Consider the following 105,718-nt stretch of genomic DNA (forward strand, 5'->3'; position numbering starts at 1 on the left):
TAAACGTTAATCGTTACTTTACAATCTTATATTCGATTATTCGTAAAAATGAATAATAAACGTAAATTAAATATAAATATACTCAGACTTTTGAATAAACGGTTTATTAAACCTAATCCAAAAATATCATCATTGTTATATACTAACGTATACCCTTCGATCATTTTAAATAAACTATCAAATACATTTCGCAAACAAACCAAATATTAAAATAAAAAGATATTCGCGATATTTTTTTGTGTCCAGAGGATAGTTTAGTTAATAAATCTAAAATTACGTTAATTACTGTTATATCAATTGAACAGGAAAAATTCGTTGAAATTTTGTTAAACGAACAAATATAATAAATATACATCGTAAATTTATACGTACGTAATTGAAGATTTTTGATTTTTCTAAAGGATTAAATATTGCATCGTTGCCAAAAAAATCATCTAATTTCTAAATCATTATTGATTATCCTTTCCTCTTACGTAACGTAAAATCCACTCAATCGTAATACGCGAGTGTTCACTATCGTAGATATTCACGTGTAAATAAATGTACAGACGTATATGTGTGTATGTGTGTGTGTATGTATTCGTATGTCAACGTCATGCCAGTCACTTTATCGTCTGTCGAATTGAACCAAAGAGATCGTAATTACAACGTGGATAGCATCACGTTCGATTCCCATAGATTGTGAACCATTGAAATCCAGGATTGAACGAGGAAACGACAGGATTTTATGTTAGCTTTTCACGTAAACGAGTTACCATTAAATACCTGGGATGATAAAAATACATCTACGTATAGGGTAGATTTCTTTTTTTTTTCTTTTTTTTTATTCTTTTTATATTATATCGTATATAATGCTAGTATATAATAATGTTTCGTAATAATGCTTGATATAATGATCATGTACGTAATATCTAAAACATAAGTATGTGTGTACAAAAAAATCGTACATTATCTCATTCTATTATTTCATTTCAAATATATCAACATTTCTACTTCGTTAATTTATTTGACTTCGCATACTATCCTATTAAAAAGAAAATCTTGTTTAATAATTTAGAAATTTTTTAGAATTATCACAATGTAATTTTATTTTATTTTATTATGTAAATATTTTTTTTCTAATAACTAAATGAGTATGATTGGCAAGTATTAATATCATAAAATCAATATTTCTCAAATTAACCTCTCTATTACGACAACGAAATGATTTTCAACGTAAATTCGTTCCTATTTTCATTCGATAATATAAAAACGTACATATCAACAAACCTTTATCGCACTTCTGTAAAATTGATTTCGATAAGAGAAGGTGCAAGGCACCACGCGTTCTTCAACGCAACTTCTTCAACTAACACAACCAACTTTCTGACGTGGGGTCTTTGTTGAAGGATAGAAGGGTAGAAAGGTAGAAGGTGTTGAGAGAAAATAAAATGAAATAAAATAAAATAAAATAAAATAAAATAAAATGAAATAAAAATGAAAGAAAAATTCCTTCCCTTTTTTGAACGAGAAAATAAATTCCTTGTTGAGGGGCTTCTCCTTCGTTTATTTCTTTTCCTTCTTCTTCTTCTTCTTCTTTCTTCTTTTTTTCTTTTTTCTTATATTTTAACTTTGATATTTCTCTTTCGTCCAAGTTCAACTCCCGTCGTCCATCATAAAATGAAAAATGTGTATTTCGATTCCCTTCCAATGTTTCTACCCCCTTCCCCCGATCTTCTAACCATTCCTCTTTTCCCTTTCCTTCAACCTCATCCCACTTGTCCCTGTCTTTGATCAATAAGCGTTATCATGAAACTACTGGTCTAACTGCTTTCACGTATCTACTGAAACGACGATGCAGAAACATCGTGGGCTTTGAATTCAGCAAAGTTTCATATTCTCATCTTGCTATTGACATTTGATGATCGCCTATAACAAGTTACCATAAACTGATGCTCTAGGAAACCTATTTCGTACAGTTCATAGAAAGAAATAATATTATCATTGATTTTCCTAAATAGAAAAAAAATATACTTAAACAATTCGTAATATCATTTTTTGAATGTATCAAATAAACATGGTCGATGTATGTGTTGTAGAGTACCGTGCAAAGGGGAGGGGGATGATTTTAGAATATATCGAACTAAAAGAAATAAAGTTTTTTCGTGTTTTGTTGATAAATGATTTTATGATCTCATAACTTCGATGATATTAATTGAATTAGTAATTCATTAATTTGATCAGATTTTTAGAAATATAATTAGAACGAACGTGGGGAGAAAAAAAAAGTAGAAAATTATGGTATTGAAATTTCTACTATCTTTATTTTATGTTTAATATTTTTTTTCAAACACCACCTTACTTAATTTTTTTTCACACACATACACACACACACACACATATACATTGTAATAGAACATCCTCATAAATAAACGATACGAGATGATATGTTAAAACTTGACAAGATACTTTTTCTATCTCTCTCTCTCTCTCTCTCTTAGAAGATAATCTAGTCAAGTTACAATGTACTATTTTGTTACACCCAATTATACGATGACTAAGTGGAAGATATAAATTCATCGTGAACTGTCCTATTCTTCTTGTTAACCATGATGATAACATTTTTTGCAAAGAGTGCTCGTCGAATATGACGATAATAATAATAATAATAATATTAATAATAATAATAATAATAATAAAGAATAAAGAAAGAAAGGGAAAAAAAAAGGATGAATAATGTTCGTATCTCATCGTCTCTCTCTCTCTCTCTCTCTCTCTCGTATCCTCTCTGCTCGGTCATCCGCGAATTATTTTCTAGATAAAAAAAGAAAGAAGAAGAAGAAAAAAAAGAAAGAAAGAAGAGAACTTTTCTCTGACGTACGCTATAATATTGATAGTTACAACGAACGAAGTTCTTATTCAAGAGCTACTCGACAAGGGGGCGGCGGGGTGGTTAGAGGGAGGGAGGAGAAGGATGTTCTGCTTTTGTTTTTTTTATTTTTTTCTATTTTTTTTTTTTTTTTTTTTTTATAAGAAGATTAATATTTTCAAGGTTACGTGGGTGGGTGGTGGTATTGATTATCGTCCAAAAGGAATAAAGAAAATTTGCACGTTTCATTAATCATCGTAGGAATAAATCTTATCTGATAATATCGTAATTGAAAAGAAATCAATTTATTTATTTGTTTATTTCGTTTTGTAAAAGCATCTATTAATCTCTCTCTCTCTCTCTTTTTTTTTGTCTCTCCTACTTCTATTATTGGTATCTACGATCTTTTTTAATTAATTTATTACCATAATTACGAGAACATTTATTGATCTCCTAACAATCTCATTCGAAATGCAATTTCATTTACAATATCGTAATATTAATAAAATCAAAATGAGATATACAAATCATTAATTAGAAATCTATAATTTACGTATCTATTTTGTAGCAGAAATTATGAATCTCTCTCTCTCTCTCTCTCTCTCTCTCTCTCTTTCTCTCTCTCTGTCTGTCTTTCTTTCTCTTTGAACAAGTCTAAAGATCATCAGTCAAAGAAACAAGTAATGAAACTATCGAGAAACATTTACACGTGCATTTAGAATCAAACGTATTGATTTAACAAGCTAATTCAAAGTGCAATTTCATTTAAAAGCCCTAATACTGATAAAATCAAAACGAGAGAGAGAGAACAAATCTATAGATATATTATCTTCCAAAAATATATTGAAATCTCTTGTTGATTTCCAAAAAATCGAATGAAAAAGCGATAAATTTAAAAACTATCTATCACCATTTTATCAAATATTAACAAGTTGAATAACTTTACCAAAGATTTCAGCATATTTTTATATCCATAATCCCCTTGCATACATTTCCATATCAAATTAATAAGAAATTGTTAAAATGAACTTTTCTACTGAACCATCTTTGGCATGGAAAAATATTTAAATAAAATAAAACACTCGATAAATGTTATTTAAAAATAATATCGATTTTAATAAAACCGAGACAATTTGAAACAAAAATGAAAGATCGTTCGTTGATGATTAAAAAAAAAAAAACAAGAAGAAAAGAAAAGAAAAGAAAAGGAAAAAAAGAATTAATACAAAATGTAAAAGATGATAACTCGTAAGATTTTTGTTAACGAATCATTTTACCCCGATTATTTTTCTAAATGCACATTTATTCTTTTTTTTTATTATTATTATTATTATAATTAAATAATCCATTTCTCTCTCTGAGATTGTGTGTGTGTGTGTGTGTGTGTGAATTTACGTTACCGATTTGAATACTTTTGTATGATAATGTATTATATGTTATAATACGAAATATCAGGATGTATATATGGTTGTGCACTGAGTATACGCTTTGACTATAGAATAGATTAATGAGGGACATCTATTAATTAGCCAGATGTATTCGTTTCGTTGAAAGAAAGAGGAGTACAGAGGGGGGGGAGGGAGAGAGAGAGAATGGTCGATTGAACGTTACCACGATAGAAGTATCATGCGATTTCGGTTTCATTGTGGCAATTATCGTTCCTCAATTGCAAAATATACAGAATATTATGTATACGTATAAACATATATTATATGCATAAAGAAAATACACACACACACACACACAGACTAACCGATAGATGATTATTATTGAAGCGAGTGTAACGAGTCTGAAAACATCCCATTTACTTTCATCTACTCATCCTATTTTCCAATTTATTTCTATATGAAAAATAAAAGTCAAATATATATATATATATATATATATATTTTAATGAATGTTTTTATTTCATTTTATTTGTCTCTTATATCAGAATTTTTTAATTTATGAATAATAGTATTCTTTATTTCTATAGTTAATTATTTATTATTATATATATGTATATTTATTAACAATGATTGTATTTTATTATTTTGTATATTTTTTAATATATTATTTTATATTATATTATATTAAATATATTAATTACGATTCTCATTAATTCTCATTAATTCTCATTAATTCTTATTAATTCTCATTAATTTTTTCTTTTATTACCCGTATAACAGTATTTCTCAATCTACGAGCCACGGCTCAATACTTCGTTAATTAAAAACTATAAAAATAAAATATATATATATATGTATACTTTATTAAAAATTAACTTTTTCTCTTCCACAAAATTAATTTATATTTAAAATTTACGTACAGATAAATCTATTATCCAAAATGAAATAATTGCAAATAAAATATTTGTAAAGCAAGGCGGTAAAAAGTTGAGAAACACTGTCCTTACACTACCCTTCGATGAAAAAAAAAAGAAAATGAAAAATTTTCTCAGCACCCTTACACATTCGATCAAATTCTAATAAAATTCGGGAACATTCCTTTAGTAGGAAGTCACGGAAGTATAAAACCACTTACATACTCCAAAATTCGCTATTTCAAATCAGATATTTTTTCGATCAATGACAATGAGTGTTCCTATCCATCGTGATAATGAATAAAGGAGAACGAATTTGAGGAAAGAAAAAGGAAAAAAAGGAAGAATAAAATTAACCATCCTGAAAATTACTTCGTAAAGTTTCATCCTTACTATATATTCATAACCCATATAATAATATATTGGAAGTCAAGGAAAATATGTCTTCGGATTTTCCTGACAGATTGCTACAAAATTGGATAACTCGTTCAAATAATACTAATCAAATCCGACAGACAATACTACTTATTCTCTTGCATTCGAAAAAAAAGAAGAAAAAAAAAACGGAACAAAACGAAAAATTGCAATATTCGTTGGTTAGCCAAAAAAAAAAGAAAAAGGTGACCTCCTCGTCTCGGAAAAGAAAGCCGAGCCCAAAATAAAAATAGCAAAAAAAATGATCACACGAAAATAAGAAAAAATATATTTTCCTCTTTCCAGACTACAGCCACCCTCCTCCACCCTTCTTCCTCTTCCTTCCTCCTACCCAATATAAACGTAAAATAAAATATACCTAACGAGGTTTATTTCTAGCTTACCGGTCGGGCAAAAAGTGAAATAGAAATTTGCGATCCTCCTTCTTTAATGCTTCCTACACGTAATAGATTTTCCTTGTGCTGCTGCTGCTGCTGCAGCTGTTCTCGCATCAGGTTGGTAGACAACTACCTACAAAGACAAAGACAAAGACAACGACGAAAACGACGACAAAGTACGAATTTACGTCAGACGGGATCGTATTTTAAAGCACTTGTCCTCCTAAATTTTCAGCCTGGAATTTGAATACATTCGCATGGTTAGAAAGGTAAATGGACGACTGTGCGTGTTAACTGCAATATTCTTACTTTATTTCTCTCTCTCACTCTCTCTCCATCTCTCTCTTTCTCTTTCTATCTTTCTCTTTTATACTCGCACACATAGAGAAAACATTCTCAAGAAGACTAACAACTTCGAAGATAAAAGGATCGATATTCGAATACCTCATGGAATCTTTACTTTTATATAGATCAAACTTATTTCTAGAATTAATCTAGGTAACCTACTAATATTATATCTTTTTCCCTTCTTTCCTTACTTTTTTTTCCGCTATTTTATATCGCTAAATAGAAATACCTTGCGTGGGCGGAGTGCACATATTATTAGGAAAATATTTTTACACCTTGTGTATCATACTTTTTCTTTTATTTTCTTTCTTTCCTTCTTTTTTTCGTACGAGGAAATTTATTATATTCCATATTCAAAAATTTATTATATTCCAAATTTATTTTATTCAAAAGCGACGCGGAATCCGAAGTCGAATTTTTAAGTTTTTGTTTTTTTTTTTTCTTTCCTTTTTCTTCACACCTCTTTTTTTTGATGATGACAACCGTATGTACAACGATAAACGCGATTTTATCTAACCCCCTCTTGCCACCCACCCCTACCCCAACCGTTGAATTTTTCTCAGAAAAAGATGAAAGACGAAAAAATTGGCAAAAAATTTCCCACCTCGCGAAGCCTGCCACGAATTTTTTTTCTTAATAAATGTAACAACGTACTTCGCGATAGAAATATTTCAACGTTTTTTTTCTTTTTCTCTGGTTCTTTTTTTTTTTTGTTTCGAAATATCGCGTATTTTTAAATGAAATTCTACACGAAAAAAAGAAGTCATCGAGGAGTGTTTCGTGCGATAAAATTAATATTTGTAGACTTGTTTTCTTTTTTGAATGTATAAAAAAGAAACTATTGTTTGAATTTCTCTTTTTTTTTTTTTTTTTTAAATAAAACGAGAAAGAAGAAGAGAAAATCGGTAATCTATTCGCGTGATACTCGTGTTAACGTCGATGATGTAATGTAATTCCGATTAGATCGATAGAAAACTGGTGGCACGTTAAAGTAAACGAGAGGGCTTGGCTATGCCCGTTGGAGCTTCATTAAAAATGCAAGAAGGGTAGATCGAGTGCGATTAAGGGCAGACACTTCCGGTCGATTACTCGATGTATAACCTTAAGGAGAAACTTGTGACATTATGATCGTACGTTCTGCAGGGATATCCCATTTCAAAGTAATACAACTACTAAGCACCCACGTAACAGGCTTTTTTTGCTTTCCTTAAAAAGTACTCCACAAAATTCAAATTTGTATTAAACTTTAAACGAAGAAACCCGATTCGCGGAAAAACGACGGATTTAGATTTTTTTTTTAAGTTATACTTCTTTTGGCGCGTTTGGGAAGATGTGATGGGAATGATTTTTTTTCGAATGACACCACAAGAAGTTTGTCGGTATTTACGATGCGCGGCAAAGCGATTTCAAATTTACGGCATGAAGGTGTCGTGTTTCTTCTTTCTTCCTCTTTTTTTTCTCAAGCGGGTTACCCCATCCAAGAGTACTAATGGTACTTAGCGCTGCTTGACTTAAATGATCGAAGCGGGAAGTAGTTCTATCACCGCGCCATGGCCGTTGACGCATAAAATAATTCGATATATCTCCCTTATATTTAGTGTGGACTGATATCTATATTTTGGTTTTTTTTTTTAAATTATTTTTTGGAAGTTATTTTTGAGGTTATTGAGGTTATATTCGTTATGGTACGCCAAGAAGTATAACTTCTTACATGCGTACATAAGGGGTTATACGCAGTTAGGATTTTCAAAAAATCGATTTTTTTTTGCATTTTTGGAATGTACATATATTTAAGTATATTCTCTGAAAATTTGAAGTTGATCCGATAAATATTTTCGGAGATATACCTTAATTTGTAAGGCCGTGTCAAAGTGTTAGAACTTCAAAAAAAAACTTCAAAGAAAAAAAATAACTTAAAAAAATAAATAATTATTATATATATATATATATAAGAAAGAATAAAAAAAGAAAAAGAAAATATCAAAATATAGATATCAGTCCACACTAAATATAAGAGAGATATATCGAATTACTTGACGCGTCAACAGCCATGGCGCGGTTACAGCATTAGTTCTCGCTTCGATCATTTAAGTAAAGCAGCGCTGAGTACGATTAGTATTTGGATGGGTGACCCGCTTGAGAAAAAAAGGGGAAGAAGAAGAGAAGACAACTTCATGCCGTATACTTGAAATCGCTTTGCCGCGCGTCGTTAAATACCGACAAACTTCATGGTGTCGTTTTTCTAGACGCTCGGAACAAAATCACTCTCCATTACATTTTCCCCAACGCGCCAAAAGAAGTATAACTTCAATAATGAGAGTTATAATCAATTAATATGGAAAATAACTCCAAAAATTGTTCCATGTGGCTCTAAAGAAGTAGAAATAGCGGCTTACATCACAGCTGGAATATTTAATGAAGGTCAAAAGTCGTTATTATACTGTATGAGTGCATTAGGACTTTCATTAGGCAACGCAGCTCATGCTTATGTCGACAAAGAGGACGCAGAGCGTGTGATGATCTCCGACGCGAGAGCGCATGGGAGCACGCGAGAAGAAAGAATGGCTCGACGACAACACCAGCAGAACTTATTAGAAGCTATCAATACTGCAGAAGGTCCCTCTTATTACCCTGGAATAGATGATACCATTTAAGTTGAAGAAAAAAAATTTTAACTATGTGTAAACTACTTCTGAAACTTTAAACGCGTTTTTCTCAAAACTGTATTTTCAAAGTCGGTGATCTCGATTTTTCAGAAATGGTTTAACCGATCGATTTCGAATTTTTACACAATCTTCTTAGATATATTCCTCAAGTATTAAGTAGAAGGAATAATTTTTAAAAAATTTATTACTATTTTTTTTTAACAATTTAGAGCGAAAATTTTAGTCAAAAACACAAACTTTTTTCAAATAGACGCCATTTTGTCAAAAATCAAAATTTTTAAAATTCCTCTCGTTAATACCTGCATTCATCTATCCTTTAAAAGAATCCACCATATTTTTTAATTTCGGATAATTCAAACCGCCAAAATGGAGATCACCGCCAAACGTCTTTTTTTAGAGGACGTTCAGGAAATCATCTACAGGAGCAGTGCAGATTAATATTTTTACAGAATCGACGCGCTATTGTATTCTCAAAAGTTGGCTCTATTTGAATTACCATCACTTTTGTTTGAGAAATAAAAACTGTTTCTAGAAAAAATTCATGAAAATACGTCTTTTTCGAGCCTCGCAACTGCGTATAACCCCATAAGTAAACAAACTAGGTTTTATTATATAAAATTAATACCAAATATTCATAAAAATCTCTGTACCATTCGTATATCAACTTTATTTATTTTATATTTTGTCGATAATATAAATCGATATATGGAAAAGCATTGAATTTGACTGATTTTTTTTTATTTTAAAATCTTCAACACTAATTTTTAGAATAATTCAATAACATTGTACAAAATGTACAATGATGTGAGATATAATATAAAATTGACGTCCAATTTTTTATTCGAACACTTGGGTGTTTTGTTTAAATGAATTTATTGTTTTACGGGTTTTTATATTATTTCAACTCATTTTATTTAATCTTTTTGAGCCAATCCTGACAATATAATTCATTACTAGTTTCCTTCAAAATCTCGTCTATTTTACCAACAACTTGGATGCCTAGTTCTTGTCTAACACAATCTCATTTCTTATTCCAAATCTAAAGTGAAACACCTGCACCATAATAACTGTATTAAAGATGGTTCAAAATTTATTAACAAGAAGAAGAAGAAGAAGAAGAAGTTAGACTAGAAACCTGTTTATTATAAAAACAGTTAATTGCTCACAGAACTGATTACTGAATCCCAGATACTTGACAAAATTTAAAAAAGAAATAATCTCAATATTCCAAAATCCAAATAGAAAAAATACTTAAAGTAAATACTATCAAAAGACACGACTTTTGAATCAACAAATTATATTGCACGGGGATTTCCTAATTCCCAAACGGATATGAAAACAAACCCGTATTCTGATAATACCATGTAAAACGAAAATTACCTACACAAGAAAATAAAAAAAAAAAGAAAGAAAAAAAAATAACCAAATCCTCACTTCTTTACTCTTTTATCTCTTCCCTATCCTTTTATTTTCTTCGTTCATTTGAAGAAAAGAAACGTTTTGAAAAGGGCAAAGCTTTAAGAATAGCGAATATCTTTCAACTTATATTTTCTCATTTCCTTTCACCGGATTCGAATAAAAATAAAAATAAAAATACAAAAATCTCGAACGATATTGTAGCCATAGCTATTATTATTATTATTGTAACTATTGTGATTGTTATTATGAAAGATATCATATATCTAGATACTTTAGTGAACCACATTTTCGAAAGAGTTATTATTTTCAAAAGAAATCATTTACTTGAATAGAAGTATCGTAAAATCGAATAAAAATTTTTCCACAATATTAATATACATATAACTAGAATATTCTTCAAAAGCTTTTTGTCGATGTGAATGGGAGGGGATAACTTACATTCCGTTGGATTATATACCATGAACTTCTTTCAATGCTTATGTAAATGCATATTTCGTTGGCTTTTATGCTACTGTAAAACGAATAAATTTCGAATATGTTCCAATTCTTATTTTATATAAGAAAGAGTATTTTACTATCAAAGGGAAGAAAACAATTTCTATAAGAAAATATCGTGACAGTGATAATTATAAATAATATGTTCCCCTGGGTTAAAATTAAAATTTTCATTCACTCTCTTCCTATGCTTTTATATTCATTTGTTTAATAAATACAATTTAATTAGATTAAAGTCACGACTCTTATATAAAAATTAATGAAAATAAAGAAAAAGAAGAAGATGATCGTGTTAACAATAAAAAAATTAAAAAACAATGGGTAAATCATTTGGAAAAAATTTGATGAAGTTTGGAAATGTATGATCGACAAAATTTTGTTCCACGTTTGCATTAAAATACGAACGAATATTCTAATTACAATAAATTAAACATAAAAATCACGTCAATGATTACACCTTTAGTTTGATTATTCGTTATTGGGAATATGAATAAAATAATCTTCGCGTATCTTAATTATAACCACTTTAAAAAAGAATATTTCGGTATTAAAAATCAATTACTTGAATCCTTTTGATTTATTTCTCTACGAGATATTACTATTAAAATACTTTATTGGTTATACCATAGAGACCACTATCATTTTGTAGACGGGGTCAGGGGAAAATGAGAGTAATACCAATTGAAAACCAAAGCGAATACAAGTGTTCTCGGCTTTTATATTGGATATCATTTTAATTTCCGTATTTTTATTCGTAGTTTCATTAAAACCCGATAGGAAAATAGATAGCAACATTTTCTCTCTCTCTCTCTCTCTCTCTCTCTCTTTTTCTCTTTCTCTTTCACTTCTTTTTTTTCGTATATATTTTTTCCGTGCTTTTTTTTAAATATAAACATACGATGTTTATTTTTTCATCGCAATTAAGAGTAAAAAAACAAAACGTTTCGCATGTCAAAGAACACAGACTATTCGTACTTTCAATTCTCGATTGATCGTTAGCTTCATTTCTTTCTTTTTATTAATATATTATGTTATTATTATTCTTTAGTTAATATTAAATAAACATTTAATGTATTTCATCGATGTTCTTTCAAAGAGAGCAATATATTATTATAATTTAATAAGACGAATCAGAACGTACGTGCAAATGAATCTGAAAATTCATATTTTTTGAATATTCCAATTCATAAGGACTTTATTAAATGTACGAATACGAATGAAAAAATGAAAAAGAAAGAAAAAATCAAAGGAAAGGAAAGCATTTCCATCGGATATTAATTTCAATTCTTTCTTTTTTTCTTTTCTTTTCTTTTCTTTTTTTTTTGTTCTTTCTAAATTAAATACGAACATATACGATACATGAAGAATTCGTTCAAAATAATTTTTTTCAACAAATTATTCGATAAATCTAAATATTTCATTTGATTGTTTTGAAAAGTAAAACAAATGTGTATCAGAAAAAGAACAATAGAAAGTGAATAATATTTTTAATCTTGAATGTGTGGTGATAAGCTCAACTACGAATACATATAAATATTAAAACATACGGGATATCTCAAATTTGTTCCAGAAAATTTAATCAAATTATTCTATAAGTGTGTGTGTGTGTGTTATGACTGTTTAATTAAAACATTTAAAACCTCGTGCCTCTGTAACGTTCGATTCATTTCAAAATAGAAACAAAAAAAGAAAAAATACAAATTCTTTCGTTAAAATTCATTGAAATAATTTCCTAGAAATACGTATCAATAACATAAAAAAATAATTTGAAAATACAATATACTAAAAAGTAACTTATTAAAAAAAGATCGTTCAATTGGAATAAATAAACGAATTCTTAGTTATAATACTTAATTGTTTGTCAGTCATTTTATCGGCACGATATCAAATAAATATAATCGTAAATGCGTGTATTACAAAACGTATTCATTGTTTTTGAGAGCATGTTTATTAAACAGTAAAATCGTTACAACAAGTCTTTTCGAAATGTAATACACGTACACATATACATACACACACACACACACAAACACACACACACGTAACTCGTTTCAAAGATTTATTGTGAAAAAATCGACGATAAATCTATGAAAAGAAATCAAAATGCATGAACGATAAATTTGACGTAACAGTAATGGAAGGTAATTTGATCGTTCGTAGATCGATATAAGGGAAATCGTGGTAGAAAAAAAAATATGAGAAAGACAGAGACAGAGAGAGAGAGAATATTTTCTCAACAGTTATTTTTCCACGCGATCGTATTGGCTTTGACGTGTCGTGTCGACGATGGCACGAAATTATCGACGTATCTCGCTGCTACTTTCCTAAGTTTTTTTTTCTTTTATAAAAAAAAAGAAGAGAGAGAGAGACAGAGAGAGAAAAAAGAAGAAAAGAAAAGATGGCCTCGGAAAGACAACAAGCGACAAATAACCTACGGATAAAAAGTTTTAATCAACATGTTGGTGCCCTCGTTGGTAAGAGATCATTATTCTTTAATTTAAATATTTCGTGATAATGGTGATACTGCTATGAGAACAAATAAAATATAAGAACAATTTGTTATTTTAAATATTTATAATTAACTTGACACGTTATATATACTTTGACGTTTTATTTTAACCACTTGAAGGTTGGCACTTTTAAATTGAGCTTTTTATTTTATTTTTAATATGATGCTCTTAGATTTTATAATTTAAATCTCTCTTTTTCTTTTGGTGGGGTGGGGGTGGAGGGGGAGGGGGGGAAGGGTCTGACATTACCGCAATTAATAATTATAAATTAAAATGAAAAATAAAAAAGAAAATAAGGAAATTGAAGTTGCACGTTTAAGTTTATTACTTTATAATTTTAAAATGACTCAAATTATACCATTAAAATGGGATGATAAAATTAAATCAAAATTTTGTTTCCTTTATTTATTAATCAATATTGTTAAAACATATTCGATTCTACGCGTATAATGTATAAAGTATAATTTTAAAAATTTCGTATTTTAAAAAGAACTTTTTCGACTAACAATAAGATTTGCTAAAACATTTCACCAGTACTCCGCTTCAAGAATTAACAAAATGAATTATTTTAATAAGGAAAATAATGATATTTCTAAAATTACAATATTTCGTGTTTTAATTTTACCTAACAAGTACCTAAAACTATTCTTTTAATCTTAAAATCGTAAGATTACTTAATTACCTTTCTCATTCCTGGAGAAATTGCCAGTAAAAGTGGAGATTAAAGAAGAAAAAAAAATATAAGAAAAAAAAAGAACTTGGAATGCACAGTTTAAAATGACATTGTTGGGTACCCTGCTTCTGACCACACTTAATACACCTCTCTCTCTCTCTTTTATCCTATTTTTGTTCAGACTATTAAAGCGAAAGCAAGAAGAAAAAAAGAAAAGAAAGAAAATATATAAAAATATTATAAGAAGAGAGAACTGAAAAATGAAAGGCAAAAAGATTTTCCTATTTCAACGGACAACGTTTCATTTAATTCCCCTTTTTTCTTTTTTTTTTCTCACAATGCACAATTTCGCGAGACTAATGAAACCTGGAATAATATCATTCCCAGAGAACAGCAGTTCTATTGAATCTATCTTGCAACGTTATATCTACCGGAAAATGTCGAGAAGCTCGATAGGAAAAATATATTTTTCTTCGGTTATCTTTCAAACGAGTCCGGCCAACCGATTAAAGTTCTTACTTGTTGTCCAAAAGAAAAAAAGAAGAAAAAAAAATAAGAAAAAGAAACCTCAAGATAAGAAAAGAAAAAATAAATCTTAATTCCTATCTCCTTTTTCATTAGATACCATTTAATTTCCTTTTCAAATACTTTAACGCATCGTTAACAATGAATTGTAATTATAAGCAATTAATTTCTTATTAGTTTCAATTTCATTGATAAAAACGTCGATGAGTTTTGTATCCAATATAGAAATGATTCCTTTTTCCGATCAAACTCACTTTTATTTGAAAGGAAAACTAATTAAAGTATTTTTTTTTTTCTTTTTCTTTTATTCAATCACAAATTTTATTAATCAAACTTCGTATAATTAAAAGAGATCAGTATTGAAATTCAATGTAAAATATTTAATCATTGTTTTAAATTATTCGGTTATGTCGTTGATATTCACAAATCAATTAAGAGAAATATCATGTTCATAATTATACCGGATATTGGATATACATTCTACACATGTGGAATTAGTAATTGAAGCCTTTTGGGTATACAGTGTAAACTGATTGACCAGAAATTCTAATCTTTGATAACATGTGCATACATATATCTATTAAATACATATGTATGTATGTATGTATGTACAACAAGAATCATGCACACAAATGCGAGTAAACATTATTCCGTTTCATCCATGGCTTAACTTTTCAAATGGAATTCACATTTTTACCATTCCTATTGACTTCCTCCCTCCCTCTCTCTCTCTCTCTCTCTTTTTCTCTCTCTTTTTCTCTCTTTCTATCTCTGTGAAAACGACGTGCATATTCCTGTGAATATTGGTCCTGGATGAATTCCACCGCAATGGTAATTAATTCTTCGAATCATTCCCATATTCTACGTTCACTTTAATCAATTCCATCCGAGAGATCTGTATTTTCTTATGGATTTTTTTACTTTACCAAAAGTTCATCATATAAAAAAAAATATATATATATATATTGTATGCGTATTATTTCATACATGAAAAGGAATAATATTTATTTACTATATCTTTGCTTGATTATTATTTTACGTGGGGATACATTTTTGTATATATTTTTTCAATATACGTATCCTTAAAACATACTTTAAAAGAATTTAATAAATTAAACGATAAAACCTTTTGTTTCTTTAATACTCCTTATAAATTTGTTTAATCGGAAAAGAAAATGACACGTGTTAATATTTAAAAAAAATAAAAAAAAACTAAGTTTTCTCGTTAGCGTTTACTAATATTTCAAATTAAAATTGAAACGTAAGGAGAACTAGGAAAGAAAGGAAGGAATAAACACCATGCGATATTAAATATCTAAATTTTAGCTTCCCTTGGTGGTTTTGGTCTCGGGGTTTCGCTTGGTTGGTGTTCAAGCGTCACAGAAGGTATGAGGATCAAGTTTATCGCAACCATTATGGAGATAGGAATTATAGGTAACGTTTTAAACGTTGGTGCTTGTCTGGGAGTCGTATTTGCTGTTTGGACCTTCAAATTTCACCATTGGATTAATGGAATTATCAAGATCTTACTTTACGTCATCGGTTGGTCGATGATCAGCTTAGGAAATGAAAACGTATTGTTCAAATTAATCTCACAATTGTTGAATAACAATTCTTGACTAGATTAACCCTTTGCACTCGAGCGGCGCCGATACGGCGCACGGCTGGTTTCAAGTTTCATTAAATATCACAACAAAACTAATTACAGAGTATAGTATTTATCAAAGTTTGTTTTTTTCAACATATAAATGAATAAACTGATGATATTTTATTATTTCTATACGCTTGTTTGTTTATAAATGTTTTTAAAATACCTGTAAAATGTCTACTTAATTTGGCCGAAATCGTCTCGAGTTGCTGGTTCGCGCAAGAGAAAAAGGCCTCGAGTGCAAAGGGTTAATAATCGGTCATACATTTATAAATAAATTTTCTTTCATTGAAATAATTATTTATATTTGTCTTGTAGATTTTGTTGATAATAACGGGTCGTTTAATATGCGGAATTTCCGGTGGCATGTCTTCTCTTTTGACACCACTTTTCATCAGTGAAATAACAGACCAGAAAAGCCGCAATCGTCTGTTGACTTTATTTCAGCTTTTAATAAATTGCGGAATCATGTACGCCTTCTTGATGGCTCACTGTCTTGATGGGGGTAACATAATATGGAGGTATGAATACGTAAAACGAACTGAAAAGAAAAGGAAAAGAAAAAGGAAAAAGAGTAAATATCTAAAAACAAGGGCCGAAGTAAAAATATACAGCAACCCCCCCCCCCGTTTGACTATCTTTTCAAAATATTTTCAACGTATAATTTAATTGATCGATTTATTTTATTTCACAATTCTTACTAATGCGAATGTGAAATCTAATTCGACGAATAAAACAGACGAACTGAAATTAAGCAAAAAAAAGAAAGAAAATAGGACTTCTATGTTGCTGCCGCAATTAGTAATATTGTTTTATTATTTATGTAAAAAAATTGATAGAAATTAATCGTCGATAAATTTATTATTTAATACTAGAATTTTATTTATCATTTGTTTTGTATATAATTAAGTATTCAAAAAATCATTTCACTCCTATTGTATCGAATCCTAGTTCCAGCCTTGTTTGAAGACATTCGATCTACGGAAATGTCTTTCCCTTTTCTTTATTCCATTTATTTGTTTTCAAAAGTACATATACATACTAGAAGGTGATTCGAAGTTATCACCTTCCTCTTATTTATAAACCAAACGTTGTAAAAGTAATAAGATTCTCGGTAACTTTAGATATAGTTCAAGTTGCGGAGCCAGTTGCCTGATACTCGTGCTTCTACTTTTTATCCCGGCAACTCCGTTCCATCAGCTCGCTGTCGAGAAGGATGAAACTCGAGCGAAAAATTCTTTACGTTGGTATCGTAACAACAGGGATGAAAACGATCACGAGATGGAAGAACTTAGACAGCTAGCAACCCTAAGAAAAACGACCAAGGTGAGATTACGTATTTACTATCTTTCCAACCATTTTTTTTTCCTTTCCCCCCGTTCACTTTTTCTCTTCCTTTAATACACGCTTAAGGAATAATGACACGTGAAAACTAAAAAGACAGAGATATAATGGAAGGTAAAAAAGAACGAGATAGTTAGATAGATAGAGAGAAAGATAAATAATGAAACAATCAGCCGGAAATAGTTAGAGTCCCCAATTATTATGTGCATTAACGAAGATGTAATTATCGTAAGATACTTTATAAAACGTTTTACTAAAGATACTACTATTTTTTCTTTCCTTTACGAGATCTTGCTCGTATGTAACCGATTCCCAAGCTCATTAAAATTTACCATCCCCCCTTCCCTTTCTACTTCTCCCTTTTCTACTATCTTAACATCATTAATATCTTTCAAAATAACTTTGTGTAAGAACCCAACTTTCGTTTTGTTGGGTTTCTAATATAACAGAGTAGTTCTTGTATAATTTAGATGCATGTGTTTAAACAGACATAAGGAGAAATTGTAATATTATACCTTCATCATAATTATCATCATCATCATCATCATTATCATCATCGTGATCGTAGGCGTCGTTTTGCTATACGTGAAAGAATAATAAAGAGGAGAAATATTAAAGGTCAAAATGTTGGTAAAGTTAAAGTCCAATGGGTGTTAGTTCGTTTTGAATGAGCTCATTTGCGTTGACTTTTCTAAGGAGAGGATCATTTGCGAAATAATTATCAAGTACTTCATTTACGTGTAAATCTCTTTCATTAAGATTTCAAGCAAACGGAAATATTCGAAAATATAAAGATTAATGGAAACCCAAATAAATAATTTTGAGTGTATCCTTCGATGAAGATTCCTTTGATCTCGCAATAATATTTCAGACTCTAAAAATCGATTAAGAATGATATTTACTCTCGGGGAACTAATGAAATACAGATAATAGTGATTAATAAAATAATGAATAATATCTAATCGTTTTATTTTTCTTTCCTTAATAATTACAGATGACGATTGGTCTTATGAAGAATCGACAAGTTCTACATTCTTTTCTAATGTGTTTTGGCGTGATGATGATACAACAATTTAGCGGATTCAGCACATTTATCACTTATGCTCTGACTATTTTCGAAACTCAAGGTTCAGGATTACTCAACGGAAGTGAATTAACACTTGTTGTTGCACTCGTACAGATATTATCTTCCATTCTGTCGTATATGCTTATCGACATACTAGGACGACGAATTCTGTTAACCATATCATCCGCGTTCATGGGAGTGTTCCTGGCACTGTTGGGTAAGCATCAACCTAGCAATTATTTTCTCCAACCAAGCGGCTTAATTTCTCTCTCTCTCTCTCTCTCTCTGCATTCCGCTCTCTTTCTCTTTCTCTTTCTCTCTCGCTCGTTCATTCACTCGTATTAACTGTAACTAGGACATTGGAAGCTTTCTTGTTAACGATCTCGTTAGAATACAATGTATAAATTTGGGCTACTTAACAAAGCTCCTTTAGGAAACATGTTTCTGACATCAAGCTGCTCACCCATCAGTAAATTTCATCATGATCACATTTAATCCTATTATTATTATTATATGTATCACAGGAATATTATATTCTACATTTTATCCTATTAGATTATATGCACATATATATATATTTTTAATCAAAATACTAACTTTGTTCAATACTTTTAGATATTTTTGTAACAAAAAAAAAAGAAAATAAATATTTCACATTTATTTTTATTTAATTTATCTAAATTTTTGGATAAAAATTGGATAAAAATATTGAATTTGTCTTCAATATCCTTTAATTCCACATTGACCCCCCAGTCATTTCATTTATTTATTATTTCATATTTTTCATTTAGGATGGTTTTTCGGTAAAAGATTGGAAGATCCGGAATACGATGACTGGTATTGGTGGATGCCACCGGCATGGATCAGCCTATATTTCCTATCACTAAACTTGGGTGTAACACCAATATCCTGGGCACTTATAGCAGATTCCTTTCCGCAACAGATAAAGCTTATTGGTGCGGCATTCGCAGCTTTCTCTAATTGGATCCTTTCGGTTATAGCGATGATAGTATTTAGTTCATTGCAAACGGACGATAACATTAGAAAAGCAGTATGGTTATTTGCTATTGTATGCTGGTTTGGTGCCATCTTTTGTGCAATCCTAATCAAGGATAACGGAAGGAAAAGCATTTACGAAATCGAAAAAGAATTTCAAATTGACGATGGAATCAACGAAATGAATGAAAATGTTACCGTTCGTTGAACAAATTCGTTTCTATTTTTTTTAAACGTTTCACGCGTGTTTCTCGTACGAAATTAAATACGAAATAGAAGTAGCGGGACAGGGGGGGGCAGGGGTGAAGCTTTTCAGACTACCATTAGAATTGACAAGCCAATTAAAACAATTAATAAAAAAAAAGTGTTTAAACTTTTTTTATTGATATTTAATTTTTATTCAGTGTCAATTAAGGCAAAAAATATTGTTAAAAAAAATATATCTATTGTACATAACAACTATAATAATAATAATAATAATAATAATAATAATAATAATAATAATAATAATAATAATAATACTGGAGACTTTGGTTGAGCTTGGATCAGTGATTTTGATTTGTTTAGATAGTTCTAGTGTTAAGAACAAAACAGTGATGGCACTTTGCTTGTCAAAGAGAAATACGAGTACGAACTAACACTAACCATAAAGTCACATGACTTTCCGATCGAGAATATATGATCAATGAACACGAAGAAAGAAGAATGTTATCATAAATTTCAAAAAGCCATAACACAACGAGTCACCCTTTATCTTTTTATATTACTTCTTATTCTTCTTTTCTGATCGTTAAAGAAAATCACCTGTTCGATGCTAAGAATCTCTCACGGTTATTAATCGATTCGCTTTCTTTCTGTTGCATCAACGGAAACGTTATCTTCTTCGATCGAGAAAATAGATGACAAAACAAAAAAGAACAAAAATCACAACAAGGAAAAATAAAACTTACAAAAAGTAACCAAAGAGAAATAGAGAGATAGATAAAAAGAGAGAGAGAAAGAGAGAAAGAGTGAGAAAGCTTGTTTTCATTCTCGACGCTCTTTTTACCATATGGAGTAGTTCGAATCGATGTAAAACACACGTATATACACAAATACACATACACGCACGCTTACGCTTACACACACACACACACACACACACACACATCGTGTAACCCATTTTCCAGAAGCATTTTACACAGCTGGCTTGAAATCTTTATCTCCGTTCTATAAATCTACCCCGTTCGTTTCTATCCCACCCCCTACCACCCTCATACCTCCCACCCCCTCTTCTCTTTTCTTTAAGTAATCTATCTTGGAAGAAAAACGCAATAATTTTGAAACGAACGTGAGAAAGAGAGAAAGAAAGAGAGGGGGTGGAGGAGGACGGGAGGAGGGGGAGGGGGAGGGACGAAGAAATACGTATTTCTGCGTCGCATAATCGAGATATCCAATGTGGCTTGTGTATCAACTGGACTTGCGCCAATACAGACTCACCCATTAACCACCACCCCTCTCCTTCACTATCCTCCCACCACTCAACCTTCTCGTATCCCTTCTTCCTAGCTTTGTTTTTGATTTGAAATACCGTTGGCAGATGCATACACCTCTCTCTTTCTCTCTCTCTCTCTCTCTCTCTCTTCTTATTTTCACTGCGTCCAACTACTACTTGACAAAAATAACACGAATGTGATGTTTCAATGAGCTACCATCGATGCATCGACTATTTCTCTCTCTCTCTCTCTCTCTCTCTGTTTTACATTCCTTTCGCATGTAAACTTATATTTGAAAATAATCGAAGCAAAAGATAGCTGTTAAAAAAGGAACATAAACTTTAAAGCGAAATTATTTGAAACTAACACGTTTCATCGAGTATTTATCAATAATTACGTCCACTTTGCATTTCGAAAAGAAATATTTTCTATTACTTGAAATAACTTAAATTAATTTTAAATATAACAGAAATTATGGAACTATCAAAAATAGTATTTATACGTTTTTATGTATATGGTTGACACTAAACTACGTAAAATATAGTAAATATCCCGTGCATGTATTTCTACAGGTTTTATCTATAAGAATATTACACTTATTTGTTTAATTTATTTTTACATGCAAAATCAATTTACAATCCCGATCATTGGTATATAATACGTGAAAACGTTTTAGCGAAATTGTTTTCCGAAGGTGATTCGGTATTTTGTGTTTATTTAGTATTTCACGTTACATGTAAAAGATTAAAGTACAATGTGAAGAAATATAAAAGATGGAATGAGAAAGAAGACTATTGAATCGTTCAAAAGTAACATCGATACCAACCTTTCGGTTAATCCAAATTTACCGCAAGGCATTGCGTGCCATGAAACACACACAACATTCCTCTTATTACTTTCTACGTATATCTTTTTCTAAGTATATACCTGAACAAACATATTTGCTATTTCTACTTGCCCTACGTGAAAGCTTTTACATCAGACTTTAACGAAGCATCCCTTCGAGCTATATGTTAGAAAAAAAAATAAGAGAATAGGTATGATTTTTATATATAACTGTATCTGTGCTTTACATGCATGTGTGTGCACTCCTATCTTGATTTACTTGGATTATTTGTTTCGTGCGGTTTATTTCTTCTTTTTTCTTTTTTATGGAAGATAATCGCGTAAAAACAGCCAATACGAGAAAACAAAAATATTAAAGAAAAGAATATATTTTACTACAAAAATATTTATTTCGCATATTTTTTATGAAAGAAAAAAAAAAAAGAAGGAAAGTAATTTTGAAAAAAATTACAATTAATTTTACCATAGTTGTAATATTATTTGTTTGTCCTTATATGAAATAATTTAATATCGCAACATTGAATATTCTTTAATAATATTATTCAATAATATCTCGCAAAATCGTTTAACAAACGATATGTAAGATTTCCGAAAAGCCATATAAGAAGAAACTAATTTTACAATGAAACTTTGGTAACTTGATAATATAAGTATACCACGATATAATCCGAACACTCAAAGTAGGATGCATCTCAAGATGTTGAAAGCTAATATCGTAACTTCGATCATAGCTATAAGGCAACTAATATTTTATCGATAGACGATAACACACGTGGGCTAATACATAATATTTTACGTACTACGAATACATACATTCGATACGTAAATTTATGACGTAAATGAACACAATTTTATTTAAAAACAAATCACATATATAGAAGTTACTAAAAGAATAATTTAGGAAAACGAAAAGAAAATAATTTCCAAAAAATAATACAACAAGATTGTTACGAACAGTCAAATTTTTTTTCAATTTGAGAAACAAACGAGAAAGAATAAACAAAAAAAAAAAAAAAAGAAGTAAAGTACAGTGACTCAATCATAAAACGTATGTATTACATACTACTACATATATGGTACACATGTATACATATAAGCAGTGTACTATATTTCTTTCCCGTACTTTCGAACAGCTTACGTTTCTCCATGAAAGGATTTATGGGCTAAAATCCAAAAAATAATAACGCCCTAGTGCATTCGGTTGGAAGAATCCGAGCGTTATATCAAATACGATGGGATTGGGTGCAATGCGACGTACACAACTCTGACGTCTCCAAGTTTCAACGATAAATCGTCAAATGCTAAAACTACGAATTACAATAATTCATTATTTTTCAATTCTTTTTTTCTTTATCTTTCTTTCTTCGACCAAGTTAATCCAATAAAATATATTGAATGCATAGAACAATTAAAAAAGAAAATATAATTCATAACTTTGTGTTTATATAAATTGCTATTTCGTTATTGAATTTTATTCTTTTCATCTATCTATAAAACTATCTATCTAAGAATAATTCTCATTATTTTTAATTGCCTTATCTTCTTTTCATTATTGAAATAAATCTTAAAAACTATATGTGAAATGTAGAAGAAAAAATAAGATTCGTACGTTTGAGTTTACGTAAATTACTGGGCATTATATACAAAAATTAGTGTGTTTCGTTATTTAATTAATATTATCTACCAATCTATATATATATATCTATTTAAATATAAATTACTATTTTCAATTTCTATATCCTTCTTTTTATCCTCGAAATGAACCGTAATAAATATATGTGATATTCATTTAAAAAAGAAATTCAGAGTCATATCATAAAGTTTATATAAATGACTACGTTTTCAATTGACTGTATTTCGTTATTAAATTTTCTCTTTATCTATCTATTTCTCTCTCTCTCTCGTTGTCGATCGATCGATAATAAGTCATTAAGATATCATAACACCTCGCAGCTCGTTATACGCGGTTTACGAAATTATCCAAAACGCATTATGCGTAGACCCCATCATCGTGTCCACGAAAACTGATCTATTTCCCTATAATATAATTTGGAAGGAATATGTGATTAACCAAAAACCCTGATCAAATTAGCTCCGAAAATGAAAGCCATCGTATCCGGCGATTTAATATTCGTGCGTGTCAGCATGTCTGCATGTCTGCATGGGTTTGAAACCTTTCATACGAATGTTTAAACTGCTAAACCAAAGTTCTCTCTATTTTATCCTTTTCTCTTTTTTGTATTTTCCCCATTAGGATACTACATTTCATTTCTGCATCGTCAGAATGGCAGTATAGTAAACCAACAACGAGCTTTTCGATTTAAACTTACCAATCAAGTTTCCTAGAACTTCCATTAAATTGCTAACCGGGATTAACTGATGTTAATTTATTAGATATTAATCATCACTGGCTAACGCAGTCTCGTTTAATTATATTTCGATTAAAAAAAAAAGAAAATAATAAAAAAAGATGGAAGGAATAAAAAATAAACTTTATATCCATCTCTGTCAATTTCTTAATGTATCAGTATGATGAGAAGAATAACAAGACAAATACAGTCTATATATGTGTGGGATGCGAGCACCTCCAAGCCAAACTTAAATAGGTATTCGTGAGGAGATTGGACGGTGGGCCTTGGATAGCTCAATGGTTAAAGAGCAGTCACCCGGAAAGCGGAAGATCCGGGTTCGAGTCCCGGTCCAGTCAGTCCAACGGCCCAATTTTTTCACGAATCCTACATATCTAATCACAAATATTGAAACGTAGCAATTATTTACAAATGTTTCTTGATTTAGGTCGACCGTTGAGAAAACGGATCCCAAGAAATTCAGTTTCTAGAGCGAGCAATTTTCAATATATAGATATGAGCGTAAATACATAAATTTATATATCGATCTTTGACACATAATAATCAAATAAACGTCATAACGAAATTACGACAAAAAAAAAAGAAATAAAATAAAATAAATAAATAAATTCTTATCGAGCTCAGTATGCTGAATCGTATGCTGAATAATATAATTGCAAATGTCGTATGATATAAAAAGACAGAGAAATAGAGAGAGAGAGAGAGAGAGAGAGAGAGGATACAAGTGGTGTAAATCGAATAATTGCAGTAAATGAGAGTCACCTTTAATCATCTAACTTAATTTTAAATCAAGAAAGGTAAACGTGGAAATTGAAGTTGCAACGAGACTTCTAATGATCTTAATTAAAGTAGAGAGGATAAGTAATCACGAGAATCCGCCACTAATTGTCAGAGAGATCAGTTGCATCTTCTTCTTCTTCTTCTTCTTCTTCTTCTTAACCAAGATAAATACGATTTAAAGTATAGAAAGTGGTAGTAAAAAAAAAAAATAACATAATTTATACAAGGAAAGAAATTAAACAAGAAATAAAGAACATTTAACAAATGTATTATTATTGATTTTAATACTACAAAACATTTGAATAACAGTGTAAGCAAAAAATGACCAACTGTTCCAACTGAACTGACAAGCTGAACCAGTGTTTTCTATACATCACTTTCCTATTTGCTTAATTCACTTTAAGTAATTCTTTTAAATAAAACTTATTAAAGTAATTAACTTATTAAATGTAACAAATATATACTAATGTATGTACTTCAATTTTATTATTATATATAAAAAAAAAACAAGCAATTTTTCAACGTATAGGTGTTCAGAGTGTAGTATGCGAAAGAAATTACTAATTCATAATTTCTATTTCAAATAAACAAGGTTCATTGCATAGAAATCTCATTGTCAATTTCAATCTTAATACCATAATTGACAATTTCTAGTTGTATCCAATTGAATCACACTTCAGCTTCTCTCTCAATCCTCTTCTCTCTATGATCTCTCATCTATAATGTCGACCACAGGGAGAGTGAGAAAGAGAAAGAGGAGGAGAAGAAAGAGAGGGAGGAAGTGGTAGAGGAAAGAGATGGCATTGCTTCCTTGCATGTCTGTTAATCTGAGTGAAACTATGATTATCAAAACAGGTCATAATCCGACCAAGACTATATCTCAAGTGTATTATCATTATCGAATCTCACGTTAAGATTGAGACCGAATTAACACTGTACGTTATTGGTTACTAATTATCCTAATAGCGTATGACTATTATCGGTATTAAAATTTTCATGATATATGCATTTGATATGATGATGATGATGATGATGATGATGATGATGATGATGATGATGATGATGATGATGATGATGCTGATGATGATGATGATGATGATGATGATGATGATGATGATGATGATGATGATGATGATGATGATGATGATGATGATGATGATGATGATATAATAAGCACCGAATTGTCTAAACGAAACAGGTACTGAGAGAGAGAGAGAGAGAGAAAGGGAATCAATTAACAAATGTTTTTTGCGTTCTGTTTTATTCTTTGTTAAGAGGGAAGAGATTGTTCAATTATTTTTGAACAAAAAGATTTATACGTACTTAAAAATTAAAAAAAAAAATTGAATCGATCGAATAAATAAAATAAAATACGCTGTTGTTTTTACACGTACTACCAACATTTCAAGTTTGATCATAGTTTTAAACGTGTATGCTTTTTCAAATGGTATAAAAATCTGTTTTCGCGCGTAAAGTATCAGCTTTTCATTCTCCTCGTCTCGTTCTTCTCTTTTTTTTATTTATATACACAGTCTCGTTTTCTAGGTGGAGATTATATTTCCATGTGTTTTTTTTTGTCGAACATGACAAATAGATATACTCAATACATATGTATAGATATATGTATGTAAAAAAGAAATATCGATTAGCCAAAAAAGAAAAAAAAATAACAAAAAGAAATGTGTTACTGTTTTTATATACGCTACACCTTTCAATCACGTTCAATCATATTTGTCAACGCCTATGTTCGGAAAGGAAATCATAAAAAAAAATCATACCGCTATCTTTTTCTTTTGTTATCGATTAGATATTACTTTTTCCTTTTTGTTTTATTATTATTATTATTATTATTATTATTATTATTATTATTATTATTATTTTCTCTCCCTTTTTTATTTCTTTTCTTTTCTTTTCTTTTCAAGCTTACTCGTAACCATTGAAATGATTTTTCCTGGCAGGTTCGCAAATCGCATGGTCGAACGACGACGTTTCTATCAATGAATGGGGAGACCGCATAGAAGAGCTAAAGGAATTATCGGGAAATCGTGAAATATAAGCTCGTCGATAAGGGTATACTTCCTCCACCCTTTTTTACATTTTTTTTTTATGTATCTATAGAATTTTCGATGGGAATCCCTTGAATGGAGGAAGCTCTCTCTTATTTCAAAATCAATGAAACGTTATTTCGTATACGTGAACACGTATAAAACGTCAAAAATAAACGAAAAAATCATATATTCGTTATCATCGAACACAAAACATATTCATACTTGGTTTTTTTTTGTTTTTTTTTTTAAAAAGAAAATAGCGAGATAAATGAATCGATGGAAAAAAAAAGAAAGTAACAAAAATCCGATATCGCAAATACGTTTAAATACGTGCAACCTCCCCCCCCCCCCTTTGTGATTTTTCGGATAGATTATTTGAAAATCGCACAACTCTCTCGTAATATTAATTCTAATCTGCGTTTGAGAGGTGCTGTGTCGTATCGTAAAATAATTAAACACAATTATTGCGATATTTGTTCGTTAGGTCAAAAGTTAATGGCATCTTTAAATTGACTGAATGAAAAACAAAAATTCGATTTAATTCGGTGGTGACAAATTTACGACCAAATGATGAAAAATATTGAACAAGTACGACACGTTAGCAGTCATAATATCGTTAAGGAACTAATGTAAATGTCGAATACAAAATGTTTTGATATTATTTGAAAGGATGGTTTAATAGAAAATATGAACAAAAATAATTGTTACACTTTTTGCATTTGAAATACTGCAAATTTAATCCTCAACCTAATATTATATCGATTTACTCGTAATAAAATGATCAATTTTATTTTTCTTTTTTCTCTATCTATCTCTCTTTTTGTTTCTCTCTGTCTGACTTCTTTTCTTGTTGATAAAGTACATGCATGCGTATTATATAATAGATGTAAATAAATATGCATATAAAATAGTCGAGTGTCCACGATAAAACGATTTGCGGATATTCCGAGGAGAGAAGTGCATTTGTTCTCGAATGACATGCTCCAATTCTCGCATGGAGAGAGTGCATATACTCTTTGAAAACGCATCTTTTTCTCTCACATCGGTCAGGAAAATTTCGTTCCTCGGATACGAGAGAGAGAGAGAGAGAGAGAGAGAGATAGAGAGAGAGAGAGAGAGAGAAAAAGAGATAGAAAGAGAGATGGATGGATGGATAAAGGGAAACTCGGAAAGGTGTTTGCTATTCGTAACAGTTGGGTATCCAATTTTTAAAGAAGAAGGTGCGAATAAATAAATAAACGAGAAAAAGTTGATATAATAAAATAAATAAATCAAATGAAATGAAATAAAGTTAATACGCTTGGTACATCAAATGCACCATTAAAGCACAAAATCCTATAAAAGGATTAAATATATGTATAGTATTTATATACGGAAAATAAATAAATTATATTCATTTGTGTGTAATTTAAAATTAATAATATTTATATATATTGTGTATATGCGTAAATATATAAACTAGATTAATTCAATACATTTAGGTGATAATAATTATTTAACAATTCCATATTTATTATAGAGAGTTATGTTTAATAAACCGTTAAAAAGCCCCTCCAACTAATGTAAATAAATTATGTATAATAATTTAAATTTTATATAAATTAATATTCATCGATTTTAATTAATTAATTATAATTTAAAATTTGTGAAATCATCATTTTAATGGTAAGAAATGTCCGTGTTAAACCGCATTGAAAAAATTTAATTCGATTTATGCGTTTTACGAGATATTATTAAAAATTATAAAATAATGCTAAATATGATTTATTCTCGTTGCAATTGAATTGAAAAGAAATCCAAACGATGTTCCGTTATTTAAAGTATTTTTTAATCTAATACGATCACGAGGATATTGTTTATCTCGGGAATAAAAGGAAAGAGATTAAAAAAAAAATGAAAAGAATAGAAGAAAAATAAAAAATAATATGAGCGAAACGTTGAAGTGATTCACACTATTATCTCATTCAAGTTCGAAACCGATGAATCTTCAAGCACCGACTTTTAATTGCTTTCCAAGAAAATAATCCATTCGCATAGAATTTCGCATCGTGGAAATCGCATTAAAGATTTTCCAGATTAAACGACGAAAGAAAGAGAGAAAACTTTACGTTTCGTTTGTCGTAGGCAACCTTTCTCGCGAATTCCGAATATAAAATCGCAAATTGGAGTTTAACGATCGTCCAACAGTTCCAAACTCGAGTCTAAAGGACGAAGAAAACAAAATAAGAAATCGTTTGAAAAGAAAGGCTAACTTTAAACGTTACAATCAAAATAAAAAAAAAATAAAAATCAATTTCAACGGCCAAAGAAAAATCGTTAAGAATTTTATATTCCAGCAAGAATAATTAATTAACTAATTGAAAATTATACGTCGCATTTAATATTTGATTAAAAAAAAAATTATATGAATTTACTCTGACAAAGAAAGAAAGAAAGAAAGAAAGAAAAAGAAAAATAATATCTTATATAAAATAATCAAAATAATTTAAAAGAAAATTGTAACAAAAGGGTAATATTAAACTAAATGAAAGAAAAAATTAATGAAAAAAATAGAAAACATTGATAAAACAAACGTCAATTAGAAATAAAATCAAACAATTAGTCGACATACGATATAACACAATAAAATGAACAAGAATATGAACACGAATGCTAATAAATGTTGTATGTAAGCAACCTCCTGTCCTTTAGAGTCCGTCATCGTTCACATAATGAAATATGCAAATTTCTTCCTATTGTTTTCTAACACGCATTGTCCGTGGCAACGAGGTGTATGTACACCGAACCAGAGGCTACAAACTGGTGGAAGGTCCAGCCACACATACGTTGTTTCCTCTACAAACAAGTAAAACGTGAAGCAGCGATTAGTATAAACAATTTCCCTCGCTACAGGTATGAAAACGAAAAGATAAAACACCTCTGCTACGTAAATAAATATATTTCTGAATTAGCCTGCTGAAAAAAGTTCCTACCGATTTAATACAGAAAATCTTTGAATTTCTTTACAAAATTAGGACAAATTTTGGTTCTGGCACAGACGTTATTAAAAAAAGAAAAATTCTACGAGTTCGACAAAGAAATGAAAACAAAAGTCAAATAAATTTCTCGATCCTTGACAAAAGTGGCCTAATTATTTTTCATATTCACTTACTAAGATGGAATACGTACAATTACAAGAATTATTATTTCCACTAATAAATAATAAATAACACTCATTAACAAAATTTACACATCTTCGTCAAATTATTTTTATTTCTATATAAACACTCTCGAAAAATAAAAAAAAAAGAGAAAAAAAAATAATGATGATAAAAATATATAAAAATAAAACAAACCGTTCCGTTAAGTGATGAGTTTAGGGCACAGGTGTTATCGAATCGTGATAACTAAAAATGTAACAGCTTTATCTTTCTCTTTTCAACACACATATAAGAATGTATGTATGATATATACGTGAAACATATGTGTATTACCCTCTATACTTCTTTACGGTCTTTCCACCCTCGGTAGACTTGTCTCTCGGAGAACAAATAAATTTCTTCACAGAGACACACACATACATAAGCAGCTCCAGCAGGAGAACAACCCCTCTCACCTCGTTCCTATACATTCTCTCGTTCTCCTTACCCCGTTTCGTTCTTCTTTGGGGTCACGTTCGGCTTAAAGACGATGACTCGTGATTTTTCTCGGTCAAGAAATCTTGTAAATAACGTCGGACAACAACTTCCAGTTATTTTCCTAGGTTAAAAAAAAAAATCTTACGTTACGGTGATAAACCTTTCCCACCACGTTTTTTTTTTACTAACTTTATCTTCCTTTTCTTTTTTTTTCTTCAAAATATTTTAAAAACTTCAATCAGAGTGTGTGTGTGTGTGTGTCTCTCTCTCTCTCTCTCTCTCTCTTTCTTTTTCTATTTCTTTTTCTTTTTCTATCTTTCAACAAGCCGGCGAAATTTAATCTTCTGTAAAAAATTTACATATACCCTTCTTCACAGATCGTATAACAATTACGAGAAAAATCTCTCATCCGTGGATGTTAGAAAGAAAAATCGGCAAAAGAGTATTGGATGTCTGTTTTAAACAAAAATGTTTTAAAGAAAAAAAAAAAAGAAAAAAAAGAAAAAATAATATAATAATAATTTAGGTCACCAGTCGGAATACGCGAATTTAAATCTACGATTCTGTTTAAGGATGTATTGAAAATTTTCCAAAATATATTCACACGAAATTTTGTCGTAAGAATATATTTAAAGAAAACAATATGATTTTAACGATTGAATAATTAATAATATTAATAAATTATCATATTTCTTTTTGAGTATTTATTACGAGAAAGAAATTTTAACGAACATAAACCATTTTCTTTTTTTCTTCTCCGTGCTATTCCTTTGAAAACATATATGCAGCAAATTACTTTCTTTTTTTTTCTCCCTCGTGGTGGTTCTCTTGCTTAATATAAAATTAGTAGAAAAAATAAGGTCTTGCCCTTTGAGAGTAATGAGGTCAAGTCTAAAACGGAAAAAATTATTTGGAAAGAAAGTCTGTCAACGGGAGAAAATAACGGAATAAAGGAATGAAATAAAAAATGTAAAGAAGAAGTAGAAGAAGTAAACGACAAATCAGAATGTTAATTAAAATCTATCAGGTTTCGAAGATAATTGTCTCACTTAATCAAAAATTAAATAGAACGATAAGGTATCTCGTTTTCTGAGAATAACGAGATCGAGGTTAAAAAAAGAAGAGACCAAATTATCAAGAATAGATAAATATTATATAATAACAGAATAAAGAAAAAAAGAAACATAATATATTCAAATCGAAAAATTATGATAAACTATAATTTCATTAATACGTTTAGAATTTTCTAAAGTAGAAATGAAAAAAAGAAACGAAACAAAAAATCCAAAAATAATTCTAACCAAAGTAGACATTTATCCGATTAAAATTTTAATAAGATTATGATTCGTAAAATAATAATTAAAAAAATAAATACTAAAATAACAAATAGAAATAATTTCTAATATAATAATAAGTATTATTAATAAAAAATTATAATATATAATATCATATATACACTATTATTTATAATATATATATATATATATATTTATTTATTTATTTATTATAAATAATTTATAATAATAAAATTAGAAGACGAGAATGTAAACTAGCGTATATAAAAAAAAAAAATAAATAACAGCGAAAATAAAGGTAAGAAATAAAATGGGGAAGGAAATGATATGACTTAAATGGTAAATCAGGATGTGAATTTGAAGCTGTCGTGTCAGTGTCGGTAGGGTCTGCCAAGTTAATAGAGGTCATAGGTAGAGAGGTAGGTAGAGAGGTAGGTAGGTAGGTAGGTAGGTAGGTATAGGTAGGTAGGTAGGTAGGTAGGTAGGTAGGTAGGTAGGTAGGTAGGTAGGTAGGTAGGTAGGTAGGTAGGTAGGTAGGTAGGTAGGTAGGTAGGTAGGTAGGTAGGTAGGTAGGTAGGTAGGTAGGAGTGTTAGTCGAGCGGATGCTGGATGCATTTCCCCCGGGAGAATCGATGGAGCACCTCTCGCCTCCACCCTTCCGTTACCTTCCTCTACCTTCCTCTACCTTCCTCTCCCTTCCTCTCCCTTCTAGACCTCGTGCCTGTCCTCTTTTCTCTCTCTCCCACTCATTCTTCCTACCCTTACCTTCCTATCTCCCACTCCATATTTCTCTCATTTTATCTCTCTACCTATGACCATTTCCTTCACTTTTTTTTGGTCTCTTCTATCAGGCAAACCACCGTACCGTATCAGACAATTTCTTCTTGTCTCTCGTTTTACGTTCTTTTCTTTCCTACTTTTTTCTTTTTTTTTTTACTTTTTTGTTTTATCAACTCCTTCTCTCCTTTTCTCTTTATCTTTATCCATCTATTCTCCTTTTAACCATACTTCCCTTCTCATCATCCATTTCAATCCTTTTACCTTCCATTGTTATCCTCTTCATTCCACGTTTCAACTACACTTCTTCTCTTTCTCCTTCTCTTTCTTTCTTTCTTTCTTTCTTTTTGTACGTTCATCCTTTTCTATCCTACTTCTATACTTCCTTCACATAGTACTACTGCACTAAGCTCTCTATAACTTTAAGCTCTCTTTCTCTTATATCATGAAGAACAAATATCCCGACATAATAATTGACATGCCATCGAAGCTTTCCACGAACGTTCGTTGAAATTCTTTTTCTAAGGCCCGAACTATTATAATACCTTTCTCATGGATATACTACTCGTTTATTCTTTCTATTATAGAAAATAAAGGATTTAATTGTGTATGATATGGGGGTGGGGGAGGGGAGAATGTAAGAATCAGAGTAAATTAATTGTATGTCGTTAAAATTTATGTAAGTTTTTACGACGAAATATTTTGAACAAATTCTAATATTATAGGAAAAATTGGGGGGGAGAAAAAAAGAAAATGAATTTTTAAATTTAAACAAATTTGATATATCATAAATGTTTGTTGAATTATGATTATTATTCTATTCTATATTATATCGAGTTGCAACCGATTTTGCGAACTATGAAAGAAAAATTCGAAAGACAGATTTAACAAAATTTCTAAACTTCGTCAAGAAGTTTTCTTATATATATATTTGATAAAATCGACACCATCAAAACGATATTAATTTTTCAATTTGTCACAACGTTGAACAAACTACCGGTGGTGCTATTGCTTACTGGTGGTGCAGTTGCCGTTACCGTTGAAAATATCGTGGAAACTTTATTCGTGAGTAAACTAAAACCACATAACTTTCGTCCATTTCCTCTCCGTTCCGCAGAGTGTAGAGAATATGATTGAAATAGGAAAACTTTATTCCAACGTTTCACTTTACCTTGAAAATATTAAACTATGATTCTCAATTAGTTAAGCACAAGATGCAACTTAGCAAAGCTAAAAGATAGGAAAAGGAGCTAAAGATTTGCCACTTTCTAACAGTTCCAATTAAGAAACATATAAATCTTATAAATCCAAACACTATCGTAAATTCACTTCAAGGTTTTTTTTTTAATAAGCGTGGCTTTTCAAAAGGACTAAAGACGAGAAGATATTTCGAACTTTTCAATAACTATTACGACCAAAGTGAATCTCGCCGATTGAGATTTTCGTTGAAATAGCTTAGGTTGTTGCTTTGGTTTGGTTTGGTTTGGTTTGGTTGGTTGGTTTGCTTCTTATCTCTTCCTTCCTTCCTTCCTTCCTTGCTTGCTTGCTTCACTCCCATAAGCCGGATCCTACAACGTGAAATCAAATTGCACTTTGCCTCAGGCAGAATCTTTTCAACGAATAACACTAACATGAATCCCGTTCGCGACATTTGAAACGATGATCTTTGGGAAAATAACTTTTTATTGATCTATGTGCTGTGTTGTGAAACGAAATTAATTTTCCTTTTTCTTTTTCTTCTTCTTATTCTTCTTCCTCTTTATATATATTTATATTATTTTTTTTCTTTTCGTACATTCTATCAATTTCTTAAAACGTACAAAATTAATTTATCTAGTAATTTTCCTTTTCATTAAATTATTATTCAAATTTTAATAATGATAATAATAATAATAATCTGTTCGTGATATTCGAGACGAGGATTTTTGGAAAAAAAAAATAATTTGTCTTTTAAATAAAAATAAAATATTACTACTTTCTTTGTGTGTGTGTGTGTGTTACATTAAGTTATTTTTCTAAAATATATGTAATAATAATTTAATTTAAGTATTATTTGAAATAAATTATTATTATCCAAATAATAATAGAATAAAGATATATACGTGGAAAAAGAAGAAAGAAATATTTTATTGAATAAGAGAAGAAGAAAAAAGTAAGTTAAAGAAATTGTTATGAAACAAAAATTCGATGACTTCGAGCTTACAATTCTTTTTTTTGATCCTACATAAACCGATATCTTTTATGACCATTCGTATTAGAACGATGCATTTTTCAACGTTGGTATACTTCTCCTATTGTAGAATTTCTCTTATTCTTCTTATTCTTCTTCTTCTTCTTATACGATCCGATCAATTTTTCAACGATAAGTCCTAGCGGAATAAAGCAAATCGATCTTTAAACTGTTCTTATTAAATATATCGTAATAATACTTTCTACATTTTCTATAATTCATCTTTTTTTTTCTCTTTCTTATCAGTAATAGTGAGATTACATTTTTAATAATGTCAATTTAATTAAATAATTCTCATATATACGAGATACTAATAATATTAATCATTTTCTATCCTATTTAAGGTATACAATGAAATTTAATTATAAGTTTTTTTTTTTTTTTATTAAATAACAAAAAAAATATTTAACGTTTATCATTTTTTGTTCCTTCTATTTAAGATCTAATGAAATTTAATAATGAAATATCTTCATTAAATTAAATACGAAAGAATATGTTAACAATACATTTTATTTTATTTATTTTTTTGTTACCCGAGTTCTTTTGTATAAATCTTTTTTGATCTAAAAAGAATAATACACGTGTTCGGATACATATAAAGGAAGAAAAAGGAAATTTTATTTCGTTATCTCTAACCGTGCATACTACAAAAGCACCTACCTGGTATTTCAAATGTTCACGAATTACGTTCGCTCGTTAATTGAATTTCATTTTATTTTTTATTTTTTTTATTTTCTTTTTATATCATTATAGTTTCTTCTTTGTAACATTAAATACTATTCACTTCGATGCAACGACAAATCAAAAAAGTTTCGAATACCTTATGATCGTATATATATAATGTTGCATTTAATTAAGAAGAAACTACATTATGTGTTTTATAACAACGAGTACTTCATTTAGACAAAAATCCATAAATTTTTTCTACAAATAAATAAAAATGTGTATAAATCAATTATCGAACGAACGAACGAACGAACGATTGCAAATTTACATTTAAAAAAAAAAAGAAATATTATAAAAAGATTGTAGTACGAGAAGATGGCAAACGAACGTTTTTTTATGGAGGAGTTTTCTCTTAAAAAAAAAAAAAGAATAAATTAAATAAATAAACAATATATATAGAAAACGTTGATTAGATCCTTTGGATATTCCGTATGCTACGTATCTTTTTTTTTTTTTTCAACGGGGTATAAACCTTTAATCCGAAATAAAATTACACATTCCAGGCGTTAGAAGGTAGACAAACGATTTTCGTTCCTCTCTTCGTTCCCTGTGGCATACCAGGATGAAACACGTAGTATATAGGAGTATGTTCGAGTATAACATGGTGTAGGAAGAATTGCTCGTCAAGACATGACTTGAGGCTTTCTCGGTAGCATGTTTCACCAGACAAGGATCCAACCACGAATCTGAAACATACAACGTTAATTGGATTGAAATATATGTTCCAATTATAACAAATGTTATTTCATTTTTTATTATTTTAATGATAATCAACTTTGATGTTCACAATGTTTACATTCTTTTCGTCGAAGTTATTTATTTCGTAATGTAAAGTAAAAATTCTCGCGATTAATAAAATTTGTATTAAATAATTTTTCATTTGAAGAATAAAATTTCTACATTATTCGAATATTTCAATTGACAAACGTTATTTCATTTTTTATTATTTTAATGATAATCAATACACTTTGATGTTCACAATGTTTACATTCTTTTCGTCGAAGTTATTTATTTCGTAAAGAAAAATAAAAAATATCGCGATTAATAAAATTTGTATTAAATAATTTTTCATTTGAAGAATAAAATTTCTACATTATTCGGAATTCACTTTATATTTAAAATACAATTTAAATTATGCAGACAATTAAATTGTATTTTTCTTTTCTCTGTTATCAAAAATGTTTGATCCATATGAAAGACACAAAATAGATTTGAAAGTTTTAAAATTAAAAATTTAAATTTTTATTATCATTATCATTATCTATGTTTCATTTGATATAAATGACATTCATAAATTTTGTAACTCGTTGTATTTTCATGAATAAAATCTATAAAGTATATCTTACAAATCCCGAAGCAGAAAAAAGTTGGCTTAGAACCGCAATAACAGAAAAAAATGAATAAGTGCTCTTAATTGCTCACTAAATTGCTCAATCAAAATCCATAATTGCTCACTTTGATAATTAATTATTTAATTAGTTATTAATAATTGAAAAATCGAAAACGTTTTTTTCATTTCTAAACAAAGCAATGAAGTTTTCTATTGTTTTTTGTTTTCAATCAATTGCTCACTTTTTGTTTGTCCGGCTCCTCAACTTTATTTTATTAAATATTTTTTATTTATCGTTAATTAGTTGAAAATAGTTATTACACTTTGAATAATTATGAAATGGAGACTTCATGAGTGGGAAATATGTTATACGCATGCGCAACCACAAAGTCAAGGCGCAAGCGCACTTTGAAAAAAATAAAAGTAAAGTTGGTATACCTGCAGGAGATATACTTAAGGTTGATTTCCAAAGTAACAACCTATAGGGTAGTGAAAAGAGAAATAAAAATTATAATTTGCAAAATATTTACCTATTGTTTATACATTATGAACGATTAACCTATTTATTTTCATATGGTTTTTTCAAATTTCTTATGATTTAATCAATCTTCAAATTTTCGCGCGATAACGAAAGTGAATATATAAGACGTTCTTATTGGTGAGCGAAACACGTGGTAAGTTCTGCTGCATGATGCATTGCAACTTTTTACTATAGAATGTTGTCGTTTTTAAATTAAGTAAAAATAATAATATTATTGAAAAAAATCATTGTCAAATATCATTTATTATTAAAATATGGAAAAACAATCGGAACAAGATAATCCTTGGTCTAATTTAATGACCATAACTAGATTTGATCGAGGTAAACGACTTAACCTCTTCTACAACAATATTATGAAATTTTTCTTCGAAATAATATTCCACAAATGAAAATGCTTTTACATAATAATAATATTAACTAATGAATTATCTCACTAATCATTAGATATTGTTTTATATTAATTTTCTTTTAATTAAAAAAAATATCAATAGTTATATTCTTTTACTTTTTTAAATATTACTCAATGCAATTTGGATATACAATTGGTTAATAAAATAATTAATAATTTTTTTACAGGTAATAACAATAAGACGACAATTAGAATGGATAACAGAACAGAGACACAAGGCAACAGTAAATTAATTCCGTCTGCAACACGACGAATTTTAATCGAATCTTTGATCAAACAAATGTGTACCATGTGGGAAGGCGATACCGTTAAGAGGGATAAATTATATTTCAGTAATAATAAATAATAAATTATCTATGAAATAAATAATATATAAATATATACAGGGTGTCTTGTAACTGGTGGTACAACCGGTCAGGGGGTAATTTCATATAAAAAATTAAGTTGATATGGTATTATAAAATATGGTTCATATTTATTTTGCAGTGATATGCAATAGGCTTCATGAAACAGGAATGATAGATACTTCTTATAATTCCATGGAAGTGGAAAATATACGTAGCCAATATGAACATGCTCTATATAAATTAGTTATGGTCGCACGTGCTGCTACTGGCTGCGAAACTTCTGTAAATGTTCCTAGGTAAATAAGATGTTTTTTTTCTTTTTTTTTTCTTATCAAGATAAAATTTCTAAATCGACGTTAATTAATGGTATTACTTTTTAAAATTTATGTCATTTAGTTGTCTGATGGCTGAATGGTCACGATATCGTAGAGAATTTAAGGAAAAAGAATTTATCGCAGCTGGTGGATTCAGTAATGTATTCAAAGCATTACATCTTTTGGATGGTATTGAATATGCTGTTAAAAAAATAGTAGTAAGATCTGGCCAAGTGAGTACCATAAAACAACACCTTGAAGAAGTAAAAGTCCTAGCTAAATTAAATCATCCCAACATAGTCGCTTATAAGACTGCTTGGATAGAGCCAACATTAGTAACAACAATTGTTCCAAGTTTGCCCAATATTGAGGGCGAAGAAAACAAAAGTCAGATTTCCAAACATCAAACTAAGAGATTATGTGAAATAAATTATTTTAATAATAATAATCTGTCGATTTCTGATAGTAGTAACAGTAATGAAAACAATGGAAATGACACATCATTAAGGTCTGACAAAACTGGTATGTATATTTTAGCAGAAAATACTGACTTATTATATAATAAATCATAACATCATTAACAAAAGATTTCATGAACTCAATTCGTCTACTAACATTATAGGACAAAAAATAATCGAACTAAGTACTGAGGATAGTTCAGATATTGTATCGTTTAGGAACGATAGTGAAGATAGAAAAAGTAATACTGATCATTCGAAAAGTAACGTCAATAATACTGAAATTACTGACTCCACTGATGCTTCTAGTAATAGCAATAGTAATATGAAAATCTCACGATATGATTCACAACGAATTGTTAGTATTATTTTATTATTTTTAATATATATTTTAATAATATGTATGTATGTGTGTATGTGTTTATACGATAATATATTTCTTATACATTTTACAAGTTTTACTAATTATTTGATTTCTTTCTATTTGGTGTTTTTGTCTTGTATAATACACAGGATCATTGTTTTGCGACTTTATATATTCAAATGGCACTTTGTGAGAAGACGTTACACCAATGGTTAAAGGAAAGAGATGATCCTTCTTCACACATGACAATTACTACAATATTTACGCAAATTCTTCAAGGAGTAGATCATATACATTCTATTGGCATGGTACACCACGATATAAAGGTAAAATAAATATATTAATACATCAAATATCTAATAAATATACATCAAATAAAAAAATATTTTGAAACATTTATTTTCTTTATATTATTTTAGCCAAGCAACATATTCATAACGGCACATTTCCAAATTCAATTAGGAGATTTTGGTTTGGCTTGCCCATTGCAAAGAAAAAATCATGATACTATCATTGGTACGCGTTTATATGCAGCACCCGAACAATTGAAAGGAGAATGCAATCCAAAGGTATACAAACCGTCGAGCAAACAATTATAATTTATATAAAATTTATCCTAACTATATTTCTATTTTTTCTCGTTTATTCATTTATATGTGTTTAGAGTGACATATATAGCTTAGGAATAGTTTTATTGGAATTACTGATTCATGCAAAAACACAGATGGAACTTTGTCATACTATCGAAGAATTTAAAAAAGGCCGAGTACCGACGTCACTTACTACAAATTATCCACAATGGGTAAGTTCGATGTTTGAAATTTTTTTATTAATGAATAAATTTCTCTATCTTTAAAAAAATAATATAATTATATGTAATAATTTATACAGACTCAAATAATTTGCCAACTAATTCAAGAAGATCCCAATAAAAGGCCATCGACGGATAAATTATTATTATTTCTAAGGGAGGATAAAGATACAATAATAGCACAATTAAAAGATGATATTGTTGAAAAAGATATGACTATAAAAAAACTGGAAGAACATATCGCCGAGCTGCAAGCTTATATTACAAAACTTGAGACTCCATAAAAATTGTTTAATTATATACCCTTGTGTTTCATTTTTTTTTTTCTACGATAGCATCTAACAATCGTTTTAAATGTTGTCCTTTGTTAATTCGATTCTGTAGTCGATCATAAACAGCGCATTGATTTATTAAATTGTCTAAGTCCGGATATTGTTTTAAAATATCATTAGGTATGTCGTGTAAAAAGCCGCCGGGAATTAAACTATCGCTGGTTTTTGGTGACAATAAGATCTACGAATGAATAAACAATGACATTTAGAAAACGTTGCATAAGCTTATTAGATTTCTACTGCATTATAATAATAGACTTTAATCGATGTAATTATTTAAATTACTTTTAAACATACCCGACAAATGGCGTAATAATTATGATCACTTAATCGATGATTACATATGTCTATTGAAGAAAAGGGAAAACAATCGAAACAATTAAGATCAATTGTATTCTCTTGTATTTTATGCCATGTTGCAGATTTATCTAAAACATATATATCTATGAAATTAGGAATCTGAAAAATAGTTAATTAATTTAGAAAAATATTAACTACCTTTTTCTAATATATTTTTATCGACAACAATGATATTTTCTAAATCGATAAACTTGGCAATACCATTTGAATTAACAGCAATGTTATCTAAGGAAATATCGGTCAAATAAAATCCAAAATGTTTATTCTCAAACGTAAACATATGAGCTGCGTTTAAAAGACTTGAAACTATTTTTGCTCTATAAATCCATGGAGCATCATAATAAGTTGCTATCGGTAATCCTACATATTCTTCAGCAATGATCCTTCCGCAAGAGCCTAAATATTTTGGTACCGGCCATCCTTTGCTTTCAGGTAATATCTAAAAACTACACAACGATGTATATTTTAAATTAAACACGCATGTGTCGTATTACCTGAAGCAGAAGTGGTTCTGGATTAATAGTTACCAATGTCCACAAATTGATATAGAAAATATTAGCATCTAATTCTTTATTTTTAACATATAAATTATAAAACAGAATATCTATATTTCTAGCACTTGGACAAAGTCTCAAAAGACTTTTATGATCCTCCGTAAAGCTGCTTACTATTTTCCTTTTAACTAATTCGTAAAAGTCAACCTTGAAACTATGATTATATGTTTCAATGTTATTTTTACAAAGAAATTGTAAATTCCTATTTTTACAAAGCATGTCATCGAATGCTTTCAACTCTGATGTATGCGCCAACTTTTTCAACACCACTTTACTTTTCAAATATTTTCCCATGAAGACATTTTTGACACCAAACAAATAATTAATCAAAGAATACATATCATTTAGCGTAACATTTATATTTTTAATATAATTACATTCAGAAATACCATAGCATGCAGGACATTTATGAAGCTCGCATAACCTCTCTACGGGAACATTTATATTTACATTTATATTTACATTTACGAAGATAATAATAAGTCCGATTATTAAAACGAGGCTGCATTTTTTAAATTTAATTATGTTATATAAATACGATAAGATCATCAAAGCATTATATGTGTTTTAAATATTATTTTTTACGAGCAATTTGTCAAACAAACTAACCACAAAAATAACAGCTGATGCGACATCAGTGCACCTAGCGGTATAACGATGAAATAAAGAATTCTGTTTTTTTAGCGTTATTGGATACGTCAAAATGATAATAATTTTTTGTTACATTTGTGACATGTAAAATTTGTTGTCCACCTTAAAATTAAATATTTTTTTGTATCAGTAATAAGAAGAAGAAAAAAAAGTTAACGAAGATGCATGAATAATAACAATAAAAGCATAATTACTTGAAATTTTTTGCGTAGCACCAACGATATCATTTTTAATTACATAATTATCAAAACTATTGATGTAATTTAGTTTTATGAATATATTGAAAGTATATTTGTTGAACATAATTTACAATTATTTTTTTTTGAGTCGCATTATTTTTATTATTTAAAATTAATGAATAAATTTTTATAATAAAACATATAATAATAAATTCTAACGTTAGGTAGTTTAGTACGTAAAATGTTTTGAGTTTGGTGTAAATCATTTAATTCAGTCCATTTGTTTTGGATTGTCGAGTAAAAGCTATAAAATATTCGATACCATCCTGTAATTCAATCACTCCAGTCAGCTAATATTTTTTATTTTGAATATTAAGTGTTACAGGAATTTCCCGCAAATTCGTGCCTGATAACTTTTTTTGAAGAATAGTTTGCTTCATAAAAATGATCTACATTTAAAAATAGATAAGAATCAATTTCCAGTATAAGACCGGTCACAATTTTTTTACAGTTTTTACAATAAAATGTTTCTTTTTCGATTTCATTCAAAACACTTTCCTGTACAAAATCATAACCATTATCCCATATTAATCGAGCGTTAACGTTTAATACTGATATTTTTTTTGTTTCAGAAGATTCACAGTTCATACAACATGTCCGTTTAGTGATAAATTCATATAACATCTCAGAAAATTTTGAATTAATTTATTGACATCATACGGACAGGTATTGCGAAGTGATAATATTAATTTACCAACTTTATGAGATCCACATTTGTTATCATTTTCAATCATTTTCCGTTTTTTTGTTGTTTTAAACTTGATGGCTACTGCATTGTGATGGAATAACGTTGCTGCTGGAAATAAATTGACGTACTTTCCTTACTTAACTGGCTGGCACGAATCAGTGTTTGAGATATTTTTGCATTTAAGTGGCATTTTAATTTCATAAATTTTAAATGGGGTTGGTTGCTCGTCTATTACTATTGAATAATTATTTTCTTGATTTTGTTCATATGAAAAATTTGAAAATAATTTTGGTGTAGATGATTCAAATTTATATAGCGTTTCAGTTTCATTAGCACTATTTCTAAACTTTTTTAATTTTTCCTCTACTTCATTTTCCTCTACTTCATTTTCCTCTACTTCATTTTCTTCTACTTCATTTTCCTCTACTTCATTTTCCTCTACCTCACTTACAACAATTTCCGAAAACATATCCTCAGTAATATTTAGTTCAACAGTTTTGTTAAGTTCATTCTTATTTTTCGAATTTTTTTTATAGTTCAGCACACTATTGCTTATCACTTTTTTAGTGTTATGTGATACTTTTTTAAGCATCTGTTGTTTGTCATACGCAGCTCTTCCTTCTACTATTCTTGCCGAAATTGTTTTAACATGTTCAATTAAAAACATATCTGCTCGAGTTGGTTGGTGATCTTCCAAAACATTATCTTTAACATACTTAAAATAATTTTCAGAACAGGACGAAGTAGCAATATAATTTTGTGATCTGTAATGTTTTCGCATCACGTTTGTCCAAGATGGAAATTGTTTAAACAACTTAATTAGTTTCTCTAATATTGCTACTAAACAATAAGGATTAATATCGTCAAACTTTGCAGAATCATTAGAATGAATATTGTTAGAAGTTTCTTCTACAAGTTTATCAATATAATTTGATAATTCCAAATCAACAGATGAACTTACAGCCGCAGAATTATCATCTTCTAGGTCCTCATCATGGCAAAATAAATGGGTATCACAAAGATATTTTTTATCACAATTACTACTGTTTTTAACTTTTTTGTAATCAATAGCTGTATCGTCAAAACTAAACGTTTCTAATTTTGTCAATACCCATTGAATATCGTTTTTACACCCATATTTGTTTTGACTAATGTTTAATAAAGCTTTTATCATTTTTTCAACGTCTGACAAATTTTCGAGTGTGCTCATTAAACCAATAGCTCTTAGATAGAAATCTTTAATTTTTAATTTTATTGATAAAAAACATTTGTACATTGACACGCTATGAATCAAATGAGCAATGTCAATCCTTAGGTATAATTGTGGCAAAGTTTTACTTTTCTTCATTAAAAATTGAAAACAGTTGGATAAATATTGTTTATAAGTCAGGTTACAAAAAGCTAAACATATTGAGTTTTGTAGAGCTGCAGACATATCCGTTACTACATCTAGAGGTATTTGAGCTTTCGATGAAATCCATTCATACAGCCAAAATGTCAGGATGTTTGTGTCGTGCCTCTCCGATAACATTTGACAAATTGGAATGATTAGATGGTCGATATGCGTGACAATTTGATATAGAAATATTGGATCTTGATGAGAATTTTCAGCAAATGGTATTTTTTGAACTACACTTCCAGTAGCATCTATGGAAACTATCGGGTTAAGTTCAATTAGATCGTTATATAGATCGATTTGCTGATGAGTCCAATACATAATAAAAAATTTATCATATCCAACTTGTTTAATTACATCAACAAATTCTAAATTATTATGTTTCAAGCGTTTTAACGAGTCAAATAAGCTTCCCTGAATACCATGACAGATTTTCTTCCGTTCATGACATATCTGATTAAGAACAGGTGCATTTGGGATAACAGGAGCTGCGAGTTCACTATACTGTCGATATGTTTCTATGAGCTTTCTTTTGAACTGTTCTCCTTTCCGTAATTCTAATTTTTTTGCAAACTGACGCCTCTGTTCTCCGGTAGTACATCGTTTTTTGGAATGGGGAATTTTTAAAGTATTTGCTGTATGTATTAGCATGGACACATTTTCATCATCATCGAAATTAAAAATACACTCTCCAAGAATAGCCGCATGGCATAATTTTTCAGTACATGAGCCTGCAATTTTTACAATATATTTATCAATGTTATTTTCATTTTTAAGGTAAAGAACTGATTGCTGGGGAAATTTGAACGTGCAAGGTAATTTTTTTGTAACATATATTAAGTTTGAAACAATAGATATCCAACCCTTTTTTAACGCATAATATTTTTTATTACTGCAATCGATTTTCTCGATTGGTTTAATTTTTAACCATTCTTTTTTAGTAAAAGTTATATTAAAACTTAAATATTTTTCTTGGGTTTCAACACTTTCAATTGATTTATCATTCTCTGAATGAAAAATGTCCTTGTCTTTATCAGTGTTTGACAAATTTAAACCCTTCTCCTTTAGATATCGATCGAAAATATTATTTCGGTTTTGTTTGATGTCAAAATATAAAGCAACTGGTGTTTTTAAATATGTTCCAGAAGGTCGTTTCCAAATTCGACAAATATCTGTCCAAACAGGATCACGTCTTGATTTAATTTTACCATCGTTTAAACAAATTTCAAAATTTACCACTCGATTTATAACTTCTACAAACGGTACAGCTGCCCAAAGTGTCATTCTAAAATATTATAAATTAATACCACAAAAAGGTTGGCACAGAACTGCAAAAATGAAAAAAAAATGAATAAGTGCTCTTGATTGCACACTAATTGCTCAATCAAAATCCATAATTGCTCACTTTATTAATTAATTTTTTAATTAGTTATTAATAATTGAAAAATCGAAAAATCGAAAACAACTTTATTTTATTAAATATTTTGTATTTATCGTTAATTACACAGAGACTACACAAGGAGTACGAGCTCCATGTATACAAATGGATATAAAAATAAAAAGGCGCCCGTATTCTATTTGTACCAAAATGGAAGGGGAATAAGGCGGCAGTTTGAAATAGAAATAATAATACGAAACTATAACAGTAATCATTTAGGTTGTTTAAGTATAAATAATTGAAATTAAATAAATAATTATTTAATAATCGTAAAAAAATGACTAATTAATAATAATAATAATAATAATAATAATAATAATAATAAATTTAGATTAATGTAATTCCCATTGTATTATTCTTTCATATGAGATCAGCTGCACTCCCACGATTGCAATATTTTACTGCGCACACCCTGCTTATTTTTATTTTTCTAAATTTTTATTAATTTTATTTAGGTTATTTTTTTATTAATTTTATATAGGTTAATCGTTCATAATGTATAAACAATAGGTAAATATTTTGTAAGTTATAATTTTTATTCGTTAATAAGAACGTTTATTACATGCCTTATGCGCGATACGCAAAACCTATTTCTTTTCACTACCCTATTGGTTGTTACTTTGGAAATCACTTTTAAATATATCCCTTGTAGGTATACCAACTTTACTTTCATTTTTTTCAAAGTGCGCTTGCGCCTTGAATTTGTGGTTGCGCATGCGTATAACATATCTCCCACTTGACGTCACCATTTCATAATTTTTCAAAGTGTAATAACTATTTTCAACTAATTAATGATAAATACAAAATATTTGACAAAATAAAGTTGTTTTCGATTTTTCGATTTTTCAATTATTAATAACTAATTAAGAAATTAATTATTAAAGTGAGCAATTATGGATTTTGATTGAGCAATTTAGTGAGCAATCAAGAACACTTATTCATTTTTTTCTGTTATTGCGATTCTATGCCAACTTTTTTGTGCTCAGTCTTTCGTCAACTACGCATCATCACGCGCTCGCTGTTACTGACGCTCTGTCGATCATAGAAGATGGCCGCAAGCCTTGCTACTTCAATCCACCGTCTTCAATTCACCATCATATTCTCGCTAAACATTTAATAAAAAATAAAATAATGGAAAAATCAGACCAACTTAAATACATGCAGATATTATATATATTAACAACAAATAAAATTGGTAAGTGTATTATTTCATTTCTTTTACCAAAATTATATTTAAACTACATGTACAATTGTATTTTATTTTTTATAGAAGTTAATGATTTTGAAAATAAATTAGAAGAAATTGTGAACGAGACACTTGCTCATTTATCAGAAGATGATAAATATACAATATTTGGTGAAAATAAATCTCCAAATAGTAATTCAGATATAAGGTTTTGTATATTGTTATCTTTTTTATATAATTTTATTCAATTAATAATAAATAATCTTTTAATACTACAGATACCAATATATCCAAATAATCACGTACGTACTAAAAAAGGTTCAAATAATAGAAGAAACTAATGATTACATTAATGTTAAAAGATATAAATTGTTTAAAACAGCAATAGAGTTAATAGTATCAATAGGAATAATACAATGCTTGTTACCTGGAATTGGTGTCGATATGAAAAAGCTATGTCCCAGAGCATTGAAATTAAGCGAAGAAAAGACAACTATTTTACAGAAATATGAGAGATTATGTTTGTCAAGCCATTCTCTTATTGAATATTACAATCGAAATTTTTTACGACCAGCCGTTCTTTCCCACATTGGTTCATTAATCGCAGCATTGTTGCAATTATCATATGCTCCTTTAAAAAAACCTAATGAAGAAGAATTACCTTTGAAACAAGAAAAGGAAATGAACGAGAAAGAATTTGTGATGACCGTTGATTTGTACAAAAAATTACGATATGATCAGAAACAATTTTTGTCTGAATTAGAACGTTTATTTGATAGTTGTCCACAGTATTTAATTATGAAGGAATTAATGGTAATTCTTGGAAATAAAGAAGCACCCTTATGGATTTCTAAAAAAACTAGACAACATTTAATACATAAAATTCAACAACCTAATGGAGTGCTGTCATTGATTAATACATTGTGCGATGACACAATGTTAGATTTGGGAACTGATTGGAACAAGCTAGATGTAATCTCTAGGTTGATTGCCACACCACATGAAACCGATCAAAATAAGTATTACGAAGCCATATGTCCACAGGTATATTATTAAACTATTCATTTAAATTATTAACTAATTAATAATATTTATCTAAAACAACAAATTTTGTTTATTTGTTTCAGCTTTTAAATTTTTTAACGTTAAAAAATCTCAATAATTACTGGATAATAGCTCACAACTGTATAGTAACTCTTTACGAAAGTAGCCCTAATATTTGCAAGAAAAATATTATCGATATTATAATGAGACCATTATTAATTACAAATGTGGATCACAAAGTACCTGAAAGTGAATTGAACACATGCATAGAAAATCTTTTGACTTGTTTCACGTCAAGTGAAACGCAATTTAAAACTTTGCCTATCAAGCTTATGTCAATTATAACCATTCCATTGTTTTCCATTCATAACAAAATAAGATCCAGTGCTTGCTTGTTAAGAAACAAAGTCAGACAATTATTACTGAAACTTCTTCACGAAGACGATTTGCAAAATGATCTTTTCTCTGCGTTCCTTGGATATAATACGAAAGAAAATTTTGGTAAATACATATCCGTAAAATTTGGATCCAATGGTGGAGTTGAAATTATAGGAATCGAACAAAATTTAGCATACGAAGAACTAGCTGATAGTTTGTTTGATTTAATATCCCTCGATGAAGTACTTATTACTAATTTATTCTCTTATTTGTTAAAATTATTATCCAATTCTAATAAATTGATTTCTGATAATGTATTAGAAACATCTTATGATGTAATGGAACGTGTAGAAAAACAATTAGTTACTATTAAACTCCTATCGAATTTGACTACCAAATCTGTTGTTCAAGAAGCGCAATTGAAAAATCCTGAACCGTTGTTGAATTTTATTAAATCTTTATTCGACGAGAAAATAATCCAAAAACAAAATAATAGTGAAAGCGACGATCACGAAGTTATTTACATTAGTTTGATGTTAATCAAAATGATTATAAGTTCCGAAGATAAAACGTTAAATCGAACGCGTTTCGAATCATTTGCAAAATATTTAAATGAACGAATTAACGATTCTACGATGCCGTCGCAGTTGGTAGCGTTGATAAAAGAAATAATTCGGCTCATCGAATGCAAAGAAGAATCTAATCAAACGTATTACGACGATTTATCTGTAGATAATAAAAGATTTAATAAATTTGAAGAAGCTATTAAAGATTTGTCAGATCCATTGCTTCCAGTACGTGCTCATGGGATTATAACGTTAACAAAATTAATTGAAATAAAGGATCCAATCGCTGTTGCCAGGAAAACTATTATCTTACGTTTGTTTCAAGTGGGTTTATTATCTCTAGTCTTTCTTATCCCTTATAATAAATAAATATATTTATATACTTTTAATCTAATAAATACAGGAAAATTTGAAACATGAAGATTCGTTCATTTATCTTGCTGCGATAAATGGTATGTGCGCTTTGGCTGTAATGTATCCTAAAGAGATAATAGTAATATTGGTTGAAGAGTACATATGTATGCCTCAACGTATTGCAACCTGTGATATTTCTGTACAAAGTAGAATAAAACTTGGTGAAATACTTGTAAGAACGACAAGACAATTAGGTAAGAGAATTTATATATGGTGTTTAAGATTTTTCAAGTTAAATGGTATTATCAGCATAATCCTATAAACAAAAATAATAAAATGTTAACATAAATTATTTTATACATATAATATTTCCAGGTAAGATAGCTTACGTGTATAAGAATATACTTGTTAATGGATTTTTATGCGGTGCACGTGATCCAGATCCATTAATACGTGCATCGAGTCTTTCTTGTCTTGGAGAACTTTGTAAAGTATTAGGTTTCCATCTTGGAAATGTTATGATAGAGGTAAATAAAATACATTTTTATTATTTAACAAAAACATCGTTAAAATATATAAATCATTGGAAATAATGAAAATAACATTTGTAGATAATCTTCTGCATTACATGTATCATAAAGACGGACAAAACACCCGAATGTCGTAGAGCGGCGGTTTTAGTCATCACTTTGTTACTTCGTGGTTTAGAAAAAGATGCTTTAACCAAGCTTGGTAGAGATTTGTGTGAATTACATCGTGTTTTAATACATTTAAGAGACAACGATAAAGATCCAGTCTTACGTCTACACGCTCAATTAGCTCTGGAAGAAATTAACGATATCGTATCAAATTACATTTTCGGCAAATCAGCACTCGATAAGAAAGTATTTTTTTCATTGGAATAAATATAATAATTATTTAATAATTATACATATTTATCTATATTAAATTAATTATTTTTTTGTGAAATAATAATAATAATAATAATAATAATAATAAAAAGAAAAGAAAAAGCATGTAATACTTTGTATCGAAAAGTAATGAACATAATTGTAAGAAGAAACATTGCAAACAATTGTGTTTTTCTTAAAAACATTACGCATAAAAATACACGCATTAAAAAACCATCGTCGATTAATCCAATAAATATGTAAAGATTGATCGTTTTAGAAAAAAAAAGGGAGAGAGAGAAATACAAAAAGAAATATAATTCATAGTTAAGTGTTAGAAAAATTTTGTACAATCCGCACATATCGAAACTTACGATTGAATTTACCTTTTCAATCATGAATTATAAAAATACAGTGTCCTCTGAAAATGAGCCAGCTAAACGAATGGAATCTCGATGAAGGCACGCGTACATCCTTTGAGGTTGTAACGACGAAACCACCGAAGGTCTAGGCGTCATAGCTCGTAAAATAAATTCCTTCCAGGATGGTTCTGGGAATGTTTTGTATTTGCTATCTCCATTTATATCCGCTTCATGACTTGTACCTACGGTGGTCATCATATGCGCAGCCTAAAGCAACAATTACAATTGATTTTTTGTCGTAATGCGTTTCTTTTTTTCTTTTTGTTAAACAAAAAACGCAAAACTATCCATGTCTTACTTTTTGAGCATCTCGAAACATTGACATTATACGAGCCCCAATATTTCCTCTTGACCCATTAGGTACAACAACTTCCTTTCCTCTCATTAATTCTATTAAAAATGATGTAAATTCTTTGGAATCGTCGCTTCCTCCTAATTTCAATTGCAATGAATTAACCTGCGCAACTAAAGCTTCTACGCCTTCGATATCGCGTGTTATTTCCTAAAAAAAAAGAGGAAACATAACCGAATATGCATTATTAATACAACAATATAATACAAACAAATATAATTAACTTTTGAATAACGAGAGTTTACCTCGTAGAGCTGTAATTTTTGATGAAGCGGTTTGGTAACGTATTGCAACTTATTTAATATACTCTGTGCAACGTCCGGTAAATTAGGCAAGGCCTCTTGTTTTTGTAAATTCAAAGTATAAAGCGCGGCGTGCGTTAATGATGGTAAAAGAAGTCTGGCGACTTGGCCGAGTCTTCTGGAGCTTAGAAAGTGAAGAACTTTTTCAGCTTCTCTCGTGTCATCGAATAATCGTTTTTGACGATGAGCTGGTACAGGTTGGGCCGATGCCCAGGTCGTTGACCATGCATTCTCGGGAATTAACATTCTTGGTGAGAGATGACCTACAAAGTATATATTTTATTTATTTCTATTTAATTGTATTATTAATCGTTAGTAATAGTAATTTAAAAATTCTCTTCGTTGTGTAACTATACGTTTAAAAAAATCTTATAAAAATAATATTTAGAATAAATATTTAAGATATATTAACTGACCATTTGGTTGACCCCATTCATTGGTTCCTTTATCTTCAATCCAATCACGAGGAGAATACCATCTAATAAAATCTTCTAATATTGCACCTGGATTAGCAGCCTATTTAATTAAAAAAAAAAAAATAATATTATTATTATATTATACATTTAATTTTAAATTATATCTTGTCAAAATATAAAATGAATTATTATTATATTATAACGAATAAAACATTTATTACAATTCTTTTTCGTTAAACTTTTAATATATTTTGTTAACACCTGTTATTTAAATAATATCATTTATATACTTTAAAAGATTCCATGTCGGAAAGCAACGAAGCGCTCATCATACGGGCTCGCATTTCCGACGCATATTTATCGGTTCCCAGCTGCATCATTACTTGAGCGTCTTCTTCCAATTGGTCTTCCGTTTTTGGAACAGGATCTTGTGTTACAGGTAAATAAAGAGGATCACCTGTTTGTAATAGTCTACAAATATTCAATATATGTCATATCACGTGTCTTAGATTTATCGATAATCAAATATTTATTTAATTAATTACCTAATCAATCAATTTATTTATATGATTAATATTTATACTTATTTATTAATTGTACCTCAATGATGGATGCTTTGCGGATCTTCCAGCTGGCTTATTCCATAACAAATGTTTTGCTTTTATTTGTGCATTCGTTCCTGCATTTTCTAATACTTCGCTTGTACATTCAAAAAATTCTTCCTCCTCTGATTCTACAACAAATGTATATTAATAGTAATAATATATATTATATTATTTTGCTACCAATTTCAATGTAATAATTATTATATATATATATATATATTAATATTACATTACTATACCTGTTTCAAAGTCTTCGTATTCTACGCTCTGTGATTTATTAATCGAATCTTCCCTATTTTTCTTCCTTTCGATGCAACAATTCATCATCTATAATAATCAAATAATTTGTACAAATAAATTCTTGTAAAATAATTTTCAAAAATCAAAACTAATGTACCTGTAATTTTTGATGTAACAAACAAGTTCTAACGGAGTCTGGGAAACCAGGAGCAATTCTAAAAGAATAAAATTGTAAGAATTACTGCACGTTGAATTTTACAGTTCTTATTCTTTTTTTTATATATATATAAACAAGAATACAATTCGGTTAACAATACCAAATGAGTCTTCTTTAATATTTTTTTATTTTTTTTTTTAATCACAAGATGACCGAAATATCAAAGTTGATTCGAACGAGACAAAAGTTAACGGTTAAACTGGTTTTCTCGTCTGGTCGTACACTTCGTTTGTTAAAAAGTATCGATTTTATAAATTTCACGAATCTTTTCTTTCCTGTAAATCATATTTACGTTGTAAATTATATAAAAAACATAATTTTATTACCACGATGTAAAACATATCGCGTAGTTTATCACATCGAATGTAAAATTTTAATATAAGAACAATGTAAAAAAAAAAAAAGATTATCTCGTTGTAATAATATTATTTCAATGAGAATAAATTCTTATTCTTATTCTTACTTTCTTCTCTTCACTTTTTCTTTTATGAAACATTAAAAGAAAAAGATTAATCAAATTCTCACTATTATTTTAATATCCTATATTTACATAACTTATGTTAGTTTCACTCATTTTGTAATATTACAAATAATATATATATAAAAAGAAAAGAAAAAAAAAAGTAAAATAAAATCAATTGGTAGGCTAATAAATTTAGGATCATCTGTTTCTGTTTGTTGTCTGTAAGACCAATATTACACGTGCAGATGTAATTTGAAGAAATTATACAAGAATTTTATTGTATAAAAAATAAAAAGATAAAAAAAAAGATTAATTGGACAAGGGGTTAATGTATAGGTTTGGTCAAAGTATTTCCATATTTTTCTTTATGGAACAATATTACAAGTGTAGATTTAATTTGAAAAAAGAAAAAAGAAAAAAAAAAAGAATCTCAAATATAAGGGGTTAATATAAAAATGAAATATACGTTCTTGTATATTTGACGAAATATACAAGAATTTAGGTGTACAAAAAAATATAAAAAAAAATCAAATAAAATTAATTGGAAAAGGGGTTAAATAATGTATGGGTGTTTTCAAGGTGTTTCAGCTTTTTTTTTTATGAAACGATATTACATATGCAGGTATAACACAAAAGAGAGAAGAAGAGAACCTTCTTTGGAAAGGTGTATATCCACCTCTACTACACACCATGCCTACCTTTTAGATACAACCCTACTCCAACAGTTAGTTCGTTCAGGCAGGAGACAGGATTCTAGGGGGGCTGGTCAGAGTCTTCCTCAGAAGACTTGTCGCAGTCGAGTACAAAACCTCGACGCCGATGTGAGTTCGAAAGAAGAAGTTAACGGTGTGGTGTGCTAACCCCCGGGGGTCAGACTCCATTTTTCTTTTTTTTTTTATTTTCATTTTTTGTTTGTTTGTTTGTTTGTTTTCTTCTTCTTCTTTCCATCTTCTGTTATATATATTTGATCTCAATTTTTTTTTACAATAAATATAAAGAAAAAATACGTAAAATCTGTGTCGTGTTTATTCAACGTGATTTAAACAACAAGAAGAAAAACAAAAATTAAATACTTTTAGTGAACAGGTGTGCAATAGGACAGGTGTACAACGAACTATCATTCGATTAATTTATTTCTTTTTATATATTATACGGAAATTCAATCGTATGATTATCATCAATGTGGATGCAGTTCGTTGAAGATCAAAGGTTTCGCTATGCTTGTTCCACTGAATGCAAACTTTAATCTTAATCACAATTATTCTAATTGTTGATATAAGATAATCATCATCATCATCATCATCATTATCATCATTGATTATCATGGATCAAAGAAAACACATTTGTGAAGAAGAATAAGAATATTATAAAAGAAGATTAATTGTGTTTAGAATAACTTTGAAGATATTTAAGAAGAAACAATGAGTGAGTAAATAAGATGCATTTGAAATTAATTACAAATCTTTTTATCATAATCTTTTAATTTAATATCTTTAGATAATAAGAATAATAATATTAATAATAATCATAATGCGTTCAATCGAATTCAAATGAATGAAAAATATAAAATAGTTCGTTTAAAGATTTGATTTAAATTGGGATCTAATGTGATTATTATATACAAATAAAAAATGTTGTATATATATATAAAAATAAAAATAAAAGAAATAACTGTGAGAAGAAGAACTATTATACATTGGCATTCCATCTATTTTGCCGTGAACTTCGAAGGGTTAATGCACCCACGCATGTATCTTGTGGCTATCGTCTTCGGTCTATACCGTCCGTCCTTGAACCATGCTACGGGACAGTACCAACGTTCTATAGTCTATGCGATCTTTCCTTTCAAAGAATTTAACTTAATACACGTACATACCATACAAATCATTACTTCGTTCTATTTTTTGTAATATTCAATTTCAATAATTATAAAAAAAGAAAACAAAAAGAAAAAGTCAATTATCTATATATCCAATTTCATCAGAATTCACACAATTTATTTCGGTATAAATCAATAAATGATATCGTACATTTAATTCACGATAAGAGAAGAAAATAAAACATTAAACGAAAAAATACTGAAGAATGTATATGATGAAATATTTGTTCGAAATAATTAGAAGATTATTAACCTTTTGCACTCGAGGGCTACGCTATGGAGACGATAAAAAAAAAAAAACTAAAGCAAATTCAATTTAATCTACAACATACCATTTATTTATAATATGTGAATATGATTTTTTCTATTGAAATTACTTTGAGTTGCTGGTAATATAAATGAAAAAAAAAAAACTTCGAGTGCAAAGCGTTAAATGTCTAGAAATGTGGATGGAAATTTTGAAGATGTTAAAAAAAAAAAAAAAAGAAGAAGAAGAAGAAGAAGGTACAAAATATTAAATACATCCTAGTCTAAAAGAAAAAAAAAAGAAATGAATTAATTATCGAGTAATTATGTAAAAATTAGCAAGGATTGGAATAAAGTGTTTGTAATTTTTTTTTTTTCTTTTTAATGAATTTCGAAACGATAACGTATCTTTTAAATATTTGATGTTCTCTTTTTTTATATACAAAACGAAGTATTAAGATTAACGATCAGCTGAGAATATGCCTATAGTTATCATCGCGGTGAAATCTATGAAGATTTGCACGTGAAACGTTCAACGAGCATGGCAATAAGTGGTCCGTTTGTCCGAGATATTCGTACGATCATCAGACCGTGTTACTGTTCTTCCGCTTCGTTTCTTACATTAATATATATAAATAATTTTTTCTATTTATTTTTTCTTGTTTAAAAAGAAAAAAAAATTTGAACTATACTTATATCATTTTATTAAGATTAATAATTTTAAAGATTCAATTATTTAAATAAATAGTGTTGACGAATAAATAAAATATCGAATTATTCGAAAAGTTCATACCTATTTAAAAAAAGAAAAAAAAAAAAAACCAACAAAATATTAATCGTATCGATTTTTAACTCCTCCACCGGCAACGTGGATCTTTTAGGAGATCAATGTTATGTTTATTTTTAATTTAAAATCGTAAATAACAAAATAAATTGTTAAATAATATTTTAGAGACCCTAAAGAATATCAGTGAATTTTGTTAGATTTTTTTTAAATAACTATAACATAAAAAAAAATCAACCCCACGGGGTGTTCATAAAATCTACCTTACCGACGGAGGATTAGAAAAAAAAAAGAATTTATGTAATTTATAAAAAATATTAATCGGCATTAGTTTTTCGTACAATGTAATGCATAAATCTTATGGTTGATGAAAATGATTTAACCAATTTTTCGAAAAAAATTAATCTAATTAAATAATTCATTTATAAATCGGTATAAACTTATCAAGCAATTCAATAATATATCAAATATCGTAACAAGGATCAAAACCATGATCTTAATCTCGACTTATAGTGTGATGAACGAGGAGATATAACAACCGATCGTGTTAGTGAAAGTTTCACGTCATTGGGTCGAAGACACCTGTATACGTTACACTCACTTAATTTGTATCACATAACAATCTAACAAATCATATATCAAATAGTTGAACATTACTATACCATATAATACTAATAATAATTTTTATATTAATTGCATCTTTTTGAATAATAAAAAATATTAAAAAAAGAAAAGAGAAAAAAAAACAAAATAGATAATATTGAATTATCATCGATATGAAATGATAAATTTTATGTTCAACAAAAATTGTTCATAATAATAATCTAAATAAATTAACCCTTTGCACTCGAGGCCTTTTTCGCTTGCGCGAACCAGCAACTCGAGACGATTTCGGCCAAATTAAGTAGACATTTTACAGGTACTTTACAAACATTTATAAACAAATAAGCGTATCGAAATAATAAAATATCATCAGTTTATTCATTTATATGTCGAAAAAAACAAACTTTGATAAATACTACACTCTGTAATTAGTTTTGGTTGAGTTGACACTTGAAATCGGCCGGGCGCCGTATCGGCGGCGCTCGAGTGCAAAGGGTTAATATACAGATCGGTCATCGAACCTTGAACTTTTTCTTGTCGGTGTAATCGTAGCCTTTTAGTGGTTAAAACTTCCTTTCTAAGATTCTCTCTCTTCTAACTTTTCATTCGCGAGAATAGAAAATTTCATAGATCTTGTTTAGAAAGGTGTTGTACTCGCCCCCTCGTGGCCAGGGTTGCGTTTTGTGGTCACGTTTCTCGCATAGTATTTACGGCTGATCAACCGCAAAAGTGAACGTTCAATGTAAAGGAATGTTATTTTTATTAATTTATTATTACCACCAAGAACGTTTGATATGCACACGTTTCTAATATGTTCAACAATATTGTCTTTTTTTCAATATTTCCAATAAATATATATATTTATATTTTTTATAATTTTTTTTATAATTTTTTTTATAATTTTCTCTTTTTTTCAAATACAATTTTAGTTAAAAAATAAAGAAAAATATTCTTTATTTAAAAGAAATAATAATTATAATAATAATATTATTATTATTATTATTATTATTGTATTTTTAATTTCGAACACTCTCGCTTTTTCTTAGATTGCGTACAAGTTTTTTAACCTGTAATATAAACTTTCTTTTGTTCCGGATCACAAAATAGTTATTATATTTATAAGAAAATGAATCGAAATTATATTCGCAATACGCATTTTACTTTCGATACGATATTGAAATGAAATAACCGTATCTAAAAGTATATCCTGTATATTCTAATAATAATCGATCGAGAGTTAGAGTTTCTAATGCCTATATTTTTGGATTTTATAAATTCATTGAAGATAATATTTCAAAAAATAACTTGAAATATATATTTAACAAACGTTGCAACGACAATAGTAAATTATATCAAACAATCTCAACAATAAAATAAAAGAACGTAATATATCGCAAAATAATAATTGGAAATTTCGCTTTGTTTGTTAATTAATTCGAATATTATTGTTTATAGATCGCGCGCGCAAAAAAAAAGGAAAGATAGTGTTAAAATTTCTTACTATGACCTAATGCTAACCTACATCTTGATAAAACCAATGGAAACTGAGTTACTCGAGAGTCGGAGCTCTCATTTCCGGTACCGCTTCTTAACTTCCGTCCTCAGACGACTAGGAATTTAATTGCAAATACCGATGGATGCAAAAGCATAAGTTAAATAATTATATTTACTGATCGATCGATAGATCCTACAGGGATTAATAATTTATAGAAATAATTTCAATAAAAATAAAGTAATATTTAAATATAGAAAAAAGATTAAAGAAGCGAAATACACCCAACACAAAAATGGCGGCCCTCGCAAAATTCAATCGTAAATTTTTAGTTGCGATTCAACGATTAAATAAAATAAATTAACAATTAACAAAAAATAAAATAAATTAACAATTGTAATTTTATAAATTATATATCGTATCAATCGATTTAAAAGAAACTGTATAATAAAATAAATGAAAAATAATTGTTATGCGTTAACCGATTCTCGTATCGATCAAAAGAAAAAAAAAATATAACAAACTAGAATTAGAAACTAATTACAAGAAATTGTAATCTAAAATTGATCTAATAAATTCGATAAATCGATCTCGATCGTAATCTTTTTTCAACACATCGAATTATTACATAATTACGTATAATTCACGATTATATAATAATTATCAGAAGTAAAAGAACTCGTTACGAATTCACGCATTTACCACCCCACACGCGTGAATTATGTATCTTTGACTGGTAAAGAAAAAAAAAAAGAAAAAAGAAAATAATAATCTAAAGAGAGAAAGAGAAAAACATTTATATAACCGGAAGAAACGTTTCACCGGAATAAAACAATTGCATGCGTAACATAAATACGTACGATCCTAATCTATGGTGTGAAGTTTAAAAGTTCCGGTTCACTTGAAGAATACTGGTTACATCCTTAACTTGACAACTTTTTTTTTTTTTTTATTAACTATAATTAACCCTCTTTACTTCCCACACCTACTTTTCTCACTCTCTCTCTCTTCCTTTTTTAGAAACGAAATTATGAAAATTGAATAAACAACAATTTTTTTTAATACTGTTCCGAATATTTTCAATAAAAAAATACGTAAATTAAAGATTTGAATAATAAAAAAGAAAAAAAAAAGAAAAAGAATTTTGACTCTACCACGAATAGGGTTGAAAAGTTTTGAGTCAAACACTTATTTAATAAATAATTATATATTTATATTTATAATTTATATAGTTAAAAATATTAATTATTTTTAATTAATTAATTATTTATTTATTTATTTATTATTATTATTTTTTTGAATTTTGTATTTCGTTATATTAATTATGGTAATAATTTTCGAATAATTTTCTATGACAAATAAGAATACGAGAGCATTGATTGTTTTTAGAAATTATCGGTATAAAATTTTTCACACGAATGACGAAAGAAAGAGAGATATGTGGAACAACAACAAAAATGAATGAAAGCTTTAACACACGAGGAATGATATTTTTTGTTCTCTACCTCGCAATATCCTCTTTTGTCGTATACGAATAAATATATGTACTAGTTTATCCAAAGGAAGTCATTTAGTTCTGCATACATTAATAAATTCATATATTGTATTTTTTTCTGTAATATTCCAGTTCTTTTTTTTGTCCAATCTTATTTTCATAATATCATATGATAAACCGGTTTATTTTCCGTTCATTCAGGAAGAATATAATAAAAAGTGTTTAATGATTACTTTCGATAGTAATGTCTAAACGTTCAATCTATTTTACAATTAAATATATTACATATTAATACATCCAATTATGCGTATATGTAATTTAATTTTATATTAACTAAGACAAAATATAAGAAAAATATTTTTACTACGTGTTATTCGAAAAATTATTATTATTATTATTATTATTATTTTATTTTATTTTATTTTTTTAATATTATTGTATTCATTTATCATTTATTAAATCACATCAATTTCGTATAAATAATTTAATACATAATATATGTAATTATATATAAAAGAAAATTATACTAATAATATTGAAATCAATGTTATCTAATTATAAGAGAAAGTTATATTCCCAATGATTTGAATATTCTTATTAGAATTAGAACAAGACGTTGCATTATGAGAAGATACTTTTTTTATCCTATTTAAATTATATTATTTTAAACGAAATTTATAACTTTAGAATGCTATGACGAAATAATACTGATGAGTTTTAATATGTCAACCAGATCAAATTTGGAAAACACTGTCGAAACAAAAATTGTTCACGTGTTAATTCTTTTATATTACAAAACTCACATGTTTTTCGTGATTCGTTATTGTGTAATTAATGTCCTACTATGTTGTGAAATACGAAATGAACGTCACCTTCTTCACAATATAATGCTTACGAAATGTTACAAGAATGTAAATGCAAGAAAAAGAAGAAGAAAAAAATGATACAAGTCTCGGATTAGGTCAATCGTGATTTTGCATGCGAATTTAATTATACTCGTGTGTTCTAATTTATTATATTGCCGATTCAAATATTATTTTCTTATTCTTTTTCCTCTTGTTTTTTTCCCTTTTTTTTTGTAAATATTTAATGCATCATATATATGTATCGTATATTTTTGAAAAGATAAACTGTGTTATAAAATTATTGAACGCTTTCTATCGGTTAATTCGTTCTACCACTTTCCAATCCGTCTCGTACGAGATAAGTGCGTTTAATTTAGGTTTTAAGTATTACGCAAGATTAGGGTAAAAATAAAAATAAAATAAAATAAAAAAGATATAAAATAAAAAGAAACTGCAGGTAGAGAGAAATTAAGTAAAATTGTATCTACGCATAAAATGGACACTTCAGTAATCAATCCAAATGAATTATAATGAAAATAATTATTGTTACATATAACGGAAAAATAAAATATAAAAATAATGCGTTCGCAAGGTTATAAAAATAAAATAATTGGATAAACAATTTATTTTATTAAACTATTATATTATATTACAAACTATTATTATTATTATTGTTATTATTATTGACGAAAAATAAACCATATATATAGAAAGCTGCATAAAAAAATAAAAATAAAAATAAAAATAAAAATAAAAATAAAAACAAATTCGCGATCGAATCTTGTTTTTCGATTCCTGTCTTCGATCCTCCGGTCTACTTAACACAAGAAATAAAAATTTGAAAAAGAAGAAGAGTGACAATCGATTCTCCATCGATTCGGAAAATGTTAGCTGGCGTGAAAATAAATGTTTCGCATCGTTGAATTCAACAACCGGCGCCTACCTTATAGTAGTATAAACAAGACACTCGAATTTGTCGAGGGAACCTTTTTAAACCTGTTCGATATCTCGATTTGCCGGACATTCTCGAGAGAAAAGCGAACGTCGACGGAGCGAGACCAATTGGAACAACGATCTATATTGTTATCTCGATATTTTATTTATTTTTGTTTTATTTTGTTTGGTTTTATTTTAAATCATTCGAGATCTTTCTCGAATTTCTTCTCCAAAAAAAAAAATAAAACAAATACTAGATAAATATTTTAACGTTCTTTCGAAAGATTTAATTTTATTCATTTATTTTCAATTTGATATTTGTTCGATCGAAAGGTAGGAAAAACAAAACAACAAAATTTTAAATCATATATTTTATTTTAGTTTATTTTATTTTATTTTATTTGGTATTCGCGTATGTATTTCGATTTTATAAAATTTCGAACGAATAAAATAAAATAAAATAAAATAAAATAAATGTTTGAACGATATTATTATAATAATTTATGTTTAAGAATAAATAGAAAAACGGTAAAGAAAAAAAAATGAGGACTTGGTAACTAATTTGCATGCATGGTGTACTCGGTTCATGAGCCACTTTGATGCACATCCGCGCTACATCTTACGATTACTTAAACATACAGATAGATACATTTTCAAAGCTACTGAATAATATTACCAGGTCTTAGAAACTATTCGAAAAACTATGCACGATTCTAATTATAGTTGATAAAAGAAAGAAAGAAAGAAAGAAAGAAATAAATAAATAAACCAAATTGTCGACAATTAACAATATCAAAACAACAACGATTAGAAAGAAAACGAGACAAATGTGTTTTAATAATATATACTTGTATACAAAGAAAAAAAACATTCACACTATATACTCGTAAATGATTATAATATTTTATATTAATCACGATATTAACTATACGATGGTTAAACGAATAATTCTTTTTTTTTTCTTTTTTTCTCTCGCGTAAATATTTGTTCTGCAAAACGATATTTGCTTAAAAAATCAATGTTGGTAGGATAGTCACATATGAAAAGATTTTCTTTGTTTGCCAGCACGTTCCACGTGTGTATGCGTTTTGCGAGATGGAACAGGTAACAGTACTTAGATAGTCGGTTAGCATACTGTGCCGATTGGTAGCTGGGACCGTTACGAACATATGGAAAGTTTGGTAGGTCGAGAAAGAATTACTATCTATTCAATATCCTACATGTTTTGATACTATCAATTATCTATTAAATGTTATCTAATATAATTTTATTATTTCATTTTTTATTTATCAATATACTTTTATATTTTATATATTTTTGGTAATTTTATAAATGAAAATTATTAGCCAATTGTTTTATTAGTTTGACCCTAATACTGTATATTCATTTATTATTATTATTATAATTTATTAAATATTGAATAATAATTAATGTTAAAAAACGATTTTGAATATTTTTATATTTTATTTTATTTATATTGTTTTTTTTTCGGTTTTTAGGATAATTGGATCATTACTGTATATTCATTTATTATAATAATTTTTCATTTGTATTATATTATTAGGTTATCTACTAATACTTAATATTAAACAATTTCTAATATTTAATTTAATTAATTTGTAAATTTTTTTTTAACTGCTGGAGACCATTGCTACAAAATATAATTTATTATAATAATAATCTACTATAATATAATATTTTTATATATAGAATAAATTACATTAAAAGATATATGAATATTCAAACATTAATTATTAGCCAATGAAATACCGATAAAATGTTCCCTAAAAAATCTCGAATTATTTTATATAAAATGTTATTTATAAAAAAAAAGGGGGGATCAAGGATGGGGAGGGTGAAGTATCCATAAATTATTTTCTTAGATTATAAATAATCTAGTTAATTAAAAGCTCTTATTTAATGAAATTACTTATAAAAAGAAAAATGTATCTGACAAGTAACCGATCGTGACACACAATTTGTATTTGATTTCTATTTCTTATAAACTTACATATCTGAATAAGAAAAAAATAAAAAATGTAAAAAGGTCTTTCGTTTAGTCATGAAAATAATAATGCACGCGGTTAGAAATCTACAAGGTCTACAGACACATTCCACAGATTAATTTTATTCCATTTAATTTACGGTAAATCCGTATACGAGAAATGAAAAGAAATAACACGAAGAATATATAAGTAGCATAATTCTTCATAATATTCTAATTTGTTTACAACATTTCAAAAAGTCTTTTACATTCAAATTATTGCACACAAATATTTTCTTAACATTTTTATTTTCATTTTTTTCACATTATTCTTTCATCATTAAATTTCTAATCTCTTTTTAGGAAAGAAGAAGAAAAAAAAAGAATTATTATCGTATAAGAAAAAGTATGCTTCATTTCTTTCTATATACACATATAATTTTTTTTTCTTTCACCATATATACGATACAATTTCTCCATTGTTCCTTATACTTTCAAGTATAGAAACGATTATGAGAGAACGAATGAACAAAAAAAAAAAAAGTGTAATGAATGCAATTATTATTTGGAAGTAGAACGAAATCGTTTCATTGTCGGAAATTTAAACGACAAAATTAAATTAAAAAAAAAAAGAAATTATAATACAATGACAAATAAAATAAAAAAAAGGGAACAACAACCAGGAAATTAGATTTAAAAATGCAAATGCATGAAAGCAATTCCTCGAGTGGGATTGTGGAAAAAAAAAGCAAAGTATTTAAAAATTCGATTCGAGTCGAGAAATCTTTTCCACTTTCTCATATATAACATTCGAGATGAATGGTACACGTAAGAGAATTTACGCAACCAACGCAAGCAAGGATTCACCAACACCTTGGTAACATAATATTCTTCAATAAAACTAGTCTCGCGCATTGATCTTTCAACAATTTCAATTATTTCAACTATTTTTTACTCCTACGTGTTTATTTTAATTAAACACAAACGAAATACTTGGTATATTTCAACGCAATTGTTTTTTATTTATTTATTTTTTTTAATTATCTAAATCAACAAATTTAATTATTCAAATAAAACGCGAATAACAAGTGAACGCACTTAAGAGAACCTTTAAAATAAAAAGAGAAATATAAATTAATAAATTAATGAATAAATAAAAATATATATAAAAAAATAAAAATGAAACTTCAATCAATTTATTTTTGTTCGAATAAAACGTGAATGAGTGTATTAGAGTATTAGGGTATTATTAATGCGTATTAGGTCCTTCGAAAAAAAAGAAAAAAAAATTCTACAATGACTGAATGAATCAACAAATAAAAAATAAATAAAATTGTATTAGAACTAGACAAGGATTAATTACTAGTGAAAGATAAATACTATTGACCGTGTAATAAGTAAGTACTAAACCCTTCAAATAAATTTAAAAATAAAATGAAAAAAAAAGGAAAAAAAAAGGAGAATAGCGTGAGAACCATGCAAAGAATCGATTTAAAGTGAAAGATAAATACTATTAAAGTACAAGTCCGAGTTAATCTGACCAGTGTATCAAACACATTCTAATATACTCTAAGTACATAGCCAGTAGAAAATCTTTATCATACATTTCGATCTTGCGTTTGAAAAAAAGAAAGGGAAAAAAAATATATGAGAGAAAGAGAAAAAGAGAGACGAAGAGTCAAAAGAGAACGAAAGTGAAAGGCTTAGATTCCTAAGCAAGTTTAGTTGCACCCCATGCACGTGTATCATACACATATATTTCAACCTACCCAATCCTCCAAACTATAGGAAATCTTAAATATCTTATAATTGTAAATTTTCCTAGGATCATTCTTATAATCATTCTCTTGATCAGAGAAATTATCCAAAAAATAACAGAGAGAGAAATTATTCTAATCTACATTTTCATCACTTTCACTAATCTCTTATTTCTTTCTTCATTTATTTTTTTATATTTTGTTCGACGTGTTTCTAATAAGATTGATAATATCATCATTAATCGGTGATATTTTTCCTTGTTTTTCTTTTTCGACTGGTTCTCTAATGATTAGAAAATAATTGTACAAGGTTAATGTTAAGATAAATGAAAATGAATCGTTCAAGGATCCTTATGATTTATTTCACAGTCTAATACCTCGTTTTACGTTAGATGGGATGAAACTAATGATACCTTTGGTTGTTATGCATAATATACTGTTTCTTAATTCATACATGCATTCATGCATGATTATAATACATATATACAAATATATATAATACATATATATGTATATTATCTCATTATCATTAATATTATTATTATATTTAACGAAAAATAAAATATAAAAAACGCGACCACGAAGAGATAAGGAAATAGATAATTTAATAAATAATTGTAATTATTATTTGTTGACGTATATATATAAAATAAAATATAAAAAAAAACACTCCCAAAAAAGATATGAAAAGAATTAAATAAAATATATATATGTTTATAATATACTGAAAGTTCAATAACATTTAATGTAATAAAATCATCTCTTATTTTACGGTTTTATGATCGACATTACTTTAACAATCTCGTGCGGAAAATGATGTAACACTTGAAAGATTCTTACCATGTTACTTATTTCATTCGTTTAACTTATTATCCGTCTCCTCTATTATTATTAATACGAAATTAGTATATTAGTAAGTAGATGTAACATATTTTTTCTCTTTTTTCTCTAATTTTAATAAATATTTAAAAATATTATATACATATATATTATTTTTTTATTTACTTCCAAGGTTACTGACACTAACATTTTAAAAAGAACCTTTAGAAAGCTTCAACCTAGTCATACTCTGATAATATTTAACACTATTGGTTTGATGTTAACGAGCGTAACAAATTAAAATCATAATAATTAATTATTAACGAACTAATCCGGTTTCAATAAAAAAATTAATTTGTAAAAAAAAGAACCCCAAAAAAATTGTCTACTGTTTTGTTTTTATTTTCTAAAAATTAGAATAAAATATCGAATAAGAATAATAATCAAATACGGATTTATTTACGTATGTATGTATGTATGTATGTATGTATGTATGTATGTATGTATGTATGTATGAATGTATTTGTGTATATATATAATTCATTTAAAATGAGTCGATTATAATATAAGTCTACGGTTATATTTAAGTTAACTTTTATTCTGCTCTCGTTAACAAGTATTCCAAGATCCGTATTGCAACGGTGCTTGATTTAAGTAATTAATTAACTTAACCAGTCGTGTTCCGTCTATTTTGATTCTGACGAAAGAAGGTTCGTTCAAATCGATATAAAAAAAAAAAAGAGTAATCATTTTTTAAATATCAACTTCCGGGGAAATTCCTAAATACATAATAACGATTCTATAACGGTGCATAATCATATTTTCTAAATGATTAACAAATAAATTTTTATTTAATTTGATTGCTTTTTTTCTTCGTCGTCGAATTTTGAATCGAGTAAAAAAAAAGAGAAAAAAAAAAGACAAAAAAATATTTTATCGATCTATAAACTAAGATTAAAAATATTTTTACGATCGAGGGACACGAGTTTACCTTGAATTTATAACGACGACCTATTAGGTGAATAATAAAATATGTTTTTGACGTAATACACCGAAGAATGTCTAACATTTAGATAAAAATTCTTTAATTGTTGTTTATTGATTATTTTATTTATTTAAAAAAAAAAAATAGAAAAGGAAAAAAAAAGAAAACAAATCAATAAATAAATACATGAAATTATTAATAGGATGATGATGATTTTAAGAAGATAACTGGAACTTCTTCCGTAAGTGAAGCACGAGTGAAAGGTTTTGCAAATAGCTCCATTCATTGTGCACGAATGCAAAGAATGTGCACACGCTCGAGCTTAATGTAGGTGACTTACTGTGTCTAGGAATTGTTCTACCCGAAAGCAGGTTAAAAGCTATCACCTAAGTCCATCGCACTAGAAACGGGAAGTTATATACCTAATTTAAATTATTCTCTCACACAAGACAACAATTTCTTCTTCTTTTTACTTTTCCATGTGAATTTAGTTTTCTTTTGTCAAGCCCCTTTCCCCTCCCTCCCACCCTCCCACCAAAGTTCCGAAACTTGATTCACTAATTATTTATTATTTAACTTATTATATTTTATTTTATATTTTATATATATATATATTTTTTATATTATTCAACTGTAATTTAAATTTATCATACATTCGCTATGATACTTCGATCATATTATTTTTGTTTTTAAATACAAATAAAATATAATATTTTTCAATTAATTAATTAATTAATTAATTAATTACTATTAATCTAATAGTTTGCAATACCAAAAATTAATTGCGGTAAGAAAAATAAGATGATCGTTTATAAGGAATTTAAAAAAAAAAAAGAAAAAGAATAAAATAAGCAAAAAGGATAGAACTAGATCGGCAAAGTGCATAAAAGCAGAAATCCAGAAGTAGCTGGTATTACGAGCGATCCTTACACGCTGTAATGATTTTCAGTAACGAAGAAACGTTCTGTTTCTCCCCATATACGTAAGCACGAATCTTGAAATTGTGTTGCGTTGCATTGCGTTGCTTGATAGCGCAATAACCGACTTGAAAAGAAGAAAGAAACACGCGGTGGAGGACTGAAATGAGATCTCTAGTTTTTTTTTTTTTTTAATTCTTTTTCTACTTTTTTTTTACTTCTATGTAATATAAAAGAAAAGAAATAGAAGACGTGAGAATGGTGAGAGATAGTGAAACTGTCCTAAGAAAATCTTCGGACGTTCTAATTACTATAAATAATTTAAACGCGATCGTGTATCACAAAAAAAAAGAAGTATAACTTCAAAAAAGAGGAAGGTAAAAAAAATATTTCAATTACTTTCACCCTGGTTTATGTCGAAATAAAATAAACATTAATATCAAGTGTTTTATACGATTTTGTCAATCGTTTATTAATTATTTATATATCGGTGCAATATTTAAACGATTAGAATTTTTGTTCAATGACGCAATGAGAGTAGAAGTAAAAGAATGTCTACGATTATCTGTGTGCTATCGATAGGAAGATTGAACTGAGGACACGTATATACTCCGGCCATTGACTCGTAACGGGTTCGGTCTATGCCCTATGGACTGTATTCAAGCCTTTCAAGACTACACGAGTCCAGTTTTCATCGTCTCCGACAATTTTCCTAAAACGTCTTACCAACTCGAAGTGATCTAACGTCGAATTTTTTTTACGATTTTAGAATTCCTCGAACGTGTTATGTAAAATACCCTTTCTTTCACGATCTATTCAGAAAATTTAATCAATGATTCAAATGACGTATCTACCAAAAGTCAATAAGTCAATGATTTAAATGATATATCTACAAAAAAAATTTAGTCAATGATTTAAACGATGTATCTACAAACACGTTTACTCAATGAATTAAATGGCTAGACTTTTTGATATTTACCAAGACTGTAGTCAATGAACACAAATTATTTTATTCTATAAAATTTATTATAAAATAATAAATAATTATTTGCAACGATTTATTATATTGTATTTTTCTTTTTTTTACAGATACACTAACGATCAAGACGTTACTACTGCTATTAGCAGGCACGATATGCATAGTTAATGCAACCTCAGCTTGTCCATGGGCACAAAGCGTTGCCGAACTAGAAAACTCTTGCATCTGCGATTACAATCTTGCTAGAGAATTATCAGTACAATGCGATATAGTTGATTATGGTCAATTATTATCGGCTATGAAGCGATATGCTTCAAAAATTACAGTTGATCTCTTTTACATTAATAACAGTACCATTGGTACTTTGAAAAATGAATCTCTTTCAGCATTAAGAATCAATAATATACAATTATCAGGCTGTCGTATATCAACGATTGAAACTGAGGCATTCATGAGTCAAGAAAATACATTGAAGAGTCTTAATTTGAAGGATAACGAGTTGAAAGAGCTACCTATCGAAACATTAAAGACTCTAAAGAATCTAACAGTGTTGGATCTGTCGATGAATAAAATTACTAAAGTTCCTGATGATGCCTTTGCAGGGTTAAAACTGGTTACTTTAAAATTGTCTGACAATGAAGTCGCTCTCTCGTCAGGGGCCTTTAGAGGTTTGGAAGCAACCTTGAAAAATCTTAATCTTAAAGGTACAAAACAGAAGAAAGTACCGGAAGCATTAAGAGGTCTCAAAGCTTTGGCTTTTCTGGATCTATCTCAAAATAGTATAGAGGAATTACCTGGCTCTGCTGGTATCAAAGCTTTCGAAGGATTAGACTCGTTGACTGGGCTCAATCTTGAAAGAAACTTGATTCAAGCTATTGGACCAAATGCTTTCTATGGCGTCAGGAATACTCTGAGTTCTTTAAGTTTGTTAAACAATCTCATCTCTGATTTTCCAACTGCTGCAATCAACAGTATCCATGATCTTAGGGTATGAATTTATAAATGATAAAATTTAGATCTTATTAATAATGATTTTATTAATTTATTTGTTTCTACAGGTACTAGACATCGGATTCAATCTGATAACAGAGTTACCAGTGAATGCTTTTCAAGGTAATCCATCTGTAACGCTTCTCGCTATCGATGGAAATCCTTTGTCCACTGTACCAGAACGAGCATTGGCTAGACTGAATGGTACTCTAAGAGGACTGAGCTTAGGAGGAAGATTTCTTGTATGCGATTGCAAATTACGTTGGATCGTCGATTGGATCAAGACTAGGGATCTTCAAGTAACTAGTCGTGAACGTAAACCACCATTTTGTGGTAGCCCTCAGAGATTACAAGATAAAAATTTTTACAACATTGATATAAACGGTAAGAAAATTAAATCTTCACAATTATTTTTAAAAAGATATCTTGCTAACTCGAAAATAATCATCTTAGATATGACATGTGAAAGAACACCAGAAATTATTGGAATCGGCACTGTTGAAAGTGTTGATACGAGAGAACCAACTGGACCAAGCGATAATCTAGGTGTTGCTACGCATCATTCAACGATAAGACCACAGATTCCCACCCAAACGACAACTACTACTACTACGTCGACTACGACACCTTCGACAACGACAACGACGATATTTTCAACTACAGAATTTAGAAGAACAACCGAAGCACCTCAAACTTCTACTATGTTTACTTCGACGACTAACAGACCAACTGCAGCTCGAACAGGAAATGTTGTTATAATGAGGACTACGTTGAGTCCACCTAAACATGTTCAGGATCAACCTCAGCAACATCAACCAAGACCTCCTTTGGTTCTTGGTTCTCCTCTTTACAAAGCTAAATCAAGCGATAGAGATATTATAGTGAAGGATGTTCTTAGACAAGATAACTCAGTGATCATCTATTGGGACACGAAAGCACCTAAGAGTTTAGGATTTCGTGTGATCTATCGATTATTTGGAGACGATAGTTTCGAACAAGCTCCACCTCTTGATGCTAGCGAACGTGAATTTAAAATAAAGAACGTACCATATCAGGTATAATAAATACTTTGAATTAAATGACAAAAAAAAAACAAATAAAATATAAATTAATGATTAATTGTTCATTTCTACAGGAATGTATCATAGTATGTGTCGTTTCATTGGAAGAAACCAACCTAATGCCAGCAAATGTACCCTATCAACAATGCAGAGAAGTTAGAACAGAAAATTCGCCGACTTCTAATATGGACAAAATTACTATAGCTGCTAGTGCAGCCATATGTGCAACTATAGTAGTTGCGGTAATAATCTTCGTGGTTGCAAACAGAAGAAGAGCTCGTAAACTTCACACGCTTCATAGTATCGATCAAACTAACATGGGTGGACCTATAGCAGGATTGCCAGTTAATTGTTGCTCGACTGGTGGCCCAACGCCAAGTCCAGGAGGTCCTCTTTCTTCTATGGCAACCTTAAGTGCTTACAATCCTCAAAAAGAATGGGATCAAGTATCAGCTTATAGTAACAGAAGTATACCTAGACCTAGAATTTTTCCTGTTGATCGACAAGGTATGAATATTCTAACCATACCTGAAACTTACTACATAATTTAAAATTAATTCATTTTTTTTGTCTAATCTTTAGGTTCGATTACCAGAGCTTCTTGTATTGACGATGTTCGTTCTCAAACAGTTCACTATGGTGGTAAAATATCTACACGTTCCGTTGCCGATGGACAATCGCAACACAGTTTTTCTAATAACTCAACGCGATATTTTGCTAACACTACTTTAGGATCTAATCTCGTAAATTCTAGACCAGGTATTTATTAAAAAAAATAAAATAAAAAAAAAAAAATTAAAAGAAATAGAATTATAAAGTTGTATTAATAAATAAAATTAACGGGTGATTTTTGGATTATAGAATTACGTCAATCACGTCAATCGTTAGCAGCAGGTTCGGATAGAATGTCGCGAAGTAATTACGCGAATAATCATATGCCACCTCATGCCTCTTCTAGAAGACAACGACCGAGATCGCGTAATCGTACTTTGGAACAAAATCCGCCAAGGCCTGGCAGTCGGTACAGTTTAGCTGACTCCACGCATACATTGAATAATTATGATGAAAATAATTGGACCGATCACGACATGGACATATACATGACACGTAATCCAACAACGAGAAGCGGCCTGATGCCAGTATGATCATTGGTTTTAACAAATGTGTGTTCAGTCAGTCTATTCGATCAGATGCAATGATTTGATGCATCAATGTACAACAATGTACAACAATGTACTCGTTATTAGACTAAGTTAGTAATAAGCTAGATCGAATCAGATGATAACTATTGTTTAAATCATCGTATCGATTATTTTTTATAAATTGTATAACTTTGGTACTTATAATATATAGTACCATAGAGTTAAACAATTATTCGTCAGTTTGTTCAAACTATGACCTTATTTTAAATAAGTATTCGCTGATCGTATTTATATACCCAAAGAGAGACTGCATCACTAGGTGAAATGCATTCGACAGAAAAATAATATTCTGTCCTAAACAAATGTTAAATATAGATATAAAACGTGCACCGAAAAGTTAAGTGCATTATTGTCCAATTAATTAAGAAAACGCATTAGAAAAAGAAATTGCGTTAGAGATTAAAATCTATCATTCTTCTTTTTTTCTTTCTCTTTTTTCTAATTATTAGAAGAATCAATAAAATGACTCACCCTGGTATAAGAATATCCGACTCTCTACGAAATCTTATTTCCAGAACGAACTCGTGCCAAAGTTGAGCTAATGCTGTGGCTCCTCCTAAATTATGCGTGCAATGTGCGGCTACAACTGCTAGACGCCATATCAAACTGTCAACTATACAAGTCTTCACTCCTTTCCACTGTTCCTCTTCGTAATACATACTCATATCTCCGTACGGTGTTTTCTGAATTAAATTTATTTAATTATTATTTGGCAAAAATAAATAATCGAATCAAATAAATTCTTACTTACAGGATTATCTTCAGTATCGGGGAAAAGAAAATACAATATAGGCAACAATATTTCTTCAGAAATAGGACCTTCAACATTCTTCGGTTTCTTCGTGTTTCCTTTACCAATGACCGAAGAAATTGTAGGAATTTTTGATTCACTTAATATATTAAATGCAGCACTTAAATTGTTCTCATCGTCACCAAGAAACATAGCGTTATCGCCTAACAAATCAACCATACTTCTCTGATCATTACAAAGATGTAGAAAATCTGTTAAATAATCTCCAAGTAAGCAAGCAGGCGAAGGTACCATTGTAACTTGAACAGACCACTCTGGTGCTAACTGTGGTTCTAAGTCAGTGAATCCTTCGCTGTCTACTACAACATGCTCTGACATTATAGGCCATGTGGTATACAAATGAAGTTCCCTAAATGTATAACAAATTCAATAATAGATTATTTCTATTAAGTTAGAAAAAGATTTTCTACGACTCTGGGTATCTTACCCAATAGGATCAAAAGTTGCCCCAAATGGAAGCTTTCCTAATTCAGCTACTCCAAGCGTCTCTCCTTGCATGAAGTCAAAATCAGGGGGCTGCTGTGTCCAAGTACTGCATGTCCAATCTCTCAATAAATATGAAAATCTTACTGAAACTGATACTGGATCTAACCTCGCACCACAGCCTTCTGTAATCTTCTGTTTGAATACAGCAAGTAAACCTGCAAATAATCTACATCTGTAAAATAATAGCATATGCTTAAAATAAACTTGTATAAATAAATTTAATAATCTAAAATGCTATTATAAAGGATACAATTTTACTATCAATAATTATTTAAATAAAATTTTGAAATGTGTACTCACCAGTAAGATATTTACAATGCAGTGGTATCTTCTTCAGATGTACCATCTCGAAGTTAACCGAACTGCCTCTGCCGACGCTTGTACCAAGATACATTTTTTGCCATGATTCTTGCACTTGCACAAAGATAGGTACTTCGCTAAAATATTATAATAAATTAATATAACGTTGTGAGAAAAGTGTATGTCGAACATTAATTTTAATACAATTACCAATTCGTATTATTAGCAGCAATTGTAATGGAACTTAATAAAATCTTCATACGTGTCTCTTCTATAATAGAATGTCTTTTTCCCGGAACCAAAACAAGAAATTCTCTGACTCCAAAATAAGGTGCTATTTCTAAGTGTTCTTGATCGATGCGAGCAAAATCATTCAATGAGTTCAATATATCTTTTTGACATTCGGTTCTTTCATCATCATCTTCCAGTGGACTTTCCTGACTTTCATTATTTTCTAATACAAGACTAAAGTGTTTGAATGTGAATTCAACATCTAAAAGTACAATGTAAAGAGTTAACAAAAGAAAATATGCATCGTAAAAAAGATTAAAAAAATATATATCGTAAAAAAGGTTAAGAAATATTTTACTATGTTGACGATACATCGAATAAACGTTTATATCTTTAAAATAAATAAAAGAATATACACACAGTAATAAATATACCTGCAAAATTAATTTTTTCCGTATCATTTTTCCACTGAGAATGAATAAAATCACCGGATTTCAAAGCTGGACCATTTCTTTTGTCTGACACTTTCCACTCGTGCATAATTTCTTCCAAACGTGCAATAAAAACTTCCCATTCTGTGGCAGTCGTGAAGTCGTGATGATAAAAATCTTCTATTTCGATGTTATTCATTTTTGTTAATAAAAATTAAGACTCCAAATAATATTTACTCCGAGCCATTCGAGTTGACAAGCTTAAAATGGTGGAAAGATGCAGTCGGTAATGCAATGAAGATTGTTCGCTCATTGTACTGCAGATGGCGGCACATATTATTGATCTATAGCAGCCTGCTGTCGATAAGCAGATTTCTACTTTATCCTATGCGACTACTGGCCGCTACAGTACTCCACAGCGCAAAAAAGTTGGCACATGACCACCAGAATTAAGAAAAATGAAGATATACATTTACATGCTAGCTATTTGCTAATTCGAAATCCATATGTTTTAAAATTTTTTATTAATTATTTAATTAGTTATTGATAATTAAATATTTGAAAATTTTTTTCTCAGTAAAGCAACGTAGTTGGCCACAGCAGAAAAAAATGAATAAGTGCGCTAAAGTGCTAACAAAATGTTTATTTAAAATACATAACTTTTAACTTTATTAATTAATTATTTAATTAGTTATTAATTAAAAATCAAAAAACGTCATGAAGAGGTTATATGTTACGCGCATGCGCAACCACAAATTCAAGGTGCATGCGTACTTTGAAAAAAATAAAAGTAAAGTTGGTAAACCTGCAGAGGATATATTAGTTGATTGTGTGCCAACTTTTTTGCGCTAAGAATATTGTATTATTTGACAGTATTGTACTGTTATTGCGTTAAGTGCCTGCTTTTACCTACTGGTGGTCCCGGTAGTAATTAGGTTGAATCTGCGTAGATAAAAAAGGGAACTTTTGAGCTTCTATTTACTTTTGTATTCTTTGCTGGTAATAACTATTTCTTTTTTCCTATTACCGATAATAGAAGATTTCTGTTTTACATTTTTGGTTATTAACGTTTAATAAATATCAAGATACAAATATATTTAAATGTATTGTTTTATCAGCTACAAAGTGCAATAGAAAAGAATGCATGTTTATTGGATAAAAAGAGAGACGATTTTGAATAAATTTATAAAAAATAACCTAAGAGGAGGTTTTCTATCATATATCTCTCTTGAAAACAATCTCATTATACTATAAACATTTTTCATATCATTAGAAATAAAACAAATACTCAGATGGTATTCTTCAGCTGAGACATCCTGTGTAAATTTATAAGAAATTTTCATTATTTAGTTACAATTTATTCAATTTGATGTTAGTTATCTTTCGTGATATTAAATGAATCTTTAATCTGTTTCTGATATTCAGCTTATATTATGCAACCGTAATGCCGGCGGATTGTAGATAATTCCTTAGATGATTTGCGTTTGGTTCTGGAATTTGTCCAAGTAATCCTGGTAATTGTCCTGGTGATAATCTACCAAGTCCTTGTGCCAAATGTAAACGTACGTCGCCAATAGCTATATTTATTTTTTAAAATATATGTATAGTAATAAATTGTAAAAATTCTATATTTAATTATTTTATATATTAAATTATTATGTTAAATTAATACGTTAAATAAATAAAAATAAATAAATGCTTACATTGAAGTGGATCTTTTTTAGGCATTTTAGCATAAGCAAGCTGACTGTAACCGACTTGGTATTCCATGGTTTCTTCAAATTCAGGTATCATATCTTCCGGTAACAAAGTTTCATCTTGAGACAATTCAAAGAATTCTATCAATGCAGCTAAAAGTCGTGGATAAAATGAATTGTATGGGTTTTCAAGCATAACTGGACAATCGATTAATAAATTCGATACTCCTACAGCTGTTACTTTCTTTTCTATATCACCTGAGACTTTTTGTAAATCGGGAAGCAAGACGCGTTCCACGACCATACCAAACATTCTGCAATATAATAAAAATAATATTAATTGTTTCATATATTCAAATATGTACATAATTAATACGAGTTGTTAAAACTTACTGTGGTTGTATTTGATCGATAATATTAACCAAATTAGTTGCATTATATCTAATAATATAATAGGCAAAGAATACTATTAAACCTTGTACAAATTTAGTAGTTTTCGAAGAAGAGAGCCTTTGGAATAACAATACAAAAATTTGCTTCATGTATGGTTCCAATGTATTCCTGAACATAAAATCATAAAATCAAAAATTCGATATCAAAAGAAATTGAAAAGTTTAATATAAAAATATTAATAATAATAATAATAATAAAAGAAAAATAAACTTACGGTGGAAAATATTCAATGATACATTGTAATAATAAGAAACCTTCACGATCATTAACCTTAGATGCAATTAACTTTTGGAAAACGCCCAATAAGCCGCTAGTTCTATCCTGTGCTATAATTAAATGCGAACCTCGACTAACATATGCTTGTAATAATCTATTAAGTGGATGAATGTTAGCTTGACGTTCAAACAGAACTGGTGCTAATAAACATGGGAATAAGGCCATGTAAGGATCTGGTATTTCTTGAGTAGTCCTGAGTTCCAAGAACAATGCCAAGATTTGGAAAACGTAAGGTATAAATTCTGGAAAAAGAAAAATAATAAGACAGTTAAAAAATCATTTACACGAGTACATGTAAAGATGAGAATATATACAATGTACCTGAAATATCTTGCTGTAGAATTTCTTGGAATACAGGAAACAAAACTTGCTCGAAGGATAAAACTGCTTGAGGATTTGATTTACATACAATTCTGAAAAATATTGTTTATTTTTAATAACAAATTAATGAAATAAATTTTTGTAAACATTAAAAACTTACTTGATAGACAAACTCAATGTTTCAAAAAGATAATGATTGAAATTTGGACGTGTTGGATTTTTAGCAACCATTGTAAGTTTCTCTGTCAATTTTGGTAATAAATCTGCTAGGAAAGGTATAATATTATCTTGCAATATTCCAAAACTTCTCATAATAGCTTTCATCACATATTCATTTTCTTCTGACCCGGCCTGAGACAAACATGCAAATAATCCCTTAAACAGATCCGGTGCTAACGGCATTAAATCGTTTCCTTTAACTCTAAAAATGAAATATAGAAAAAGAAAATGGAATTAACATTATATACGTAAATTATATTTTATGAATTATTCTATTACTTTTTTACTTACAAAGAATTATTATCTGTGCCTCTCATAGAAAGTATCCTATCAATTGCACAAGCAGCATACGTATGAACAACAAGACTTGTAGCACTTAAATGTCTAACTAATTGTGGTAAACTTCCTACAACTAATTCCTGGGGTAAAACTGATCTAAATGACATCATAAATTTAATAGCATCTGCCTTAAGAACTGGACATTCGTTAACTGTAAAAAAATAAAATAATTCATAAGTATATAATACATTTATATATATATATCATTATTAATATTTACAACGATAAAACTATACGTACTGTTTGGTTTCGAAAGTTCTGGTTCGATGTGTTGCGCCGTAAACTGTGGTAATGGAACAAGTTCACTACTTTGTGTTACACCATGCCTTTGTGTTTGACCTTTAGTCGCACTGCTTGTTATTAAATAAATAGCTGCATCTTTGCTGCGCCAATTTTCAGTAGGCTTCGCTGCATAGTTTTGTAACATTACCTAATAATGATGATATTTATTTATAAAAATATTTATAGGAGAATTTAAATATTTGTATAAAAATTATATACCTGTATATAAGCACCAAAAATTTCCATTATTTTAGCTTCAAAATATTTCGATAGAACTTTGACTAAATCACAAGCTGCTCGTCTTCTCGTATCTACATCACTACCTTCAATATCACGGCGTATGTATTCCTCTGGATTGTCTTCAAACAATTCACCATCCGAATCTACGAACAAGTCGTATGAATTAAAATAATAAATCTAAATTATAAAATACATATTTCAATTTAATTATACAGTTAATTTTGTTTTGTTATCAAAATGTTTACCCTACCTCTGAATTCCATATTAGGAATAATAACTTTCTCGCAGATACTGCTCAAAGTTCCTGCATCTTCGAACAAATTTCTATATCGTGAACGATCTGCTACTATAGCCAAAAATTGCAATGCATTTGATACTAACTAAAATTATAATTATTATTATTAGAAAACTTGAATTTGAACTTATAATTATTAAATAAATGTGTCTTACCTCATCGTATTTGGTTTGCTGACCTGTTGACGTTAACAAGTTCCATACCGTAGTTACAAATTCTGGTAAAAATGGCTGAAATTCTTCATCGTATTTTTGAGCATAGAGACAAATATTATCACAAATTTGTGTTTTTAACTGCTCCATTACTCCTGCTTCTTCATTATCCTAATAATATATCGTAATATATAGACATTTAATATTAATTTAATGATTATTTATAAATATTGATAATGCAAAAATATTGATAATTACTGTCGTTCGTAGTGATGGAACATCAGCATTTAATATAGCGAGAAAGTTTTTCATCCACGATGACATATTATCTTCAAAAAATTCTGGCAAATCCTAAAAGGATGATACAAAAGAAACATTTTTATTTTTTACCACTGTGATATAATTCAACATCATCAAAAATATTGGCAACTTACTTGAAAATTAAGAGAATAAAATACTTTTGATAACATAACCAAGGAATTATATATAACTTTTAAGGCATCTACATTGTTAGCATGTATCTGTGCTAAATTTACTGTTGTCTATAAAAAAAAAAGAAAATTAAGTTATAATATTTATACTTATGTATTATAACTATATAAATATTACTTTATGAAAACTTACTAAAAATAAATCTGTCAATGGTTTAGCAAATTGGTCCAATACAAATTTGATCTCTGTCCACAAAGTTTCACTTTTGAATTCGTACCTATATCTTTTAAATAAAGAATGTGCGGTATGTAAGACACCATTAATAATATTTAAATCTCCTGTATTGAATTTCTCAATCATCTGACTGATCAACTCTGGCCAATTATTTAAAAGATCGTGTTTACCGATGATCGATACAGCGTCAGAAAGCTGCTTTTGTATCGAATGCGGTGAATGCAACATTAAATTAATTATTAATTTCTTTGTCGCACATCTATCTTGTGCAGTTATATGATCTAGTCCATCTTCATCCTGTAAATTTATTATTATTAAAATTTTAATACAATTCAATGATTAGATATAATATTAAATGTTAATCACTTACAATCTTCCAATTACGTTTTATATAATTTTTAAATGCAACTGCACCAGCAATTCTTATTGTTATATCCATTTCGGGTTTGTCTATCAAGTGTAAAAGTAGTAAGGGGTAATTCTGATTTATTTCTATCGATTCCAAGAACTTCTCAGCTAAAATTGAAAATATAAATTATTCAAAATAAGTATAAATGTTATATTCGCATATGTAATTTACTAAATTAAACACTTTCTTATAAAATATATAAAAGTACATTATAGCATAAAAAATTTTTTTTAACGTTTTTGGATTTTTAAATATAACTAATCATAATCTTTTTGTTAAGAAAATATATAATACAAAAATATTTATTATATAAAATAAGGATGTGTTAAACTTGAGGTTAACTTACCCGGTCTTCTGACATTTATATCAGGACTTAAAGTATGCTTTAAGTATTCGCTCAGCGTTAACAAATTATCATCGGTGAGTTCCATTTTTGTATTGTTTAAAAGTTATATTGTTTGTTCTTTCACAAAATATTCTTAATTCTATCACAACAATAAAAAATCAAAGCGGCATAACGTTCCAGTGTTTCGTAAATTGAAGTTCAAAAAACGCCATCTACCAGTAGAAAAAAAAATTCTATTTTCGTTATTACTTTCCTGAGTACGGAGCTTAGATAGAAGGAGCACGCACGGCATAGGGCATTTGGTATAAAATGTGTCCCCAAAAACAGCATCAAATAACATGTACATATTTTCACCACCAGAGTAGCGCAACGGGCAAGTAAATCTCTGTGACGTCACAAAAAACCGTTGAGATGTTGCGGTGTATGTAAGCATAAACAAGTGTAAAAATAAGTTTACTTGGACAGTGTGTTAAAGTGTGAAAGTATTTTAAACCGCTAAATTTAAAAACTGGTTCGAGGCAGTTACAGCGCACTCTGTAATGAAACTTTATTTGCTCTACTTTTCGGGGACACTTCTGATACTATACGTTCGTGCTCCTTCTATCTAAGCTCCGTGTTCCTGAGAGTAAATCTAGTTTCGATTATTCTTTTCATCGAGATATATCGATTTGTACAAACTTTTAGATTAAATTTTATTATTCGTTATTTTAACAATGATTAATAATAAAATTAATAAAAAGAATAAATATATCGTTCTATTTTCGATATTACTTTCATGTAAATGAGGTTAAGTTTCTATGATTCGACTATATCATGTTCATTACTAGCATTTGCAGTTTTAGTTAGATTTCATCAGACTAAGTTTATAGTTGAACAATGCCACTTTTATCATCAAGTTTTATTTGTTATTATTAATTAGAATTACTGTTGGTAAGTTTAACATTCATTTTATTTAAATCGACAATTTTATATAAGAATTTTAATATTTTCATTATTTATGTTAAGTTTTTCGTTTCAAACATTACTTTTAATCAAATATATTATTGAATACAATAAATAATTCAATTAATGAATTTATTTCAAAATTATAAATCTCTGATTTAAGGGGGTATTAATGTGATGAGTAGCAATATATAATGATAATGATACATGATATCTTACGATACACATACACTTCTAATCATAAGTAGCATAATTAATATATTATAATTAACAATAACTTGTAGATAGTGCATTACATTGGTACATGTTAAATTTCTATAGATATATTTTTATTATTTTTTATGTATACGACTTTGTCAAAGAATGCAGAATTCAAAAACATTTGTACAAATTAATAATAATTGATAATAAATGATATTATATCGATAAGTGAAAATTAAAAAGGAAAATAATTTTTTCTATTAATATTGCACTTTGCATGATATAGATTAATGAGACAAATGTTTACTATATTTTATAAATAAGAGCATAAAACATACTAATTTGTATTAATATTTGATAAATTATTTTAACAATATAAATTATTGATAATTCATATAAATAATCTAATGCAATACACAATCATATAGGCATCCACGAAGTTGAAGTATTTTCTTTTTCTTTTGCTAATCATTTCTATATTGTTTTTATCTCGTTCATTATTTATTTGTTAATGCTGCTCGAGAATAATAACTGATTAATGCGAATAGATTATTGATTTTTTTCTTTTCTTGTGTGTTATAATAAATAGATTAATACCAAAATCCCAGAAGGCATATGTACAGTCTGTAAATTGCAATTAAGTTTTTTTTTTGTTATTAATAATTAAAATGTATTTTTTATTTCTTTTTTAAAAATCAATTATCTCATATTACCTTTTCCATACCTAAAAGGCAGTATTTTTGTAAAATTTACAAAAATTGCCTGCCAATGCACATCTCTCGCTCTTCTTCATTAGATACAATTATTTTTATATAATTGTTTTACCCTATTGATCGTGTTTATTCAATCACTGTCCACTCCATTTTTTGATAAACGTGTTAACAATCGTCTGTTGTCTTCATCTGATCCATATATCACTTCTTCATCCGAATCATTTATCATCGAAAAAGCAGGATTATCTTTCATTATGGATGAATCTATACCCGCATATAACAAGTAAAAGACAAATTGAATTAATTTCCCTGACAGAGTAATAATTAATTAATAATTATTTTCGTAATCGAAATATTTACGTTGTCCATATACTTGTTGTAATGCTGGAGCATAAACGTATGCCATTGTATACAAATAAAAATTGAGAAGGCCATACAAAGCCATAAATTGTGCCGATGTACTATAATATGTAGAAAGACGTGAAGCAAAACTATCTTCAAGAACACCTGCACCAAATTGACGAGAAGTAACTAAGCTGCAAACACCAGCAACTACTCCAGCAAGTAGTGTTAAAAATCTTAATCGTAAATCTGGAAAAAATAATTACATATTGTAAAGAACAAATTAATGCAAAACGTTTTTGTTTCATAATGTTTGGTAAAGTTTGATAAAGATTTATTTACCAAAATACGGCATAGATCTTAGTTCACTGTATGCCTTTAGTATAAGTAGAAGAAGATATGCAATGTAAAAACCACCAACTGTAAAGAAGAATACTTTGAAACCCTGTAACATATAAAAAGAAATGTTATATTGCGTATCATTTAATCTTATGAAAAAATATAAATGAAGAAATATTACTTACATAATAATTAGATGTATCAAGAACGTAATTATATGTTGGATCTTCTAATTCGGTACAACGAAGCCATGTTGCCAATGTTAGAGCTGCTGCCCATAGAAGACCAACAACCAACATTTTTGGCAAATAAAAAGTGATCAATCTCCTTTCATTCTATTAAAATAAATGTATATATTAATTGCTACTATTGCAATAATACTAAATATTTTTTATCAATAATACCTGTCTAAGACCATGATAAACGCAAAGCCAGAACATGAGAATGGCACATAAAAAAGTTGTCTGTAGTATTGCATCGAGCATTCCAGGTACCCAAGAGTTTATTAAAAATGTCATAGGAAATAAAGGATCTGTATGAGCAACAAAAATAATGCATAGTAATGCTTCATAAGATATCAAGTTAAATGAAGAATATCATTGTTTGTTTTTACGAGATTAGTACGTGTAATACTTACTATTATATAAAATTAATAATGGAAGAAGAATAGAAATCCACTTTTGCTCTATTGACCAATCATGTAACGAATATTTTCTTAGCGAGTGACCAAACCAACACTGAAAAAAAATTACTCATTGAAATTATTATTTCAAGACTTATAAGATTTAATTATCATTAATTACCATCACTCCAAAAGTAGTCAGCAAGAAGATCAGTCGAAACCATATCTCAATTTGTGTGAACGCAGGATTGTAATTTTTAAACTGTGAATATGATACAAAACCATAAAGTGCAAATAATTTAAATTTTTAAGTTATCTTGTCCAACGCATTATTTTGTTTAGTGCTTACTGACGTAGAATGTGAGATCTCGTATTGTATATCGTTGGTGGAAGCTTTCAAGTCCATGAAAATGGACAGTTATTATATAGTAGGTGTAATCTAAAAATCCAAGATGAGCCACGACAAGCTCTTCGCAAGATTGTCTCTCACATTTCAGATGTCTTGTTCTATAAATTAAAAAATGGTTATTTTATATTTAAATAAGACATTATATTATTTGTAAAATTAATCTACCTAGTATGTCCAGCTTCCAATACAGGAATACGCTTATGATCAATACTGATGCCATCTATTGAAACGCTTACTTGAAAACTTTTATCGTATCTTTCATCTACAAACAAAATAAAATCTGCATTAAATTACAATTTCTCTGTCTCTAATCAATTTTAAAGATAGTGATTTTTATTGATAGAGAATTAAAACTGTCATTTAATTTATTTATTTTGTCACCGTCATTATTTAACGTAGATAATTTAGCAATGACCCATAATTGTTGGCTATAAGGCGACAAAGCTGGCGTCTTCATTCTAAATGGTCCGGTTGCCATTTCACTTCCATTGAGATGTGCTTTTTGTTCACTTGTTGAAGTTATTGGCGGACCTTAAAAGTAAAAAAAAACTCTTAAATATTGAAATGTATAATAAAAAATTTAATTGTACAACAATACTTACCAGTAAGCCCAATGAACACGGACAATCCAAAACAAGCAAAAAAGCCAACAAATACCATGACAAATTCTCTTTTGTGCATAGAATATAAACGCATTTGCACGGATCTATTTTTATAAATAAATATTTGATTATATTACAAGTAACTTAGAAAAATTTCCATAAAGTAATTCATATACCTTTCGCAACGATCATGATGATATGCTGGTGCAATGTATTTGTTAAATTCGCTAAAAAGATCACTAAATTGAGATAATGCATTTCTGACTTTAAGATTCCATCCAGCAGACGGTAGATGATAGGAATATCCTAATCCTTGATTATCCATCATTTACAATTCTGTAAGGGACTAGTTTTGATTTATTTAATATATTAACAGCATTTCTAATTACAGTATTATAACTTCATTATAAAATAGTTTTTAAAATTTTCTATTATCAAATAAATAGCTTATTATTCATAAAAAATTTAGAAACGTTTTAAATACTTTTTAGATATTGTAAATATTTCTTTTTTTTCTAGATTTTTTTAATCATTTGTTTACAGAATTTTAGAAATAAATATTTATATAATACTATATTGGAAAAAATATAGAGAAAATAAAATAAATATGCAGAATAATAAATATATACATGTAATTAAAATAATGTATTACCCCCTTTCAAGAGCACCACTTAAATATGTCGATTTTACAGTGTCTCACAGTTCAACTTGTTACATTTACGTTTGGTTTCAAATTTGAACGTTTTTTCAAATAATCACCAAATTAATAAATTTAATGCAATACCATAAACATCGTAAAAGCGTAGAAAATTGAAATACGTTTTACATGAGAAGTAGAGAACACGGCAGACATTGTGATGCATACTATTGATTTTTGCACCCTACATGTGTATTAAGGAATTACTAACTTTTCTGACCTGTTTGAATGTTACAAATAAAATACTAAATCTAGGATATAGATCAGATTCCTTGAATTTTACAATTAAAAGTATCGTTTACGTTGTTGTGCAAATATTTTATTCACATTTGTTTTTCTTTTACATAAGTCGCAATTTATCATTTATTTTATAAAAAATAATGACTAATACCCAAGGACATTGCGTTTAAAAAACAATAGAAAGAGAACAAAAGAATACTAATAAATAAAATTATTTACTACGTTATAAAATAATCTTATGAAAATATATTAATTAATAATAGTTTAAGTGTTTAAGTAGTTCAGATTGAAACTTTATAATAATATCTAGTAGAGTAAAATTAAAAATTTATTACAAATTCTATATGTACAATCTTAATATGTGGATGGACGCATGAGTGTGCATACGCACGTAAATTCGCATAAAATCAAAGAAGTAGGATTTACATATTAATATAAAATACTAATCCCAATACTTTATCTTCCCATCCCATCCAGCTGTTGCTAGTTTAGATGGTTCGTGTGGATGCCATAAAACATCAATGCATACGCCATCGTGCGCTTTCCATTTTTTATATAATTTTGTTGTCTTCCAGTCCCATATGTAACATTTTCCATCGGCATCTCCTGATACTAGATAACTAAACAAGATCAAAATTATTTAAACATTATAATTTTATTATTATATTTAAGTATTTATTTATATAAAATGTATATTTTTATATACCTCATGTCAGGAGAAAAATCAAGACCACAAGCATAACCAGCAACCATATGACCAGTAAAAGTTTTTTTCCGATTCATTTTGAATCTGTTTAAGGCCGAAAATATCACAATTTTATTGTCCATGCTTTGACATGCTAACCATTTTTGATTAGGCGATGGTGTCACAGCTGGCATCGAATGCATCGAAGGATCAGCAATGTATTTCATGTCAACAGGAATATCCCTAAAAATTAATATACATTTTTGTTTATTATAAGAAACAATCCAAGTTTCGATACGATGCTGCAGTAATGCAAAAACAAATAAAATTATTTACCATTCCCAAACGCGAAGGCTTTTATCATCAGAAGTAGTAACAAATCTGCGATTATCATCAACAAAAGTTATTGTATTAACTGCACCTAAATGTCTGTCATATTCTTGAGTTATCTCACCAGATCGTATATCCCACTGTATAAGATAAATCATTTTTATATACATTAAGAAATAGAATATTTCCCATTAAATATCACAAAAAGTAGCAAATTATTATACGACTTACACAAATAATTTTTTTATCGCTTGTTCCAGCTACAAAAAGATGTTGTTTGTCTGGATCGGGATTAAACTTAGCGCAATATGGTATTTTTCTACTCGTAAATCTGCTTATGCAAGCGCCAGTTTCCGTGTCCCATAATTTAACGTAACGATCGTAGCCAGCAGAAAGAAATCTTTTTCCATCATTGTCAAAGCTTACATCACGTACAGCTTGACGATGACCGTAATAAGTTCTAACGCATCGTCTTTCTTTGTAAACTTCCCATAACTGTATATGTAAGGTAAAGTCATATTTAATATCATCTAGAGAAGATAATTATGTAAATAATTTAGTATAAAAATTTTGATTTTTTAAAATACCTTGACCCTACAATCCATACTGCAGGAAAGAAGTAAGTGGGCAGTTCGTGGGAACCATCTTATTTGAGAAATACCCTTTGTATGACCTTCCCATGTATGAATATGTGCTTTTGGTAGGAAACATCGTTCAGGTGGTGAATCTGATCTTAAATTGACACCAATATCTTGTGGTGCATGTAGGAATGATCTTCCTTGATAATCCACACTATCTTTAACTGTAAAATTTAAAGCAGAATTAAAATAATTTTCTAATGATGTATATATGTGTGTGTATACATGTAAGAGTACATACTGTGTAATACAGTTTTTTCTTCAAGTGGTTTCTCTTCCACTTGTTTCCCTCTTTTATTTCTTTTAGCTAAAATCTCTTCTAATTCCGCTGCTTCTTCTTGAGTAGGTTTAACCACTCGTCTTTCATCTACATAACCACCCCAAGGACCTAAAAATCCTTCAATATCTGCAGGATCATTATTCCTATGTCTTTTTCTTTTATCCGCAGGCCTTAACATTGTATTTTCAAATACTGTTTTACCACCTGATTCTTCTGCAGCTTCCTTAGCACCGATCAATGTTTTACCTTCATCTGCGCTACCATCAACAGTTGGATCCAGAGCATATCCTAAAAAGAATAATTTGTTATAGATACCTAATGTTTTATAATACAACATAAGTTTAATACTTTCATAACACTACAAATAGATTTACCATAACTCGTAAATGTCCTTCTTTGATTCTCGAATTGAAATTCGCTGATATACGCTTTCTCAACATAACCAGAAAGCATGTTTTTTGTAGCTCGTTGTTGCTGAGTTTTAAATGGATTTTCTGGTCCTAAATCCGGAGCAAACAATTCTTCATACTTTGGATTATGCGTAACCATAGATGCAGTTGAATCTATGTGTTTAACGCATAACTCTGTTCCCTATGTAAATATCAGAAATATAATCAATGATTAAAATAAGATTTTAAGGATTACAATTTTTCTAGTCTTTTTGCTTTGCTTTAAGTAATTTGCTAGCTACTTTCTCATCTACTACCAAGTTTATTTTCTGGGCCCAATAGGCCCTAAATTAATAAAGATGTATCTATCTAATAATTCTAGTTCAACGTATTGGAAGTAACTTACTGTGGATACAACTTCTGGTGCTGAACATATTTGTAATCCAATAGAACTTATCGATTTGCCAGTAATAATAATTGAATCTCTTGGAGAAACATCATCGTCATTATTAACGTGTTTGTCATACTCTTTTATTTTGTCTTCATTATTGTCAACAGTACTTTCATTTTCAGAATCACTTTCACCGTCACTACTACCATAATCTTTTAAGGCTAACATACTTTAAATTGCGTAAACAACAATACATATATTATTAATATTCAATTTTTCGAAATTTTTGTTTTATTTAATTATTTAAAAATTTAACTCTTATAATGCTAACAGCATAGTAACTTAACCATTTTGATGCAGGTTAGCCAATATTATCAGAACGAATGACGTCATTTCTGTGCGAAGAAAATCCCTATGGATTTTTTCATAGGGGAAATTTACTAAGGTTTGTTTTATTTTCCGTCTTTTTTTTCTTTTTTTATATAAACAAGGTATGCAAATAAATTATATGATAATTTGTAATATTTATTCGTTAATTTCTAAATGGAACTTTTTGATGCAGCAAACTCCTCGTAATAAGACCTAGATCATTATTTGTAATCTATCCAAATTTAATTGTAAACTATGTAATGCAAGTACTACCTGGTGAATGGTTATGCTAAATTCAATCTAAATTTATTTATATGTTTAATTATTATTCACTTTCTTTTGTTCTTTCTGACACATTGTTTTTTTTAAATAATCAAATGAAACATTTACATTTATCGAATAATTTGTTAAAAAATGAAATGTCCCTGGAATCAAGACTATGTTCCGCGGGCAAATCGTTTGCTATCTTCAGATATATTTTACTAACATAAATCTATAGACTCTTAGGAATAGTATGATGTCATAAAAGTTTATAAAATATATCTTAGAAAAAATGATTATACAAATAATTGCAATGGCATAACAACCTATATAGGTTACTGATAAAAAGTATTATTTTTTTAATTTTTAGGAACAAATTATAAATATTTCGATCCTCAATGTATTTTATAGAATTTTAGGAATATAATATACGTCCATATAAGTTAATGAAAAATATCTATTTATAATATAATATTATAAATATTCTCAAATTAAATAACTGCGTACACTCGTTGCACGATTATATTATATGTACAGGATCTTTCGCTTAGCTCGACCACTTAAAATATTTTGTTTATTGCGTATGATAGAAAAAAATGTCGGAGGGAAAAAATATTCTGTTCGAAGGCGCCGATATAGTGATGGGACAGAATTTTTTATAAAGGTCATTTGTTTCGAAATATCAAGGTCATTGTATTTTTTTCAAATAAGACCGCATATTTATGCTAGAATATTCTTATAACTTATAAATAAAACGAATCCAACGTTGTCTAATATGTTGATCTTCAAGTGACCTTTATCGAGAAAATTGTGAAATGTTGTCCCTTGTACACGAGAAAATTTTTTACTTGTTGAATATGTTTTACACGTTGATTTGCATTTGTTTTTTTTCATTTACCGTCCTTCAAACGCGTACTGAAGTTCTTGACAAATATTTGCAAGAAATAAACGAAATATTTTAGGTGGTCGAGTTAGGTGAAAGACCCTGTATATGAATATATGTACCTGCGTAAGGGCAACCAAATATACACGAATGTTCACATGCATCTGTTCGTCACGTGCAGTAATATGCCCTTTGAAATAGGCAACACGATATACATCGCATAACCAACACGTGTAAAATGTTGATTAAAACGCGTCATAATTTATTATGACATTAACATTCGTATTAAAAAATAATAAAAATATATACTATGTAATTAAGGATTCGAAATTATTTATCAAGATTTATTTAATAAATATTTAACAAAGTTAACGTGTTGAAATATCAGTCGCATCGTAATTAACCGTGTTTAATTTTGTTTAACACTATAGATCACGCCGTTCACATAGATTTAAATCTTGAAGATTAGAAAAAAAGAAGAAAAAAAAAAGAAAGAAAGAAAGAAAGATAAAAAAACATGAAGCGAAGACAGGTATAAATTTATATGTGCGCCTAATCGAATGCAATTTCTTTGAAACTTAGTACGATGTAGGATCATTGGGCCAAGGACTCCGAACACGAACAGTTCTATTCCCACGGAAGACTAGTAAATGGTATCTAGAAAGACACTGCGATGTCATTATCCTTTAATAAGCAACAGATACATTGAAAGGCACAACCTTTCGGTTAGAGATCGGAATAAAGTTTTAATCTGGAATACGAATGGTACTCTTGAATATTCTCAAGTATACAGGATACTCGTATTAATTTTGATTAACGATATTAAATTAGAAAAGTATGTTTTCTAACAATTCGCATTTATCCCATTTCAAAAGAACAAAAATAATACCTAAATAAAATGTAACAACTTTATGATCGATATTTTGTAATTCTATATCGAATTAATTAGATTTTTGTTAGATTTGAAAAATGACAATGACCGATTAAAAATATTTAATCCGATCGAGTAAATTTAGTATTTTAATTATAGGAGTATGAAATTCGTTGAATAAATTCGTTCGATATTGTAGCATAGATGGAAGAACATTATTATTTTAGTTCGGTAATAATCTATTGACGTAGGACGAAGATAATATGAATTACGAGTGCATTCGTAACTATCCGGAGCTGGCTCTTATAAAAGCAAACGACGATTTAAATTGCAAATATGTTAAAGGTCGATCGATAGAAAGGTACAATGAATCATAAATGGCTAACGAAGAGAAAGCGTCATCAATAACGTTTGATTCTTTACTAGGAAGTTGAGATATAGACGAGTTAATGTAAATTTTTATTTTAATGATCAATACAATATCATTTTATTTTCTCAATCTCCTTATTTCTCCATGACAAATATATTTGAAAAAATGATTGCGAGATATGCGCGTATTTACGCGAAATAATAATACAGAAGTATATTATTAACGACGATCATAATATCATCAACATTAATCGTTTTACATACTTTCGTGATAGTTAGCTAGAAAAAATAAAAAAAAATAGAAAAAAACATTCAACTACTTTTTCGGATGATTTATTTCGACTTTCACAATTTCGTCGATCTAGAAGTTATTTGTATATTTAGATTTAGGTTATTACGAAAGAGTGAAATAAGAATATTTTTCTTTTTCTTTTTGAAAGTTTATACAGGTAGAAATATTTTTAAAGAGGAAACAAGATGCGTTAGAAACGTACGGAAGAACGTTACTCAATGTTTACATATTTAAAACACGTCAAATTTTGATCGAAAGAGTCTCACTATTTATGATAGTAATTTTCGTTAATTTAAGGAACAACATGAATAATACGTTTTTCCCTGTGATGGTGTTACCAATGCAACACGTTTACATGAACTCGTTTGCATTTGACATTATACGGCCATCACCTGTGCGATATAATATTAGGAAATCGTTATAATATTATGCGTAACTAATTCAAAACTGTCATAGTATTTAACTGATAGATCTATAAAATAAATTAGATGGACGTTCTAACGAAATAAATCGTTCGTGTTTACGAGTCGACTCGTATTTCTTTGAGAAATCCGAATAATGAAATTAGTTGTAATAAAAGATTAAACACGACGATTTATTATTATTAAATTTATGATTTCCAAGTCTCGTAGGTCATTCGAGTAAAATACGATAACCGTGGAGGAGGAGGAGGAGGAGTTAGGTATTTTATTCTTTTTTTTTGCTTTTTTTTAACGACGAGTTGTTATCGAAACGTTGTTTCGATCGTCCTAATAGAAATTCTTTTTTTTTCTTTCTTTTTGGATAGATTTATTATGTCAAGAGAATAAATCGCGTTGCGTAAGAAAATAATACTCGAGATGGTGGCCATCAAACGAGTATGCTTACTTTGAAAAGGCAAGACGACTCCTTCAAAAACTCAGAACCGAGTTTGTCAATCTACCGTTCGGATCGTCGTTCTACGAGAAAGGTAAGAATGTTTGAAAACGAGAAACTTTAAGAAAGAAAGCAAGTAAGAAAAAGAAGAAGAATAAGAATAAGAAGAAGAAGAAAAAAATTGAAGTTGATGAAGTTGAAAAAGACGACGACGACGACGACGATGAAGAAAAAGAAGATGAAGAAGAAGAAGAAGAAGAAGATGATCTTGCATTCACTGCAAGAGTAATCATCTTGGCTTATTGCGTAAGTAAAAGGAGCGATCGTTGGCCTGAGTTAAGTAATCACGAAAAATCACAACACGTGGTGGGTAGCGCATCTTTTGAAACGTGATTTTAAACGACGGAAGTTGAAATTTCGAATGAAGTTGTTAAAAAATCGTTTTTATCTTCCGAAGTGTTAAATGCGTCTTTTATAATTTCTACATTGATCTCTATCTTATTCTTCTTCCTCGAATGATTACATCGATGATCCATCCTTTCACTTTCTCGATTTATTTATTTCGTTGATTATTCTTTAAAATCATTTTTTCTTTCCCCCCCCTACTCTAAAATAATAGACAGTTATTATTTTCGAAAAAGAGAGAGAAAGAATACAAAGTTGTATTTTTGTTCGTAGATCTCATTCGTATTATTTCGTCGTTCCTTATCTAATCTTTTTACTATTTTTATCTCTTTTTTTTTTCGTGTAAATTTTTACTTCCCAAAAAATGATAGACAATTATTTTCGAGAGAGTAGAAAGGAAGAGGACGAGTTATTTTTTTGTTTTGTTTTTTTCGTTTTTATTTATTGGATCATTCGTATTATTTTTGAAGGGAGCAATGAAGCGTTGGCGTCTGCCGAAATAAACTTTCCCGGGTTATATAAATGCAAGATATCTCAGCATGTGTTGCTTCCCGCCGGTATAAAGGTCGGCTCTGCCCCCAACAGTCCAAGAGTTGCTCGCGAACTTCACGCCGGCAACCATCGGGAGAGGAACGATCTATATGTGACGCTGCTTTCTTCTCGTGTTTCGACTTATTTTGATTGTTCCTCTTCTTCTTCTTCTTCTTCTTCTTATTATTATTATTATTATTATTATTCTATTACCTGTTTAATTTCCTTTACCTTTGCCACCCGAGGCATCCTCACTTTCTCGTGACCAGGCCATCTTACACCATTCTTCTATTATCCGCAAAACAGACGTCGTGCCGGCCAACATGCGCTCCTTGGTGAGTCTTCTTCTTCTTCTTCTTCATCATCGTCGTCGTCTTCATCGTCATTATTATTATCATTATTATTTATTTTGTTTTTTTAATCTTTTCCTCTTCCTTTTAACTTCTCATATTTTATTCATTCAGTCAGAAACTTTCGTTTTCTAATTAATATTTCATTATTGTTTCCATTTGCTTGTATTTTTTTTTATTTTGTGTTTATCGTATATTTTTACTTTTAGTAAGTTTTTCTTTTTTTCATTTTTCTTTTTAGGTTTAATCGTAGGATCGTTTTACAGTTAGATCCAAATATTTTCTTCTTCATCATCATCGTCGTCGTCATCATCATCATTATTATTATAATTATTATTTATTTTGTTTTTTTAATCTTTTCCTCTTCCTTTTTTTAACTTCTCATATTTTATTCATTCAGTCAGAAACTTTCGTTTTCTAATTAATATTCCATTATCGTTTCCATTTACTTGTATTTTTTTTTTATTTTGTGTTTATCGTATATTTTTACTTTTTGTAAGTTTTATTTTTTTTCTTTTTTTTTTTAGGTTTAATCGTAGGATCGTTTTACAATTAGATCCAAATATTTTCTATGTCAATCGACGCGTTGAAATTATTTTTTATTATAAAATAAATGATTGAATTAATTGTTTATAACTTCAAATGAACGTACCTATTGGGAATTGATTGGACGATGTATGTATATTAGGATTTATTTTCATTATCACATTTCTAATTGTTGTTTTATTTTTATTCAATGTTTATTGCATATTTATTCTAACGGTTTACAGATTACATTTTACGATTATTTTAGATAGAATTAATTTTAAATGACAGTTAAACGTGGTAAGATCATTTTATTACAATAAACAAAATAATAAATTTGCTTATAACTTCAGATAAATGATTTATTGAACATTGATTAGACAATAAATTCAAACAAATCTATAATGATAAAGAAATCGTATTTTTCGAGAACGTTTAATTCTACGTATTTACTGGTTCGATTAATAAACCGCGCTTATATTGCCTGTGGACATCATGAAAGCGTGAATAATATTTACGATCATTGCATAATCATTGTCGAAGACTTGGCGATCCATTTAACAAAGTAGCCAGGTGACTTTTGTAACACTAATACGAAATTCGAAAATCAAAAATCGAAAGTTACAATATTGGTCCAAAAAATGAAAGAAAATTAAAATTAGAAAACACATTCCATTGGTTGATAGTACTCGACAACTCGACGTGACGAAATTAATATTAATAATAATAATTATTATTATTAATTATTATTTATTTATTATTATTATTAATTATTATTAATTATATAATTATTATTAATTATAATTAATATTAATAATAATAATAATTATTATTATTAATTTTATTGGCTAGTAAAAGAATCGAGTAAGATTGAAATTTGAATGACAAAGGACTTTTAAGATGCTTTCTCAAGGAATTCTTGAGAGGCTTTTAGAGTGGGACGATGGTTGAAGCGAAGGTATTTCAAAAAGACAATGCACGTGTAACGTGCAAATATTAACGTTCGGTTATTCTCGGTTACCTTTTACCAGTTGAGATTGTAATGGGTATCATGACCTATCGACTAACACATTCATTTTGCCCTGACCTTTTGTTGGGGAAAGGTATGTTAGAAGATTTACAGAACATGTAGGCGTGTGTGTGTGTGTGTGTGTGTATATATATATATATGTACCTTTGAACATCTTTGTGTATGCTCGCTTTCGATTTTCTGTTGGGTCTAATCTTCATACATGTATGTACACATATCTATGAAATATGTACATAACTATTTCTCACATATTATGTATACTTATTTATTGAAATATTATTATCAATTTGAAATCGTATCAACATTTCAGTAATAAACGAATCGGACGTTTACAAGATATCGTCAATGTTTAAAGATGTTTTTAGTGGTACGAGTAGTAGGTACGAGCGAAAGCTTTTCACAACTGCAAAGATGTTCTCAAACCTATTGCCGATAGGCTTTTACGTTTCTTCAGTCAATAAATTAAGATTTAATGTACTCATAAATGCACCGTTAGTGTATTTATAATAGACATGATAACCTCTTAAATGGAATAAATGATTTCAATTTGAAATCATTCCTTTTTTACGAACAAAGTTACATTTTTTCTCCCCCGTATAACACGTTGCATCTTTTTTTTTTTCTTCTAATAAATAAATCAATTTTAATTGATCATATTGTTCGTTGATTTCGTTTTAGCTAATGATCGCGATCATTGGCCTAGCCCACGGTCAAGAATACTTTCGAGTACCCGAAAAGGTGGTAAGCGAATCTCGTGACCTTGGGGATACGCGAGGTCATTACTCATTCGCTTACGAGACCGAGGGTGGAATTCTTCAGAAAGAAAGTGGTAGCAGGAAATACGCTGGTACACCGGACGAAACTCAGTTGATTCAGGGCTCGGTACAGTACAATGCACCCGATGGAACACCCATTGCCATGAGCTGGACAGCCGATGAGTTTGGTACTCAAGTATCTGGCACTCATATTCCAACCCCGCCACCAATTCCACCGGCTATTCAACGTGCTCTCGAGTGGATTGCAAAACAACCTTCGACCAGCGAGCAACCAAATCTCCCTCAAACGTACCAACAACAACAACAACAACAACCGAAGCAACAATCCACTTACAGTCAAAATGCTGTTATCAATGCTAATGTTAATCGTCCTAACCGAGTGCTTCCGAATAAACGATTCTGAATCATAGTATTTTAAAGTTATGTTAGACGTCTGATCGTGAGATTCCTTTTATGTAAATTTTAATAAACTTTTGTTGAACTTTTATATATATATATACATACACACACACATATAACTATATGTATATGTGTGTATACGTGAAAAGGTTTATCGATAAGAAATGAAAGTTTGTATAGAAATTGATAAAATATGATTAATTATAGTCATTTGTGATTTTATTAGAGGCTCTTATAACAGATCGAGGATAAATAAAGAAATAATTTTTTGTATTATCTGATTGAATAATGATATAAATTATTAAATAAGGGAAGATCGATCGATCATCATCGACTCGTAGGCTAACTATGTTACGTGCTATTTTATATATTTTTTTGTTTCGATACGATATGACTCAATTTATATGATAATCATTCTAAGATGTATATGTAGACTGACGAAATTTTGAAAGTTTGACTATTTTGCGTATGAATATATATGTGTATAATCTTTTGTTATATAATTCCCGAATACATGATTATTTATAATATGTAACGTAGAAATTACGCGCGTTGAATTTTCTTCTTCTTCTTCTTCTTCTTCCTTTTTTTTTTCTTTTTCTTTTCTTTTCTTTGCTTTAGAATTATTACGCGTAAATCGTTATGCAAAATTTCGTTGTTAATTTTCGAAGTTATCGTGACAATGACGTTGACGTTTAAACGAATATTACATAATATAATGTAAAATTGTATTTTAATTTCTCGTTTGTTAATTTGTTATTAAGTTATACCTTTCACGAAGGAGAGAGAGAGAGAGAGAGAGGCAGAAAAATTACTATGCTAATTCAATAGCTAATTTAATTATTTCTATTTGCTCGTTCGATCGAACGATAATGATTCCTTTAAAACTTAAATAACATCATTCGATCGATCGATACTTCTCCATAAATCTACTCGAATTTAATTAACGATTTATACAATCTCTATTTATCATGAAAATATATATTTTTCTTATACATTCATGCATACGCATATATCGAATAATATTTATAAACCAATTGATTAGTCAAAATTATTCTTGGCAAAGGAAAGGAATGAATTTGATCATTCGCATTTTATTGATTCGTTTTCGAATTTGGTTGGACATTGGTCGGATATTATGAAATCCAAGGACACTAAAGAAGACGATTTACTGTTACGTATTACGAGATTAGGGACAGAGATAATAAGTCAATCATTTGCGTGTACAAAAACGACTTTATTTACAATAACACACCTTGCCCTACTTCTGAGCTTTCTACATTTGGATACATCTCAAGATTATTTCAAAAAAATAATTATATGCGTTATATCATTCCTACATACGTTAGATCGTTTCCAAAAGTATTGATTGATGAAGGTTCTTAATAAGACTTCGTCTGTCTTTAGTTATAAAACTTTCTATATATCTTTGATATATCCAATGAAGATTAACATAAGTTAGGCAAAGTTGTTAAAGAAGAGAAATGAACGAGTAAGAGGAAGACAAAGAGTAAGAAGAAGTAAAAGGGTAAGAAGAGCAGAAGAAGAAGAAGAAGAATTAACAAGAAGAAGAAAAAGAAGAAAAAAAAGAAGAAGAAGAAGAAGAAGAAGATGAAAGATCTGTTAAAACAAAATTAATCAATTTTCAACATTTGTTTGTGGGTGGGTGGCGATGTATTCAAGAGCCCTCTGGATATGTGCTGGTATTTCTGGTGGAACTGGTAAGTGTGCACCCTCAGGATGGAATCCGTTGGCATCGGCAGTGTAAGTAACATGGATTGGTGTACCATCGGGAGAAGTATACGTGAAGGTTCCAGTGACCTGCTTCAAAAGTTCCTCACCCTGGGCTCTAACTTGTGCTTCTTCGGATACATGAATGCCATTAGCTGTCTCGTATTCGTAACTGTAGCTACCATCTGGGGCTGGCTCGGCCACCCTTTGTTTTACGATTTCTATTACTTCATTTTCATTAGCTGGGGCAGCCAATGCCACCGAGACGAGGGCGCACAAGACGATTACCTGAAACACACACACACCCACAAACACATACATACACGTGAATAGACATTTTTTGAAATTATTATTTTTCTGATCGAAGTGAAATTTCACGTAGCCATTTTGTAAGTAAGTATATAATTTATTTGATTTTTATTTGTTTCTTTCTTTCTTTTTCTTTTTTTTTTCTTTTTTTTTTTTCTTTTTTTTTCACAATACACATTATAATACCACACGATCGTAAATATGTCATTTCGTTCGTACGAAAAAGTTCTATACGAAAGAATTGCGAATAATATAAAAATTAAAAAGGAACACATTCGTATAAGCGTTCACGAGTTATGAATATTAATGAGGGATTCGCAGTTTCTCTTCTAAACGGATTCTCTTAGACAAGAGAATACGACGAGAGTTCGAGATGTTGTTGCGACAAAAATAAAAAAAAAAAAAGAGAAAAAGAAGAAAGAACAAAAAGATCGAAGATTTTGCAATGTTTTCTAAGCCACGTTTGAAAGGTGCAATCGACGATTGCTATACTAACAAATGACCACGAATGATTGGTCAATTGCGTGTTCTTTTTTTTCCCCCCTCCATTTTTTTTGTTTTGTTTTGTTTTCTTTTCTTTTCTTTTCTTCTCATCAGAGATTATTTTAATCCAGGTTATTTATTTTTAGACAAAAGTGTTTTTATCCACGGTAATTATATTTTTCTCTCTCTTTTCTCCGTTTTTTTTTTATAAAACACCAAGTAATTTTTGTTTTGCACACTTATTAAACTCACCAGTCGGCTCATGTTGAGATCAATTTTAGTTATAAAATTTGGAAGAATTAGAAGATGCGTCTCGAAGAAGCTTCGAACTGTTCTGGGTTGTCATTTGGTTGAAATCGTCCGCTTTATATAGGAATCCAGCTAAGCAAAAACGTCATCATCTATAAAATTTATACGAAAGGCTAATATCATAATCGAAAATCCCCACCTTAAGCCAAACCCTTCCTCCCACCATACGTACTGTCAAACACCATGCCTTCAAAATTTGACGACTGTTTCCGAATAGTCGCGAACGATTCGAGGAAACACGAAAATCCAATTGGAGGATCTGACACACTACTACCTTGCGCTAGATGGTAGAACATCGTCTTATTTTTGTACTCGTTCAGTTGAATGAAATCTCGTCGCGTGAACACAACATTTTGTTTGTTTTTCTTTCTTTCTTTATTCTTATTTCGTTCATCATTTCGTTTGCAACAACAATTTATACAAATAAACAACAGATTAACGTTATTTTGTTATGATTGATTTCAATTATAGCAATTGCACGGGTATAGTTTACTTTTATTTTTTTTGTTTGTTAATTTTATATTCCATTTTATTTGATTTTATTTTTATCGATTATCTTTGAAGAGTGACATCATTACGAATTAGCATGATCGAGGGACGTAAGAATGTAAGACATGAAACTAGGACGACGTTTGTTTGCTAAATTAGACGTGCAACTCGTGTTTGGATTTTTTAATATGAAACGAAAAACGTAAGACAATATAATCTTGCGGATAATAGAAAATATCATCGATCTTTGTTGTGTTTTTTTTTCCTTCTTATTTTCTTTTTTCGTTCGAATGAACGAAAGAAAGGGGGACAATCGAAAAGATATTGAATTCTATTAAAAGCCGATGATATCACGTAAGATAACTTTTAAAAACGCGGTATTTAAACATGTGTTTAACAAGCTATTATACCTAGAGTGAGATGACGAGGAATAATATTAAAAATAGAAAAAGGAAATTTTTCTAGTGTCAACCTGTAAAAATTGATTATTTATAATATGTTAATGTTACGCGCGTATACATTGCTTGAGAGTGTTTCTTTTTCTTTTTTTTTCTTTTTTTATTCTTTTTATTTGTATCTTTCATTTTTATTTCATTTATTGCACTTTGCATAAGAACATAATTAAAATACAAAAATTCGCCATCCGACGAATTTTTTAATAAATTTGCATTATAATTATAACATTAACAACCGATATCATATGAACATTAATTTTTCTTAAACACCTTTTTATTTTCGATTTCAACAAACTTATGAATATATATATATATATATTTTTTTTTTCCTTGTTTTATAATTTATTATAATATAGAATTAAATTATTATTTCAAAATTTATAAATCTATTACCAACATTATAATATATGTATTAATTAAATAGTTTTACTTATATGATCATTAATATATTAATTAATTACTTATATATATATATATTTAAATTTTTTATATAATTATTACTTTATTTGATTATTTAATATAAATTAATTAATTATAATTAATAATTTAAATATATAATTATATTATTATTATATAAAATTGGTAATTTAATTATATAAATATAATAATATGTATAGATATAATTAATTTATTTATAAATAGTATATACATATATATACATATATTTTTTATTTCTCCCTTGTTTTCTTTTCTTTTTTTTTTTTTCTTTTTTTAGTATTTCTTATCTATTCGAAATTTATCATATTCGTTATTTTGCTTAAAAAAGTTGAATAGCTAATCGTTGAACTTTCGAGAATTAGTTAGTTCTATCGTTATTAAGTAAACTTTACTATCCTTGAATTCATTTAAACCTAAAGAATGATAAACAAAAACACCGTTGAAGATGAAGCATCAGCTTATTGTTTAAAGGAAAGAATAAATTACGGGAATCCGTGGCTTATCATATTTTTCGAGGAAGACTTCTGTGCAATAATACGTTTGCTTATCTCATCCTCTCGCCGTAGGAATTTAAGAAGATTATTTAGCGAAGAACTTTCGATTTGAGTAACACTGCTTCGGGCTATAATACGTCGCATAGCCTTCAAGCTTTATGCGTGAAAACGTCTCGTCTTTGAGCCTAACAAGCCGAAAAGATGAAAGGATCTCTTCGATAATCATTTTTTCATCCATTATCAATGCGAATGATATTGTGGTATAATACTTTTCTACTTTTTTTTTTATTACATCCTTTCGTCCATATACGTATCTTTTGTTGTAAGATATTATATATCGAATTTAAATTATCTTTAAGAAAGAAAAGAAAAGAAAAGGAAGATTACTGTTATATTAGAGATGTTTATTTCTTCTTTTTTTTTTAAATAGATAGATAGATAGATAGATAGATTTGTTTATTTATAGATTATTGCTCAAGAATATAGATTTGGTTATAAAACCAAAATAATTTAAATATTAACTTTATATATAATAATATATATTAATAATAATATATATATTAAAGTTTCTATATTTCAATATACACTTTATATATAATTAATATAATAAAAATAAATTCAATATTAACTTTATACGAATCATACACAATTCCCAATCAAAAGTATTCAATTAAAAATTAACAAATATAATTTTAATATATTTTTTTGCTTAAATATAGTATAATAGAATAGAATAAGTATATCTATATATGGACTGAAAAGAAAAAGATATTTTTTTCTAATCCTTAGATTGGTGTTTTTTTTTTCTTGTTTTTTGGAAATCTTTGCATCGATTTTTAATATTTCTTTTTTGTTTACGCACATAATTAACTTTAATTGTCATATTTTGAATTTAATCAGTTTGGCCACACTTGGGACTATGAAGAGGCAGAAAATGAGTTATTCATCGAGAATTTATGTCGAAATAATCGATTGAGGTAATTGCATAACTCGCGAGGATTGTCGGCGACTTGCCTGTGCGATCATCGAAGAAGACAAGAAAATAAAAGAAAAAAGTCTGAAATATTTTTAAAAATATACGCATACCCTTCTTTCTCTTTCTCGTCTTGTTCATCTTTCGTATCGATTTTCTACTTTTCCAAATTTGAGTGTGGGAATATTTTATAAACGATAATTAATTTATAAATTTTCGTAAGAGAAATTTCTTTTTACTTCGTAATTTTGGATTTAAACAAAAAAAAATTGATTAAAAATCCGTGTATGAGAGAGAGAGTATTACGTCACTATAAAGAAAAATAAAAGATGAACTATTATCTACATCCCAAGGTCACAATTTGCATAATGAATATCGATATCGATATTCCGGTAAAACACACAGTTGCTTCATCGAAATCAGGTTTTTTTTTTTTATCTGTTTCACAATAAAGAAATCGTTATTAGAATCGTTGGAATTTTTAAATGACCATAAAACAAAGATACAAGGTCATTGTTTCAAAAAATAGGAAATTCTTGATATTAAATGTTAATCTTCGATTCGCATATAATTTGTTTACGATATTGGCCCTTCAACGTTTTTGAATAATTTGAACGAAGGTAAGATATTATTATTTCTTGTTTGTCGTTGTCTGAAAAGAGGTTTTATTTTCTTTTTTTTTAACTTACTATGGTAATAAGAAAAAGATTGAAAATAATTAACGAACATGAAACGCCGTGAAAGATCGATTCGTCTCGTTTTCATATCTCGTCGTCCTTTTAAGGCCCTTGAAATATTTGTCTGACGTAATTATTGTCGTACCTACGATATCCGACGAAGAAGAAGAAGAAGAAGAAGAAGAAGAAGAAAAAGGTCTTCGATTGAAATTCATCCGATAATAATCGTGTCAAAAGTATCAATTTTACGATCAATTTGAAAACGTATACGTAAGATAATAATTGAATAAGTTGATCAAGTGATTTTCGATTCGTAAAATGATGTTCTTAAAGAAAAAAAAGTAAGAAAAATAAAAGAAAGATTGTTATTTGTTGGATCGGTGATAATTTCCAAGGATTTTTCGGCCGATATTTTAAATAAATTGTCAGTAATAAATAATTTAAAAAGTATCGTTATTATGTATTATAATTGAAATAAATACAAAACTATAAAATATATTAAAATAATAAAATATCACTGTGTGAAATATTTGTCAATATGTAATTCTGATGCAATACTGAACAAAATATTCATACAATTAACGTGATTATTTATTTAACGATATATCGATCAAACAAAATTAGAAAAATAATGAATAAACTACGAGAGAAGAGATGAAAATAAAATAAAAGAAACACAGGATACACAGGTCGTTCGAAATTTTGTAAAGATGATCATCGGTGGTGCTCATTATCCACGAGATTTACGATGGCGTGTCAGTTTATGCTTGGTAATTTTGATCCTTCCTCTTTAAAAAGGGATCGTATAAACGAGGAGGTATATGCACTTGGCAAGCAGATTACTAACTCGGCTTCATTTCTTTTCTTTTTTTTTTCTTTTGTTTAAAATATAGTACGTATCGTTATTATATATTATAATTGAAATAATACAAAACTATAAAATATATTAAAATAATCAAATATCACTGTGTGAAATATTTTTCAATATATAATTCTGGTGCAATACTGAACAAAATATTCATACAATTAACGTGATTATTTATTTAACGATATACTTATATATATTTATTTAACGATAACTATAATGAAAAACTATGATGGTACGTAAACAGCGAAGATCGCAGCAGTGCAGCATCCAGGATTTTGAAAGAAAGGTAAAAATAAAGTAGCAGCGAGACGACAAGGAGGGAAAGAGTGACTACTCCCTGTTTAAGTAGGTCCCTCCTTTGAATGGTATAAGTCTCGCCATAATTTGTACAACGGAGGTCGTCCGGTTAACCTGAATACGCGGCATTTTTACTTTCACAAGGCAGATGAGTCGAACTCACTTAAAGTTTCTTCAACGAGCGTTACGCAGTAGGTGATTAAAGATTCTCATACGACAGCTTATATGACAATTCATCACTTCTATTTTGCCTGAACCTTAGAATATAGAATACGTTTGTGTGCACGTGCACGCGTTTGTATTTTTTTTGCCGTTCTTCTCTATTTGCGCTCATATTTTTTATTTATAATCATTTCGTTTCAATTTCTCTAACGATTTCGGGTTAATGCAATTTATCTCGTCTATTTTTCTTCTTTTTTTTTTATTTATTTATAATATTATGTATATAGAATACGTTTGTGTGTGCGTGCGTGTGCACGTGCGCGCGTTTGTATTTGTTATTGCCGTTCTTCTCTATTTGCGCTCTTATTTTTTATTTATAATCATTTCGTTTCAATTTCTCTAACGATTTCGGGTTAATGCAATGTATCTCGTCTATTTTTCTTCTTTTTTCTTTTTTTTTTTTTATTTATTTATTTATAATATTATGTATAGGTATATGGTGTTTTGAATACTCGTATTATTTGAATTATCTTTAATCAATGAGCGATCATGTGTAGGAGAAAATTAATATGCGAGTTTAGAGATAAAAAGATGTGATACATAATTGATTATATTAGAAACTAATTTGAACATCTAATTTTATGTCGCAATCAATTTCTAATGGGACGCGATCTATTGCAATTCCCCCCATCACTTTTACTAAATTTACATGGAGGAACGCGTACGTTCTATTGTAAATGTTAGAAATTTATGTAACGACATGTTAATTGAGAATAAACGTATGCTTCTTGTTACGTGCGCGTGTGTACGCTTGTGTGTGTGTGTATGCATTTTGGAGAAGAAAATTATTTACGAAAGATACGCCTATGATTTTGCAATTATGTCATTCGAGAAAACAAAAATATTTTTTATCTTCTTTTTCTTTTATTATTATTATTATTATTATTATTGTTTATTTTTCGACAAAATCTATTTAAAGGAAATTAACTCAGCTCACAAATCAGCTTAAGATTAGATTCCATCGAAGAAGATTCCCATTAAATTGATTTATTTATTCTGTCATTTCAATCAAACATCGCGCCTATACACATTTTCAATCACGTGTTTTAATCAAAGTATCGAATATTCTGCTCTGTTGGTACAAGTATCTATGAATTTTCTAATACTATCTCGATAGCAAAACTAGATAGTTTTACACTTCGTTAAATCCCTAGGATCTACCTTACCGACGGTAATACTAGAAACTACTAGAAATCGTGTAAGTTAACAGATAGATGACGGACTAATGCATTTCTAAGAAATACTACCTATTTTTATATAAAAAATAATCAACAAAAATCATATTTATTAGAATTACTTTTCAATTAAATATCAACGTAACTATTTATGCACAAAATGAATGAAGAAGAGATATTTCGTCTTAAAAAAAAAAAACAAAATATTATTTGAACTTTGAGCTTTAAGAATAAAATTTTGTTCTTTTTTTCTTTTTTTCCTTTTTCGAAAAATGTCTCTTTCTCTTCTTTATTACAATTCGAGAAATAATTCGAATTAAAATTGAAATAGTCTCTCATGGAATGTCACCGGATAGATCGTAGGATTCATTCATTCAAGAAAGAAAGAAAGAGAGAGAGAGAGAAGAATTTATTCAGCATTATGGAAAACCCCTTTGTCGAGGTAGAAGGTAAAAAAAGAAAAAAAGAGGAGAGAATTCGTGTTGTTGCATAGAAGCAGCAGAATCATTTCTTCGGTTTGTTCTTAGCAGCATAAACGACAACAGCAATAGCAACCAGCAGGACTAGCAAGGAAAGAAGAAGAGGCCAACTTCATTAATCAAGGAAGGCAAGGATGCCTCGAAGGAAAAGGCGCGTACCAAGCAAACGAACG

At 28.9% G+C, this 105,718-nt stretch overlaps 10 protein-coding genes across 13 annotated transcripts; 4 read left to right on the forward strand and 6 right to left on the reverse strand.

Annotated features, from left to right (window-relative positions):
• Positions 1-13,288: 13,288 nt before the first annotated feature.
• LOC122520774 (facilitated trehalose transporter Tret1-like) lies at positions 13,289-19,860 on the forward strand. The gene is made up of 6 exons (XM_043641031.1): positions 13,289-13,364; positions 15,925-16,172; positions 16,565-16,767; positions 17,371-17,572; positions 18,585-18,873; positions 19,448-19,860. The coding sequence occupies exons 1-6, from the start codon at positions 13,289-13,291 to the stop codon at positions 19,858-19,860; spliced, it is 1,431 nt and encodes a 476-aa protein (XP_043496966.1).
• A 17,826-nt stretch (positions 19,861-37,686) lies between these two features.
• Positions 37,687-40,689, forward strand: LOC122513222 (eukaryotic translation initiation factor 2-alpha kinase 1-like). The gene is made up of 9 exons (XM_043629489.1): positions 37,687-38,007; positions 38,263-38,427; positions 38,582-38,738; positions 38,839-39,278; positions 39,379-39,572; positions 39,728-39,904; positions 39,998-40,147; positions 40,243-40,380; positions 40,470-40,689. The coding sequence occupies exons 1-9, from the start codon at positions 37,941-37,943 to the stop codon at positions 40,671-40,673; spliced, it is 1,692 nt and encodes a 563-aa protein (XP_043485424.1). The 5' UTR covers positions 37,687-37,940; the 3' UTR covers positions 40,674-40,689.
• On the reverse strand, positions 40,570-42,610 carry LOC122513212 (divergent protein kinase domain 2A-like). Its single transcript, XM_043629478.1, has 4 exons — positions 41,576-42,610; positions 41,220-41,520; positions 41,019-41,149; positions 40,570-40,902 (listed from the first exon to the last, which is right to left on the reverse strand). Exons 1-4 carry the CDS (start codon positions 42,182-42,184, stop codon positions 40,702-40,704), a joined length of 1,242 nt encoding a protein of 413 aa, XP_043485413.1. The 5' UTR covers positions 42,185-42,610; the 3' UTR covers positions 40,570-40,701.
• A 4,187-nt stretch (positions 42,611-46,797) lies between these two features.
• LOC122514085 (transport and Golgi organization protein 6 homolog) lies at positions 46,798-50,647 on the forward strand. 3 transcript variants are annotated; one of them, XM_043630744.1, is made up of 8 exons: positions 46,798-46,814; positions 47,034-47,242; positions 47,318-47,441; positions 47,512-48,277; positions 48,361-49,545; positions 49,625-49,829; positions 49,951-50,102; positions 50,187-50,647. In XM_043630744.1, the coding sequence occupies exons 2-8, from the start codon at positions 47,179-47,181 to the stop codon at positions 50,478-50,480; spliced, it is 2,790 nt and encodes a 929-aa protein (XP_043486679.1). In that variant the 5' UTR covers positions 46,798-46,814; positions 47,034-47,178; the 3' UTR covers positions 50,481-50,647. The 3 variants fall into 3 exon arrangements, with proteins under 3 accessions (XP_043486679.1, XP_043486669.1, XP_043486685.1); XM_043630734.1 differs by lacking the exon at positions 46,798-46,814 and having other exon boundaries at positions 46,990-47,242; XM_043630750.1 differs by lacking the exons at positions 46,798-46,814; positions 47,034-47,242 and having other exon boundaries at positions 47,374-47,441; positions 47,512-47,535; positions 47,616-48,277.
• LOC122514100 (rab3 GTPase-activating protein catalytic subunit) lies at positions 50,315-74,995 on the reverse strand. The gene is made up of 15 exons (XM_043630761.1): positions 74,719-74,995; positions 74,264-74,546; positions 74,054-74,190; positions 73,695-73,908; positions 73,208-73,616; positions 72,928-73,139; positions 52,960-53,017; positions 52,802-52,889; positions 52,558-52,690; positions 52,248-52,428; positions 51,958-52,057; positions 51,485-51,804; positions 51,186-51,389; positions 50,852-51,094; positions 50,315-50,396 (listed from the first exon to the last, which is right to left on the reverse strand). The coding sequence occupies exons 1-14, from the start codon at positions 74,912-74,914 to the stop codon at positions 50,867-50,869; spliced, it is 2,763 nt and encodes a 920-aa protein (XP_043486696.1). The 5' UTR covers positions 74,915-74,995; the 3' UTR covers positions 50,315-50,396; positions 50,852-50,866.
• A 773-nt stretch (positions 74,996-75,768) lies between these two features.
• On the reverse strand, positions 75,769-80,854 carry LOC122514672 (exportin-2). The gene is made up of 16 exons (XM_043631614.1): positions 80,411-80,854; positions 80,026-80,171; positions 79,614-79,952; positions 79,424-79,531; positions 79,248-79,340; positions 78,993-79,160; positions 78,793-78,922; positions 78,522-78,685; positions 78,261-78,450; positions 77,973-78,171; positions 77,623-77,883; positions 77,463-77,554; positions 77,080-77,383; positions 76,806-76,973; positions 76,419-76,726; positions 75,769-76,292 (listed from the first exon to the last, which is right to left on the reverse strand). The coding sequence occupies exons 1-16, from the start codon at positions 80,493-80,495 to the stop codon at positions 76,147-76,149; spliced, it is 2,901 nt and encodes a 966-aa protein (XP_043487549.1). The 5' UTR covers positions 80,496-80,854; the 3' UTR covers positions 75,769-76,146.
• A 616-nt stretch (positions 80,855-81,470) lies between these two features.
• Positions 81,471-85,462, reverse strand: LOC122514686 (transmembrane protein 181). 2 transcript variants are annotated; one of them, XM_043631641.1, is made up of 14 exons: positions 85,233-85,462; positions 84,757-84,916; positions 84,581-84,684; positions 84,360-84,509; positions 84,144-84,240; positions 83,923-84,076; positions 83,751-83,831; positions 83,585-83,684; positions 83,352-83,479; positions 83,133-83,282; positions 82,951-83,053; positions 82,627-82,857; positions 82,267-82,530; positions 81,471-82,177 (listed from the first exon to the last, which is right to left on the reverse strand). In XM_043631641.1, the coding sequence occupies exons 2-13, from the start codon at positions 84,906-84,908 to the stop codon at positions 82,397-82,399; spliced, it is 1,584 nt and encodes a 527-aa protein (XP_043487576.1). In that variant the 5' UTR covers positions 84,909-84,916; positions 85,233-85,462; the 3' UTR covers positions 81,471-82,177; positions 82,267-82,396. The 2 variants fall into 2 exon arrangements, with proteins under 2 accessions (XP_043487576.1, XP_043487586.1); XM_043631651.1 differs by having other exon boundaries at positions 84,757-84,926.
• Positions 85,463-85,824: 362 nt separating this feature from the next.
• LOC122514681 (pre-mRNA-processing factor 17) lies at positions 85,825-88,593 on the reverse strand. The gene is made up of 8 exons (XM_043631626.1): positions 88,246-88,593; positions 87,825-88,041; positions 87,412-87,738; positions 87,120-87,334; positions 86,764-87,027; positions 86,539-86,672; positions 86,224-86,445; positions 85,825-86,137 (listed from the first exon to the last, which is right to left on the reverse strand). The coding sequence occupies exons 1-8, from the start codon at positions 88,456-88,458 to the stop codon at positions 85,960-85,962; spliced, it is 1,770 nt and encodes a 589-aa protein (XP_043487561.1). The 5' UTR covers positions 88,459-88,593; the 3' UTR covers positions 85,825-85,959.
• Positions 88,594-93,125: 4,532 nt separating this feature from the next.
• LOC122514644 (endocuticle structural glycoprotein SgAbd-4-like) lies at positions 93,126-96,420 on the forward strand. Its single transcript, XM_043631583.1, has 2 exons — positions 93,126-93,401; positions 95,650-96,420. The coding sequence occupies exons 1-2, from the start codon at positions 93,390-93,392 to the stop codon at positions 96,148-96,150; spliced, it is 513 nt and encodes a 170-aa protein (XP_043487518.1). The 5' UTR covers positions 93,126-93,389; the 3' UTR covers positions 96,151-96,420.
• Positions 96,421-97,784: 1,364 nt separating this feature from the next.
• Positions 97,785-98,198, reverse strand: LOC122520867 (endocuticle structural glycoprotein SgAbd-8-like). The gene has a single exon (XM_043641188.1). It carries the CDS (start codon positions 98,196-98,198, stop codon positions 97,785-97,787), a length of 414 nt encoding a protein of 137 aa, XP_043497123.1.
• Between the last annotated feature and the right edge of the window lie 7,520 nt (positions 98,199-105,718).

The sequence above is a fragment of the Polistes fuscatus genome, unplaced genomic scaffold (assembly GCF_010416935.1).
Source record: "Polistes fuscatus isolate 324 unplaced genomic scaffold, CU_Pfus_HIC Scaffold1, whole genome shotgun sequence".
NCBI classification, from domain to species: domain Eukaryota; kingdom Metazoa; phylum Arthropoda; class Insecta; order Hymenoptera; family Vespidae; genus Polistes; species Polistes fuscatus.

Bases quoted from the DNA above. Each gene is read 5' to 3' on its own strand.
- LOC122513212 (XM_043629478.1), bottom strand. From the start codon at position 42,184: ATGATCTTATCGTATTTATATAACATAATTAAATTTAAAAAATGCAGC. The intron at 41,521-41,575 runs GTAATACGACAC...TGTAGTTTTTAG, and splicing joins CAGAACCACTTCTGCTTCAG to ATATTACCTGAAAGCAAAGG. The intron at 40,903-41,018 runs GTATGTTTAAAA...ATTCATTCGTAG, and splicing joins ATTATTACGCCATTTGTCGG to ATCTTATTGTCACCAAAAAC.
- LOC122520867 (XM_043641188.1), bottom strand. From the start codon at position 98,198: ATGTATGTGTTTGTGGGTGTGTGTGTGTTTCAGGTAATCGTCTTGTGC.
- LOC122513222 (XM_043629489.1), top strand. From the start codon at position 37,941: ATGGAAAAACAATCGGAACAAGATAATCCTTGGTCTAATTTAATGACC. The intron at 40,148-40,242 runs GTATACAAACCG...ATATGTGTTTAG, and splicing joins AAGGAGAATGCAATCCAAAG to AGTGACATATATAGCTTAGG. The intron at 40,381-40,469 runs GTAAGTTCGATG...TAATTTATACAG, and splicing joins CTACAAATTATCCACAATGG to ACTCAAATAATTTGCCAACT.
- LOC122520774 (XM_043641031.1), top strand. From the start codon at position 13,289: ATGGCCTCGGAAAGACAACAAGCGACAAATAACCTACGGATAAAAAGT. The intron at 17,573-18,584 runs GTGAGATTACGT...TAATAATTACAG, and splicing joins CCCTAAGAAAAACGACCAAG to ATGACGATTGGTCTTATGAA. The intron at 18,874-19,447 runs GTAAGCATCAAC...TTTTTCATTTAG, and splicing joins AGTGTTCCTGGCACTGTTGG to GATGGTTTTTCGGTAAAAGA.
- LOC122514085 (XM_043630744.1), top strand. From the start codon at position 47,179: ATGGAAAAATCAGACCAACTTAAATACATGCAGATATTATATATATTA. The intron at 49,546-49,624 runs GTGGGTTTATTA...TAATAAATACAG, and splicing joins TTATCTTACGTTTGTTTCAA to GAAAATTTGAAACATGAAGA. The intron at 49,830-49,950 runs GTAAGAGAATTT...TAATATTTCCAG, and splicing joins AAGAACGACAAGACAATTAG to GTAAGATAGCTTACGTGTAT.
- LOC122514100 (XM_043630761.1), bottom strand. From the start codon at position 74,914: ATGAATAACATCGAAATAGAAGATTTTTATCATCACGACTTCACGACT. The intron at 73,909-74,053 runs GTGAGTACACAT...GATTATTTGCAG, and splicing joins GCATTGTAAATATCTTACTG to GTTTACTTGCTGTATTCAAA. The intron at 51,390-51,484 runs GTAAACTCTCGT...CTTTTTTTTTAG, and splicing joins AAAAATTACAGCTCTACGAG to GAAATAACACGCGATATCGA.
- LOC122514686 (XM_043631641.1), bottom strand. From the start codon at position 84,908: ATGATGGATAATCAAGGATTAGGATATTCCTATCATCTACCGTCTGCT. The intron at 84,685-84,756 runs GTATATGAATTA...TTATAAAAATAG, and splicing joins CATCATGATCGTTGCGAAAG to ATCCGTGCAAATGCGTTTAT. The intron at 84,510-84,580 runs GTAAGTATTGTT...TTTACTTTTAAG, and splicing joins CGTGTTCATTGGGCTTACTG to GTCCGCCAATAACTTCAACA.
- LOC122514681 (XM_043631626.1), bottom strand. From the start codon at position 88,458: ATGTTAGCCTTAAAAGATTATGGTAGTAGTGACGGTGAAAGTGATTCT. The intron at 87,028-87,119 runs GTATTTTAAAAA...TTACATATACAG, and splicing joins GTATGGATTGTAGGGTCAAG to TTATGGGAAGTTTACAAAGA. The intron at 86,138-86,223 runs GTATATAAAAAT...GATCTTGTTTAG, and splicing joins GATTTTTCTCCTGACATGAG to TTATCTAGTATCAGGAGATG.
- LOC122514672 (XM_043631614.1), bottom strand. From the start codon at position 80,495: ATGGAACTCACCGATGATAATTTGTTAACGCTGAGCGAATACTTAAAG. The intron at 79,161-79,247 runs GTAATTATCAAT...ATATATTATTAG, and splicing joins TTCCATCACTACGAACGACA to GATAATGAAGAAGCAGGAGT. The intron at 76,727-76,805 runs GTAAGTTTTAAC...ATTATATTGCAG, and splicing joins ATCGATCAAATACAACCACA to AATGTTTGGTATGGTCGTGG.